At 41.7% G+C, this 108,846-nt stretch overlaps 1 protein-coding gene across 1 annotated transcript; it reads right to left on the minus strand.

The window, feature by feature from the left end:
- Positions 1–19,973: 19,973 nt before the first annotated feature.
- Ism1 (isthmin 1) lies at positions 19,974–104,960 on the minus strand. Its single transcript, XM_021156866.3, has 6 exons — positions 104,620–104,960; positions 46,635–46,865; positions 38,181–38,445; positions 32,313–32,456; positions 28,888–28,977; positions 19,974–21,540 (listed from the first exon to the last, which is right to left on the minus strand). Exons 1-6 carry the CDS (start codon positions 104,755–104,757, stop codon positions 21,023–21,025), a joined length of 1,386 nt encoding a protein of 461 aa, XP_021012525.1. The 5' UTR covers positions 104,758–104,960; the 3' UTR covers positions 19,974–21,022.
- Positions 104,961–108,846: the final 3,886 nt, after the last annotated feature.

Genomic DNA, 108,846 nt, shown 5'->3' on the forward strand with positions numbered 1-108,846 from the left:
TTTTCAGGCTGTAGGACAAATTGAATGGGGCTTAGGAGTCAATCTTAGTGCAGTTTGGTATGAACGTGCAAATGGAGTATCAGATGTGGTCCCAACTTAACAAAGGTGAAGTGAAGCTGCTTAGCCAAGAACACGCTGTTTTTAGTTAGAAGGTTCGCAGAAGTGTGGAGGAGGTACACAGGATTTGTTCTCAGGGAATGGGGCAGAGTGGATTCTCAGTGGGAAGAGTTTTGGGTTCCCTTTGGCAAAAAGGAGTGGTGATCAGGTGAGTGGGGGATGGGATCATCAGGTAGTGGGAGACCCGGTTCCTTTCTTGGAGAGGATTATAGAATTTTCCGCAAGAGTAAAATATGAAAGTAGTAAATGGCAGCAATGACATGACATAAAGGGTGAACACGTTTACATAAATGAAATGAAAAATAAAATGTTATAAAGGGGAGAGGAAAAAGTACAGATTAGAAAAAAAGAAGTAAACTGAAAACAACAAAGGCCCCAATAATAAGAAAGCTTAAAAATACAACTGAGAAATTATTAGCAGGATAACAAAAAATAAATTGCCAGAGATTTTTTTTCTAACTACAAAAGTAACATGAAACTACTAAAGCTATAGTAGAAAATAAAATAGAGGGAAAACACAGAGGATGAAAAGTTGGGTGGAAGAAAGTAGAAAAAAAGATGCCCAATGAAAGAAATGCACAAACAGTCTAGCAAAGGAAATGGAGGGATTGGAAAGAAAAAATGGCTGCCTGCTGCCACAGCTCGTGGCATGGATGAGTAGAAGACACCCAAGAGGCCAGCCCACCACCATTCAGCTGGGCTGGTAGAGGTCACCCAGAGGCCTATGAGCTCCGTGGAGACACTGTGATGTACATGCACGTGGTGGAGAGATTCGAGAGAAAGAGAAGTGGAACAGATTATTATTTGAAGAGAGGCGGGACAAGAGACGTGAGGGTTGGAGAGGAACAGCCAGATGTGAGTAGCCTTCCTACCATGTGGTGAAATGCCAGCCTATTCTGCCACCGAGGAACATGTCTGGGTCCATGGCCATGCAACAGCAGAGGTCTGTGTCAATGTCCATAGCACATATCTCGGCTAAAGACCATGCAGGTGTCTCTGATCTGGGCTGCCACTTGATGTCCAAGGGCTGTGCAGAGCTGGCTCCACCCCTCACCTACTGTAGTACTTAGGAGAACAGTCCTGCATCCCAATTGAACAGCACAGTAGAGCTGGCTCTGGCAGCTTGGGTGAGGGTAAGCTGGGACCCAAGGACATGAAAACAGGAGATCTGATGCTGCCCCTTGCCAGCTGCAGTATTGCGTGAGTTAGCCAGGGCTGTGCTGGAGAGCTTGCCCAGGTGGTGAGGGTGCAGGAAAGCTGTTGGTCTGACCAACTCAACTACAACCCAGGGCCAGATCCAGGACTTTGAGTTGGTCCATCCCCAAATCTACCTCATATATGAACTGCTAAAGAGTGTGAAAAGGCTGGTCCTTGCAGATACAAAGCTGCAGGATCGTTATGACACAGGGTAACCACAGGAAAAAGGACAGGAGGCCAGTAAGGATTGCTGGTGTAGCAGAAGCAAGAGCATGACATTCCCAAGCCTGTAGCATACCCTTTATCAGATGCTTTAGAATGCTCTTGGGCACTTGGTCTAGACTTAAAGGACTCCTCTCTTCCAAATCGCAAACTTCTGCGGTTTATAATTGGTTGGCAGTTACTTCATCCTCAATGAAATGAGAAAATCCGGCTATGCTAATAGCAGCTACAAATCAGACTATAGAAAGCTTAAAATTACTCGGGACACCTTTGCCTTAAAGGTAGAGCTTTTAGCTATAATTATGGAAAATGACAAAAGACTCTATATGTACAGACTCTTAATAACCCTTCCATATTCTCTATTCATATGCAGTAATTTGGAGAGGAGATACCTGACAACCAGAGGCTTAATCACTAAACATGCTTCTCTTATGCTACACCTTACAGAAACTCCCTAACTCCTGACCCAAGTTTTAGTCACCCACTGCACAGGCCATCAGAGGACTCAGAACTTAGAGGCACATAGAAATTAGAGTAGATAAAGAAACTGTAAAGGCTGCCTTCTTGGCCTTCTTAGACACTGAGGCGTCAACCATTCTCTTTCCCATAGGTATAGATAAGGGACACGAGAAGAGTGGATTAATAAAGGAGCATGTGAGCCTTGGTTTTCTGTACAAGGAAGGGTTGTCATTTTGGATAATCAGGGAAATGAGATCCATAGTAGATGTATAATTCCCTACACATAAGGTTGAGTTTAAGGATACAGGCTCCTTACTCTGCTTATCTCTAATACTAATATGGAAATTAATAAATGTGTTTTTTTTCTGGAATCTGAAAGATTTTGTAGAAAGATGAGGATTTCTTTGAGTGTTTGACATTCATCAGTGATCCCGTGTGAGACTCATGTGTTCTGCTCTGAATAGTTATTATTGTTTCATTTTTAGATAGAAACATGTTCAGCTCTATGTCCTCATTTTGAGCTGTGTCATATCTTTTCTAAAAATAACTCATCGGTTTCATCTATGTGGTAGTTTGAATAAGATGTCCTCCAAAAGTCTGGGGTATTTGAATATTTGATCCCTAGTTGGTGACTGTTTGGGGAAGATTAAGAGGTATGATCTTAGTGAAAGAAATATGTCATTGGGACCAGATTTGAGATTTCAAAACATGTGTGTCATTTCAAGTTATCTCTCCACTTCCTGTTTATGGATAGAGATGTGAACTCCCAGTTGCTTCTCCAGTGTCTTGCCTGCATTTTTGCTTTGATTCTCCCTGCCATGATGGTGGTTGACACTTCTCTATTTGGAACCATGAGCCTAAAATAAACACTTTCTTGCTTAAGTTGCTTTAGTTATGGTGTTTTATCTCAGTAATAGAAAAGTGACTGGCTTAGTGACCAAGACAACTTATAAAAGAAAGCACTGAATCGGGCTTATGGTTTTAAAGAGAAGTCTACAATGGTGGAGCAAAAGAATGGTGGCAAGACCAGCAGAGAGCTCACATCTGAAACCACAAGTAAGAGGCTGAGAGAGACACACTAGGAATGGTGCAGGTCCATCCCCAGTGACTCACCTCCAACAAGGCCTCACCTCCTAATCCTTCCCAAACAGTTCCACCAGTTGGAGATCAAATATTCAAAATATGAATCTATGGGGGTCATTCTCATTCAAACCACCACAGCCTGTGACCTCTTATCCTTACTCAGAATACAAGTGTCTTAGTCAGGGTTTCTATTCCTTCACAGACATCATGACCAAGAAGCAAGTTCAGAAGGAATGGGTTTGTTCAGCTTACACATCCATGTTGCCATTCATCACCAAAGGAAGTCAGGACTGGAACTCAAGCAAGTCAGGAAGCAGGAGCTGATGCAGAGGCCATGGAAGGTATTACTTACTGGCTTGCTTCCCTGGCTTGCTCAGCTTGCTCTCTTATAGAACCCAAGACTATAACCCAGGGATGGCACAACCCACAATGGGACCTCCCCCCTTGATCACTAATTGAGAAAATGCCTTACAGCTGGATCTCATGGCTGCATTTCCTCACCTGAAGCTCCTTTCTCTGTGATAACTCCAGCTGTGTCAAGTTGACAACACAAACCAGCTAATACAGGAAGTTTGTATTATAAAGGAGAACCCAAAGACAGACAGTAGAGTGCTTACAGTAGAACTATTTGAAAAGGCACTATGTTAATTTTCTCATCATTGTGACTAAATTCCTTATCAAATAAATATCTTCATGTTAACATGTAATACTACATGTTAATAGTACTGGAAAGTGCTATGCAGGTTGCTGTGGGATGGGGAGCTATCAGCACTCTAACCCATCTGTGAACCTATGAATATGGATAATGATCACTGGGAAAGATATGTTCATGGGTACCATAGTTGCAGGAATGTGATGGGGGTAACTAAACTAATTGCCTCCTGGTTAGATTTAAGGCCTTTTCCACAAAAGGGGAACACATACTTGGTACAATAAATCTTGCCAAAAAAGGGTTGGGGGACTCACAGGCCCCAAAGCCGAACCTTCTACTTTTATTCAGCAAACTGGGCATAATATCAAACTGCCCATAGATTACTGTAGTAGCTTTGAAACCTTATCAGACAGGATTCATTGTGCTATGGACAGTGATTAATGGAGAATAAATGCGGACAGTGTTCAGCCACAAAGGACACATTTATACCTAACTCATTCCCCAAAACTCAGGAACCATTGTGGAAGAAATGTATATGTGGGAACAGACTGTAAGATCCAGAAGTCATGGAGGACCAGAGAAAAGTGTCTCTTCAGATTATAGGACTGCTGCAGTCACAAATGCATAGCAGCTGTGGTTGCCTGTATGAAACCTGAACAAGATCAAACCATTCCATATTCTAGCATGGGAGAGAAAAGGGACTCACAAGCTCTGATGTCCAACTAAGGAGCTATGGACAACTGCTCTCCTCTGGTTGGAAGAAGTCAATTTTCTTTGAGAGTGTGCTCCAGTATGAGGACCCACATTGACTGGTCATAAAAAATTAAAAAAAAAAAAAAAAAGAGGACACAAAATTTGTGAGGGGTAGGGAGGTGGGGTAGGATCTTTGAGGAATGGAGGTTTAAAAATAATGAAGATAAATTGTATGAAGTTCTCCAAGAATTAATTAAAATGTTACAAATAGATTAAAAAAAGTTAAGGATTAAAAGAGAAATTTTAAAGTAAAACAAACCAACAAAAATCTTAAATACTGAAAAAGTGAGGTATAGGAGGCTCTAGAGGAGAAGAGGCCTGCACAGTATGAAGGTGCCTGTCTGACAGTATAAAAAACTGAATTGGTGCCTGCTAGGAACTGCTGATTCCCTCTTGCTAAGGAATGAAAGGCACACTTCATCTAGATGGTTCTCGTCCATGGCAAATAAACTCAGGATTTAGCCATGACCTTTGTGAAAAATAAACTCTCTGCATAGGAAAAAATGCCTTTAAAAAGTTAGGCTTGAAATTTTTATATCCTTTGAGTCATATTCTTGAAGCAATTGGCTGATTAATTCAAGAAATGTTACTTTCCCAATTCAAACATGACATTTTGAAAATCATCCATGAATTACATGCCTCAAGAATGAAAGGCTTTTCTGTGCCATTTAAAAGGTTTTTAAATTTTTTATTTTTGAGGGAAATCATGAATATCTATGAGGGTACATTTATTACTCCCAGAACAGATAGAAAATTAACAAAGTCATAAAATTCATACCCAGCTTTGCTATTGCAGCTGTGTCTCAACCCACTCTCTCATCAGTTCCCTGCCACTAAAATGGTTAAGGATGATGGTTTTTTTGCCATTACATGCAGGGGCATGGGTCTTTGTATTTTGGCTTTCCAGATTTCTACATGGAGATCTAACAAAATTATCTGTGTCTAAGTTTTGTTTTTTTTTTTTTTTCTGGTGGGGTTTAATAAAAGAGTTTCAAGTCCTATGAATTTGTTCCAGAAAAATCTGATCCCAGAAAATGTGCCTTCTCCCTTTTTCTAATCCAATACAGTAAACCAATTCGACATCTCAGAGAAGCATCTGACTTTCAACTTTCTGTCTCAATTTATACTACTGTATGCAAGGCCTGTACACATGGGTATATGTTTGTGTATATACCCACCCAATAATTACTGAGGCAGGCCTTTAATTTATCTGAAATTGTGCAGGCATCATGGTGACAACCCACACAGTTTTCCATTGGAAATTGTAAATGGCTGACAAAGAGGGAGTTCTACCCGACCCCTCCACAGCCTACTTCCTGAGAAGTTCTATAAGTCAGTACAGAATTGATGTTCTCTCTCTCTCTCTCTTTCTCTCTCTCTCTCTGCTCTGCCCATGTGTGGTCTTTGGGATTGTTCTAGTCTATTCCTAGTCAGTAAGCAAATTATTCTGGAGAGTAAGGGACAAGGTTTAAAGATCTGTAGAGGTATTTGGCAGAGTAATTTTCTAGCTGTTTAATAACAAACATTGCAGCGGGACAAGTTGAGATTGATTTGATTTTTTGGTAGATCTGTCACCAAAGGAAAAAAGTCTCATGTTTTGCAGTGCACTATGAAAATAATAATACATTTACATTAAGTAGCCTCAATAATGTTAAAGTATAAAAGGAGGACTTGGCTTAGGATCCCACAGAACTTTAATGAGGGAGGGATCTGAGAAAATAGCAACTTTGAGAGATTATCCAGCAAGTACCAGCAGGATAATGGGGAGGAGAAGTCCAACCTGCAAAAGGCCATACATATATTCTCTCTGCTTGTCAAGCTTGTGATGGTTAATGTTGTTGTCCTGACAGGATATAGAATTACCTGAGAGGCCGGGCGTGGTGGTGCATGCCTTTAATCCCAGCACTTGGGAGACAGAGGCAGGCAGATTTCTGAATTCGAGGCCAGCCTGGTCTACAAAGTGAGTTCCAGGACAGCCAGGGCTACACAGAGAAACCCTGACTTGAAAAAAAAAAATCACCTGGGAGATGGGCCTTTGGATATGCCTGTGGGGGGTTGTCTGGGGGATTGTTTTGATTGTTTTAGTAGAGGTGGCATCGCTCCCAGCGTGGGATCCAGAAGTGTCTAAGTAGAGAGGAGCATCTAAGCAAGTGTGTGCCTTCCTCCCTCTCAGCTCTGGGATTGCGAAAGGGATGTGACCAGTTGCTTCAATTACTGCTGCCATAGCTTCCCGCCATCATGGGCTGAACCCCCAGGCTGTGAGCCAAAACAAACCCTTCTTTATGTTGCTTCTGTCAGAGCACTTTATCACAGTAACAGGGACAGAAACTAAGACTGAATTGGTACTGAGAAATGGGGCCATTGCTGTTCTTATCCTGAGAGCGGGCTCTTGTCTTGAAATGTGGAGCTCTGCTGCTTAGCACGAGCAAAGGCTCAGCTTCAGAACTAGAAGACCTGTGGGTACTGAACATGAAACATGAATGAGACCAGTTCCTTGGGGGAACTACTTGAACAAAGGCACATTAAGACACAGGGAAGATTTTAGCAAGAGTTAGAGGTAGAGCAGGAAAGGAATAGTTGAAGAATATGGGCTCAGTGAATACAGAACTGCCTTTGCCTAACTGTTTTCCAAGCAGTGAGATCTTAGCACAGCTGCTAACCATATGGAACTTAGTTCCCTCTCTGAAAACTCCAGGTAATATTGCCCAAAAAGCTACTAGCAAATTGGTGTAGTCTCTAGTCTTTGATCACTGGTCAAAGACTGGGAACCCCCACCTTTTAGCTACAGAAATATAAAGCTAGAGACACTTTTGAGAATGTGATTGTGGTAGATGCTAGACCCTGGAGCAGAAGAGCAAGCAGCGAGCTGTACCTCACTGCACCTTTCCCAGATGCAGCCACAAGAAAGCACTGGGAATATCTGTATCTGCTGGCACCATCCATATGTGACCCTCAAGAGGCCTGGTGGATGGCCACAAAGAAGGCTCTTTCCACGGGGAAGCAGAAGAGCCAAGCATTCAGAGAGATGCTGCCCATGGGTGAAGTTTACAGATTGCAGATGAGGCCATGCCATCTTCTTCTGTTGCCCAGGAAAATAATTGCCTGTGGTTATACCTGGGCTGCCTAGGGCCTTGAGCTGAACTGTGTGAGGGTCATTGTGTCTGTCAAATGATCTGAGGGGTTTCTCATTGGTCTTCTACGTTTTGGGCACAAAGATTAGCTCAGTTTGACTGAACAACAGATTACTGTTTAATAGAGAGTTCATCAAATTTCCACAGGTGTGGGATAACCCCGGTGATATATTGAGGATAACAGTTTCAGTAGGCTGCGAGCCTACACAACCTCTCCTATCCATAATTCATGAGGTCAGTAAGATATTATATTAAAAGACAAATAGCTCATGGGAAAAAGTTGCTTCTCGGTTATTTTCATTGACCTGTGAAAGAATTCTCTTTTCAATTCCATGATAAATTCTTAACAAAACCACTTTGGCTATGACTCCAGAACACACCATCATCATCACCACCACCACCACCATCATCATCATCATCATCATCTCTCTCTCTCTCTCTCTCTCTCTCTCTCTCTCTCTCTCTCTCTGATCATTACATGCCTGGAATTTTAGAAAACACTAATTTCTTTCCCAGCTTATTTTCTTATTAAGAACACATCCCTTGTCCCTCCCCCAGTTTTTCTTTTGTTAATAAAAGTCACACTCCTTTACCTTCTTTTTCTTGCCTTATTCTTCCAGTTAGTGCTTCCAGTACAATATTAAAAGGGAGTGGGGTAGTGGGCAGCCTTGTCTTGTTCCTGACTTTAGTGGGATTGCTGCAAGTTTTTCTGTTGGCTATGGCTCATGTATAACTTTCTTTTATTGAGGTATGTTCCCTCAGCCCTACATTTTTTAGAACTTTTATCATGAAGGCGTGCTGGATTTTGTGAAAAGCTTTTGTTGTGTCTACTGAGATAATCATGTGATTTTTTGTCTTTAAATCCATTTATGTGTTTTATTACACTTATTGTTTTTTTTTTTTTTTTTTTTTATGCTCTACCTGCTGCTTTCCCTGGCCTCAGTTGGCTACCATTCTACTCTCAACTCCTACGACATCTGCCTTTTAATAGTCAGTGTATGATTGAGAATGCCTGCTTCTTTTTTATTTTTTTTTTCTGGTTAATTTTGATTTTTATTTTATTTTTTTTTAAAGTATATATATATATATTTTTTTTTATTACATATTTTCCTCAATTACATTTCCAATACTATCCCCAAAGTCCCCCATAGCGCCCCCCACTTCCCTACCCACCCATTCCCATTCTTTTGGCCCTGGCATTCCCCTATATTGGGGCATATAAAGTTTGCAAGTCCAATGGGCCTCTCTTTCCATTGATGGCTGACTAGGCCATCTTTCGATACATATGCAGCTAGAGACAAGAGCTCCGGGGTTCTAGTTTGTACATCATGTTGTTCCAACAATAGGGTTGCAGATCCCTTTAGCTCCTTGGGTACTTACTCTAGCTTCTCCATTGGGAGCCCTGTGATACATCCAATAGCTGACTGTGAACATCCACTCCTGTGTTTGCTAGGCCCCTGCATAGTCTCACAAGAGACAGCTATATTTGGGTCCTTTCAGCAAAATCTTGCTAGTGTATGCAATGGTGTCAGCGTTTAGAAGTTGATTATGGGATGGATCCCTGGATACGGCAGTCTCTAAATGGTCCATCCTTTCATCACCGCTACGAACTTTGTCTCTGTAACTCCTTCCGTGGGTGTTTTGTTCCCAATTCTGAGAAGGTGCACAGTGTCCACACTTTGGTCTTCATTCTTCTTGAGTTTCATGCGTTTAGCAAATTGTATCTTAAATCTTGGGTATCCTAAGTTTTGGGCTAATATCCACTTATCAGTGAATACATATTGTGTGAGTTCTTTTGTGATTGTGTTACTTCACTCAAGATGATGCCCTCCAGGTCCATCCATTTGGCTAGGAATTTCATAAATTCATTCTTTTTAATAGCTGAGTAGTACTCCATTGTGTAAATGTACCATAATTTCTGTATCCATTCCTCTGTTGAGGGACATCTGGGTTCTTTCCAGCTTCTGGCTATTATAAATAGGGCTGCTATGAACATAGTGGAGCATGTGTCCTTTTTACCGGTTGGGACATCTTCTGGATATATGCCCAGGAGAGGTATTGCTGGATCCTCCGGTAGTACTATGTCCAATTTTCTGAGGAACCGCCAGACTGATTTCCAGAGTGGTTGTACAAGCTTGCAATCCCACCAACAATGGAGGAGTGTTCCTCTTTCTCCACATCCTCGCCAGCATCTGCTGTCACCTGAATTTTTGATCTTAGCCATTCTGACTGGTGTGAGGTGGAATCTCAGGGTTGTTTTGATTTGCATTTCCCTGATGATTAAGGATGTTGAACATTTTTTCAGGTGTTTCTCTGCCATTCGGTATTCCTCAGGTGAGAATTCTTTGTTCAGTTCTGAGCCCCATTTTTTAATGGGGTTATTTGACTTTCTGGAGTCCACCTTCTTGAGTTCTTTATATATATTGGATATTAGTCCCTTATCTGATTTAGGATAGGTGAAGATCCTTTCCCAATCTGTTGGTGGTTTTTTTGTCTTATTGATGGTGTCTTTAGCCTTGCAGAAGCTTTGTAGTTTCATGAGGTCCCACTTGTCAATTCTCGATCTTACAGCACAAGCCATTACTGTTCTATTCAGGAATTTTTCCCCTGTGCCCATATCTTCAAGGCTTTTCCCCACTTTCTCCTCTATAAGTTTCAGTGTCTCTGGTTTTATGTGAAGTTCCTTGATCCACTTAGACTTGACCTTAGTACAAGGAGATAGGAATGGATCGATTCGCATTCTTCTACATGTTAACAACCAGTTGTGCCAGCACCATTTGTTGAAAATGCTGTCTTTCTTCCACTGGATGTTTTTAGCTCCCTTGTCGAAGATCAAGTGACCGTAGGTGTGTGGGTTCATTTCTGGGTCTTCAATTCTATTCCATTGGTCTATTTGTCTGTCACTATACCAGTACCATGCAGTTTTTATCACAATTGCTCTGTAGTAGAGCTTTAGGTCCGGCATGGTGATTCCACCAGAGGTTCTTTTATCCTTGAGAAGAGTTTTTGTTATCCTAGGTTTTTTGTTATTCCAGATGAATTTGCAGATTGCACTTTCTAATTCGTTGAAGAATTCATTTGGAATTTTGATGGGGATTGCATTGAATCTGTAGATTGCTTTTGGCAAGATAGCCATTTTTACAATGTTGATCCTGCCAATCCATGAGCATGGGAGATCTTTCCATCTTCTGAGATCTTCTATAATTTCTTTCTTCAGAGACTTGAAGTTTTTATTATACAGATCTTTCACTTCCTTAGTTAGAGTCACGCCAAGATATTTTATATTATTTGTGACTATTGGGAAGGGTGTTGATTCCCTAATTTCTTTCTCAGCCTGTTTATTCTTTGTGTAGAGAAAGGCCATTGATTTGTTTGAGTTAATTTTATATCCAGCTACTTCACCGAAGCTGTTTATCAGGCTTAGGAGTTCTCTGGTGGAATTTTTAGGGTCACTTATATATACTATCATATCATCTGCAAAAAGTGATATTTTGACTTCATCTTTTCCAATTTGTATCCCTTTGATCTCCTTTTGTTGTCGAATTGCTCTGGCTAGGACTTCAAGTACAATGTTGAATAGGTATGGAGAAAGTGGACAGCCTTGTCTAGTCCCTGATTTTAGAGGGATTGCTTCAAGCTTCTCACCATTTACTTTGATGTTGGCTACTGGTTTGCTGTAGATTGCTTTTATCATGTTTAGGTATGGGCCTTGAATTCCTGATCTTTCCAAGACTTTTATCATGAATGGGTGTTGGATCTTGTCAAATGCTTTTTCCGCATCTAACGAGATGACCATGTGGTTTTTGTCTTTGAGTTTGTTTATATACTGGATTACGTTGATGGATTTCCGTATATTGAACCATCCCTGCATCCCTGGGATGAAACCTACTTGGTCAGGATGGATGATTGTTTTGATGTGTTCTTGGATTCGGTTAGCAAGGATTTTATTGAGGATTTTTGCATCGATATTCATAAGGGATATTGGTCTGAAGTTTTCTATCTTTGTTGGGTCTTTTTGTGGTTTAGGTATCAGAGTAATTGTGGCTTCATAGAATGAGTTGGGTAGAGTACCTTCTGTTTCTATTTTGTGGAATAGTTTGTGAAGAACTGGGATTAGATCTTCTTTGAAGGTCTGATAGAACTCTGCACTAAACCCATCTGGTCCTGGGCTTTTTTTGGTTGGGAGACTATTAATGACTGCTTCTATTTCTTTGGGGGATATAGGGCTGTTTAGATCATTAACCTGATCTTGATTCAACTTTGGTACCTGGTATCTGTCTAGGAACTTCTCCATTTCATCCAGGGTCTCCAGTTTTGTTGAGTATAGCCTTTGGTAGAAGGATCTGATGGTGTTTTGGATGTCTTCAGGATCTGTTGTTATGTCTCCTTTTTCATTTCTGATTTTGTTAATTAGGATGCTTTCCCTGTGCCCTCTAGTGAGTCTGGCTAAGGGTTTATCTATCTTGTTGATTTTCTCAAAGAACCAGCTCCTTGATTGGTTGATTCTTTGAATAGTTTTTCTTGTTTCCACTTGGTTGATTTCACCCCTGAGTTTGATTATTTCCTGCCGTCTACTCCTCTTGGGTGAATTTGCTTCCTTTTGTTCTAGTGCTTTTAGGTGTGTTGTCAAGCTGCTAATGTGTGCTCTTTCTAGTTTCCTTTTGGAGGCACTCAGAGCTATGAGTTTTCCTCTTAGAAATGCTTTCATTGCGTCCCATAAGTTTGGGTATGTTGTGGCTTCATTTTCATTGAACTCTAAGAAGTCCTTAATTTCTTTCTTTATTCCTTCCTTGACCAAGGTATCATTGAGAAGAGTGTTGTTCAGTTTCCACGTGAAGGTTGGCTTTCTATTATTTATTTTGTTATTGAAGATCAGCCTTAGTCCATGGTGATCTGATAGGATGCATGGGACAATTTCAATGTTTTTGTATCTGTTGAGTCCTGTTTTGTGCCCAATTACGTGGTCAATTTTGGAGAAGGTACCATGAGGTGCTGAGAAGAAGGTGTATCCTTTTGTTTTAGGGTAAAATGTTCTGTAGATATCTGCCAGATCCATTTGATCCATAACTTCTGTTAGTTTCACTGTGTCCCTGTTTAGTTTCTGTTTCCATGATCTGTCCATTGGTGAAAGTGGTGTGTTGAAGTCTCCCACTATTATTGTATGAGGTGCAATGTGTGCTTTGAGATTTACTAAAGTTTCTTTAATGAATGAGGCTGCCTTTGTATTTGGAGCATAGATATTCAGGATTGATAGTTCCTCTTGGAGGATTTTACCTTTGATGAGTATGAAGTGCCCCTCCCTGTCTTTTTTGATGACTTTGGGTTGGAAGTCAATCTTATCTGATATTAGAATGGCTACTCCAGCTTGTTTCTTCAGACCATTTGCTTGGAAAATTGTTTTCCAGCCTTTCATTCTGAGGTAGTGTCTATCTTTTTCTCTGAGATGAGTTTCTTGTAAGCAGCAAAATGTTGGGTCTTGTTTGTATAGCCAGTTTGTTAGTCTATGTCTTTTTATCGGGGAGTTGAGTCCATTGATATTAAGAGATATTAAGGAAAAGTAATTGTTGTTTCCTGTTATTTTTGTTGTTAAAGTTGGCATTCTGTTCTTGTGGCTGTCTTCTTTTAGGTTTGTTGAGGGATTACCTTCTTGTTGTTTCTAGGGCGTGGTTCCTGTCCTTGTATTGGTTTTTTTCTGTTATTATCCTTTGAAGGGCTGGATTCGTGGAGAGATAATGTGTGAATTTGGCTTTGTCGTGGAATACTTTGGTTTCTCCGTCTATGTTAATTGAGAGTTTGGCTGGGTATAGTAGCTTGGGCTGGAATTTGTGTTCTTTTAGTGTCTGTATAACATCTGTCCAGGATCTTCTAGCTTTCATAGTCTCTGGTGAAAAATCTGGTGTAATTCTGATAGGCTTGCCTTTATATGTTACTTGGCCTTTTTCTCTTACTGCTTTTAGTATTCTATCTTTATTTAGTGCATTTGTTGTTCTGATTATTATGTGTCGGGAGGTATTTCTTTTCTGGTCCAGTCTATTTGGAGTTCTGAAGGCTTCTTGTATTTTCATGGGCATCTCTTTCTTTAGATTTGGGAAGTTTTCTTCTATAATTTTGTTGAAGATGTTTGCTGGTCCTTTGAGTTGAAAATCTTCATTCTCATCCACTCCTATTATCCGTAGGTTTGGTCTTCTCATTGTGTCCTGTATTTCCTGGATGTTTTGAGTTAGGATCTTTTTGCATTTTCCATTTTCCTTGATTGTTGTGCCCATGTTCTCTATGGAATCTTCTGCACCTGAGATTCTCTCTTCCATCTCTTGTATTCTGTTGCTGATGCTTGCATCTATGGTTCCAGATTTCTTTCCTAGGGTTTCTATCTCCAGTGTTGCCTCATTTTGGGTTTTCTTTATTGTGTCTACTTCCCTTTTTAGGTCTAGTATGGTTTTGTTCATTTCCATCATCTGATTGGATGTGTTTTCCTGTTTCTCTTTAAGGACTTCTACCAGTTTGGTTGTGTTTTCCTGTTTTTCTTTAAGGACTTGTAACTCTTTAGCCATGTTCTCCTGTAGTTCTTTAAAGTCCTTCTTGATGTCCTCTACCATCATCATGAGATATGCTTTTAAATCCAGGTCTAGTTTTTCAGGTGTGTTGGGGTGCCCTGGACTGGGCGAAGTGGGAGTGCTGGGTCCTGATGATGGTGAGTGGTCTTGGTTTCTGTTAGTAAGATTCTTACCTTTACCTCTCGCCATCTGGTAATCTCTGGAGTTGTTATAGTTGTCTCTGTTCAGAGGTTGTTCTTCTGGGGATTCTGAGTATCCTCTGTCAGCAGACCTGTACAGACTAAGTTCGGCGGAGTCCCGGAGCCAAGATGGCGCTCCCTGCAGGGCAGGTCACTGTTCTCCGGCTGGGAGGGTGTCGGATGTCTGTGGCCCCAAAAGGGTGCTGCCTCAGCGGTTCTGTGGCTCCCGCCTGTCCCAGAAGCTGTCTGCCTCTGTGGTCCTCACTCTAACCTGTAGACTAAGTTCTGCGGAGTCCCTGAGCCAAGATGGCGCTCTCTGCAGGGCAGGTCTCTGTCCTCCGGCTGGGAGGGTGCCGGAAGTCTGCGGCCCCAAAAGGGTGCTGCCTCAGCGGCTCTGTGGCTCCTGCCTGTCCCAGAAGCCGTCTGCCCCCGTGGTCCCCACTCTGACCTGTAGAGACTAAGCTCGGCGGAGTCCCGGAGCCAAGATGGCGCTCCCTGCAGGGCAGGTCACTGTCCTCCGACTGGGAGGGTGCCGGATGTCTGCGGCCCCAAAAGGGTGCTGCCTCAGCGGCTCTGTGGCTCCCGCCTGTCCCAGAAGCTGTCTGCCTCTGTGGTCCTCACTCTAACCTGTAGACTAAGTTCGGCGGAGTCCCGGAGCCAAGATGGCACTCTCTGCAGGGCAGGTCTCTGTCCTCCGGCTGGGAGGGTGCCGGAAGTCTGCGGCCCCAAAAGGGTGCTGCCTCAGCGGCTCTGTGGCTCCTGCCTGTCCCAGAAGCCGTCTGCCCCCGTGGTCCCCACTCTGACCTGTAGAGACTAAGCTCGGCGGAGTCCCGGAGCCAAGATGGCGCTCCCTGCAGGGCAGGTCACTGTCCTCCGACTGGGAGGGTGCCGGATGTCTGCGGCCCCAAAAGGGTGCTGCCTCAGCGGCTCTGTGGCTCCCGCCTGTCCCAGAAGCTGTCTGCCTCTGTGGTCCTCACTCTAACCTGTAGACTAAGTTCGGCGGAGTCCCTGAGCCAAGATGGCGCTCTCTGCAGGGCAGGTCTCTGTCCTCCGGCTGGGAGGGTGCCGGAAGTCTGCGGCCCCAAAAGGGTGCTGCCTCAGTGGCTCTGTGGCTCCTGCCTGTCCCAGAAGCCGTCTGCCCCCGTGGTCCCCACTCTGACCTGTAGAGACTAAGCTCGGTGGAGTCCCGGAGCCAAGATGGCGCTCCCTGCAGGGCAGGTCACTGTCCTCCGACTGGGAGGGTGCCGGATGTCTGTGGCCCCAAAAGGGTGCTGCCTCAGCGGCTCTGTGGCTCCCGCCTGTCCCAGAAGCTGTCTGCCTCTGTGGTCCTCACTCTAACCTGTAGACTAAGTTCGGCGGAGTCCCGGAGCCAAGATGGCGCTCCCTGCAGGGCAGGTCACTGTCCTCCGACTCACACTTATTGTTTTTTATATGTTGGACCATACCTGAATTTCAGGGATAAAGCCAACTTGGTTATGGTGGATAATCTTTGTAAAGTGTGTCTGAATTTTGTTTACAAGTATTTTATTAATCATGCTCAAATCAGTGTTCATCAATGATATTGCCCTATTGATTTCTTTTTTTTTTTTTGGTGTGTGTCTGTGTGTGTGTGTGTATGTATTTTTACCTGGCTTTGGTATTAGAATGATTGATATTGGCTTCATCGAAATAATGTGGGAGTCTTTTTTCTGTTTCTATTATTTTGAATAGTTAAAGAAAAATTGGCTGAAGATATTCTTTGAAAGTTAAGTAGAATTTTGATGAGACTCTATTTGGCCCTGGATATTTTTTAGTTGGAAAGGTTTTTATTACTGTTTCAATCTCGTTTGTTACAGGTCTGTTTGGTTTAATTTTGGTGGTTTGGCAGAATTTAGAAATTCATCCATTTCTTTTAGGTTTTCCAACCTAAAGAAGTACAGGTTTTAAAAATATTCCATTATAACATTTTAAATTCCTTTGTTGTGTGTTGTAATGTTTCCATGTTCATCTCTGATCCTGTTAAGTTGGGTTCTTTTTCCTCCTTTGGTTATTTGGGCCAAAGTTCTGTCAATTTTGTTTATTTTCTCAAAGAACCAGCTCTTACATTAGGTGATTATTTGTATTGTTTTATTTGTTTATATTCCATTGATTTCTGCTATAACTTTTATTTATTTATCTTTTTGCTGTGGACTGGACTTGGTTTATTCTTGTTTTTCCAAATTTTCAAGTTGCATCATTACGTCATTTGTCCTCCTTATGATTTTTAAAAGACAGGCAGTTAGAGGTATACACTTCCCTTATGGGGCAGCTCTAATTGTGTCTCGGAGGTTTTATTTTATTTTCATTTAGTTCCAGGAACATTTTTACTTCTTTCCTGATTCCATCTTTGACTTATTCACCATTCAGTAATAAGTCATTTATTCTCCAGGAGTTTCTGTATTTACTAGAGACTCAGTCATTTAATAGTTGACAAAGGTGCCAAAACCATACACTGGAGAAAAGAAAGCATCCTCAATAAAAAGTACTGGGAAAACTGGATGTCCACATGCCGAAAAACAAAATCAAACCCATACTTATCATGCACAAGAACTAGCTCGAAGTAAGCTAAAGGCCTAAATGTGAAACTTGAGACAGTTGGAAGGAAACCTAGTCAGGACCATATAGGATACATGCCCAGGAAAGGACTTTCCAAGTAGGACTCCATGACCCATTCAAAAAATGGTCCTGGGACTTGATCTGAGAGCTCTCCAAAGAAGAAAACCTTGTTTAAGAAATATCTCCAAAATATTCTTCATTCCTAGCAATTAAGAAAATTCAGTCTTATGAGGTCCCTTATCAATTGTTTATCTTAGAGCCTGAGCCATTGGAGTTCTGTTTGGGAACTTGTCTGCTGTATCAATGAGTTCAAGGGTATTTCCCACTTTCTCTTCTATGAGATTTAGTGTATCTGGTTTTATGTTGAGGTCCTTGATCCACTTGGACTTGAGTTTTGTGTAGCGTGATAAATATGGATCTATTTTCACTCTTCTACATATAGACACTGGTAAGTCCAGTAACATTTTTTGAAGATGATATCATTTTTACATTGTATGGTTTTGGCTTATTTATCAAAAATCAAGTGTCCATAGATGTGTGGATTTATTTCTGGGTTTTCCATTGATCAATGTGTCTGTTTCTGTACTAATACCATGAAGTTTTTATATTGCTCTGTAGTACAGCTTGAGGTCAGGGATGGTGATTTCTCCTGAAGTTCTTTTATTGTTCAGGATTGTTTTGGCTATCCTGGTTTGTTTGTTTGTTTGTTTGTTTGTTTTTCTATATGAAGTTGAGAATTTCTCAGGAAGACCAAAAGAATCAACTAACCCAGACCCTCAGGGCCCTCAGTGTCTGAACTATGAACCAAAGAACATATACAGGCTGTACCTAGGTTTCCCTGCTCATATGGAGCAGGTGTGCAGCTTGATTTTCATATGGGTCTTGACCAAGTGGAGCAGGGGCTATCTCAAAAGCTGTTGCCTGTACATGGATATGTTTTTCTAACTGGGCAGCCTTCTCTGGCCTCAGTGGGAGAGGAAGTGCCTGGCCTCGCAGAGATTTGAAGTGCCAGGGTGGGGGGATACCCAGGGTGGCCCCCACTCACTCAGAGAAGAAAGGGAGTGGGGATAGGGAAAAGATTGTGGGAGGGGTGACCAGGATGGGGGACAGTGAGCAGGATGTAAAATGAATAAGTAAAAATAACTTTAAAAAATTCAAATCAAAACATCTTTGAGAGTTTATCTTACCCCAGCCAAAATGGCAAGAATCAACAAAACAACCTAAAACAAATGCTGTAGTGTATGTGGGGCAAAGGGAGCCCTCATTTACTATTGGTGGGATATCAAACTGGTCCATCTACAAAACACTCCTGCGTCTTTGAGCATTGTGGAACAGGGAGAGGAAAGACTGTGAGAACCTGAAGATCAAGGATTTGTTATGAGACTGTGTCTCCTAACAATGCCAAGAGCTGTACCGATAAAGTCTCCCTAATATAACTGCCTAATCATGAGTTGAACAAGGACAACAACAGACACGCCAAAGTGGACAGGAAAAGCCCAAGAGGCCTTCACCTTACACAAAAGAACTACAGACAACTAAGGGATGATGAAAGTTGGAGAGATCATGTTTCCAGGGAAGACCACAGCAATTGCTTATACCAAATGGTCAGCCCTGAAAAGAGTGAGCAAGTTGTATGTATGCATTTAGGAACACACACACACACACACACACACACACACACACACACAAATCACATACACAGTCACACACACACTCACAGAACCAGTTAATAATCAGTGACCAAGAGAACAAAGAGGGATATGGAGGGAGTAAAGGGAAGGGCGAAATGATGGAATCAATCTCAACAAAATAAAGGTAACAATTTTAAAAATCAATTCAAATTACCCGAAAAAAAAAATCCCACTCCTCTACTGGAAACTTGAATGCATTCCTGGTCTCTTGAAAGATTTCCCTACAATTCTGAGCTTCCTCTAGCACACCCATCAGGTCTTGTTCTAGAACAGTCTAATCTTTCCTTGCTACTCAGCCGAACATCCCATGCACCTCATCTCCCTCTTCTTATGTGTGTATCCTCTCAAGAAACTGATCAGCTCAAAGACAATACATTCCATTTCCAGCCAATTCTCTTTCTGAAGAGTGTTTGTTACTAGTATTACAAACCAAACCCTCTCCTCTGATACATGGGTTATTTATTTTATCTACTGGTTCTTTTAGCATTTCTTCAATGTGAACAAGACCTTTAAAACAGTTATTTATTTTTATGTGTATTTGTATGTGTATGTATATGAGTGTCTTCATGGATGTATGTGTACCATGCATACCTGGTGTCCACAGAGGCCAAACAAGGTGCCTGATCCTCTGGAAATGTTACAAATAAGTATGAACCAACATGTGGGTGCTAGGAAATGAACCCAGGATTTTACAAGAGTGTTAAGTGCTCATAACCACTACTGGACCATCTCTCTAGCAGCAAACAAGACTTACTGTCTGGTCATTAGATGTAGAACCTGAATGCAAATAATTTCGTGGGTAAAATATCTCAGTAAACCTTTTTACAGTATAAAGGCCTGGCAAAAGCTTTTCTGTAAGAACACACGTTTTACCAGGAGAACTTGAGTGTATGGTCAAAAATATAAAAATCAACAGGGATACAAAGGCACCAAACCAGCATTTCACACATGGTTTATACTTTCTGACCTTTTGTTTCTCTCATCTGGAAAAATAATAACTTGCATTGTAATTAGTTCTACTTATTATTTGAATTCCTTTGTTTTGTCTGGAAGTAGTCTTGCCCATCTTAAGTCTTGGCTCTAGCTTGATTTTCTTAGTTCTGGGTAAGAAAAAAAAAAATCATGTGTGCCAATTAGCTGGAGCAAATTGGGGGCCAAAGAGATGGCCTTAATGCTAAAGATGCTATTACTTACCCATAAGTCAATTTGTGAGTCTTTTATTCCCACCTAAGTTGAAAGCTTCTCCTCATGGAAGCCTTGCTTCACTTGGAGTAGTTACAATATCTGGATTATAAATCAAGGATGCGGGCAACACATTTTATCATGATTTTATTGTATATCTCTTTCCCTGGAGTTTTGCAAGTAAAAGGTTGCATAAGAACCAACTCTTCATCTGTCCTCAAGTTCTACCCCACAGAAAGGATCATCTCATAACTGCACGATGCACAATAGCCAACGACTCAATAAATACTTTACAAAAATAATGCAGTTTTTTTCTTAAAACATAAAAAATAGTAGGATTTCCCAGGCTTCAGCTCCCATCATCCCCTTTTATATTTATTTACTGGGAATATATTGGTGGAGAAAAGTCACTCTATTAAGATAAAATAGACAAAATGGGGCCCCTATTATTTTTCAACTTGTGTTTTTTCTTTGGAAAGTGCCACTCCTGGCTTTACACCTGAACTTCATTCAGTCTTCTGAGCCTGTTAAGACAGAGCAGAGATGCTCCTGCTGGGCTCTTCAGTACAATTATGTTGGCCATTTACTTTAAAGCCATTGAAAACCATGTCTTAGATTGACTCTGCATATTCACTTACTACCCACCCCTTGCCTGATCTAAGACCAAGAAGTCTTGGAATCTGTGACGCTAGCAGCACTCCACGCCTGAAGAACACCTGGTGCAAGGTGGGTGTTTCATTGCTCTGGTGCATTTCCAATGCAAAATTCCTTTTCTCGAAACCCCCCTATGTCCTTTCCCTTTTTAACTCTCTCAGAAGCAATTAAATAATTTTTTTTATAAGGACAACTCCAGAGAAAAGGTTAAGCTTAAGTCACATTTGTATTAAATAAGTTATATATTTATATATATATATATATATATATAAACTGCTTATAATGTTTACAACCTCAGTCTCTGTGCTCCTGTGCACTGGATGGAGGTGGGAACAGAGTCATACTCACTATGGCTCCCAGGTGCCTCTTCCATCCCACACAGCCATTAGGAGAACTTCCAACATGGTTTGTCAGTACTGGACATAGCGGTCCTCCAGGCCTGGTGCATACCCCTATTATACTTACAAAAATATTCATGTGTAATATACAGATATACAAATATTGTGGATAAAAAGAACCAGGTGACAGTTGGCAGATCAGTGCAGTGCATTTGTGTCTCCAAACCAGTGGTGCGTTAGTACTCCCTTGCTTCTTGGAACTGTTTGATGTAGTCCTCATCAGAAGGGCTCTCGGTGCACTTCTGTCCGTTATTGGGAGGCCGGGCCTCATTATATCTGCTCCAGTCACCCTTGCAGATAATCCAGGGCAGAACATCCACTTTGTAGTGGAGTTCAGCAGAGAACTCCGTGCTGATGAGATTGGGAGTGCCTGCCCCTTTGCCCCTGGTGATGAGCTGCATGTTGTCACCATAGCAACAGTGCTGGGCAGCCAGTGTGGTACTCTCCAGGGACAGCATAGAGCGGATGCAGTACCGAGCAGTAGGCTTGTAGATCTCTAGTTTCTCTTTGGGCCCACTAGCATCCTTCCATCGGAAGTCCTTGCGCTTGATGCGGTCAAAGATGTCAGCTGTGCTGTAGGCCACCTCAGTAGGGTAGGAGCAGGGGCAGCTGGGCAGGTCATTGATCACCTTGTGCATGTATTTCTTTAAGAACTCACTTTTGCAGCTCATCCATCGCTCACAGCTGTCCATGTCTGAAAAAGATGGGGGGAAAACAAAAGACAAAACAAAACCTCTTAGCACATGCTAAACTTTCTGGAAGGATGGTGTGGACATCAACAGTGTCCTCCATTAGCATTAGTGACTCCACAGGTACCCATGACCGCCAGGCATGGTAGCTATTCTCATCTCCCCAGGACTTGGCAACATTGTTTATAATACATTTTCCTAACACTTCACTTCATAGTATGAGACATTTTCAAACACAGAACAGCAAAGAGAATTCAATCGAATGACTGCCAGCATTTCATCATCTATACTTGACTGTTGGTGGGTGTGATATACCTTTTAAAATTTTAATGTAGAAACATGTTATTATCTCTAAATTTAAAGCATCTTCAAAAAAATGTTCAAACTAAACCAGATCTCAACCCCCCCCACCATGTTAAAACCCTCAAGCATAAAACAAAACAAAAAAGAATATCATAACAGATAACCATAGCCTAATTATACATCCTAACAAAATCAGAGAGCTGTATTGAATTTCCCATCTAAGTGGTAATATGGTGGAAAGGCCTCAAAGGACCATTTGTAGGGTTGCATTTATTTTGTTTTTGCCACTCACTGAGTTGTTTAAAACCTAATACATTCCCAACTGCTGGACCTTAATTACTGCTCTATGCCAATTCATATGCCTCAAAGGGGCTAAGTGTGTGACTCGGAACCCAGAAGTGACATGTTTGGTTTTTAAAGCATTAAGAAAAACTTGATTAGTTGCAAACCTTTAAGAATTTATGGGTTTAAATTGTATGTTGGTCAAATACTCCTTTTATTTGGTTATAGCTTGGTGGTTTTTTTTTTCTCTTTGGGTGTGGTTTTAACTGGTTTCCATGGTTTTGTAGGCTTTGTTGTCGTACTGGGTTTTTGTTTTTTGAGATAGAACTTAAAGTTGGGTGGGTAGGAAAGTGGAGATGATCTGGAAGGCTCTTGAAGGAAGGGAAGAATGTGATCAAAATATATTTAAATTTAACATTTGTTTTAAAGAATAAAATAATTTATGGATTTTAATATATGTATGTATATATGTATGTATGTATGTATGTATGTATGTATTTTGAGGCAGGGTTTCTCTGTGTAGCCCTGTAACTTACTTCGTAAACCAGGCTATCCTTTAATTTAGAGATCTGCCTGCCTCTGCCTTCTGAGTGCTGGGATTAAAGGTGTGTGTCACAGCACCTCATTATGAACTTCAATTTGTGCCTTTCTTTAAGAAACTAAAATTTCAACACTGCCATTTTCACATTGCCCCTTACAAACAACTGGCCAGGGTGTAGGTAGACAGTGACACTCGACTTGGACAGGACAAGAGGTTCCCAAGTTAGCCTAGCCTTTGCCTCACCACTCATAGTCTTTCTCATGGTCCTTCAGTTGCTTGGGCCAAGTTGAATGAATGCTTTAGTTTGGTCTCTATCAGACACTGAGGATAATATGCTGGTAGAAATGAACACTGGGGAAATGATAGCCATATGGGAGGGAACTTGATACAAGGTAGGGATCAAGCAGATGTGAGGAACAAATAGAGGGTCTCATGGTAACCTAGGGACCCAGAAAAACTTTCTTATGATTTCCATTCAATGAGACCTTTATATTAAAATAAAAAGTAAAAGAGGGTGGAGCAATGCCTGAGCTTCAAAGAACTATGTCCTGGAAAACAGCAATGTTAAGAATGTTTGACCCCTTCCCATCTTTAACTTCCTGAAACCCCCGTTTTACATTGGATTCAGATGAGACTCATGGATGTTCTGCCTCCATTTAGGAATGTTAAGCTCAGACACAAACCTTCTTTGTTTTGCTCACGATCAGCTGAACTGCTTGCCCACACTGACTGACTGGAACAGAATACATGTTCACCAAGCTTTATTAAACTCCTCTCCTTTCTTCAAGCTCTGCCCTCCCCACTCCCCCTAGGGTTGGGTCTCACTCTGCTGAGTTAGCATACAGCTTTCTCTTTTCTTTTCCTTTCTTTTTCTTTTCTTTTCTTTTCTTTTCTACTTTTATTTATTTATTTATTTATTTATTTATTTATTTTTAGATATTTTCTTCATTTACATTTCAAATGCTATTCTGAAAGTCTCCTATACCCTCCCCCCCACCCCCCTGCTCCCCTACCCACCCATTCCTGCTTCCTGGCTCTGGCCTTCCCCTGTACTGGGGCATATAAAGTTTGCAATACCAAGGGGCCTCTCTTCCCAATGATGGCCGATTAGGCCATCTTCTGCTACATATGCAACTAGAGACACAAGCTCTGGGGGTACTGGTTAGTTCATATTGTTGTTCCTCCTATAGGGTTGCAGACCCCTTTAGCTCCTTGGGTACTTTCTCTAGCTCCTTCATTGGGGGCCCTGTGTTCCATCTTATAGATGACTGTGAGCATCCACTTCTGTATTTGCTAGGCACTGGCATAGCCTCATACGAGATAGCTATATCAAGGTCCTGTCAGTAAAGTCTTGCTGACACATGCAATAGTGTCCCGGTTTGGTGGTTGCTTATGGGATGGATCCCTGGGTGGGACAGTCTCATCAGGGTTCTTTCTGAAACTAGGTTGGCTGTCCAAAGGATAAAACACCTTTGCATCTGCTGTTCTACATTGCCACACGTCTGTCTCATTTGCCCTGTTATAGTTTGGATTTAAAATGCCCATTAATAGCCCATATATTGATGGCTTGGTCCCAGGCCTATGGTACTATTAGGAGGCAATGGAACTTATAGAAGATAACAGTGTGTGCAGCTGATAGGCATCCTATAGTTCTGTTCATTCTCTCTTTTCCTTCCTGGTTGCCACGAGGTGAACAACACCCTCATTACCTGCTCACTGTGATGCTGTGCTTTGCCGTGGGCCCAAAGGCAACAGGCCACATACCATGCTCTGAAGCTAGAGGCCAAAATAAATCTTTCTTTCTTTTAAGTTGTTTTCTCTTTCAAGTATTTTTTTTTTCCCCACAGTGACAGAAAACTGACCAATGCATGCACCACTGGGCTTTATTTACTGCTCCATAAAAGAAAACCCTGTTTGCCTAAACCTAGACATTCTTCTGTTGTTTTTGAGACAGTCTCACAGTGTGTCCCAGGCTAGGCTGGAAGTCACTTTGGCCTCTGAAAGCGAGGATTACAGGCATGGACCACATAATACTTGGCTCTCTTGTCTTAAAAGAAAAAAAAAATAAACAAAACAAACCGAAAACAAAACACTTCAAAACTGAAACAACATGTTATTTCTAGAAGGTAAGTTAAGAAGAGTTTTGGGTACAAGACACATCATGCTGGTCATGCGCCAGGGTAGGGTTGGTACTGGCCCAGTTTTGTCTATAGAGCTCCTGGAAGAGTCTCTCTGTGTACTTTGCTGACCACCTCCCATTATTTGGGTCAGACTTGCTCTGCAGGCCAATGAACAGGCATGGAGGACACACTGCTGTTTGGCTCTCCTGCTGGGTCCCCTCAGCTGAGCAGTCCCCGTTGGACAAGACTCAGAGTCGTTTGATTTTTTTTGTCCCTTCCAGTTCTCCTTTTCCCCTTCCTCAAGGTCACCTTGCATATCCATTCCAGTCTGGTGTGTGTAGAACCCAAACTGATACAAGCTTCAGTTACCAGTAGTGGGAGGATGCAGGGGAAGGCCTGCAGCTAAGCATTCTTTGTAAAAACCAAACTTGAGCAGTATCAAAAAAAAAAAAAAATCTGATGGGGCACTGAAGAGATAGCTTAGTGAACAAAGTGCTTGCTCCTAAGCATGGGTTCGGGTCTCCAGTACTGATGAAAAAGTTGGATGCAGTGAGCATATGTTTGTAACCCCAGCACTGCATGGGTAGTAGAGACATGGAGATCATGAGAGATCTCAAGCCTAATACACACACACACACACACACACACACACACACACACACACACACACAGAGAGAGAGAGAGAGAGAGAGAGAGAGAGAGAGAGAGAGAGAGAGAGAGAGACAGAATTCAAGAGTGAGGATGATTGGGCTGGGGCTGAGGATGCTTTCCTTTTCTCTGGAGTAGAACACACAAGAGAACAAGGTTGTTGGGTATCATGCAATGGAGATCTTGTTCAGTTTAGGCTTGTTCAGAGGTTCCTAGGGAGCCATGGTAGTCAGGGAAATATGTATCAATTGAGCTATGCAGCAAGAAAATTGATCCAGAGCTGAATTCAGTATAGTATATTAATGGTAAGAGCTCAGGAAAAAATATGCTTGGTAGTAACAGCCAAGTTGGATCAAAAGGAGTCAGAGCCATTAGATTCCAGTGGCTGTGAAGTCTGTGGATAATGAGAGTAAGGCAGGAGAAAGAACTCCCGTCATCTTTGGGCCAAATGCCTGAGAGGTTGGTATGGTTATATATGGGATCACATGGTCAGGACATAGGGTCAGCTGGGATGGGGCACATGTCCCATCAGTTAGATGGGGAAGTGGGACGAGATGGTACATTTCTCACGAGTCTACACAGAGCTCTGGTATGAGATTAAATTCTCACCTTAACCTGGCTGGGATAAAAGCCCAACTTCTTAGCAGCTTTATGACCAGGCATTTCAACTTGCTGAGCCTCTGCTGACCAAATGTAAAGTTGGCATGAAAGTAGGACTTCTCCAATGAACTTGGGATGGAGTGTGAGTGGCAGGGGATGTGCAGTGAACAGTACACTGTCCTGGGTAGGGCCCGTTGGCATGTGTACTGGCTCCTCTTTTTCTCTGAGTTTTTAGGATTTCTCAGCTGTCTCTTCTTGTCTGTCGCTCAGAGTCAGACAGTTCCTTTCTGGATAGTACGTGGGAAGTCACAGGCTCAATCTTGGAAGGTCAGGACCTTTAGAAACAAACTTTAGGAAACCTGGGGAAATGGCATTATATTTTCCAAGGTGGGAGACTACTGCAATTCATGTGCCTATAGAACACTTGTTGACCTATTTTCATTTAAAAAAAAAAAGTACTTATACAGGGTATTCAGTGTGACAGGTATGCTTGAATTTGGCAAATAATTAATTCACTGGATTCTGCAGTCATTCTGTAAGATGCACTCCTGCCTCATGCCATTTTACAGATGAGAAAACTCAAGGCAGTGCTAGCTTAAGTAATCTGACCATGCAGCAGTCTAATGTTTCCAGTCTGCTTTTCTCATTTTCTGTTTGCCCTTCTGTATCTTCATCCTATGATGACCTTGTCCTGATATAGTGTGGACTATATCAATAGGCTTTTTCCTCCTGCTTTCTGATTGAATTGTCTAATGGGAGGACCCATCACTAGAGCACACAGATAGAAGATGGAGAGGCTAGAATATTTCTCTGGTTTCTCACTCACTGGATCCTTTGGGGGAGCTGGGACTAGAGAGGTGGCTCTTGCTCTGAGCTGCGCTTGCTGCCCCTATCCAGGTACCATCAGATCAAGAATAGTAAGGCTTCTCCAGTGTTGCCAGTCCTGGGTCCCCCCCCCCCTTTTTTTTTTTTTTTGGTTTAAATCAACTGCTCATAGTTTTGGAAATGGTCCCTTACCAAATCATTGCCAATTGCCTATGTATTCAATTGATTTTTTTTTTTTTTTTTTTTTTGCCTGGACTCTGGTTGCAATAGGTCTACTCAGTTCTGGTATCCTTAGCTATGCTTTGAATGTGGTCTTATGCCTTGCCCTGTAGGAAAAAGTAAAAGATGCTTGCCTGTGAAATGTGATAGGAGGAGACAGGAGAAGTTCTCTATTCCCCAAAGAATACAGACCTTTAAAGTCAGCTTAAAAAAACGAATCCAGGGAACTGTGCTTGCAGAAGACCATTGCTAAATAAATGCAATTTTATTGTGTATGTGAGGTGAGGAGTGAGTGAAGGTCCTAATCACACAGAATTTCTAAACTGTCCTGAGTTTGGCTTACAGATATGTTTGAATAAATTTTGTTTTAAAAACAAATTATCAACAAGCATTGTAAAAATCAAAGCATATTCTAGTTAAACCAAGATCTGGGATCTATCTTGAAAAATCAGCCCAACTAGCTGGTGTTCACCTTAAGGTGGTTAAGATGTGGCTGCCCCCATCCTTCAGAAAAAAAAATGTTATTAGTTCTTTGAGGATTTTGTATGATATGTTTTGATCACATTCACCTCTCCATTCTTCCCAGAGCTACCCTCCTTCCTAACCATTCAACTTCCCCACTTCTCCCACCAAGACCAGTCTGTGTCACCCAAATGTTCTTGGCTATGTGGTCTTCAACTGGAGCATGCTCAACCCACCGGAGGTCACTCTTAGAAAAAATGATTGTCTTTTGTCCCAGCAGCTTTCCACTGTAAATACCCCCTCAGCTGGGGCTGGAGGGAGGAGGCAGGAGGACTGCCCCACCCACCACCATCTGCTGATGCTGATGCTGAGGCTGAGGCTGAGGCTGAGGCTGAGGCTGAGGCTGTTTACTGTTCCTTTTCATTGGAGTGCTGGTTCCATTTTTCCATTCTTTTTTTTTTCTAGACTATTCTACCTAGACCCTTGACTGACTCCTGAAGTTCTCTGAGAAAGAGAAGATTATATCTCAAAATAGTTGGGATAGGAAACTAAAAGAGACTTAGAACTGCTCCATTTTGTCTGAGGAGGCACGGCAGACATGAGATAACAAAAGAATTTTCAGGGATAAAAGAAGTGGGATGGAAGGAATCTTACTCTTTTACAACACAGCCTGGGATCCAGAAGTAATTGAGGCTGTGCTGACAAGCAAGCTTGCACCTGAGGGGATGCTTTCAGCTGTGTTCGTTCAGGTTGTTGCTTCTGAGCCAGCACTTTCTAGTAGAGAAATGAGAAACCACACACCACACACACACACATGCACACGCACACCATACCACACACATACACACCACACACACCCACACACCCCTACACTTGCGAGCGTACTGAATTTTTCTTTTAATGGAAAATTTTAATGGGAAATTCTTGCAAAGGAAGGAAGTATAAACTATCGAGAAAACTTCCTTCCCCCTTCGTTCCTCTGCCGGAGACTTCGTTTTACTGGATGCTCGGTGAGGACAGCTGAGTAGTGGGTTTGTTTTTTGCTATGGGGAGGGTGGGCTCTAGCTTGTCTTTCACTTTGGAGGCTCTGCAAATTTCCCACAGATGTGTCCTATGTCTCAGTCTAGTCTGGTGTTAGAGGAATGAGGCTGCTGTCTTGCTTGCTTGGAGTCTATTCAATGAGCAAGAAATATGCTGGGAGTAATGAACCTCAAAGGGAAGAATTAAACATTTTCTTGGGTCCAAGGATGGCACTGCAAAAGCAAAATGAATCTCCAAAGCACTAAACCAATATTTGGATTTAAAAAAGAAGAAGAAGAAGAAGAAGAAGAAGAAGAAGAAAAACCTCTTACCAACTTCAAACAACTTGGTGGCATTAAACTCCTCACTTCCCGCAAGCAGACTCACTTCAGTGGCCGCTGTCCTGAAAGTATCTTCAATTCCTAAACACAGAACAAGAGCTCATTTTCCCCTAGTTATATGAAAAAATTCACCACCACCCCTCAAATACAAAACAAAACACCTGAACAAAGCCTTCTTGTCTTCATTACTCCTCTCGGGTAGAAACTTGCCAACAGAGGAAACAGTAAAAAGCAGGTAGCGGTGCATAAAACGTATTAAAACCCCAGATACTATTCACAGCTCAAAATCAGATCCAAATGTGCCTGCATGAGTTCCATGGGCTCAGCCATTTGCCTTGGTGATGAGGGGTAAGGATTGGTGGGGCGCTTGTAGCTGTCTGGTGAGTGACAAACTAAGCCCGAGACAGCAGAATGCTCAATACCTTCTCGTAAATGGCCAGCTGCCTGGGTTTAAATTATGACTTGCTATGTGGACCTGGATAGGACATTTCATCTTTGTGTTACTCAGTATTCATTTTGCTAAGTTCAGATCTGACACCTCTCCTTCGCAGAGTCAATTGAGTTAAGTGCATGGAGTGTGGAGCAAGCATCTCTCAGAAGGAGAAGGAGAAGCTTGTGTTTCCTGCTTCATTCATTGTTTAGTTCTAATCCCACTGATGCTTCAGAAAGGATGCACACAGGACGCCCCCCACCCCCATGACTTACTCTCAGGAACTGAACCTAGTTTGCTGCAAACCTCTCAGATCCCTTAAACCTCCTGTTAGAATTACCACACCTAACTAATTTTCTTACAAACAGGAATTCCTGTGCCAGCTAAATCATGAGAGAAAGGCCAGAGCAGAGGCTGGTAGCACTGTTGCTTCACTGCTGAGCATGGCTGGATGTGTTTTAGGAAATCACTCTGATTTTACATGAGGTCCTCCTTAACTGACCTAGGGACATCGTTATAAGAAATATTGATTTTTATTTCTCTCTCTCTCTCTCTCTCTCTCTCTCTCTCTCTCTCTCTCTGTGTGTGTGTGTGTGTGTGTGTGTGTGTGTGTGCGTGCGCCCAGTGCATGAGAAGGGCAGAAGAGGGTGGGCATCAGATCCTCTGGAGCTGGAGTTTCAGGTGGTTGTGAATCTCTTGACATTGGTATTGGGTGCTTTTAGCCACCAAGCCATCTCTCCAGGGGACATAGTTTTACAGAAGATCATTACCAAGCCTACAGGAACTTGTCTATTCTGTAGTTACTTCCAGTAAATCAGAGATTCAACAAACCAAATAAGAAAGGAGACCCTGCTAAAAGTCATCATTCCTTCCCAAAGGATCGTTGAACCTGGCACCCCCTGAAGCAGAAAGGCTGAAAGACTGAAGTGGGCAAGGACAGAGGAGAAGAAATGCATGCATGAGGAATGATGTTGGCAGTACTGTTCTTAGTGGTCCTGGTACCCAAGAAGGAAACAAGCAAAATGGCAGCAGAGAAGAGCCTTTCCCTGACAAGAAATCCACATCTTGGCTCTGTATCCTAGCTCTGATCAAAATACAGGCACACCCCTATAACTCAAAGTAAAATTCTGCCTGTATGTGGCTAAGCTGGAGACCTTTCTTCATGGAGAAGGAGAGAGTGTACCCGTTAAGGACATGGAGTCTGGAATCAGGCATCATGGATTCAAACTACACAAATATCATTTGTTGCTGGTTTCAGGTCTTGATTTCCACAAATGCTAAACACATATACCAATAAATTTCTGTTGCATGGGGACAGTTTTGAGAATTAAATGAAATAACATACCCAAAATCCATGGAAGTTTGATTGGTACTTAATTACCCAGAGCACTCCTTTTCTTTCTTTATGACCATCTTTTTCCTGTTTTTCTTCAACTCCTTAATCTTTACCTTCCTCCCATCAGTCTCTTCTCTCTTTCCCTCCTCTCTTCTCCCCTCCCTTTCCTTCATCTCTCTCTTCTCATCTCTCTTCTTCTCATCTCTCCTCTTCTCCCTCCCCCCTTCCCATCCCTTCCCCTTCCTCTCTCCTATCCTTTTGCTTTCTTTTCTCTCCTCCTTCCTCTTCCTTTTTGCTTGGCACTAGCACTCTAATCTGGGGCCTCACACACAGGTAGACAGCACTTCACGCCTCACCCACATCCCTAGACAACCTTCTTTCTCTACATCTCAATATCCTTTTGATCCTTTCCTTCACATTATCTTTCTCTTCTTCCCATCCTTCCTGGTGTCTATTCCTCCTACCCATTATCATTTACAACTTCGTTCCTACTGAGCCAAGACCCACTTGTCAGATTTCTGCCTCAGTTCACTGCAATGAGCACAGGAAAAATGGGGAGAGGCAAGACTTCTGCAGCGCTGACATGGAGCCAGAGCTACCACTTCTTACGTTTCAACTCCATTTTCTTCGAATGCCCTCTGCCAGTACAGATCTTATTCCAGCCAACCCCCCTCCCCTCTTTAGAAATCCCTTTGTGCTTCCACTCTTGTTTTGGTCCAAATGTCTCTGGATTGAGAATAGAATGTCTGGGGTAGAAAAAGGAGGTCTGGTATATGAGGATCAGATTTTCTGTCTCTGAAATTTCTTTTAGATGAAGCCACTTGGAATGTGTGGTTTCTTGAAAGGGACCAAGGTATTATTGTAGGCTGGGGTTCTGCCTGGCAATTGAGAACACAGTAAAACTATAGGCCAGGGGAAGATAAGCTTTGTGTAAAGGATAGGGAGGCACATAGTTTCGGCTCTGTGGGCCACTCATGGTCCTGGTTGCCTCTTCTCCTCCTCTGCCTACTCCTATTTGATCTCTCTAACACTGGAGGCATCTAGGCCAATAGGCCATAAACTACATTTTGACAAAGCACTTTAACTTTGACAGCCACAGTCATAATTATTGTTTAGCCCCAACATGATTCCTCACCAAGTTATCAATTTACTTTAATTTTCAAGGCACTGATACTACAGTGTAAGGTCACAATTAAATGCTAAATTGCCCCAGTTTGTTCTCTTGGAAGCCTTGGGCAACTCTCAAGTCTTATTGACAGGGCTAACTTTATGGTTTCCCGAGAATGAGAATCCACTCATGCTGGCTTCCTTATCAGGCATAAGTATCTGTTTTCCAATGAGTTTTTCAAGTCATGACAATCCCACATCAAAGGTCCAAACTGACCAGAGTCCCTCCTTCAAGTTAAATGAGAACAAGATGGCATAGCATTAGTCACGGGCACTGCACTTATACTTAAGGCTCAGCGAATCCATCTCATCCACCAAGTCTATCAGCTATCTCTAGTCCCACTCCAGTCAAAAGATTTACGAGGAAATGGTTATCTTGTAAGCAATTTCTCCAAGTTTTAAAATATAAACGAAAAACAAAAACAAACAAACAAAAGAAAAAACCCCTTTCTTTTGAACTTGGAGCCACAGCCCCACAATTACCTGGGCAATTTGGACGGTCACAGGTCCTGGATTCTGTGGCAATGCATGCATAGCCACAAGAACGGGTCCGTTTCTGGTTGCCATTTCCACAGGTGACGCTGCAGACAGACCAGAGACTCCAATCACCCTCCCCGTCTGTGGAATCTGGAAGGGAGCCAGGGAGAAGGTCATCATCCCCGCCCAAAGAGTTCCCCTGTCTCCTGCCCCCTCTGCCTGCTGGCTGTGCCTTCTTCCACTTCCCGTGTTCTCGTGTTCTCGCTCTCGAGGGGACTGGGTACAGCCCGCGCTCAAAGGTTCACAGCTGCAGGATCACTTTAGAGCTCGGCTTTGGGAAGACCAAGAGGGTTGCAGCACTGTATGCGACTGGAACATAACCCTTGGGACATACCTTCTCTTCTTGTGGGGTGAAGGGGTAGGGGAGAGGGGAGAGGGGAGAGGGGAGAAGAGGAAGGAGGGGGAGAGGGAGAGAGGGAGAGAGGGAGAGAGGGAGAGAGGGAGAGGGAGAGAGGGAGAGAGGGAGAGAGGGAGAGAGGGAGAGAGAGAGAGAGAGAGAGAGAGAGAGAGAGAGAGAGAGAGAGAGAGAGAGAGAGAGAGAGAGGGAGGGAAAGGAAGAGGAATGGGGGAGGGAAGAGAAGGGGAGGAGAGAGGAGAGAGGAGGAAAAAGAGGAGAGGAGAAGAGGGGAAGGGAGGGGCGGAGAGGGGTGGAGAGGGGCAGAGGGTTCTAAACAATATGGTCTTACTTTGACCTTATAGTCCCCATTGGCTTACAGTCTAGTTTGATGGTTGGTAAATCCAACCATCATGAAAGGAGTTCAGGCTAAACACATTTAAGAATGATGAGATATTACCAAGAATGGAGCCACAAGAAGGACTACAAAGACATTTGACAGTGTAAGGGAGGTTTACAATCCTTTCCTATAGAGCCTGAATGTAACTGAAGCCATCCAGTGTCGAACTTCCCACTGGTCTATACTTTCTAGGCGACTAAATCATAAAAAATGACTGCTTTTTTTTTCAGATGCCAAGAATAGGATTTGTTACACAGCAGTAAATGACCAATATATTAACAGCAAATGTAGAAATAGCCTTTGAAGTCGTTATTCAACATATGGCCAGTGAATATTAGTTAAACTCTCACTATATGTCAAGTATAATTCTAGGTATGTGGGGTATATTTATTGTTAAGAATAGTTTTTACCATGGCAGAATGAACAATGAATATAAAATAGTAAATTATATAGTATAGTAGAAATTATGAATGACATGGGGAAAAGAAAGTAGACCACACTAGGGGGGTTGGGAGGTAGGCACATTGTCAAGATTGAACTTCTCTTATCAGAAGTAAATGTTAGCAAAAGCCCTAGAGTGTGGGGGCTTGCCCAGGGTGACTTGATAAGGTTAAGAGAAAGGGAAGCTTGGGCTATAGCATCATGGGCTTGCTCTCTAAAACACAACTCTTCCCCAGTAACACCACTCCATAATAATTTCTCCATAATAATTTATACACAGCTTCCAATAGCCTTAGGGCCTCTGTGAGTGCCAAGCATGGATCAACAGTCACGTACCTTGAAGGGATGGGATACCCTTCATTCATAATAGGTTGTGGTGGTTGCTATTACATAGACTCAGCAAGAATGTTCTCCACACGTTTCCACCTGAATCTTGGGTCCTGTGCCAGTTGCTAAGGCTGTTGACACAGTGCTCACTCTGAAGGCACCTTGGGCTATCACAGGGCTTTTGAGTCTTCTCTGCCTACTATTCAGAATTGTGTGTGTGTGTGTGTGTGTGTGTGTGTGTGTGTGTGTGTGTATGACATTGTGATGGCTTCTTCTCTAACTGAATGGAAAACTTTCTCAGGCCGTACTTGCCCTCAGAAGCATCGTCCATTTCTATCTCCTTCCATCACACTGATTTTTTTTTCCAAACTTTGATTTCTTCTAAGACACAGTTTTCCAACCACACAGCCAAACAGATGTCTGAAGCTTATGTTTTACATTAGGGATCTAGGCATCATTTTTCCAGTGTGAACCTCTCTATTGTCTCCTCCGAGGCATCTACCCAGCATGGCTGGATAGTCAAGTTGCATCCAGAGGGAGAAAAGTCTGAGATAGACAAGTCACTGCTCCCTTCTAGATCTTTTCAGAATGCTCAGAATGATTGCATGATTGCATGTTTGTCAGTGAGGCCATCTATGTATGTACACACACTTCATTTTATCCTGCACATAGAAACAGGGATAGATTTTGTTAAAGGGAGCAAGAAGAGGCATAAGTAAAGAGTCTCATATTTGGCCAACATAAAGAAAGAGAGGGTAAGCTTGAACAGCAAACATTAAGTCATACAAGTAGAAGCCATGTCACTTGTGGAGGGAATGGCAGAATAAGATAAAATCCAGTGAGTCCAAGCATTGCACTACTTGACTTTATAAGAGCAAAAAAGAATCTTTGCTATCCAGAAATCTCTTATAGCTTTTCATTTTCACTTCAGTAAGGGCAACAACTCATGTGAGGAAACATCACTCAACTTGAAATCTTAGCTCATTATGAGACCCATGTTTGTTCGTTCGCATAAGCTAGACTTCTTTTGGTTTTCTGGATCTACATGACTATATTGGTTTCATTTTATTACTCTGGTAAAACATTGACCAAAATCAACTTAAGAGAGAAAATGATTTATTTCATCTTATGACTCATAGAGGTTATAATCCATCACCAAGGGAAATTAGGACAGGAGCTCAAGGCAGGAACGTGGAGGCAGGAACTGAAGTCGAGAGCAGGAGGAACACTGCTTTCTACATGTCTCACTCAGCCTGCTTTCTTAATCAGCCCAGGACCACCTGTGCACAATCAACTCCCCTGCATAGATCATAAATCAGGAAATGCTCTTATACATATGCCCACAGAGCAGTCTGATGGAGGCGATTCCTCAGCTGAGGTTCTCCTTTTCCAAGTCAACTCTAGCTTGGCTCAATTTGGCAAAAACATACACTGTACAATGACTAAGGGCTAAGTCTGCATCAGAGTGTGTGAGAAACGATGCCCATAAATCCTTTCTCCATGTCCAGTTCCTTGGTTACACCTTTTAAATGTTGATTCTGGACCATGTGATTTTCTTCAATTGATGGGATGATGGCAAATAGGATCCAAGCAAAGGCCTGAAAAATGATTAAGCATGTAGACTTGTCTTTTTTATTCTGTTACCATGTAAAGAGCCGAAGAGAACTAAGGTCCAGGAAGAGAGAGGCTCTGGCAATCTCAGCACTCCTAATTGTCTAACTGAGCTCCATCATTGCTACTGAGGACACTGGAGACAGGTCAGCTCCAACCAAGTCATCCCATCTCAGTCCAGATGAAGATTTCAGTCAACCTGCATATTCCTGAGGGAGAATCCTTCTTCTGTTGTTTAAGCTGCTAAGTTGGGGTGGTAGTAGTTTCTTTGTTGTTTGTTTGTTTGTTTGTTGAGACATTAGCTAACTACATAGCCTATGCTGGCCTCAAACTCTTGATCCTCCTGCCTCAGCTTCCAGAATGTTAGGATTTCACAAAGTGCTTTCTTCTAAACTCTGTTAGAAATACATCAGAAAAATCTATCCTAAAATGCTATCTATAAGCAGCCATCAAGGGCTTCATCTATTCTACCAGTAGGTGGCTTCCTTTCACATCCTTAACGGCTCACATCTTAGCCACATGATAAATCATTTCTATCAGGGAGTAATCTCCTAGGAAAATCTTTATTGTCCTGAGCTTCTGTCACACACTGGTCCAGATCAGCATCCAGCAAAGACCATTCAGGGGATTCCTACTACATGAGGTCAAAGGGCAGAATAAGGATTTCTGGATGGAACACATTTTCTGGGGGAGAAAGCCTCTCTGTTTTAATGCCAGATGGAAGAAGTTGTAATATATGTAACAGAAGGTAAATCTATTTATGATGTTGGAAACACAAGTGAGGACACTGTAAGTCAGCGTGACTGGGAGAGAGCATGGTTCAGAGCAGAAAAATGAGCCTCAGCCACAGTGATTACAAAGACAACAAGAACAGACTGTCTCTGAGAATATTTCTGTGGCATTTTGACAGGCCCAGGGACATCAAAGAGCTCAAGAAAGGAAGACAATGCTCTGCATTGCAATGAGGTGAGAGCTGCTGCTGTTCAAAGATGCTATTTGGGATGGCAAAATCTTCCTTTTATAGTGTCAGGACAATAGAGTTTTTCGGACCAGTTCTAGTGTAGGAGGCACTGGATCGACTGGAACTTGTCTGGAACTGGTCACTGGGAAACAAGAACCACAAATCCTAGATGGTCATTTAGCTCCCAGGATAAGTCTATGGCAGGAAGAATTAAACTCCCTTTTTGGGTAAATAAACTGATGCTTATCCTCAAAGATACATTCACTCAGTTCAGACTCAGCACATCTGGGATTGTATCTGAAGTCTATCTACTCCCAGTATATCCTGTTAGCTGTTCTGTTATTCCAGCAACATTGTTTCTGGCCAAAATTAGCCTTACTTTTTAAAGGCGCAACTAATATAACATTACAGATAAAACTCCATGAAAAAAAAAACCCAAAATTAAAATTAGATCATTATAAGTTAGACAATTTAAAAGAATTGAAACCTAATGAAGGTACCAATAATCAGTAGCTATTCAACCTCACGGTGGTCAGTTTAGGGCATGAGAAAGTACTGTGGATAGAAAAAGTCCTTGCTTGGATCTCTGTTTGAAATGTTCTGCAGCATCCTTGTATCTGGACTCTTCTATTGCTGTGATAAGACACCATGACCCAGGCAACTTAAAGAAAGAAGTTATTTGGAGCTTACAGTCCCAGAAGTTTAGAGTCCATGTTGGAGAGTGGCAGGTGACAGATGACCAGAGCAGCAGCTGAGAGCTTACACACTGAAGCCTGAAAGAACACACTCGAGGATGGTGGCTCTAGTAACCGCAAGTCAATCCCCAGTGACATACCTCCTTCAACCTGGTCATACCTCCTAATTCTCTCCCAAACAGTTACCAACTAGGGACCAAGTTTTCAGGTACCTGAGACTTATAGGGGGGCTTCTCATCCAAGCCACTACACTCCTCATTATGTACTGCTGCTTCCTTGGTCTGCTGATAGGGAAGCCATAAGGACTTAACAACAGGGCATTTGTAACACATTAGACATTCATTTTGAAGTTAAGAAGGAGAGTGGACAGTTGTGGCAGCCAGTGGATCTGAGATCCGGTCACCTCAGCTCTCATCTCAACTACAGTAAGAAAAGAACTTTTATTATTTTAACTCATTGAATCGCACGTTTCCTGTTACCTTCTCTCTCTGTTGTTCCCCAAACGCAAACCTCATAGTCTCACCTTGGGGTTGTAACATTTACTGGAGAGAGGGAAGCTTTCTTTGGCAACCTGTGACTGGACTTGTACGTGAGGACTCTGAAGGGTCACTCTACTGCTAATATAAGACATGACATAGCTGCCTGGTCACGGGAACAAATGCACACAACCCTTTTATTAAATTGGTTTTCAGTGTAGATTTTCTTTTTATAGTTAAAAAAATACAGGGAAGGTGATTTAATAACTTATTCATCTTTAGAAATAAGATAAAATTTTGGAATAGACAAGACAGGAAAGAACCCCCAAAGACCCTAAAAATATCTCTTAAGTATAATTTAAAAATTATACTGTTTCCAAAAAAAAAAAAAATGTGTCTGCGGGCAGCTCCATGGGACTTCTGTGAAGACAGCCTTTATGAGGTACGCCTCAGAGAAGATTGAAAACCACATAATGTAAACTGAGTTTTGCTTGGCCTCATGTCTGTGAGGCCTTATCATCCCCATTTACTCTCCCCACCAATTTTATATTACTAGGTAGTAAACTCACCATACTCTGGCTGCTCTTTGGTTTCAAAAGTCCGGTGGCCTGGGGCTGGACGGTCCCATCCTCTAGGAACGCTGAGGAAGTTGCTGTCATCTGAGGTACTGTCATACTTGTCATCCTGGTCCCCACTATTTGTCCTGGCCAAGGACAAGGACCTCTGCCACCAGGCCCTCCAGTCTGGAGCTGGGAGCGACCAGCTGGGTTTATTCTCTGGATGCTGATCTTTTTCTGCTTCGGAGTCAGGGCCATCAACCACCTCTATGGTGACCTGAGAAATTCAGAACAGGACACATCAGTGAGGAATTGGCAGCCTCAAGCTAGGAAGAAGGTCTGAGAGAGATGAAGGCAAAGGTGACTGCATCCCCTGTGAAGGAAAGCTACAATTACATGGTGCTAGAGAACACAAGCCAGGAATGGCTCACATGAAGTCCATTCACTGCCCCTCCTCATTCATCCTCTGACTGCTCCACATCCCACACCTCCTCCCCACTCCACCCCATCTCCATATGGATGCCCCCACTCCTCAGCTCACCTGACCTCTAAACTCCCTGAGGCCTCTAGTCTCTTGAGGGTTAGGTGCTTCATCTCTGAATTGACCTGGAAGTCCTCTACTGTATGTGTGTTAGGGGCTTCATATCAGCTGGTGTATGCTGTCTGTTTGTTGGTCCAGTGTTTGAAAGATCTCAGAGGTCCAGATTAACTAAGACCGCTGGTCCTCCTACAGGATCACCCTTCTCCTCAGCTTCTTTCAGCTTTCTCCAACTCAACAACAGGGGCCAGCTGCTTCTGTCCATTGGTTGGGTGCGAATATCTGCATCTGACTCTTTCAGCTGCTTGTTGGGTCCCTTGAAGGGCAGGGTAGATGCTATAGGACTTACATAGATGTGAGTGCAAGGCCCTCAGGACAAGGCTTTTCCAGCTATGATATTTCACTCCTCCCATTGTTCAGCCCCAACAGCAGGGTCAAAGCACATAGTCCCTGGGCTATGGTTAGAACTTGTTCTTTGGATTAATGAAGCCTACTTTTGAAATCTGTCACAGGTCTGGATGAACATAGCTTTTTGGCTCTGAGAGACAATCAACTTAGAAAAACTTGTTTAAAAATTAATAAAAGACTCATTGGGTTCCTCTGGCCATCACATAGTTCTTGCAACACCTCCTGGAAGAGTTATGTGCACATGAATCAGAAACACGCACTCCAAGTAATCAGCGCAAGATGTACTGGGCAGATGCAATCCCAGTTTTGCCCTGACCCGACATCTGAGGAGTTGCTAAGATACTCTGCCAAATTGCACTGGGGTGTGCCCATCCTTTAGATAAACAGCTTGGGGATTGCTTGAATCGTATTCAGTCTGACACTTAAAGAAGCTGCCAAGTCAACAGTGGTCCTAGGCTTGAGATCTAGATATGGTCCAGAAGATGACTGTAGATCCCACAGGATATTGAGACTGTGTCAGGCCAAGTGCATCTCCTCTGTTGTGGGATGCACAGAAGGGCACCATGAAGTTTATTTAGCGCATGCTGCCACCATTGCCTTAATTTGTGAGCATCTCTTGCATTCTTATAATTATGAAGGTTTTATGTAATTCAGCTACAATTTTAAAATTAAGAGACAAAATACAACACACATGTTCTATCCTTGTTGTTTGGCAGAATGGATGGTTGCTAGGGAATAATGACAACAAGGACCCTCATGGAACCTTGGAAGGACAATCGAGTTAAGAGCACACTGCTGGGTGGCATATATAGTACTCCCATGGAGGGATGGTCAAGGCAGAGCCTTTGAATACATAGGCTTTCTCCTTTGAAGCCCATCCCCCTCTTCCTACAGATAGAACTACTGAGCTGCAACAATTGTCTGCAAGGATATTAAGGGTCTTGGAAGAGAAAAGCTTCCAAGAGCTAGGGGAGCCAGGCAAGCAGGCAATTATGGTAATGAAATCAGTCTTTGACTAGGAGATAAGGGAGGACATACCCAAGTGTTTGGTACTCCACTTGTATTCAGACTGGAGTCAAAGGGGTTGCTTAAACAAAATGTGCCCAGCAATTTCTCCAAGCTGGGAATAAAAACAATTTCATGTTTCAAGCTATTACCGTCAATACGATTTTTTTTCCTCCAAAATTGTTGCTCAGATCCAAACAAAATAGAGTCTTTGCCTGGCGAAGCAATGGGTAGCAAAATAGGAATTTACTCCAAAAGCTATATCAATGACTAAATCTCAACAGCTTCGAGGTTTCTTTCTTCTATTTAATTTCTAGCCACTGCCCCAAATGAATTACAAAGCAAAACAAAACACAAACAAATCTTAGGACCCACCCTTGCCCACAGTCAGCAAAGTGGAAACCTCACACTGATATCAAAACGGGAAATCTAATCTTGAACCTGAAATTTTATAGGCATCCAATTAAAAAGACGAAACAAGCATGGCAAATGCCTTCTCAAATGGCTGTTCCCTTATTCTATTTGGGTGTTTTAGAGTCAGGGAAACCTTTGCAAAGATCTCTTGAGCAATAAATGTGAATGTGCTGAAGGTACAAAGTGAGCACAGCTAACTCGAAGCTGATAAAGACACTCGATCTCTCCCTCCTTTCTTGCTCGATTATATGTCCTTGAAGTCTCTTAGAATACCTAGTGAAAGAAAGAGACCTCTTTCAGATGTTCCAGGCCAAATGTAAGACAGACTCTCTCCACTCCAAAGGCTATGCAAAAATAGGGTTTCAATTATGTCCAAACTTGGGAAATAAGCATAACCCTGGTCAGCTTTTTGGTTTTTTGTTTTGTTTTGGCTTTGGCTTTATTTTATTTTATTTTTGCTCAAAATAAAACTTATACTAGAACCAAACACATTACTCTTGTTTTGGGAAGCACTTTCTATAGCAAGACTAAGACAGTCCCCAGTGTACTTGTTAGTAAGCCATGGGCACCCTGAATACAGAAGCTGTGCTGCCTCAGTGAACAGACTGGGGCTTTCCCTCTTGCTGCTCCTTGAAGCTTTGTGAGCTGAATGGACTGAGTAGATGGATGTAGGTTTTAATTTTCCAGACAAAAAAAGGATTCTCTCAAGAGTACAGAACATCCAGAAATATGTCTACAGCAAAGGATTTTGCTGCCCTTCTTCTTTGACAACTTCAACAGAAAGAACACAAAATAGACCAGGAAGACATTCAATCCTCTTGTCTCAGACCTAATGATGCTCCAAAGAAGCTGTGGTATTCCCTACATAATTGAGGTTAGTGCACTGAGATTTGTAGCAGTGAGCTTGCCCAGACATTATTGTCTGTTCTACAAAATTTAGGCTCAATTTTCAGGCACAGACTTGGCTTAAGGAAATCATCTTCCCAAGGTAAATGGCAAAGAAGGCATAGAGACAGTTTTCAGATAAATCTTTTGCCATTCAGTTAATCTTTTAAGAAGTTATCTATCTATCTATTTATCTATCTATCATCTATCTATCTATCTATCTATCTATCTATCTATCTATCTATCTATCTATTTATTTTTGTGTGTGTGTATGTGTGTGTGTGTACAGTTGTTGGTTGTGGAGATCAGTGGGCAACTTTATTGAGTCCGTTTTCTCCTTCCATATTCATGTGGGTTTTGAGTATTGAACAAGTAGCCAGGTGTCTGCAGTAAGGGCCTTTGCTTGCTGAGCCATCTTGCTGACCAAATTATCCTCATAGATGCTTTTCTGTCATCCTCATCATCTTCGACAATCATATCTATCAGTTACAGGAAGCTTATCATACGCACAATCCTATGCTAAGCCCTTTTTATGGGTGATCTCAATCCCCAGAGATTAGATGACACAGGTGATTGTTGGTAGAATTACTCCACCAATTTTATAGATAAGAAAACTGAGGTACAGAGAGATTGGAAAACTGGTCAGGGGCTACAGAATCCAAGGAGACTGAGAGGCGGTGCTAGATTCCAAACTCAGCTCAGTTTGACTGCATAGTTCTTGATAATAGTAGAAGCCCATGAGAATCTCAGCTATCCAGGTTGGTTCCCATTGGTACATTGGTTCTTATCCTGGGCACAGGCATTTCTTGGCTCTAACCCAGCCAGACTGGCCATTTCAAAAGTATTATAGATACGGGAGGGAAAATCAGAGGTAGAAGCAAGCAAAACCTTGACCAGTCCCTCTGAGTATATTGTGTAACACGCAGGAGGCCTAGGGCATAGAAATAAATCTGTGTAGAGAAGAAATGTCTGTGGATCTCTGTGTTTAAGTCTCTCACAATGGAAGCAAAGAAAGAATTATATTGGTTGAAGTGGATACTGACCTCAGACTGGCTCAGAAAAGGGAAATATTTGGTTGTAAATAGCTACTGTGGCAATGAATTGATGCAGCAAGTCTGATAATGAGTTTATTTTGGAATTTTTGTCTTTATTATCTGAGCATCAACCAAAAACCAGAAACTCAGCCAAGGTAGTAAAGTTCAAGGCTAAATGGTCCCAGGGGATCCGCTTTCTTCCCTGAATGATTTTTTTTTTTTTTTTTTTAAGGAGAACCGAATTTCTTATGTTGTTTAACATCTAACATGGAGATGCAGCTTAGGAATCTGAGGCTATTTCTTTCTCTTTGATGTATTATATACAGATGCATATGCAGAGATAATACTATCCTCCCACCTCCTTCTCAACAGCCTGAATCCAGTGCTAACATGAACTCTAATTCACATGGAACAGAGGCTGCCTGACTTACGGCATGAAGATGCTCTGCAGAGGCAGATGTTAGGCTTTTATGAGGATTTTCCACCCTAAAAGTCAAAAGGTTCAAGGGACATGGCAGAAGCTCAGGAATGTCACTTTTCAGGGGTGCAAACACTTTCAAAGGAGGGACAGGATCCAGCCCTGGAGCTTTGGAGTTTCAGAGGGGACAGAGATAAGGTTATTGATTCCTGCTAGGCTCTTGGGTTCCAGCTGAGAATAACTAGATGGAAGCAAGGGGCAGGCTGCCTAGGACAAGAGCATATGGGAGGCCAGAGGATCTGGCATTAGAAGCCTACACACCAGACACACTTCTTCTCAGGCCAAAAGCCAGTAGAGAAATGATCAGGGAACCGTGGTAAGCAGCAGGGCTTTGTGAGTGCCTGGCTAGGCTGGTTTGAACCAATGGCTTTCAACAAAAGAATGCCCTGAGGTCCAGATGAGAGCTGCCAACAAAGAATTCCCTTTGGGAAGCACCTTGTTTTTCAAAGGACCACCAGGGAACTGGGTTTACTCAAGTGTAGTGGTGCATGGGACTGTCCAGGCTAATGCTGTGCATATGAGCATGTACAGTGTGCATGTGCACATGCATATGTGCTCGTGCGCGCGTGTGCACACACACACACACACACACACACACACACACACACAGACACACAGACACACAGAAAGGGGTTGGGGGAGACTCAGAGAGGCAGAGACAGAGACAGACAGACAGACAATGTTGGAGTACACAGAGGAAGTAGCAGCTTTTATTTGAATATCTTTCTGAGTGACTCACACTAACTTCTTATAGCTTTCTAGAAACAAGAGGCCAGATATAGTGCTCAGTTCTCTTTAGGGTAAAGAAGCCATCAAATCAATAAGACACTGGCTGTCCTATCCTCTGAACTGTCTGTGTGAAAGACCAACAGACTGGGGTTATCTAAAGCAGAATGGAATAACTGGACTGTGCAGTGGGCAGAGGGTGTCAGGCTTCCATATCTCTATGTTGGAAATGCATTGTCTCAAATCCATCTGTGAGTAACTCTGACATTTGAAGCCATAGACATATGTACCTGAACTCTTGGCACATGTTGTGGTCTCTGGTGTCTAAAAGGTGACAGTAGAAAAGCTCAAAGGTTTCCTAGAAATAGCTCTGTTCTCCCACCACATCCTCCAAAATTTCCCTTTCAGAAACATCACTTGGAGATGAACTTGCTCCAGGGCTGGGCCAGGAGAGTACCACCTGAAAAGAAGCGTTGACAGGGACGTTCACCTGGAGTGCACAGGTGCTGAGTCTCAGTGGCACAAAACAGATGATTCCATCCATAGCCACTCTTCTGTGTTGGCTGAAGGGGATTCTGCAAGGGACTGTCCCAGAGAGAACCCTGTGTTGGGAGGAGCCTTGGCTTGGTGGGCAGAGCCTTCCTTTACCTCAACCTCTGTCTAGATCTTCTTACACTGGTTAGCTTCTCTCCCAGGCTGAACTGTCTCAAGGGGTCCCTTACTTCCTATTCAGAAACATAGCACAGCTTATTAGGAGGAAAACTTAGTTTGTTTTTTTTGTTGTTGTTGTTGTTGTTGTTTGTTTGTTTGTTTTCGCTGAATGCCTGGACAGATCTGGCACGTGAGTGAGGGTGGGTTCAGTTTTCTCCAGGGTTAATCTGTGATCCTAGCAGCCTTTGTATCACTACTGTTCTCCCTTATCATTGGGACTTTCAAAGGTGTCAGCGGTGCCTGGATAGGGATAGGGCATTCCCTGACTGATGGAGAAAGAAACAGGACCCAAGAAGTTTGGCTCCACATGTAACTTATTACTGGGCATACAATGCTACCTAATAAAATTTCAGTAAAGGAACAGCTCAAAAACTTGCAGTGTTCCTTTCTCCTAAACCCAATGTTCTCTTGTAACTTTACATGAACAGTTCTTAAATCGATTTCTCCAATAGCTCAGGCTGAAGACCCTCCCCAATTTCTTGCTTCTGAGAAAAATGTTAGCCACGGGTGTCAATGTCCATGGTCTTAAGTCCTTGGAGGTGAGGGCAACTGAGCCCTGGAATCGTGACATCTGTAAACGATGAAAAGTTTTCATAGATGAAGTTGCAAGAGGGAACAGTGTGGGGGGTGGGGTGAGCGGTGGTACAGATCCACCTGTCCCTACTCTGCCAGGTTGTCTCCCAACCCCCATCCCGGGTAGATATGCTGCTCTTTCAGAGCTATGTGATCAGTTCCGAGGAGTAAAGGTCTTTTTCTCCAATAAATCATTATACTAAAGCACTTAGCTGAAATGTTACTTGGAACATGTAGTGGTATCTGAACATGCTCTGTCAACTAAGATCTCCAAAATCCTTTCCTCTAGAGCACTTGGCGAGCCCTGCCCTGCTGCTTTCTGACTTTGACTGGGGAACACACTCTGGTCTTTGTTCCTCTGCCTTCACGATCCATTTGGTGCTGTGGTATGCGGTATGCTGGGATACTCATGCCTGTGTCATCAACAGGAAGGACTGGAGGGATGTGACTTTATACTTCCTAAAGTCTCACAACCTAATGTAGTGCTGTACGCCGAGCAGCCCTTGCTTGATGCTCATTGATTATGATGTGTTATCAGTTCCTTGTTCAAATGCAAAAGAACTCTAATGGAGTGAAGCTGCTCTGAAATGATATGATTCAGATTGCCAGAGGAGAGGAAGGACACACACAGACACACACACACACACACACACACACATGCACACAAACACGCAGTCCCCTACACCATGCCACACCCACCACACACAAACACTGGGGTTTGGAGAGAACCACTTAATTAAAAATACTCTGAGTGAATCCCCAGTATCTTTCTGATGCTACATAAGCTAATGGGCATTTGATGTGATGTTAAAAAAAAAAAAAGCTGTCTTTACACAAATGAGAGAAATCAGAACAAAGCATAGACATTTTGGAAGCAGGCACATAAAGACAGGAGTGAGGTGAGGGTTAGGTGGCTCAGGGCCACTCTGAGCTTCCCGAACTAGCTTTCTGAAGAACGAGAACATACAAGCACCATCCGCAATCGGGAGTTTGGTGGGTGGGTATTCCTGGGAGCTGGAGATCCTGGAGCTGACAAGCATAGCTACCGTATACTAGTCACATGGCCTTGGTGAGCTACATAGTGAGCCCCTGAACAACTGCTGCAGGGAGAGTGGCATGGCTTCTCCTTCATGAGGATGTCTGGAGGGACAGACCAAAGCATCATTTCCCTTGAAATGTGAATGAATGCTGTTATTTTTTAATCTGATGACCGTTTTTGATGTTCCACTTCCCTGGCTTCATTAAAATCCCTTTTAATAAAATATAGTAGAACTCTCTTCTAGGAAGTTCCATTTTCACTTTCCGTCTTATTTAATATTTTGTTAGTCATGTATTCTTCAGGGAGTCGTCCCCTCCTGAAGGAGTTTCTGCTGTTGAAAGCACTGAGGGGAATCTTCCTTTGAAGATAAGATAACTGTGGGTTACCTGGTCTAGTCACAAACCACATAGTCTTTTTTAATAGTTGCCACATGGCTGCAATTTTAGGGTGCATTACTTTTGTTTTGTTTTTATATCTCAGTGTCTCAAAAATAATGGTGGGTATTGCAATACTGTTTTTTGTGATAATAATACAGCCCTCAGCAGGATCACAGTATGGTTGAGAAAGACACAGGAGGAATGCTGCCGGGCTTCTTAGAATCAGCATGGGAAACAATGAACTATTTTCCTTTTAGTTGCTAGCTGCTCAGAATTACCTGAATATTTGGATTCTGCCCATTGATATCAGCTTTGGAAAGATCTGGAAAGTTTGGTAGGTCAAGGAGAAAGGATCTGGGGCCGTCTCTCTGCAGTGAAGGATGTCCAGTCTCTGGAGGGAATCGCTGTCTGGGGAAGGGTTGGTGGACAACCTGGTGCTCCTCTGGTGCTTCTTTGGACAGAGGAAAGCTGGTTTCTGATGTGGAGTCACTCTCCAGGTTGAGGTTATTCTAAAACAGACAAGTAATGAACAAATACTTAGGTGGATAAAAGTGCCACTCTTAACAGTCCATTAAATTAATGGATAAGAACAATTCATTCCAGGGGCTAGAATTAAGCCAGGGTCCTGGTCACTGTTCTATTGGTGTGACACCATGACCAAAAACCTCTGAAAACAGAAGCATTTAATTGGGGACTTGCTTAAAATGCCCGAGTGTTAGTCCATGGTGGTCCAGAGGGTTATTATCATGGTGGGTAGCAGACAAACAAGCATGGTGCTGCAGCAGTAGCAGAGATTTTTACATCCTGATTACAGGCTCCAGGCAGAGAGAGACACTGGGCATAGCATAGGCTTTTAAAACCTCAAAGCCAAGTGACATATCTCCTCCAAGGCCACACCTACTACAACAAGACCACACCTCCTAATCTTCCCAAAAGGGTCTACCAGCTGATGACTAAGCTCTCAAATGTATAAGCCTATGGGGGCCATTCTTATTCAAACCACCACAGACAGCATAGTATACCCAGCTCATTTCACTAGCACATGGTCTAGTTTCTCCATCTTTAAAAGGCCAAGTCAGGAACTGTCTTCCAGTTTACTACTTAGGAATTTTCTTGGGAGTTATGAACTATTTATTAAGTACCAAAGCACATCAAAATAAGACAACTAGTTTAAAGGAAAAAATGGTGTTTATTTAAAGCTGAGACTAATAGTTTGTTTTTCACATCCTCAACTGGTTAACCACCACAGCTTTCATTATACTCTTAATATCCAGTTTAGTTTCTTTGGTGTGTGTCATGGAGGAAAAGATTTGATTAAATCAGATAAATGTTTATGTCAAGCTGTTGATTACATATTTTCATTCACCTACTGACTCTCCATTGGCTCATCTATTCATCTACCTGTTGAGGTTTGGTCTTTTGCTTTGTATTGTAATGCTAGACACTGGTCCCAAGGAAACAAGAGAATCTGCACATCGACCCAAGTGTTGCTATGTAACCTTTGCCCCTGAGTTATCCCTGAATGGTGAATAAAGGTGCCTACAGCCTATAGCTGGGTAGAAGATAGGTGGGGTTTTGGAGTTCCTGGGCTTGGGATTAAAGGTAGGGGACTATTAGGAGGAAGAAGGAGAAGAGGTGGAGAGAGAAGTTGCCATAGAGTAGGTGAGTTATGAAACCATGGTCATGAGGGCTGGCCAATTAGAGTTAAGAGCAGCCCATGTAGAACATATCAAGTTATAACTTGGGACTATTGATGGGGAAGTAAATTCCAGTAGCTTAGAGGGTAGAATATCTGCCTAGCTCTGGTGCTATAAAGGCTGGTTATAAAAAGTTGTATGTCTTTTATCTGGGAACAGAATGATAAGAAGTGGGGTAGAAACCCCTGATTTGAGATTAAACATCTACTCCAACATCTACCTATTCATTTCTGTCCATCCATTTATTCATGCTTATTCATCTACCCATTTATCCATTCCTATATCCATTTCATTTATACCTTTCTATCCATCTCTCTAATACATAAATTTCACCCACATGTTAGGCAAGAGATACATTAATAAATGAGATAGTCATGAGATATGCACTCTTTTGTAATGCACATCTATGTGTAACAAACAAAACTTACATAGATGAGCAAGACAAGAGAGCACTCATTGCTAAAAGAAAAGAACAAAGGAGACAAGATGATGGAGGGAAGGTTATCTAGGTAGACAGAGAAAATGTCTCTGAGGAAGCAACACCAGAGACAAGATCTGAGCAAGAAAATGAGAAGCCTTGAAGAGATCCAGAGGAATGGCAAAGAGCAAGTAAGACAGTCCTTACAGAGAGGGAACTAATGCCTACTTCAAGGGACATAAAGGCTGGCTGTAGAGAAGAATGACAAAAAGGGAACACTGAGATTTAATGCCCTTATTCTTAAAACTGCCAGTCAAAGGCTTCTCTTACCCAATAAAAACATCTCAATTAACTTGTCCTTGAGGAACTTTTCTCATGTCGCTGTCCCTGTTGCTTCGCTCTCTCTGGACCACTTAGTGAAGGCATCCTCTGTCTCTTCAGGGATAGTATTTTTATGTTTACTGGTGGAAGGAGCCATGGAGATAGAATTTCCCCCCAGACTTAGGGTCAGTGGTTAATGCTGTTGTTATTGTTGGGCATGTTTTGAGGTTTGGGAGTTATGTTCCAGCACATTGTCTCAACACACACTCCCTGCCCCCCACCACAGGGTTGTTGACCCAGCCAAACAATTCTGTCTACAATCAAAACACTCTGAGTACCCGAGGTCAAGAGCAGCCCGGGACTGAAATGCACACAGACCACCTTTGTCGATGTTTGAAGGCACAAAGATGAACTCAGGGAGTGTATCTCGAAGTGGGAAGTGAGAGGCTTCGTGTTTTCACTTGCCTTCTCTTTCGCTCAGGAGATGTGGCCGAGCCAGTGTCTTTGTTCACCTTTCCAGCTTCCTCTCTGCCATCATTTCTGTTTCCTGGCAGGACTGTAGAGGGAGTTAGCCTAGGGTTCTGAAGCATTGCTCAATGCGATGAATTCTAAATGTACTATTGTTTGATTGAGTTTGGGGCGGGGAAGGGCAAGAAAGAAAGAGAGAGAGGAGGGGGAGAGAAAGAGAGGAGAGGAGATAGGAAAGAGAGAAGTGATGAGAACAGATTTCTTCATCCTAAGAGCTGTTTCAACTGCCACCAAAGGTACTTGGATGTAGTTGTTTCTGTGCCTTTATCACTGGACACCTCACTCCTACACTTTCCCAATGGTGTTTCTGAGAACACAGTGGGATTTTCCCTATTAGCGTTAGAGAGCAGAGTTAGATTCTTCTGGAGAATTTCTTGTTGAGGATTCAGGCACATAAGTCATATCAGGGGCTTAGTATTTGCCTTCTAAATGCTTTAGAGATTTTTGTAATTCATGCCCCAGCTTTTATTGTATAAAGAGGCATGCTCTTAACTAGATCAAAAGGGAAGTTCTTTGTGCTGAAGATGTAGTTCAGTGGCAGAGCATTTTCCTAGCATGTTCAGGGCCCTAGGTTCAATTCCCAGTATTGCAATGTATGCATCCACATATAAGGAATGAAGCATTCTTTTTACTACTACATTTTGTGTTTTTGAAGGGGTTTGAAATGTACTTATGTGGCTAGTTAACATTTTTCTTAGATGTCTGAAAAGAAAAGGACTCCTCCTATGACCCTTGGATTCTTCTGATAGAAAATTCACTACCATAGAGTGACTCTTGGCTTAGCTTCAACTCAAACAAACTCCTTCAACTTTCTATGGCTCAATGCCCCTCTATTCAAAGCACGGCAGATAATCACAGTCCTATACTCTTCCAGCAGGATGGTCAAGAGTTGGACTGTAGCTACACAATAAAGAAGTGCAAAGTTAGGACCATTGGCTGAGCGACCCAGGCCACAAGCACTTCAGCTGGGAATAGTTTAATGACTGGGATCCAAGTATGTTTTGGATTAGGTCTTGCACAAAATTGTGGCATTGCTCCATCGTTCCTCAACCCACTCTGATCCCCAGACACTGGCTCAACATTTGTAAAGTATTTGTCAGATGAGAATTAATAACAAAATGCTATTCGAAATTTCTGGATATCTGAGTTATGTTTGCATCTCTTCCAAATGTAGTTACCTTGAGACCTTATTGTGCTGTGTTCACAGCTATTAAAAAACTGGAAACCCTTGGATAGGGGAAGGGTATTTAACAATGGTCACTCTAAAATGAAATGGAATTTTAGTCCATCAATAACAAATAAAGTGACATAAGGAGCTTGCTTGCTTGGTATGGGAACATGCTCTTTTCTCTATAGCCTGATTTTAATCTGTGACCCGCCATTAGCAATGGTATAGCACAGCTCCAGTGGCCATGTTTCCACAGTGGTTCTAATGGCAGAGCTGTTACTCCCACTGAAAATGAAAACTGAAAGTTGAAGAAGGTAATATTAGATAGGTCAAATTAGCTGGCTATGGCTTCATACACTCTACCTTTGTGCACAGGAATCCCTTTGTTACTCCACAAGCAGTCGGAGTTACCATAGGATGGCACTAAGAACATCATGCTGTTGTATGTTAATGTTTTGCTTCGGATAGCAATACTATAGTGGACATTGTGATCACTTCCCCAATGACCCTTCCTCTCTGTTTTTTATTTGGTGTTTGTTTCAGGTGAGAAGACAGTTCCTAAAACTGTATTTTCCAAACTCTGTTAGAGCTGAGGGGAGATTGCGTGACACAGGCTGCCCAGTTAGGGTTAAGGAGAGGTGAGGGCTTGAACTGCTAACAGGGAAGCAGATCCGGTATGCTCTTCACCCTTCTCTCTCCCACTTTCACCCATATTGAGAACTGAGAGCACCACCAGTCTCATCACATCAGTCCTTGATTATTGATTTCCTAAATGTTTTCCCATTATCATTATCATGGATAATTGTCCTAGTAGGGTTACTATTGCTGTGATGAAACACCATGACCAAAGCTGCGTGGGGAGGAAAGGATTTACTAGGCTTATACTTCCATATCAAAGTACATCAGCAAAGAACATCAGGACAGGAACTCAAGCAGGACAGGAATCCAGAAGCAGGAGCAGATGCAGAGGCCATGGAGAAGTGCTACTTACTGGCTTGATCATCATGGCTTGCTCAGCCTCCTTTTTTATAGATCCCAGGCCAGGGGTGATCTCAACCATTATGGATTGGCTGTTCACCCATGAATCAATTAATCCAATAATTAATAACTTATTAAATAGTGAAGAAACTATCCTAAAGCTGGATTTTATGAAGGCATTTTCTCAGTCAAGGCTCTCTTCTCTTTGATGGTGCTAGCATGTGTCAAGTTCACATAGGAACAATGCTACAAGAACAGTGTTCCATTCTGTAAATTCAATTGCATTTTTTAGAGCTGTGACTATTATTTAAAAGTTAAATGTTCTGCTTTTATGGTTTATGTGTCAGCTTTATTCCAGGACCTGCCATTTATAGAAATGTTGATAGAATGTGGAACTGTGTTAACTGAAATGAGCTAAGTAAAGAAAGACAAATACTGCCTGTTGTTGCTCATTGGTGGAAGTTAAAAACTCTTAATCTCAATGGAGTAGTGAATATACTGGTTGCCAGGAACTGGGAAAGTTAGGGAGTGAGTACAGGAGACGTTAGATAATGGGTACATAAGTACAGTTGACAGGATCAACTAGGTCTGTTGTTTTATAGCACAGGAGGGGAACAACAATTTATCATATGTTTCAAAATAACCAGAGAAGCTCAAACAGTCCTAAAACATAGATATGATATATAAGTAATAGGTATTTGAGGCTAATTATCATCACACACTGTATATTTATTTTGAATCATCATACTACACTCTTTAAGTATACACAAATGTTCTATATTAATAAAATAAGATTCTCAAATGGAGGAAGAAACCATGATCAGAATATGTTATTTGAAAAAATTATTTTCAATAAAAAAGTGAACACCTATTTTAGTTAATTAACTGCGTCGAGTTTCTGATCTTTGTGACTGAACTCAATCCTTAAATGACAGAATAATTGGCAGAGCATAAGATGACAGTGAACTCCATGCTAGCCAGTAAGATACTCTGCAACCTCTCACAGCATCCCATTCTAAACTTGCACTCCTCTATACATCTTTACTGAATCTTCATTGCTTCTGCATTTATGCGTTGCATTCCTCAAATCTTGCTGACTGCACTATGCAGTATTTCCTTTACATTGTACTGGAGTGCTCTCAATAATGTCTAGGGCTTTTCCTCTCTTATTCAAATGAACTGCTCCTTGGACAAATGGCTGAGCTGAGAGCTTGGGCATATATAAGAGCACATGAGTTCAGAATACTTTGCTGTGACAGAAGGCAAGGACATTTTCGGTGCCTAATGAGGTTATCTTGAAAAAACAGGAACTGACTTGAGGGGATCCCAGTGACATTATACAATTTGGACATTAAAAAGAAAAGCAAAACTACACGACAGACACACTAAATCTGAAAGTGCATGGGCATATAATGTATGTATAAGAAAATATCCCAGAAAATGTCCTCAGGGTCCCAGCTGGTCATTTGGTACAGGCAATGACTACAAGGGAGACAGAATAAGGTTCTTTGAAGTAGTTGTAACCTAACCCTGAGGGGGTACCTTGTGAGCTGAGATCCAAAGGAAGTAAAAGTCCAACAGGTGACAGCAACAAGAAGTGGGAAGGTGAGCAAGGAAGACTCAAGCCTCCTCCCTGCAGCCCTACTGTAGCACAGCTGACAGGTGTAAATACCAGCTTGTTCTGTGATTTTTCCACTAGGTACCGCTTCTCTGGTGGAATTCTGCAGGTCAGTTGGAGGCTTGTTGGATCACCTCAGCACTCTGATCTCTTCTATCTCCCTTCACTCTCAGAACCTGGTCTTGCATACCCCTGGGAGATCTATATGGGGATGAATGAGACTGTTTTCTGAGGTGGTTTTTATTGTGTCCCTTATGCTGGGTATATCTCTGGTTCCAGACCAAGGGTGTTCAGTCATGACATTCTCTGTGTGGCTCAAGCTGCTCACTGTGAGTCCCTTGTGGTCAAGGTGGATTTCCACAGCCACAGCAATGGCAATAAATACAAGGGAGAAAAAATAAAGTTCTTTGGTCAGCTAAACCTCAGGACAAATTGAGATGGTGATCATCCAGTAGGGAAGATGATCAGAGCAGGGAGGATGAGGGTGAGGAAATGGGCTGTAGATACAGTTCTAGGAAAAAATGACCTAAGCGCTGTTGTCCCTGTCTGTAAATAGCACCCGCTCTATTCTGCAAATATCAGCTAATAGCTGTTGTGTGAAAACCATGGCTGCTCTGGCCCCTCCCCCAGCCTCCAGGAGAGAATCACACTAGTAACAAACTGGTCAGCTAGAAAGGTTTTAGTGCTTTTTTTGTTTTTTTAAATTTTATTCTTAAGGCTGTGAATACTATTCCCAGATTAATACTTCTCAGGAGTCAGACTACATGGCAAATTTCTGGAGGCAAAAAAGGCTGTATTGACATTCTCTGAGTCCCAACCCCCAATTCCAACTGCTAAGGGGGCACCAAATAAGTACTAGCTAATGATAATGATTGCTATGTCTTGTTAGATTTTGTTTTAATTAGGCTCAGGCTCTAGGCCTCATTACTCCTAATGTGGCTTTAATGTGGGATTCTAAAGGGAAAAAGAAAGAATCTAAGAATCTTCTATTGAAGATATTAAAGAAGATATTATTAGCAATGCATTTGGTCTTATAGGCTTTGAACAACAAACAACAGAGATTATAATTAACGTCACTGTAGTCTCTCTCCTGAAAACACACTAACAATATAGCTAATTAGCAATATGTCCTCATTTGCAGCTGGACATCTGCATATTATTATCAACAATGCTTGTTTCCCTTTCCCAGATTAAAGGAAGCCATACTGCACCCAGACATATGGCTACACTTCTTCCATATTAAAACACTCTGTTCCTTGTACCCGGGATAATCATACTTTTTTTTTTTTTAATCTGTGCTGGGCATCGATTTTGTCTGGAAAACTTCCACAGATCTAAAAATAGATTCAAGAATGCCACTGGTGGGGTTTCAAAGGGAAGAGCCAAAGTTCTCCATTTGGGGAGAGATAAAAGGATAAAGGACACACTGATTATTTTCACACATGATTGAAGACCAAGTACTCCTGGGGAGAGAAAAGCTGGAGGATAAATAAAATAAGTTGCACATCTCAGCATCTCTTACTCCAGGGCCACACTTGTTCTTGATGCTCAGGAAGATAGAATGGAGAGAGGTACTCTAGGAGTGGTAGCAGTGGGTACTGAGAAGAGGCAATTAAGCCCCACTGGAGAGACACCATCCAATGTGGATGCGTGGGTCCTAAGGTTGACTTAGAACCTGTTCTTGTACCTGCATGTGACACAAGCAGCAGGAATAAAGTGAATAATTATTTTATTGATGCCTCTATTTTAAACCAAGTGGGAAAAAAGCAACTACTATTTAGGGACTGTCCTGGCAGAGAGGAGATGGCCAGACACATGCTTCAGTCTTTGTTAGGGGCTCCAGAAGACAACCCTGGGAGTTGGTGACACAGTCACATCGTGTTTCAAGAAGGCAGGAGTGTCACGGTCCTGGCTGGGAACCAGCAGAGCTCTCTGTTCAAAGTCTGACTAATAGCTGAGGAATCTCTGGTTGTGGTGGCAGAAACGTATCAGGAGGATGTTTACTTTAGGGCATGGGAGTGACCTCACTTATGATCTCAGGCGATGCTTTAGAAGAGAGGAAGGATAGTCAATTTTCTGCAACAGGGCAGGAGCTGGCTCCTGGGGGAGGGGCTGTCCATCTCTGTGCATCTTTCCTAATGCTTCGGGGCCAGCTGGTAGTCAGCATGTTGCTGATTTATCTCTAATACTTCTGTTTTGCTTTGATCTTAAAATTGTGTAGATTATTAGTGGCGTTTCAAGTTGTGTTTTTCCCACTGCTGGCACCGAAAACAGAGGGGTAATTTTTCCAGGACCCACTTCTTTTATGTTCTGTTAGTTAAAAAATGAACTGAAATCACCCTTTCAACTCTAAGATAACATATAGGACATAATGACAAGGCTGGAAAGCCAGTTTTTAACATAAAGAATCTTTACTCATGATATAAAACATCAATGAAAATATAAGGTAAAACATTTTGTATTTTCCAGAGTCCTCCTTAGGCTTATGTAGACAAACATAGAAAGGACAGATAATAAAGCTAGCTCTCATGAGGCTGGGTCCTTGGTTACTTAAATTTGAGGCCAGATCTCATTTGCCAAAGTGTATAATGGATAGGCCTGGGCTGGCCACCAGGGGGCGTCAGTCACTGTCCTTTGGTCACTCTGGAGTTCGGCATCTCCTGAAAGTTGCAATCTGAGTAAATGTTACAGAGTATGGATTATCGATGTTTCAAATGGTGCTTTCTCTATTGCTAGGAAAGAAGACAGAGTGACTTTGTGCATTTTGGCCATAACCACTTAAAGGGTAGAAAGATTTTAAGAGCCAGAGGACCAGAATGCTTGCTGCTAGATAGTGTCTGGATGTGACAGGGAATCTGCACTCATAACCTCTCAACAATATGGTTGCCCAAACAAGACATGCATCATGACACCACCACTTGGCATGCCCACACAGATAGGAGAAATCCCACAAGCTGCACCCCTAGGTAAGGAGCTATAGGCAATTGATGGCTGCTGAGAGAAGGAGAATCAGTCTTCTTCAGGGGTGAGCTTGCTGACCTGTTATCCAATTGTCAATCTCAAACACATATGCACATGAGTAGCATTAAATGGACTCAATAGGTTCTCTATCTCTCTCCCTCCCCCTCCTTTCCTCCTGCCCACCTTCCTTTCCTCCCTTCCCCTCTCTCTTTTCTCTCTCTCTCCTTCTCCCTCTCTCTCTGCATGCCAACAATGACAAAGAAGAAGAGATCATGAAATTGAGAGGACAGGACACTGTAGGAGTTTGGAGAGGAGAGGGACACATGGGAGTACAGTATTCATATATGAAATTCTCAAAAAATATTTAAAAAGAAAGAACGAAAACAGTGATAATCTATCTAGACCAGTGGTTCTCAAGCTTCCTAATGCTGTGATCATTTAATACAGTGTCTCATGTTGTGGTAACCATCAACCATAAAATATTTGTATTGCTACTGCATAACTGTAATTTTGCCACTGTTATGAATCATGAGGTAAATATCAGTATTTTTAAAAATGGGCTTAGTACACCCCAAAGGGGTCTTGACTCGCAGGTTCAGAACCACTGATCTAGACTTGTTTTCCAGGACCCAGCTCAAAGAGGCATTCATTAGTGTGCCATGTTCTCCATAGTGCTTGACACAAACCATAGTCACCTGGGAAGAAGAATCACAATTGAGAAATTGCCCCTAAGGTTGTCTTGTGGGAATCTCAGTGTAGGCACTTTTTGAGTGTTAATTTATGTAGAATGGTTAAACATATGGTACTATCCCTGGGCAGGTGGGTCTGGGATGTGTAAGAAAGGTACCTGGGCAAGCCATGGGAAGTAAGACATTAAGCAACACTTCTCCAAGGTCTTTAATTCCATTCCTGCCTCTTGACTCCCACACTGAATTCCTGTCCAGGCTTCCCAAAATGAGGGACTATGAAGTGTAAGATGTAAGAAACCCTTTCCTTACCACATTGCTTTTGGTCTCAGTGTTTATCACTGAAATAGTAAAGTAAACCAGGACAGCAGGTACCAACTATCTAAATCTTGCTTTGATCAGGAGAAGGGGTTCAGTAGATCAAGAAGGCTCAGGCAGTGAATCAGTATCTCCCATATAGAATGAAGGGTAGACAGACGTAGGCCAAAGCTGGGATTCTGCTTTTGGATGGGAAATCCCATAAGGTAAGTCCCATCACATAGAATGTTTGTTCAGAAGCTTAAGCTGGAGGCTGGGCTGGTCCTCTCCAATTACTGTACCAAGTAAAATGGTAGAGTCTTCTCAACATTTAAGGTCAATATTTTTACTTCTGGAAATCTCTCTATTCTAAGTTCTTATAAATGGTACTTAAGATGAATGGTACCCTAACCTTGGAATTTTAGCAAGGAGTTCATGGTATTGCAGATGTGCTGGATTCAGAGTGAGGCCTGTATCCCGGCCCGACCTTGCTTCACTGTAAGTTTGGGTAAACTATAGTGGTTGGCATCTATGGTAGAATGGTTTTAAAGATATCTATAAATTCTTCCTTTCTAAATAACCCTGCCTTGAGCAGGCACACTCTGTGTGTAACCTTTGAGCTTGACCACACTGCTGATTGTGGGCTTTGCCATGCTGCTTAGGCACAACAGGAAGCAGAGACCTCAAAGAACTTGTGCTTTATTATTGCCTGTTTTAGTTGTTCTTTGGAGTGTGCCAAGAAGCCAGAACTAAGCTGCTGAAACTGAAGACATGTAGGGAAAGGGCCATTATATTCCATGTTAATCAGTTTGCCAAATGGCAATACTCACCTGGGGATCCAGGTCCCCCCAAGGCGAGTTGAGACAGCCCAGTGGAGATTAAGAGAATCATGAAGAATATGCTGTTGTGCTTTTAAGTTACCAAATTCATAGTTGCTTGTTACACAACAAGAGCTAACTGATACAGTTTTGTTCTGTTTGTTTTGTAGGATGGTCTTGTGAAGTAGGATAAGAATTTTAGAAGAGATCCGGGCACCTTCCCTGCCAGAGGATAGGTGTCCGCCCGGCCAGGGAAGAAATTGCCAGAGCATCTGCAGGAGACATCTTGGTTCCCAGACTCCACCGAGATTAGTCAGCGCAGGTGAGAGTGTGGACTACAGAAGCTAACAGCTTCTGGGACAGGTCCTGTGTCAGGTCTTCATCTTCTGCCAGGAGGCAAGTCTAAACGACAGATATCTGTACACCTTCCCTGAAAGAGGAGAGCCTGCCTGCAGAGAGTGCTCTGACCACTGAAACTCAGGAGAGAGCTAGTCTTCCAGGTCTGCTGGTAGAAAATAACAGAATCACGAGAGGAACAAGCTCTAACCAGAGACAACTATAACAACTGACTCCAGAGTTTACCAGATGGTGAAAGGCAGACATAAGAATCTTAATAACAGAAACCAAGACCACTCACCATCATCAGAACTGAGCACTCCCACCTCAGTCAGTCCAGGGCACCCCAACACACCCGAAAACCTAGACCTGGATTTAAAGGCATATCTCATGATGATGGTAGAAAACATCAAGAATGACTTTAATAACTCACTTAAAGAAATACAGGAGAACACTGCTAAAGAGTTGCAAGTCCTTATAGAAAAACAGGAAAACGCATCCAAACAGATGATGGAAATGAACAAAACCATACTAGACCTAAAAAAGGGAAGTAGACACAATAAAGAAAACCCAAAGTCAGGCAACACTGGAAATAGAAACCCTAAGAAAGAAATCTGGAACCATAGATGCGAGCATCAGCAACACAATACAAGAGATGGAAAAGAGAATCTCAGGTGCAGAAGATTCCTTAGAGAACATCGGCACAACAATCAAAGAAAATACAAAATGCAAAAGGAGCCTAACTCAAAACATCCAGGAAGTCCAGGACACAATGAGAAGACCAAATCTATGGATAATAGGAGTTGATGAGAATGAAGATTTTCAACTTTTAGGGCCAGCAAATATCTTCAACAAAATTATAGAAGAAAACTTCCCAAATCTAAAGAAAGAGATGCCCATGAACATACAAGAAGCCTACAGAACTCCAAATAGACTAGACCAGAAAAGAAATTCCTCCTGACACATAATAATCAGAAAAATAAATGCACTAAATAAAGACAGAATATTAAAAGCAGTAAGGGAAAGAGGTCAAGTAACATATAAAGGCAAGCCTATCAGAATTACACCAGATTTTTCACCAGAGACTATGAAAGCCAGAAGATCCTGGACAGATGTTAAACAGACGCTAAGATAACACAAATGCCAGCCCAGGCTACTATAGCCAGCCAAACTTTCAATTACCATAGATGGAGAAACCAAAGTATTCCACAACAGAACCAAATTGACACATTATCTTTCCATGAATCCAGCCCTTCAAAGGATAATAACAGAAAAAAAAAAAAAACAATACAAGGATGGAAACCACGTGCTAGAAAAAGCAAGAAAGTAATCCTTCAACAAACCTAAAAGAAGACAGCCACAAGAACAGAATGCCAACTTTAACAACAAAAATAATAGGAAGCAACAATTACTTTTCCTTGATATTTCTTAGTATCAATGGACTCAATTCCCCAATAAAAAGACATAGACTAACAGACTGGCTACACAAACAGGACCCAACATTTTGCTGCTTACAGGAAACCCATCTCAGGGAAAAAGATAGACATTACCTCAGAATGAAAGGCTGGAAAACAATTTTCCAAGCAAGTGGTATGAAGAAAGAAGCTGGAGTAGCCATTCTAATATCGAATAAAATCGACTTCTAACCCAAAGTTATCAAAAAAGACAAGGAGGGGCACTTCATTCTCATCAAAGGTAAAATCTTCCAAGAGGAACTCTCAATTCTGAATATCTATGCTCCAAATACAAGGGCAGCCACATTCATTAAAGAAACTTTAGTAAAGCTCAAAGCACACATCACATCTCACACAATAATAGTGGGAGACTTCAACACAACACTTTCACCAATGGACAGATCATGGAAACAGAAACTAAGCAGGGACACAGTGAAACTAACAGAAGTTATGAAACAAATGGATCTAACAGATATCTACAGAACATTTTATCCGAAAAAACAAAAGGATATACCTTCTTCTCAGCACCTCATGGTACTTTCTCCAAAATTGACCATATAAGTGGTCACAAAACAAGCCTCAACAGATACAAAAATATTGAAATTGTCCCATGCATCCTATCAGATCACCATGGACTAAGGCTGATCTTCAATAACAAAATAAATAATAGAAAGCCAACATTCACGTGGAAACTGAACAACACTCTTCTCAATGATACCTTGGTCAAGAATGGAATAAAGAAAGAAATTAAAGACTTTTTACAGTTTAATGAAAATGAAGCCACAACATACCCAAACTTATGGGACACACTGAAAGCATTTCTAAGAGGAAAACTCATAGCTCTGAGTGCCTCCAAAAAGAAACTAGAGAGAGCACACACTACTAGCTTGACAACACACCTAAAAGCTCTAGAACAAAAGGAAGCAAATTCACCCAAGAGGAGTAGACTGCAGGAAATAATCAAACTCAGGGGCGAAATCAACCAAGTGGAAACAAGAAGAACTATTCAAAGAATCAACCAAACTAGGAGCTGGTTCTTTGAGAAAAATCAACAAAACAGATAAACCCTTAGCCAGACTCACTAGAGGGCATAGGGAAAGTACTCTAATTAACAAAATCAGAAATGAAAAAGGAGACATAACAACAGACCCTGAAGAAATCCAAAACACCATCAGATCCTTCTACAAAAGGCTATACCCAACAAAACTGGAGAACCTGGATGAAATGGACAAATTTCTAGACAGAAACCAGGTACCAAAGTTAAATCAAGATCAGGTTAATGATCTAAACAGTCCTATATCCCCTAAGGAAATAGAAACAGTCATTAATAGTCTCCCAACCAAAAAAAAAAAAAAAAAAGCCCAAGACCAGATGGATTTTGTGCAGAGTTCGATCAGACCTTCAAAGAAGATCTAATCCCAGTTCTTCACAAACTATTCCACCAAATAGAAGCATAAGGTATTCTACCCAACTGATTCTGTGAAGCCACAATTACTCTCATAACTAAACCACAAAGAGATCCAACAAAGTTAGAGAACTTCAGACCAATTTCCCTTATAAATATCGATGCAAAAATACTCAATAAAGGTCTTGCTAACCGAATCCAAGAACCCATCAAAACAATCATCCATCCTGACCAAGTAGGTTTCATCCAAGGGATGCAGGGATGGTTCAATATACGGAAATCCATCAATGTAATCCAGTATATAAACAAACTCAAAGACAAAACCATAGGATCATCTCATTAAATGCTGAGAGAGCCTTTGACAAAATCCAACAACCATTCATGATAAAAGTCTTGGGAAGGTCAGGAATTCAAGGCCCATACCTAAACATGATAAAAGCAATCTACAGCAAACCAGTAGCCAACATCAAAGTAAATGGTGAGAAGCTGGACGCAATCCCACTAAAATCAGGGACTAGATAAGGCTGCCCACTTTCTCCCTACCTATTCAACATTGTACTTGAAGTCCTAGCCAGAGCAATTCGACAACAAAAGGAGATCAAGGGGATACAAATGGAAAGGATGAAGTCAAAATATCACTTTTTGCAGATGATATGATAGTATATATAAGTGACCCTAAAAATTCCACCAATGAACTCCTAAACTTGATAAACAGCTTCAATGAAGTAGCTGAATAGAAAATTAACTCAAACAAGTCAATGGCCTTTCTGTACACAAAGGATAAACAGGCTGAGAAAGAAATTAGGGAAACAACACCCTTCTCAATAGTCACAAATAATATAAAATACCTTGGCATGACTCTAACTAAGGAAGTGAAAGATCTGTATGATAAGAACTTCAAGTCTCTGAAGAAAGAAATTAAAGAAGATCTCAGAAGATGGAAAGATCTCCCATGCTCATGCATTGGCAGGATCAATATAGTAAAAATGGCTATCTTGCCAAAAGCAATCTACAGATTCAATACAATCCCCATCAAAATTCCAACTCAATTCTTCAATGAATTAGAAAGTGCAATCTGCAAATTCATCTGGAATACCAAAAAACCTACGATAGCAAAAACTCTGCTCAAGGATAAAAAAAACCCCTGGTGGAATCACCATGCCTGACTTAAAGCTGTATTACAGAGCAATTGTGATAAAAACTCCACTGTACTGGTATAGCGACAGACAAGTAGACCAATGGAATAGAGTTGAAGACCCAGAAATGAACCCACACACCTATGCTCACTTGATCTTTGACAAGGGACCAAAAACCATCCAGTGGAAAAAAGAAAGCATTTTCAACAAATATTGATGGCACAACTGGTGGTTATCATGCAGAAGAATGCGAATTGATCCATTCCTATCTCCTTGTACTAAGGTCAAAATAAGTGGATTAAGAAATGCCACATAAAACCAGAGACACTGAAACTTATAGAGGAGAAAGTGGGGAAAAGCCTCGAAGATATGGGTACAGGGGAAAAATTCCTGAATAGAACAGCAATGACTTGTGCTTTAAGATCGAGAATGGATAAATGGGACCTCATAAAATTGCAAAGCTTCTGCAAGGCAAAAGACACCATCAATAAGACAAAAAAGACCACCAACAGATTGGGAAAGGATATTTACCTATCCTAAATCAGATAGGGGACTAATATCCAATATATATAAAGAACTCAAGAAGGTGGACTCCAGAAAATCAAATAACCCCATTAAAAATGGGGCTCAGAGCTAAACAAAGAATTCTCACCTGAGGAATAACGAATGGCTGAGAAGCACCTGAAAAAAAATGTTCAACATCCTTAATCATCAGGGAAATGCAAACCAAAACAACCCTGAGATTCCACCTCACACCAGTCAGAATGGCTAAGATCAAAAATTCAGGTGACAGCAGATACTGGCGAGGATGTGGAGAAAGAGGAACACTCCTCCATTGTTGGTGGGATTGCAAGCTTGTACAACCACTCTGGAAATCAGTCTGGCGGTTCCTTAGAAAATTGGACATAGAACTACCGGAGGATCCAGCAATACCTCTCCTGGGCATATATCCAGAAGATGTTCCAACCGGTAAGAAGGACACATGCTCCACTATGTTCATAGCAGCCTTATTTATAATAGCCAGAAGCTGGAAAGAACCCAGATGCCCTTCAACAGAGGAATGGATACAGAAAATGTGGTACATTTACACAATGGAGTACTACTCAGCTATTAAAAAGAATGAATTTATGAAATTCCTAGCCAAATGGATGGACCTGGAGGGCATCATCCTGAGTGAGGTAACACAATTACAATGGAACTCACACAATATGTACTCACTGATAAGTGGATATTAGCCCAAAACTTAGGATGCCCAAGATATATAATACAATCTACTAATCACATGAAACTCAAGAAGAATGAAGACCAAAGTGGGGTCACTGTACCCCTTCTTAGAATTGGGAACAAAACATCCATGGAAGGAGTTACAGAGACAAAGTTTGGAGCTGTGACGAAAGGATGGACCATCTAGAGACTGCCATACCCAGGGATCCATCCCATAATCAGCTTCCAAATGCTGACACCATTGCATACACTAGCAAGATTTTGCTGAAAGGACCCTGATATAGCTGTCTCTTGTGAGACTATGCCGGGGCCTAGCAAACACAGAAGTGGATGCTCACAGTCAGCTAGTGGATGGATCACAGGGCTCCCAATGGAGGAGCTGGAGAAAGTACCCAAGGAGCTAAAGGAACCTGCAACCCTATAGGTGGTACAACATTATGAACTAAGCAGTACCCCGGAGCTCTTGACTCTAGCTGCATATGTATCAAAAGATGGCCTAGTCGGCCATCACTGGAAAGAGAGGCCCATTGGACACACAAACTTTATATGCCCCAGTACAGGGGAACGCCAGGGCCAAAAAAAAAAAAAAAAAAAAAAATGGGAATGGGTGGGTAGGGAAATGGGGGAGAGGGGGGAGGGTATGGGGGACTTTTGGGAAAGCATTGGAAATGTAATTGAGGAAAATACGTAATAAAATATATTAAAAAATGAATTTATGAAATTCCTAGGCAAATGGATGGACCTGGAGGGCATCATCCTGAGTGAGGTAACACAATTACAAAGGAACTCACACAATATGTACTCACTGATAAGTGGATATTATCCCAGAAACTTAGGATACCCAAGATATAAGATACAATTTGCTAAACGCATGAAATTCAAGAAGAACAAAGACCAAAGTGTGGACACTTTGCCCCTTCTTAGAAATGGGAACAAAACACCCATGGAAGGAGTTACAGAGACAAAGTTTGGAGCTGTGACGAAAGGATGGACCATCTAGTGATTGCCATATGCAGGGATCCATCCCATAATCAGCTTCCAAACGCTGACACCATTGCATACACTAGCAAGATTTTGCTGAAAGGACCAAGATATAGCTGTCTCTTGTGAGACTATGCTGGGGCCTAGCAAACACAGAAGTGGATGATCACAGTCAGCTATTGGATGGATCACATGGCCCCCAATGGAGGAGCTAGAGAAATTACCCAAGGAGCTAAAGGGAACTGCAACCCTATAGGTGGAACAACAATATGAACTAACCAGTACCCCGGAGCTCTTGTCTCTAGCTGCATATGTATCAAAAGATGGCCTAGTCGGCCATCACTGCAAAGAGAGGCCCATTGGACTTGCAAACTTTATATGCCCCAGTACAGGGGAACCCCAGGGCCAAAAAGGGGGAGTGGGTGGGTAGGGGGTTGGGGGGGTGGGTATGGGAGACTTTTGGGATAGCATTGAAAATGTAAACAAGGAAAATACCTAATAAAAAATAAATTAAAAAAAGAAATATATACATTTTTCAAAGTGAATTTTATTCTTTAAAAGTTTCCCACAAAGAATATCTTGTTTTTTGGTTGCTTGAAGGAGAGTCTTGCTTTGTAGCCCTGTTTGGCTTGATAATTTTCTGTGTATCTCAGAGTAGTCTTGACCTCATAGCAACCTCCCTGCTAGGCTTCTCTATTACTGATATCACAGGTATGTATATATATATATATATATATATATATATATATATGTATATATATATATAAAAGAATTTCAGAAGAGCTCTCAGTCCATCAATTTTGATGTCCTTTGGTTGGAATTCTTATGACATAGTTGTCTGGAGAAATCATATCAGAGCAATGTGGTTTTAAACATTTAAAAATGTTTATTATTTTTAAATTATGTGTTTGTGAATGAGTGAGTTGAGGTGTGTGTGTGTGTGTGTGTGTGTGTGTGTGTGAATGTAGGTGTGAGTGCAGGTATGTATAGTGCACACAAGTACAGATGCCTGTGAATGCTACAGGCATTGGATCCTCCTGGGGATGGAGTTACAGGTGCTTATGGACCACTTGATATAGATGATGGGAATTCAACTCAGTTTCTTTACTACAGTAGTACATGCTCTTAACTGCTTCAATGTGTTTTATTTTATTTTTATTATTTATTTACACCCCAATTGTAGCTTCCCCTCCCTCTTCTCCTCCCAGTCCCTCCTACTCCCTTCAACCCACCTCTTCCCCCTTTCTTCCCTTCTCCTTAGAAGAGGGGAGGCCTCCAGTCGATATCAACCAGCCTTGGCATATCAAGTTGCAGTAGGATTAGGCACATATTCTATTGCCTAGACATGGCAGCCCAGTTAGGGAAAAGGGATCCAAAGGCAGGCAATGAAAGCAAAGACAGGGCCCGCTCTGGCTTCTGGATTCCTACATGAAGACCCAGCTGCACTACTGTTCATATGTGCAGAGGGCTTTACATTTACAAAATGGAGTATTATTCAACCATTAAAAACAATGACATTATGAGATTTTCAGGCAAATGAATGGAACTAGAAAAGATCATCCTGAGTGAGGGAACCCAGAACCCAAAAGAAAAACATGGTATATACTCACTTATAAGTGGATATTAGTCATAAAGTACAGAATAACCATGCTACAATCTATAGACTCAAAGAAACCAAATAATAAGGAGGGCCCAAGGGAGGATTCTTGAATCTCACTGAGAAGGGGAAATAGATTAGACATGGAGGGGGGTGGATAGAAGGAGGGGACTGAGATGGGGAGAGGTTGGGGGAGGGCAGAGGGAGAGTATTATGAGGGAAAACTGGGTGGGGCTCTGGAATGAGGTAGAAACCTAGGGCAATGTGTTTTATTTTTAAAGCCTATCAAAAATGCCCAAAGCATCAAATCGATGGGTAACATGATAAAATAAAAACCCAGTGGCTCTAAGTGCATCAAGTGCAGATGCTGCCTTCAGTGACTAGGACCCTCACTGTCTTCTTTCTTATATTAACTCAAGGTGGGTGAAAGCTATTGGAAGGTTCACCATCTACTTCACTCATATGCACTTCTTTGTTAACAGCTCCACAGCCAGCCTTTCAAAGAGTCAGAGCTGAGCCTCAACAGTTGTTCCTTGCACTTCGAGATGTACCCGTATGGCTGCCAGAAATGACTCAGGCTCATCTATTAGATAGCCATGCCAGGCCACATGAGCTAATTACAGAGATGTCATAGATCAAATGTGGTCTGAGGTGAGGAGAAAGCTGTAAGTCACCAGGACCTGCTCCCTATCCCACCTGCCTATCCAGACAGATCTGGCTAAGTTTTTGTTCTCTAGGGAAACACAGTCTGATCCTTGCAGGTGAAAAAGCTTAGGTAATCTAGGGTGTTTGTTAAATTCATGAATTCTCCCATCAAACACTTCTTCCATCTTCTATAATGTACAAGGCACTGTGCTGGACTGTGACAGTTCAGATCACACATGGACTGCTAAGGAAAGTTATCCAAACTTGGAAATGAAGCATAAGAGGAGAGCAAATTTATCAGTTTTTTCTTAGGCATAATATTAATTAATTAATTAATTAATTATCTGGGAGACTATATCTTTGAGGTGTTATTGAATACAGTGATAGGTTAAATGTTACATGCGTACTTAGAGATCCTCATCCTATAGAAATTTAAATGGTTTTGGTTTAAAAATACTCAAGGCTTATGACTTTATGGCTGTCTAGTGTATTAATCAGTTTTGTTCATATCTAAAAATGTACTTAATTATTTTCCCAACTTGTTTTATAATCTGTTCTTTAAATGCCATGAACTAACATTAATTTGAGATGTTTATTCTATATTAGTAGCAGAATCGTGTCTTTAATTATATGCAAATTTTCTATAGATAGATTTTTGTTTGTTTGTTTTAAGAAGTTCTGAAGGGGAAATTTAAAAATGTTTATTCACTAGAAAATGCAAGGTGGAAAGATGGAAATCCTAAAAGGTAGAATATTTTTAGTTTAAAGAAGGTAAATTATCAAGACTCAGACCCTTCACATCTTACCATATAGTGACTCTCTCTCTCTCTCTCTCTCTTTCTCTCTCTCTCTCTCTCTCTCTCTCTCTCTCTCTCTCTCTCTCTCTCTCTCTTTGAGACAGGGTTTAACTTTCACTATGTATCCTATTCCTGGCTGGCCTGAAACTTGCTGTGTAGAGGAGGTCAGCCTAGAACTCAAAGAGATCCAGCATGCTAGGATTAAAAGTGTACTGTGGGGAAACCCTGCTAATTAGGGTCACAGTCTACCATGTCTGGATAGCTCCTCTAATCTTGGTGGAAAAATGGAGGACTCCCTCTATCAGCAGGGCTTCCCCTTCTCTGACCTTGTCTGGGGAGCCTGACCTTCCAGGGGAAGGTCATAAAGCCCTTGGCAAACCTACAAGTTCAACTTCCTCTTTCCTGATAGGAAACTTTCCTGCAAATACCTGGGATTCTTAGAATGCCTCTCCATACAAAAGAGGCATTCCCAGTACTTTAAATTCTAGTCAATGAAACTTCACCTCATGAAGAACCCCTTCCCGTTCTCCAAAGTTCATGTGTGTGTGTGTGTATATATCTATATCTATATCTATATCTATATCTATATCTATATCTATATCTATATCTATATCTATATCTATATCTATATCTATATCTATATCTATATCTATAATATCCCTTGCTTACCTTCTGCATACAAGCCCACCCCAAATAAAGGTATTTGGGGCCTAAGATCTAAGACAAGCTAAGATTGTCTAATTGAGCTGTTTTACTAAAGTCCTCAGAGAAGACCCCACATATTCATCCTTCCATCCTGGTGTGAAGCAGCAGTTGGACACCCAGAGAGGGAGGAAATGGAGGACATGGAACCACACGAGGAACTATAGAACACATACCACAGTGTGTACTGTCATATCCACCTAATGACTCTCTCATAGTATTTACTATGTCCTTTAATCATATCCAATGTGTCTGAAACACATTGAACAAGCTGAAACAAGAATGGAGAACTATAGTTGTGAAAAAGACTTCCCTTGTCATGTCTTCTCAAAAGACAGTAGGCCTGCCACCAGGTGCAAAATTTACTTTCAACCTCTCTGTCACCATACATATTCCTGCTCCGATCTGGAGACACAAAGCATTTCTTGGGTTTAGTTTCACAAGAGAAATATCCCATCTGAAGTCCTGTTAGTTGAGGTTTAAGAAAGAGAACTGCATATCCTTTGCTGTCTGTGGAGAGTGGGATGCAGCAGGGAAGTTATATATCCACCTACTGCTCTTCCCAGTTGTATTTGTCACTTTGCTCATCACTGCCATCAAATAGTTAAGAGAATCTATGTAAGGAGCTTTTTTAAGGAGGTGTGGCCTTGTTGGAGTAGGTGTGGCCTTGTTAGAGTAGGTGTGTCACTATGAGGGGTGGGCTTTGAGACCCTTCTCCTAGCTGCTTAGAAGCCAGTTTCCTCCTCTTTGCCTTCGGAACAAGAAGTAGAATTCTCTGTTCCTTCTCCAGCCTCCACATTTCCAGCCTTGATGATAATGGACTGAACCTCTGAACCTGTAAGCCAGACCTAATTAAATGTTGTCCCTTATAAAAGTTGCTTTGGTCATGGTGTCTCTTCACATCAATAAAACCCTAACTAAGACACAAGGGATAGAAGCTTGATAGGTGTGGATATGGTTGACTCATCCTGTTATCTATGGAACAGAATTTGGTTCCCAAACTAGACTCCATCTCCTCCATTTCCGACCACTCAATACTGCTATCATACCATAAATCCTTCAAGGGATTAACTCACCTACTCATTAGGTCAGAGATCTCAGGGTCTAGCAGTCTCTGATTTTCACAGGAATACTTGGAGGTATGTATTTTTAATTTTTTTAAATCCAATCAAGCTAGAATTAAAGATTAACTATCACACAAGTATCAAGATTATCATATTAGAATACATCGGTCTGAGTATGAGCAGAACACTGGTGCTACTCTTAAGCTTGGGAACTGAAGAAAACTCAATAAAAGAACAGTCTATACATTTCTGGGCAAAGTGGCCAGAAACCACCAGTTATCTCTTGGTCAATGAAGATCTTATACCACTGCTTTGAAGCTTTAAAGAAAGGGAGAGGTCACTGTTGCTATAAGGAAAATAGAGCACTATGTGTGTGGGTGTGGGAGGGATATACAAGGTTTATCAAGTAGTCTCTCCTTATGCCTGCCATGTTTACCATTGACCAAAGCGAACCCGAAGCCAGAGCAAGAAGCTGCTGCAATGCTTAGTTGATTCAGTGTATACACAACATATGCCCAGGCATACATTTGAGCATTGAAAGCTACAAAGTGGATCTAGAGAGAAAAATGGGAGAATCTGGAGAATACTGGAGATTGGGTAGATAAAGCATTACTTAAATATCCTAGGTTTCATGCATTAACATAATCTTCCATTTGAGTTAAATGTGAGAACTCAAATTCTATAAATGAAGAGGCTGAGAAGTCCATTGCTAAAAAACAATCCCCAAAGCCTTCCTAATTTTTCCCCTGGAGGTGTTGTCTAGAATAAGAAAGTCTATAGCTATTCTGAATTCGCCATTCTCCCCTACCGAGAGTAACAGCACCAAGAAGACTATCCTAGTGTAGCACACTATACATTAAATCCTCAACTCGGTCCCCACATTTTGTTTGGTACTGGGAAAATCCTGGCCTCCCTTTTTAAAGAGAAATGCCAATATAGACCAATGTTGTCTGATTGGTGCAATCTGACAACTTCACAGGGAAAATTGGATTCAGTCAACAAAAGCAGAACATACAACGAAGAGGAAACAAAACAGATGGTGACCAACCCGCACACGAGAGGCAGAAGCAAAATGTTACATAGTACTTCACTCAAACATCAAGAGAGCTACTCCAGGGGCAAAGGAGACCATGGGTCCCAAATATGGATAGCTTTGGGTATTAACAGGTGGGGCTATCACATTTTTCTTAAGACCCACTAAACACATTGGCTGAATTGTAAAAATGTCACTGACCCATCACACACAAGTAGTTTAAGATACAATTAAAATGTATACCTAAAATATAGAATGAATAACTCTACAGCAATGAGAATGAACAAATTATAACCACATCTAATAACAGACAAATTTCACAAACCTCGTAGAGAACAAAGGAAGTCAAGTACAAAAGAACATATGACTTAAGATTCTATTTATATAAAGTTCAAAAGCAGGCAAAACTAACCAACAGTCTTAGAAGTCAGGATTGTGGCAGCCTGGGAGAGCGAGTGAAGAGAAGGACACCCTTGGGAGGGAGGCTCATGGAATACAGCTATGTTCTGCTACTTGATCTAGGACATAGATTCATGAATGTGTTCACTTTTTGAAAATTCACTGGGTGCCACACATGTGATTTGTGCTCTCTGTCTCTGTCTCTCTCTGTGTGTGTCTTTGTCTGTAAGTTAATTATGAACAGCATGTATTTAACTACAGAGATCACAGAAGAAGCAAGGAAAGGAATCAGAGAGAAATGGCACATGGCAAGGTCAAATATAATTCCTACACAAAAGCTCAGTTTCTATTCTTGTTCTTTGGTGTTTTGACCAAGAAAGAATGCAGGTAAATACAATATTTGAAAACAGAAGAGCAGCTGTTAGGGATGTTGCCACTGGAAACACTTGCCTAGCATGTGCAAGGCCCAAAGGGTTTGATCTTCAACACTGTAAAAATAATAAAGAAATAAGTGGCTTCACATCGGAGACATTATTTTCTTGGGGCTCACCCATAAAATGGGTATAAGTTTGAGAAGAAATAGATGTCTTTTCTTCCTCTAATTCCTCACTCTCACTTGTCTTCCTGGTGTTCTTCTTAAACTGGTTCTTCTTGACAGTGATTTTCTCCTAGGGGTCAGCTACCTTCTTTCTATTATCAACCAAACTTCTACCTTCTCCCTTAAAAAAAAAATCTAGACCATCTCTGTCCTAACACTTTTTATGCATTATTCTTTTTTTTTAATGCATTATTCTTAATCAACTGCCTCTCAAAGCTCCACACCAAATTGGCATGATTATCATCCCCTCCACTGCATGTATGAGAAGTTGAAGTTTAGCGTCCAATTAAATTTGTTCATTTTGTCAAGGGTCAAAAAGGTTTTCAATGTGTTAAGCCTGGCCAGCCATTTGTAGCCATTAACAGCAATCAGGCAACAACATGAGAAGGAAGCTGGTGTTGGTGAAGAACAAATACCCTTTCCAATGACCACAGTGTCAAAAGCTGTTAGAAAGAAGAAAAAGGGCTGAGTCAGAGGTTACTAGCCTTTGATGCAGAAGAGGGAGGTAGGTGAGTCAGAGCTCAGATGCAGAGTTTCAGGCATATACTCTTCTCCTGTCTCCTTTGCTGGCTCTTGGTCCTTCACAGTTTTCTGTGAGTAAATCACAATATAGCCTTTTTCCCCTTTATTATGCAATCTCACTAAAGCATCTGATTTATGAAGGGGTCAGTGGTTTTCTCATGGATCCATAAAACTATTCTATATAGGTTACTGCTATTGCTCTTGGTTACCCACCAGAACTTGATTATAAGACCCCATTGCTGAAGACACTTGATACTTTTGCCAAAGGATGTTGCAAAATTGAGCTTCCTCCCTGAGGGCTAGCTTTCATAGTTCTGGAAAGTTCTATGCAGACTGCTGAGGACCCTCTGTGAACCCTGAAAGCTACAATAGTGACCAGCCTGGAAAGATATAGCCATTGGTACAATAATGGCATGAATGGTATGGTCGCAACCAACTGCTTTTTGATGGGATTTAAGGTCTGCTCCATAGGACAAAGCTCATGCCTGGTACTATAAACCTGCCCAATAACATGCAGTTCAGAGGGTAATAGGCAGAGAACCTATTACTGTTATTTTGCTAGGTGGATATAGTATCAAACTGCCTTCTAAATGCTTCTCTTTATACCTACAGATCAGTGAAGTTCCCACCCCATCAGATGCTTGCTCCACCCCACTGCCCCACTGGACAGTGGTTAATACAAAGACTAAGGATTAGTCAAAGTGCAGAGAATAAGGGACTAGAGAATATTTGGTATTAGATGGCACATCTATATCATACTGCCTATCAGGACTCAGGGATATTACAGAAGTACGGCGGGAGGAGGGTGGTTCTAAGAGCTAGAAATTGGGGAGGATTGCTTTGAAATAGTTGTCTTTTGGACATAACATGGAGGGTAGGCTCGTGCATTCACTACAGCTATGGTCATCTGCACTAGCCCTGCCCAAGACTGGGTCCATCAACATGTCATCATGGGAAGAAAAAGGGGGAGTGTTTCTTTCTTCAGGGGTTTGTAATCACTAATAATTTGTACATGGTCCAGTAAATAACCTTCTGCTCAAACTTACTAGGAACAGAAACCCTGCTCAAATTCAGTGGGACACAAATACACACAGACACACAGACAAAGACACAGACACAAATACACAGTGTGAAAGTAGGATGGGAACTTGGAAGAAAAGGGGGTTGAGAAGGAGAAGGAGGAAGAATGAGACAGGGTAATAATAGGGTTCAAGATGGACTAAAATTCATTATACATAAGAACGAATCTGTCAGTGAATAAGAGTCATTAAAGTAGAAATTCTTTTAATAATTAGGTACTGTTACCTCTATTCCAAGAATTGATATCATTTCCATACTAAATGTAGCAATAATTTTTTATTAGATATTTTCTTTATATACATTTCAAATGCTATCCTGAAGGTTCCCTATACCCTCCCCCCACCCTGCTCCCCTACCCACCCACTCCCGCTTCTTGGCCCTGGCTTTCCCCTGTACTGGGGCATATAACTTTTGCAATACCAAGGGGCCTCTCTTCCCACTGATGGCCGACTAGGCCATCTTCTGTTACATATGCAGCTAGAGACACGAGCTCTAGGGGTCCTGGTTAGTTCATATAGTTGCTCCACCTATAGGGTTGCAGACCTCTTCAGCTCCTTGGGTGCTTTCTCTAGCTTCTCCATTGGGGGCCCTGTGTTCCATCTTATAGATGACTGTGAGCATCCACTTCTGTATTTGCCAGGCACTGGCATAGCCTCATATGAGACAGCTATACTAGGGTCCCTTCAGCAAAATCTTACTGGCATATGCAATAGTGTCTGGTTTGGTGGCTGATTATGGGATGGATTTCCAGGTGGGGTAGTCTCTGGATAGTCCATCCTTTCGTCTTAGCTCCGAACATTGTCTCTGTAACTCCTTTAGCAATAATTTCTTAATTCCTACTTTCACTGTATAGTGAGTAAACAGATGTCTAGCTGGTGGAATGAACTGGAAACGAAAGCTTGAGACGCAGAGTAGCGGTGACTCTCTGTGGTTTCATCAGGCTTCCGTTTATGTTGTATAAAGTGTACAAGGCAGGAGGGAGTCTGTTGAAGGAACACGTACGGGTTGAGATTCAGACTGCAGGAAGGGGCATTACAACACCGTTTTGTAACTCATACAGAGGCTTAGATGCTGGCAGATGCCTCCGTGCCACGCCTGTCTCTGCTCCTTTTGTCAGCCACAGAGAATTGCTCTGTGTTTTTGAACAGCCTTGCTTAGGTGCTTCCTTCTCTGAGAAACCTTCCTTGATTTGCTGCCAGATGAGTCCCTCTTCTGCATTACTGCTCTACCTTACACGTGGGCTCCTTTGTAGCATTTATTTACATTCTTAGAGCTTCTTTTCACTTGGTTATAATCTGTAGCCAAAACGACACAGTGATTGAAAGACAAAGTGAGCTGTACAAAGGGTGTGTTGTACTAGCCACAGTAATGTCTTCAAATCCATTCATATTTACTGACTGTGGATCCTTTTACACAACTCCTTTGTTGCCAGCTGGTCCAGACTACACTCCTCTCCTGTTTTTAAAATGTCACTTTAGGAGTGAACAGATTTCCCTGATCACCTGTCACCTGTTGTGAATTTCTATCCTCTGAGTCAAGCAATCTTGTGGAGTTCAGCTGTGCTCTCTTGTGAAAGGCTTAACCTAGTTACCGTCACTCAGACAGAGGGTCATGAGACCCTCACCTGGGTATCCAGCTGCTCCCTACCACCTGTTGTATATAGCTGCTTAAACTGCATGTGGCCCTGGGGAAGGGCTACAGTTTGTAGGTCAGCAGTAACTAGGAGAGGAGGAACTTAATTTATAAAGCAATGGAGAAGCTCTTATTTCAGTTGGGTGAAGGCTATCCAGGAACTGGCTGTTGGGGCTGGGAAGCCATACACATATAAGTAAATCCTTCACCTAAGCTCTGGACAGAAGCCCAATAAACTCATTGGTTTCCCTTAGTGAACTTTGGTTGAGTTCGCCCTTGATTTATCATTGGGATCTTAGCAGGAGAGGTAGACATTGCCTATTTCTTCCCAGTGGGAAGAAACTTTAGCAACATCACCTTTTATTATCAGTAACCGTTCCAATCCCTCAGTAATTTCCTCTATTCTTTCTGCTTCTTCACTTTGAAGATATTTTTACAATAAGCCAATATTTTAGGGGATGTGCTATTTGTGATACTCCTCTCAATCCAAATATCAGTTCTTTAAGGCAGATAATAGATTTCTTTTGCAACTTTGTATACTTGGCACTAGGCTAGGAGTCTGACACCTAATTGGGCCTCATTAAAAGCCCTCTGCATGAATAAATGGGTTATTGAATAGGCAGATATAGGTTAATGGGTTAATGATTGAAGGAAAGAATGAACAGACTAGATGTGGTGGTTTGAATATGCTTGGCCCAGCAAATGGCACTATTAGGAGGTGTGGCCTTGTTGGAGTAGGTGTGGCCTTGTTAGAGTAGGTGTGTCACTATGGGGGTGAGCTTTGAGACCCTTCTCCTAGCTGCTTAGAAGCCAGTTTCCTCCTCTTTGCCTTCAGAACAAGATGTAGAATTCTCTGCTCCTTCTCCAGCCTCCACGCTTCCAGCCTTGATGATAATGGACTGAACCTCTGAACCTGTAAGCCAGACCTAATTAAATGTTGTCCCTTATAAAAGTTACTTTGGTCATGGTGTTTCTTCACACCATAAAACCCTAACTAAGACACAAGGGATAGAAGCTTGATAGGTGTGGATATGGTTGACTCATCCTGTTATCTATGGAACAGAATTTGGTTCCCAAAATGTGGGAGGGTGAGGAACTCTTACAGATACGAGACAAAGTCTTTCTGGCCCTGTTCTTGGCTTGGCCCTGTCTTGTGTGATAACTTCAAGTCCAGGTACAACAGCATAGTCATTTGCCTTCAAGTGATGGCATGTCCACTTCTAGAGTGACAAGAAAAACACTATGGAAGGAACTAGTGGCTATTGCCTCTGTCTATGTCACATTCAGTGCTCAGCTAGTAGCTGGAAGAACAGTTCTAGTAGAACAGCAGGAGATGGCAGAGTTTTGGGATGTTGAAAGGGTATACATGTGTATTTTACCTATTTATAAATTTATATCTATTAGCACATACAAACATGTGATTGTATACAGACATATAAACTATGAATGGTAACATGCATTTATATATTTATATATGCAGATAGCAATATCTGTGCTTTACTAATTTTTATTTTAATATTTTATTTAAACTTAAGGTAACTGAAATAGCTTTCCCTGCTTGATATAGTGCTTTACTTTATAGTTCAGGGTCATCTTGAATTTATAACCCTCCTTCCTCAGCTTCTGGAATCATGGGATTACAATCGTACTCTACCATGTCCATGTCCAAGCCCACAGTTTTCTTAATCTCTCTGAAAAAACTGGTAACTTCAAGTTATCACCTTAACCCAGATGTTTTAAAAGCAGCATCAACATTACCTGGGAATGTTTAGAATGCTTACTCTCAGGCCCCTGTGAAGTTAGAGTCCCAGGGTAGGATTTACAGCTGGTGTCCCACAATATTACTGGCAAGCCTGCTTGCTTCAGGAGAAAGAGCAGGTGGCCAGGGACCAGTTAATTCTAGGGAGTGGTAGGCAAAGGGATGTGGCTGTTAGAAAATGAAGGGCTCTCGACTTGTTGAAATGCTTTATCTTGAGAAAGTATAATCAAACAATTGATGAATAAACACAAGCTATTAAGCCCAACCAGAGTGAGATTCTCCCGTCTCTCCTAATGCAATTTCCTCTCCTAAACCCAAGGTCTTGGAAAAGGATAGGCATGCCTTCACATGGCTACTGGAAAGCTATTCCCAGCTTAAAGGTCACACAAGACCTAAGAGGCTCCTGGGGCCTCAGACAGTCTAAGAAGGGATAACAATCCATTAGGACAGGACAAACGTGGAAACAAAGCTGGTGGAACACAGAAGAAAGACAAGAGATCCCATAGACAAGGGCAAATTCTGCCAAGAACCAACCCTAGACAAAGCTCTTGTCAAACTGATTGCAGAGACCCCAACTAGAACACTTGGGTATCAACTGTAGTCTCACTCTCCTTCAGCAGGTTTATAACTCATCCTGTGAAGATACCCTTTGCTGATCTCAGCTCAGACTCTTCATATACCCAAGTCTGCAGACACAAAGGCTAGCCTTTTAGATAGAGCCAGACCCATTAAAAAAAAAAAAAAAAACAAAGCAAAGCAAAGCAAAACAAAACAAAACAATGTCCTCAATGTCCTAAGGATTCAATTACTAAGAGCTGAACTCCCAGTTTCAAATGTTCACCCTCCCTAGTGGTCCACAGAAAAGTCCCATGGTAAACAAAATGGTCTGCAACACAGAATGTCACACACATGTATGAATGGCTTCTTTCAAACTCCCAACATTAGAAAGCAGGCTTCAGAAGTTCAGAAGATAGAGTTTGTTGCAAGTGAATTCATTTGCTCTCTGACCAAAAGAAATATATTTCTAGCTCTTTTTGGAAAAATTTTGTTTATTTTTAGGATTATCGTATGACTCTAACCCTTCACATCCCATGCTGGTTCCCTCTCTCCCTGCACCCCACTTTCTCTCACATCAGGCTTTGAGCTCAGCCCATAGAGGATCTTTTTCTTTGGAATTTGACCCCCCCCCCCCATACACACACAAGTGGAATTTCTCCTATTCCAGGTCTTGAACAAAGATTCCAAGACCCATGTTTGATCTCTTCACGCTCCATTTCCATCAGTCGTTCACACTCTCCATCACTTAGAAAAATACAAACAGCACGGTTCAGCTTTAAGGTTAAGAACTGACAGTCTCCATAAACATTTTCATAATAGAAGCTGACTTATCCACTGCCAGAATTTGGTGTCTGTGGAAAGGGGGTGAGATAGAATGAAGGCAGACACTGGGAAATGGAAGCCTTCAATGTCAGAACAAGGGGACAAGTGAGAGACGCTCCCAGGGTTTCACTGGTGAAGAACGACCGAGACCTCTGAATAACGAGTATTACTGGAAGGGATAAGGAAATCCCAGAAGGAGAGGAGCTCAGACATAAATTCCCCATTCATGGAAAATACAAAGTGATCAAAAGTCATAAGTTAAGAACTGCCAGGGCATGACTATAACGTATGGCCAGAAGAGATTATAAAACTCATTCTTGGGAAGTTTTAATTCAGGAGAAGCAAAGGGAAGACAGCAGTGGGACAAAGAAAACCCAAAACTTAAGCCACACTCTACATTCAACCACCCCAAATGGTTAAGAGCTGAAATCATCTAATTAGCTGGGATCTGTTTTGATGGTGTGTGGGCAGATGAGCTACAGGGCTCTTTTTCACTTATTCATTTAATTGCTCTTAGCTAATGACTCAAGAGCTGGGGATTCAATGGGAAGCAAGTCAAACATGGTCCTTTTCCTCATTGATATTACAGGCTGTGGAAGCCTAAACAATGGCGTTTTAGGTAAACCCAAAGCTGTTTAAATCACGGTGTCATGGTAAGGATGCAGACAGCAGGACATTCAAGACAAGTAGACTTTAAAAACAACGCTGCCTTTCTTAACTGCTGACCCATGAGCCAAAGCCTTGTCATGAATTCTTCCCACGACCAGATCCTGTCATGCTCTGCTTTCTACACCTCTCTACGCCCACAAAAACTCCATCTCAGTGTCTTCAGACTACTAGGAAGTTTCATGTAAGGTCAGTCAGTGATTAGGTTTATGAAAGACATTCCTAACCCAAACTATTTGGTCACATCCTTGAAAGGTGTTAGAGATCTTTTAATTTTTGTTTTTAATTCTATACTAGTCCAGTACATGATACTCACCATCTTATCCCATAGTAGTTTAAAACACATAAAGCCCAGACCATTTCAGAAGTCTGTAGACCCCTGGCCACTTCCTCTACACCATAGTTGCTCCATGGCATGGATCCTGGGAACAGATGCTCATCAGATTTCTCCAAATTTCTTTGTTAAGGGAAATAAGGAAGCACGTTTCCCAGCCTTGCCCCGAGTCTCAGGCAGCTTCAGTATCCCACTCTCCTGTGAACTATGGAAGAAATCCATTATAGACTTTCTTGGGTCTACTCCTAGATTTTCATTCATATAAAAAGGCCACTTTTTCCTCCCAGTCAGCCCCTGGAATTTTTGAAGAGGAGAAGAAAAGAAAAGAAAGAAAACAGGAACCAGTTTTGAAGTTTCAATGAATGTGCCAGAAAAAGATATCACCTCCCAAGCCAATGGGTCCTGAGAACAGTTTCAGGAGCAATAATCCCCTTTAATTCCCACTGTGTTTCTGCAGGGTGAAATGGTCCCTACTCCAACCACCGAACTTGCTACTTGGCCAACCCAATGGCATTCCACTGCAGAGATTAAAACCAACTTTATGATTGTGGTACAAATAATAAAGAACCCAGCAGGGTTTCTTTCCAGAATGAAAGCTCATTTATTTTCCGAGGTGTATAATTTGGTTGTAAATGTTTCCTTTGGGCCAAAACATCCCAAATTGGGTTTTTGCCTGGAACACATCACTACTTTGTGGGAAAAGAATGGACCCCATGTGGTCCCACTGTGTCTCTCTATTCAGGTCAAAGAGGGGATCTAGATGACCTTCGGTTTCTTCCTATCTGGCAGCAGTAGGCATTGGCTGGATCAGGAGGTGCTAGGCTTCATTGGCTACAACAGCCTCTGAACTCAGATTCCTCTGTGAACAAGGCAGGCTCATCACCAACCTTCATGGTCACCTGCTTTTGTATCTTTTTGATGAAGAGAGTGGGTCACCATGCTTTTTTTGTGACACTTGGCTTTCCTTCCAGGTTTTGTGTCCTTATTTTATCTTTTCAAAAATTATCTTTAAAGAAAATCCACCCAACAATGACTAATATTTGGATTAAAACAAAGCCAGATTCTTTTCAGGGCTCTTGGGCTGACCACATGTATTTAGAGCCAGAATTTAGCCCAAGTAGTTGGACCAATCTCATCCAAATAGAGATAGCCATTTCTCCTACAGATGCTTAAGAAACAGCCTTGCCTGCCATTTTCCTGTTGACCAACTACATCCTGTCATATATTTTTACATTGTTTTTCATTTGCCTCTTTAGGTTAATTCAAAGTCACTGCTAAGCTTTGCAGATACAATATTTTTATTTTGTTGTTTCCGTCTCTTCTAAGTAGCAGATCAGGCAAAGAATTGAGATCTAGGGTCATCAATAGATATTTGGATCAATAGGAAATGGGCCAAAAGTCATCTTTTTGATTAAGTGACTATATATGCATGAAACTGTCAGAATGAGACCCATTATCAGGCCTGATTAATATATATATATATATATATATATATATATATATATATATATATACATAAACACACATATGAGAGAAAGAGAGGAGGAGGAGAACAAGAGAGAGCACAGTTGATCATGTGTCACTCTTTCAGACTCTTTCAGATAGTTTCCCTTAGTACTGAAACTAGGGTGAAGAAGTGGGAAAGAGGCGGGAAAATAAAATCAGCACAAACAATAAAACCAGCAAGTACACACAAGAACACAGTAGAAATTGGTGTTATGGGGACTGGCTCAAGAGATGAAGATCATGATCTATCAACTTGTCAAAATTCTATCAAAATTTCCAGTTGATTGCATTCCCTTGGAAATGGTTCCCCCAGCAGTGCAGTCTCAGCTTAGTGTTTTGGAATAACCATTTATCACTGGATATCCCAGCTCATGCAGAAGTATCAAGATGTGCCATGAATGGAGAGGGGAGTAAAGAAATGCTAGGGAATGAAGGGTTTTGATAATTCATGTACAAAGAAATACACTAATGTGAAACAGGTTGCCCTAGTCTTAGACTCCAAGAAACTCGCTGGCTCAGGCTAATGCCTTCAGCACTTCTGGCTGCTGCCATGGCCCAGAGCCCACCTGGAACTTGGAAACTCAGCTTCCAAGAGCATTTGGAAACCACAATACTGACACACGATGAACAAGTCATAAAGGAAGTCTGACTTTCCTGTGTATGAGACTCACAAAAGCCAGGGATTCCAGCCACTCCTGTTGCATGAATGTCACGTTTGCACTGTGGTTAGGGGATTTGATTCAAGGACACACACATCATACTGAGATAAAAGAGAAACTAAGATCTGACTTTTCTTTGAAAACCATAATTTCCTACTTCACTACCTTGTGTCAATACATCTGAGCCTGCCAGCTGTAAGTCACTTCCTGTCCTGGTCAAGTTTCATCTTCTTTATGAAGCTTTCAATACTGCTCATAGTTCCCAGGTGCAAACAGGACTTGGCTGGAAGTCCTTTTGAATTTAGAATATTGCCTGTAGAGGTCTGGACAATGACTTTTGGGAAGTAATTATCCTTCATATGTCAGTTCTTTTTGTAACACACACACACACACACACACACACACACACACACACACACACACTCCACTTTGCTAGCAGATGTGTTCATAGTTCTAGCTACAGTATCCAGGCCACTAGAGTTCTCCTAAATGTGTTATACCACATGGTAACATCACGGCATGCCAAAGTGAGTCGAGGACAGCAGGACACACACTGACGTTTATCCACATGGAACTTCCTGACATTGGTGTGTTTGTTAACTTGAAAAAGTTAATTCACAGACAAGCAAGAAGTAGCAGACCTGGGCCTTCTTTCTGCCGAGGAAGCTCATTTTATTTTAAAAATCTTTTAGTCCCCCTTTTCATTAAGGATGCTTTTTTTTTTTTAAAAAAAATGACAATGTGAGAGTTGTTGAATGACTCTGAATTGTTTTATCAATCAATCAATCAATCAATCAATCAATCAATAAAAGAAAAGCTAGGGGCCCGGGAGAGATGGCTTAGTGGTTAAAAGCACTTGTTGCTTTTGTAGGGGCCCTGGGTTCTATTCCCAGCACCCACATGGTGCCTCATAACTGCCTATAATTCCAGTCCCAGGAGATCCAATGCCCTTCTCTGGCTTCCATGGCCATGTACAGAGGCAAGATACACAAGCATGTAGGCAAAGCATACATATGTAAAAAATAAAAATAAATGAATCTTAAAAAATGATCAAAGCCAGGCTTCCTGGTGCAGACGAGTGTTCTAAGCAGTCAGGAAGTCAAGGTAGAAATATTCATAATTTCAAGGACAACTTAGCAAGACTTTGTCTCAAAATTAGGATAAAATTAAGGCTGAGGTTGTAGCTTAGAGTTAGCATGCTTTTAGCATGTGTGAGGCTCCACGTTCAATCTCTGGTACTGCTAAGCAAATATATATCAGGTCAAGTCAGATGGTTTTACGTTTAAAAGAACAAAATAAACCAAATGAATGAGGACTCCCAAATCAGGGTTCATGGTTTGCTCTCACACGAGCAGGTAAACTGTTTTCATTACAGTTTTATCATTTATATAACAGGAAAATAACATGGAGTCAGTGTTCCTAACTGTGAGAATGGCATTTTGGAAAGCAGTCCTTGACCCTGTAGACTATCAATCCCTTGCTATATGCAAGAGAGCTATGGGAAGCTACACTGCCCTGTCCTCTAATTGGCATGCAGAGCAGGCAACAGGACTATTTATGTCCTTTATGATTATATGGGAATAAGAATATAGCAATTGTTTAATGGACATGGAATGAGAGAGAGAGAGAGAGCTCAGAAATGAGCCAATTGCCACCCCAGCATTGCAGAAAATTTTCCTGTGATACATTTAGGGCGTTCACATTTGGGACGGGGAACGAAATAAACTAAGGTAACAGCTGAGGGAAAGGACCATGCAGCCTCTGACCTGGCTGCATGCAGCCTGTTGAAATGCAGGGTAGGAAATAAGGTTAATCCCATATACAGACATTCTTAACACCTGTACTGGGCCAAGAAATAGGGAGCCATCAAATGTTCCTGTGCAAGGAAGAACAACTATTTAGAGCCAGAAACTGGAGGACTGTAGTTTGAAAGGAGGTGAGGTGACAGAAACCAGAAATAAAATCAAGAAATCTGGAGAAGTAAGCATACAGGTCACCACACCAGAGTGCAGGTGAACCGTCACTGTCTGTGGGGACAGGAATGAGCACACGTACAGGCACGTGGTGGTCAGGGAAATACTATAGCAACTTTTGAAATGTCCTTCAGTGTCCCCATCCTCAGGGTGCACAGTATGATACTTTCCTTTTGGATGCAGATGAAGCAAGAGGTTTGTTTTTAAGAAACAGAATGTGACAAAAGTAATAGGGGTGTCACTACGACAAGATTACAAACAAAACAACAAAAAAAGTTTTTTTTTTTTTTTTTTTTTGTCTCACTTTCTCCTTCTGGTTCTATTCACTTCCTTGTTCTGAAAACAAAACAAGGCAGCTCTGTTCTTGTGAATTGCACTGTACAGAGGCTACATGGTAAAGAAACCGAGGGTCCCCTCCAGTCAATAATACATGGGAAACTCAATTCTGCCAATGCCCCATGAAAAAGGTCTAAAGCTTGTCCAACATTGTAGTCCTGTCTGATACCTTAATTGTATCTTGTAAGGACTGACTTCCTGATGCACAGAAATGCTGAGATAATAAATGTGGACCCTCTTAATCTTCTAGATTCTAAGGCAATTTGTTACATAGCAGTAGGTGTCTGTAAGCTACTGTATAAGATATTTAATGTGGTAGATAAGGGAGAGAGTAGAGAACAAATTCTCTTTGAGATTCAAATCACAGGATTATGTCCCAAAGTTGCATACTCCCTTTCTTCTCAGGCAATGGTTCTCAACCTTCCTAATGTTGCAATCCTTTAATATCGTTCCTCACCTTGTAGTGACCTCCAACTATAAATTATTTTTGTTGCTACTCAATAACTGTAATTTTGCTGCAGTCATAAATTATAATGTAAATATACATAGAGGCCTTCCAAAGAGGTTACAGCCCACAGGTTAAGAACCATTGTTTTGAGCATTGTGGTTACTTTTCAAATGATGAGATCTCTCTGCCACTTCTTTATCTCATCATTTCCTGGAACTGATTAAAGAAATGTTTGATTATTTTTAATGGTTGACTTTTAATGGCTCAGGGAGACAGTCCAGTGGATAATGGCAGGAAAATTATCCCCATGTGTACAAGGCAAAGCAGAGAGTCCTGAATCAGACAAAGGAGAAACACACCTTACTTCCTTGGACACATCTTCCTCAAGTGTGATTTTTGTATCAATAACTCAAGTTTCTTCTGGACGGAGGAAGGAGAAATACCTTCTTTATAGAAAATAGGTCATACCACAAATGCATTAGCTTTACCAAAATGCATGAATGATGGCTAACAAAAAACCTAGATGAGAGATGTTGGGGAAAAAACAAAGCCACATTGACTCCTTCTTAATGTCTGAGTTATGGAATTGAGCAGCAAAGTGAATACTTTGTCTGTCAATTAAGTCCCCAATGCTAAATAGCTTTAACATGTTTCTATGTACAATGTGCTGCTTAAAATTAAGTTCTTTTCAATGCTTTTACTGTGAGACACAGAAACAAGCAAAACTGCATTGCCTTGCAACCTGTGGGACTTTGAGGCACACAATGTCAAGCAAGTAACCACCAGACATCTTCATAATGATGTCACACAGAACAGTCACACTGTAGCTAGACACCCATGGAGAACTGTGCTCACATATAGTGAGCCAAGATAGTGGCCAAGAATTCCTCTGGTTACAGCAAACCGGTGAGAAAAAAGCTGTTCTGAGTCAAGACTCCTGTTGTTGTAGACTCCCCTCAGAAGCAGTAAGTGTATTACCCAGTTGACACACATTTCTTTGTCTTCCTCTTTTGTTGTCATAGCAGCACTGGATAGGTTATGGTACTTTTCTCCTTAAGACATTCTCCTTTCCTGGTTCCTGTGATCACACAACTCTTTGAATCCACCCACCATTTTGGCCACAGCACTTCAGTCTCCATTCCTGTTCCTCTTGACCACCTCTCACTCATTATCTTTACTTAGAGTATAAGATGTCAGTGGAATGTCTAAGAGTTCAATATAAATCTATCCTCTGAGGTTCAGTCATCTGCATGCCCTTCTGCATCTGTCCTAGAACTGTGTCTTGTGTCGATCCACTGCTCCCCATGCTCATCTGTATCATATCATCTGTTGCTTGGGTTTACAAAACTTCTTACCATGTCTCTGCAGTTCCTTTCCATTCTCTGTTATAGCTAGAGCCATCATTCAAAATCTCTTCAGTGGCTTCCTCCTTCTCAATGTAAGAACAGCAAGGTTGTTTAACCAGGTCTACATAGCCCATGCCTTTTCCTATGTGTTCATTTGCTACATATTTTTCTTGACAACTTTTCTTCCGTCTCTTTTCCATGTCTTAGTCAAGCAAAAACCCTTTCCTCTCAAGGCTCTGCTGTTTCTGATTGTATCTGCCTGAACTACCTTTCTATTCTGGTTCTATGTGCAACTGGTCCTTTCTTACCCTTCAGCTCAGGATTCCACTGTCAACTTCCCAGCAAGCCACTCTTTTTTTTTTTTTTTTTTTTTAGGTATTTATTTCATTTACATTTCCAATGCTATCCCAAAAGTCCTCCACCCGCTCCCCCACCCACTCCCCCACCCTTCCATTCCCACTTCTTGGCCCTGGCGTTCCCCTGTATTGAGGCAGATAAAGTTCCAGCAAGCCACTCTTGGCTATTCTCTTTTAGTATTCCCTATATGTATTCCCTGTGACTGGCCTGCTGAGCACCTATCACAATCTATAATGATGACTCTTAATATGAATTTTTCTCAGTTTTCTCCTTCTAGAACATAAGTGTTTTCTCTCTTGAGTCTTTAGCATCTAGCATAATGCCTCTTCACAATGGCAGTTGGATATACCCAGTGATGAGCGAATTGACTCAGTTGTAAGATGGTTGGGCAATGTTTTATACTTAGCTACACATTCTTTTCTTTATCTGAGTGGTTACACTGAAATAAAAGAGACATGATTCTTGCTTAGTCCTTCCTTCTCACGTCCTGTAATGCCCTAACATTAAATGTAATGTCAACTGTAATAATACTATGCTGGCTGTATGTAAAATGATTGGTATAGTCTTGGCTACATTCTTTAATTTCTCCAGATTCTGAACTCTTCATCAAGTGTATTGGTTGTAGTTATTATTCACAGTGCTAGGATGCCTTAAGTGATCAAGGAAAAGGGAGGAAAGGTTTGCTTTGGTTGATGGTTCCTGACATGTTAGCCTTGTGGAAAGGGTGTGGTATGCAGAAAGGATGTGATACACATCATATTATAGTGGACACAGGCAGAAGAGTCTAGAGAAATAGGCCAAAGCAAGATAGCCCCAAGCCCACATTCCCTTTGACCTATTTCTTCCAGCCAGGCCCCACCTTCTCCCTTTCACTGTCTCTCAATAATTCAACATATTATAAATCCAATGATTAGATTAGAGCCCTCATGATCTCACTGTCTCTCACCCAGAGGTATTCTTTACAAACCACTTAGGCATTTCTTAATCCAATCAAGCTGTCAGTCAAGCTTGACCATTATAAGTGTTAAAATTTGGAAATGTATTGTTTTAGACTTTAGATTCTTCACTAATGAAAGGCAAACATGAGGCTTTCTTAGCAATGAAAACCATCTATAGATTAGGTGAGTATTTGCAAGTATCTATCTTCTAAACAGTGTGATTCATGAGTAGTAGTAGGTCAGATGAAGGTTTGATTCAACCCAGTAAGCAGAATGGTTAACACCTCTGCTGTAAGGGCATACAAGTACCTGCCATGTGCTCATATACCCTTAAAGGCATTTCATTTAGACAGTTGGGCCAGAACTCAGAACTTAGGCCACACCCATTGTAATTCTCCCACCAGCATCCACCTTATGATGAAATAACCAGGGAGAAGTTTGCTTTAGATCTCATGTGCAGTGGGCTGCAGATGGCTTCCTGATGTCCAGCCTGGATGCCTAGGGTTCTGTGAATATTGAGTTGTTCTTTTAAAGGAAGCCTCTGTAGCCACCAGACGCTCTTCCCATCTGGGCAGGCTCCACCATACTGGCAGGTTGCCATGGCATTTCTATTTACACCACATTCTAAGTGGCATGAAAAAGCCAACCCAAAGGAACAACAGACACACACAGGAGCCCTTAAAGTAAAGTAAATTAAGTTAATGGTTTGAGCAATCTGGGAGCAACCATTCAGAGGCCCGGAGAAAAGATACAGCCTCATAATTAGAGGGTAGCTCTTTCAAGCTGTGACCCTGTCCTCTTTGTTTATCCTCTGCTCACATAAGGAAGGTGGGAATCCTGTCCTTGGCTCCACATCACACAATCTCATCCTTATTGGGGGTTATGTCTTCTAAAATCAAATCAGCTAGCTTTGGTCCAACCATTTCTAATCTTTTCTTTCTGTCTCACTATTTATGAGCAAAATTAGAGCTGAAGAAATTGATATTCATTTTTGGATTATCTTAGATTCTAGAAGAGCTGTGGGTGAGTTTCAGGGCTGTGAGGTTGTGGGGAAGAGTCTAGAGCAGAAAAACCATTCTCTACTTGTATATTATGCAGAGCCTGCCTCCTTATTCCCACCCAATGTTTGGAGTATAAGAGTATCTTTTCTAGAGGTCCTACTGCTCAACAAAGATTGTGAAGGGTTTTTTTTTTTTAATGCTTTTATTTTATAGTTTTTTTTTTTTTTTTAAGTAGAGTTCTTTATCTCCATCAAAATTTCAACAGGGGACTCTCAATCACTTCAAGCAGCTTGTACATTTTCTTGAATGGACCAAAGAGGAGAGGAAAAAAAAAAAGGCAAGGATCCACTCAGCATCCTGTTTCCAAACAAATGAGCCAACTGTGGAGCACCAAACCTCTCCAGGAGTGATTGGTTCAGAATTGGATGATTCAAGTGGTACTTTATCTTTTCAGATACGGTCTCTTGTAGCCCAAGCTGTCTTTAGACTTATTCTGTAGCCCACAACTGTCCTTGAGCTACTGCTCCTCTTCCTCCATTTATCGTGTGTACCAACACACTCAAAGACTTGGTTATTGTACAGGTTGCTTTATGTGTCACGCACTGGAAACCTCTGCAGTATGTAAATATTTTGAAAGGATCATTCTGGTTTATTTAGTTTTGAGCAGGCTAGTGGTTCTGGTTATAGATTTCTCTTTTTTCACCACCTGGTTCATGCTTCATGTTAAGCCAACTACACCCTTCATAAGTAGTTTTTCTATTTCTCTCATAGATAATTAGTAACCATGTTTACTTTTTAGTAGGTATAGAATAGTCCATTCTATTCTAATCCTGTCCTAGTATCTGAAAATTCTAATAACTAACACCAAGAGTTTTTCACACCAGGGTTATGAGGAGTGATGTCTAGATGGCTATCAGGGGACATCATATAATAGACACAGGAGATTAGTTTGGTATCAACCCTTGATAAGTGTTTACTGAAGGGCAGCTCCTAATAAACTAGTAAGTGCAATAGGATAGAAAATTTCCATTTTGCCCAATTTCAGTGTGGTGGTCCTCAGCAGTAGATAAGCCTGGCTTATTCCCAAGGTCTTGCAGAGCTGAGGAAAAAAATTGGGGCATATAATATAATAAGTCAACCAGTCCAAAAGAACCCCATGTGTCAGATGGAAGGCCCTTGAGCCAATGGCCAAACATCAGGCAGTTTGGGAGTATGTAACCACAGTGATGTTTATTAAAGAGAATGTCCACCTCACCGCATTCTCAAAGGTATTTTTTTTTATTATCTGAAGTTATTGCTTCTCTTTATTGTACACGATGTCCTATAAAGAAGATATATGTCCACAATTGAACTTTCAAAGAGGACCACGGGGCCAGCTTCATTTAAAGGGAATGAAGTTAAGCAGTAAATTTGCTGGTCACTCTTTTCATAAGAACAGTATCTTAGTCAGCAGTTGGTCTTTGATGTCCTAACAATAGCACTGGGCTTAGAAGGCTGAGGAGCACCCTTATAGCACACAGACTAGTCTACGTTCATTAAAATGTGGATACCAAGCTTGCAGGGCAGCATACAACAGGGAGTTGTTCACCATGCTTGTTGGTTTTTTTGTTTGTTTGTTTTGTTTTTTGTTTTTTTCTGGCTATATTTTTAGCCGAGTATGATATTCACAAGATAACCGTACATACATAATTTCAGTAATGTTCAGTAAAATACATGAACAGAGACCACCTGTGTAACCAGCAGCACTCAGATCAACAGGGAGAATATAGTCAGCAGCCAGCCCTTCTAAGCACTTTCTTGAAGATGGTAACCATTGTCCTCTCTCCACCTGCATCCTCCCTTTCACCTTCCTACACTCGTTTGTCATGGATCTGATCTTGATATAGACAGGACTAATAGCTGATAGTGCTTTGTGGCTGGCTTCTCTCACACAATATTATTCCAATGAATGTACACCCTGGGTGTAGCTCTTACTTATTCATCCTAAGCATGTCCTTGATTGCCACCTTATCTATTCTATTATTCATGACATTTGGCTTGGCATGAGCTTGGGATGACTTTAGTAACATTATGACAATTGTTTTGTCAGTCTTTAAGTGTACCGGCTGTGGATACCACAGCAGAATGGGATTAATGGGACAGCAGTATGTGTAGATTTCATTTTCAGTTAAGTTACTTTGGAAGAACTATTTCCTACAATATTTATATCAGTCTACACTTGAACTAGACTACTGGGTTGCTCAATGTTTTATCAGCACTAGTACCTCCAAAGTTTTTTTTTTTTTCATTTTATCATTCCAGTTCGATAGTGTAGTTGTTTTATGTTTTCAGTAGTCATATATTCCTTTAGCAGTTTTTTCTCGGGGGTGGGGGAGTGGAGGGAATGCCATTCTATATGTCTTTCTATGGTAGTGTTTGCTAGTATGTGCATGGTCTTGGGCTTAACCTCCAGCAATGCAAAACAGATGTCATGGTTTCACTGTACTTTAGTCAGTGATCAGTTCTATGACAGCCACCAAATGAGTACATTGTGCTTGGAAACTTGAGCGAGACTGATTCCAAGTTCACAGTTGAGTCACATGAAGAAAGTTAATGTGTGATGGAATTCAAAAGGTTGCGCTCAATAAACGGGAGGACTCAGTCCATTGAGAAGGAAACAAAACAAAATAAAGATTAAAGTTCTTTGCGGGTACAGGGAAGTCAGAGACAGAGAGAACATAGCAGAAAATGATCAAAGTGGCCCACACGCTGATTAGAAATCATAGATAAAGCTGGAACTATAAAAGAGAATATGACACTGTTGAGTAGAGAAGTCATTTCTAACTTCTGATCACCTGCTTCTGAAAAGACCATGAGAAGATGAACTTGTAGCATACCAAGGAAAAGGGGGACCTGACTCATCACAAGAAGAAACCCTTCTGGACAGTAGCAGTAACTAAGAAGTAGAATGTAAACTCCCACAGTTTGGGGAACACCTGCTCCCTGGCATGTCCTGTTTCTCCTGTTATGTTGGGGATAGGAAGAGAACAAACAAAAGGGTACCTCTTCACCAGGGAAAGTGGTAGTGGTTTCAGGCTTAAATTGCTAAAGCCCAGTGAGTGAGTGAGTGATGAATAACATTATTTGTGGGAACAGTTTTATTGCTATCATGTGGTACATCACGCTTAAGCACAGAAAGGACAACTATTATGAAGGAGGATGGAAAGAGATGGATATGTATACCTTGACTCAGAAATGACACTTGCTGGGGTTGAATTCTCTACTGACAGAAAACCTGTGAGAGAAAACATCTATTCCAGCCCTGCTCCAGTCTATGCCATGTCTAACTTCTCAGGAAAAGGACTCCTTTGGGCCTTATGCTTTTCTTCGCTCACCCAAAGTCTACGCTGAGTAGCCTTATTTTACAGCCTTGGAAGGTGGCTGGAAACACTGGAAATTTTATTCCTTGTTTCCACGTGGCAGAAAAGGTAACTTCCTTGTTTTCTTCCTTTCTTATCCCACAGGAGACAACAGAAGCACCAGCATTGGCCTGAAGTTAATGATGAGCCTTCAGATAGCAGGCAGCTGCATGGACCAGCTTGAACCATAACACTTCTGCAAAGTGTTTTCCTCCACAGGAAGTGATCACAAGAACATACTGCTAAATCTTGAAGTTGTAACATGGCCTTTATCAAGATTTTCAACTGCAAAGTGGGGACAATTTTAATTGAGAAATTAAGGAACAGAGGAGTAAACACCCATCAAGTCCTCAAAGCAAGACTTGTCACAGTAAACGCTCAGTGTCAGCCTCTGGATCACCAGTATTGCCACCACTGGTTTTGAAAGTGAAATCTATGGATTAATAGAACTCCACCTCCCCACCAGAATGTCTGTTTCTAGATGAGAAAATGAAGTCCAGAGACATGATATGATTTGCCCAAGGTCACAGAATTCAGTACTAACAACACCTATATGCTAAAACTTTACTATGTGATGCGAAAGGCATTACATTATAACCTCCCAGAGATGTAGCTATTTTTGTTCCGTTTTACTGAATGGGATGCAGAGGCAAATGTTTCTGCTTAGGGCATACCCTTAAATAAGAACCAGAACAGGCATCAGCCACTCCTTGGCCACTCTGTGGGAGCCTGTGACTTGATTTAGTTGATGGAATATTAACAGGCATGTGTAACTCAAGCGAAACGCTAAACTGTGTAGCACACACATGCCTACTTTTTGGCTTTCTGTACATTTTTATCACTAGGCGATAAAGGTTTAGCAAGGAGCCTGAAGGCCTAGAGAAGTTGAAAAATGCTCATGGAGGCAAACCTAAGCCAGGACTTGTTGGGGCTCTTGCCAAAGTCTGAACTCTAGCTGACATACTGGTCCATAATGGTGCAGATGCAAGCTAATTGTTGTAGACTGCTGAGTTGAATGTGCAATTGGTCCCGTGACATTTTTAGGGGGTAGCTGAATAATATAGAACCCATGTAAGTGTTTTCAGGGTATTCAGAAGCACACCTCTGGACTACTGCTTCTTGAATTGTGATCTGCCTGTGATTAAGCTGGGGACCTTGTCAAAACGCAGGTTCTGATTCAGTGGTTCTGGGATGGACACAGGGAGGTGCTAGTGTTGCTGACCCACAGCAACTCTGGGTAAAGGGCTACAAAGTCATCCTGGGCTTCTCCTGTGGGCTTCTGGACCACAACCTGCTTTGTTGAACACTTAGGCACTAGATGGCTCACCATCTGTGTATAAGAGCAATCCAAGCCCTTGTTGAAAATCCTGTGTGAGTCTGATATACTCCACTTGCTCTAACATCCATCTTGACTAGGTAAGCCTGTGCTAATAGTGCCTCAGTCTGTCTTCTGGGATTATCTGTCCTTTAGTTGTTATACTTTCTGTTTCTTGGATTTTAATGTTTCATAGGACCCAATCTAGCTGGCCATTCATTCTCAGCTCACAACTCATACTGGACTTTAAGGTACAACTCAGTTGAGATAGAAAGGCTTCCCCTGGCTTTCTTAATTCTTTGTCAGACATGAAGTGGGGGGGGGATGATGAGGAGGGCACGTGGAGGAGGGCAGCAGCAGCACATTGGCCACATGCCTAACTTGTCTTCCGGTCCAGCACCCACCCGTTCATTCTGCCTCTTTACTCACTGTGACCACGACACCACGACACCACTGTCATTATGTCACACAGATAAGTGAGCCATATGGGATCTTGTACTTTGGTTGCCCTGAAAGGAAAGAAAAACTCTTTCCAAGGATTCAGGGTTTTTTTCCTCTCCTTCAGAATCTATCACATATCCACTGGAGAAACACCGATATTTTAACTGGGGAAAATGTCTATCTAAAATTCAACTTCCAAACTCTGTGAAGTTCTTCAAAGGTTCCACAGGGTTGCCGTGGATCCTAAGAACATTATGTAAGTGCATTAAAAATATTGCCATGATTTCTTAATAAGTTAAACATGCAACATCCATATGACCCAACCATTTTTCTCCTAAATATACACCCAACAGAAATGAAAGCATATGTTTACACAAATGTTCACTACATTTCCATTTTAATAGTTCCCAAATAGGAAACAACTTAAAGGCTTTTCAGTGAGCCAATGGATTAGCTTACTGTACACAGAGCCATACAATAGAATACTAATTGACAATAAAAGGAACAAATTTCTTATGAACAAAACAAGGATAATTGTCAAATTTATTCTGTGAGTAAAGAAGCCATATAATGTGTATGAATGCACTTACAAAAGACCCAGGAAATACCAGATGAATCTATGGTGACAGAAGGCAGTTCAGTGACTGCCTAGAGATTGCAGGAAATCACAAAGGGGCACAAAGAAACGTGTGGAAGTTTATCACCTTCATGATAGTGATGTCATCACAGGTGTCTATATTGTCAAAATAGTCATATTGAATATCTATCTATTCACACATATATTTCATCACTTTCCAAATGTGTCTAAAAATGCTGTATTTTAGAAAGTAATAAATGACTACTTCTTTTCACTATCATCTCCAAAACATAGCTTTGAGCTAAAGTGTGGAGTGTGTGTGTATGAATTATTCTCATTGATGTGAGTAAGTTGTTTGGATACTGTAGTTCATGCTTGGGGTAGATATGGCATTATTCTAGATTCCTACATTCTTCATGTAAATCTACCTTGATGTTTAAAAATAAATATGTAGTGTTCCACAGGAAACGACTGGCCTGCTGCCCTCTACGTTTATAGTCTCTTTTCCAGGTCACTGCTGTTGAATACCTGGAGACTGGATTGCTTCAGATTGTCAGATTGTAAGTTCAGCAGCTCAGGAACCCAAACACCAAGTCATGAGTCCAGTTTCATGGGTCCTGCTTCAGTGTGTCTTCCAGGAAGCCTAGCCAGGCTGCTCTCTCCCAGTGGGATGTTAGTCACAGACAACACTTAATGCAAGATGATTTGCTTTCCTAAGATGGACAAAGGTCAATGCCTACAGGAAGAAGGAGTTGTTAACCTACTGTTTTCCCTTCTGCTAAGTTTACAGAAATAACTTTCCAGTGACATCTGCTGGTCTATGCTTGGGGAGTGGATGCTGTTTATCAAGGTACCATGCCCTGCCTTCTCAGGCATTAGATGACAGCCACACAGAACTCTGGGGAGTGCTCACAGTCACCCATCCTCTCATTTAAAATAGTAAATGTCCACAAAGGTTAATTTCTCAAGGGAAAATGGGTCAGCCATATCTCTAAGCATCAGGAACTTGTAGTTTTTAATCTAATTCTGATCTTTGATATCCATAAATTTTCTTAGCTATTGGAAGGTATGAGATGTTGGATACTATTATTGCCTGTAAGACAGCCCTTTTGGAGGCTTAAAAACCCTATTTTTGTTACTGACAACAAACAGATGTCTCATGAAAGCGCTCCTCTATGTCTTTCCAGTGGTGGACTACTCTGATGCTATCTAGACAGGAAGTCACTCCAATGACTAATGTTTAGGTGTATAGTATGTTTGGTTCTTCCAAAAGCAAACCTGAGATACTCCCTAGACATGACTCCAGGAATTCCTAGAAGGGAAGAAGGCAGGAAGGGAAGGGAAGGGAAGGGAAGGGAAGGGAAGGGAAGGGAAGGGAAGGAAGGGAAGGGAAGGGAAGGGAAGGGAAGGGAAGGGAAGGGAAGGGAAGGGAAGGGAAGGGAAGGGAAGGGAAGGGAAGGGAAGGGAAGGGAAGGGAAGGGAAGGGAAGGGAAGGGAAGGGAAGGGAAGGAAGGGAAGGGAAGGGAAGGGAAGGGAAGGAAGGGAAGGGAAGGGAAGGGAAGGGAAGGGAAGGGAAGGGAAGGGAAGGGAAGGGAAGGGAAGGGAAGGGAAGGGAAGGGGCATACTATATTACTAGGGAAAGGAGCTAGCATGGACTGTAATGCTTAGCAGTAAGAAGAATGTTAGACATTACCATCTTGGCTTGATTTCCATAGTACTTGATCTTGCTTCTTGACTGATGTGCATAGAAAACAGTAAATTGTTTCTCTCTTTTTCTTTTATGTACCTGAATGTTTTGCTTGCATGTGTACCATGTGAGAAGTCTGGTGCCCATGGGGGCCAGAGAGTGTCAGATCTCTTGGAACTGGGGTTACAAATGTCTGTGAGCTGCCATGTGGGTGCTAGGAAACAAACCTTGGCCCTCTGCAAGAGCAGCAAGAGCTCTTAATTGAAGAGCCATGTTTCTATCCAAGAAGACAATTTTATATATTTCATGTTCACAGATTTGTTTGAACTTCATACATAAGGTTTTGAAAGATGCAAAATAAGACCCCTTTTCCCCAACAAAAAAGTCTTTGTCATTTCTTTGAACTTATGCATTTAAAACAAGATTAACCAGATGCTACTGTCTTAACTGCTAAAAAAAAAAAAATCTGTTTTAGGGGACAGGAGCAGGGGTAGTGTGGTGGTTATTCTGGGTTGTTAACTTAACTACATCTGGAATTAACTAAAACCCAAGCTGCTGAGTATACCTCTGAGGGAATTTTAGTTACTTGGATCATTTGAGGTAGAATTTATTTTATATATTTAATGCTTTAAAAATTATATATTATTATATTATGTATAAGTATATATAATTATACAATATATTTTATATCATATTACATATTATATACTACATAGTATATAATATAATAAATCCTGCCTCAAATGATATATAACAAGACTGATAGAATGAAATATATATTTCATTCCGGTCGAGAATCCTGACTCATACAGAGAGAAACATTTTTCATTGTCACTGAAGAAGGGCTTCCTCACCACCAGTCCAAGTTACAAAATGCTGAATCAAAGGTGGTTGAAAAGAATGCTCATAGGAGATGAGAGGAAAAATAGACACCCCCCCCCAACCACTAAACTATTGTAAAACAAACCCCCCAAAACAAGCTAAAGAAACAGATGATTGAAATTGGAATGTAGAGAGGCCAGTCTAGGAAAGAGAGCAGGTACCCGCCTATGAACACAGGGAGATTAAAAGTGAACACAGAATGAAGTCATAGCCCAAGATACCTACAGGCATATCAGAATAAGTGTGTTCTGAAAAAAAAAATGAGGATTGAAAATATCTGGATGTAATAAAGAAGATATTTTTGGGGTCACTTGGAAGTTTGATACCCCAGATATAATCTTCAGACAATTTTCAGGACATCCTTCAATCTCAGAGTTCAATATACCTGATAGAACATGGCTTTCAGGAAATGATTAAGAGCTTGCATAAATGGTAGAGCTTTTGGTTCTAAAGCCAAAAGATATAAAATTGTAGTGTTTTCATTAAATGTGTCCAAACAAGCATGTGTGTGATCTATAAATTATACTGAGATATCAGAAGAAATAGAAAGGTGACCTGGGAGTGGGCACAGGGGTTTGGTATAATACAATGACAACCAGTCAAAAGGGAGATATTTCGGGGATAAGGCCATAGTAGAATGGATTTTAGAAAACTTAAGACCCTGAGAAAAAGTCTTTAATAGTGTCAAGAACAGTTTACTTTTAGTTACTAGAAATCTGCTGACCATAAATAAGAACATTCTTCATAAAAGGACCTGAACAAATCTTACCTATGTTAGACAAAGATTTGGAAACTCTCCAAATCACATTCACTGGTGAGGCGTAAATAAATAAAATAAAATAATTGAGTGGAATTTCACTCAGTACTAAAGAAGGGAAATCTACCCATATACACATTTTTCCAAAGAATCTCAAAAATAGTGCGTTAAATAAAAGACAACAGACACACAGAAGAAATGTACAATTCTATGCATGTGAGCTCTGTGACAGGCAAAGCTGCAGTGGTGGGTATCAGAAGAAGGATGACTGCCTACAGTCATTTGAAAGCCTTCTAGGTTCACAGCGAATGCTCTATACCCTAACATTGATGGCAGCTATATGACCACACACAACTATCACACACTATCAATACTATCAACACATACATGCACAACTATCAAAAGTGCAAAAGAACTCTTGAATTTGTTCACTTTATTGCATGCAAGTCATATATTGTTTTAAATACTTTTTAAATTTAGAAAGGAAAGAGAAGAAACAAAGGAACAATTGGAAAAGGGAAAAAAGAGGAGAAGAGACAGGAAGTGGAGATAATGAAGCAAGATATAAGAGGGCTATGGAGTTTGGGGGCAGCCTGAGTGAAAGCATTGCCTTGTTCAGTCCTGGGGTTCAGGGTGTGTGGATGTGACACTTCACCTGCCATACACTATGGCAGCTTAAATAGGAGCGGCCGCTGGACAAATCACTGAAGAAGATGCAGATAGAATGTAAGGGATGTTTTCAAAACAGATGTAAGAGCATAGGAGGAAAAGGAGACACTGAAGACGGTCTTTGAAATCTCAATATTTAATACTTGGATAAGAGACCCAGAAGAACAGTTCATGGAAACTGGAAATAAAGAAATGACTAAAGAAATTCTCTGAAAACAGAATAAGCTTGGGACATCATATGGAAAGGGTGTATACACCATATGCTTAAAGCACTTAAAGCCGATCCCCAAATCTAAGCAAATCCACGTTCAAAGCCCGGGATCACTACGGTGGTAGAACTCTTGTCTACCATGTTTCAGAAGCCAAATGCTAAGAAGTTGTATTAAATTTTCCTGGGAGGCATGAAGTAGTGTAATAAAGTGACTATCTGCAAAATTCTGAGAGTAAACAATAGAACTCAGCCTGCTGCCAAATTGGCATTCCATGTAAGAACCAAATAAAGGTGTCTGAAAAATGTAAGTTCTTGGAGACTTTTGTAGTTGATGAGCTATTTTTAAAAAGTCTTTTTGTAGAATGTATTCAACAGCATATAAGATGAAAATGTGAGCTCTATGAAGAGAGCAGAGTTAAGAAGTTAAGACATCTCATAGTTCAAGCAAAGTAAGTCTTATGAGCATAACAAAACTGGCAACACCTGATCACCAGGTGCAAGAAAAAGGCAAAAGAAAACAAAAGAAAATCCCAACACTAAACATTTAGAAAATATAATTTTTTTTAAAAAAAATCTAGAGACAACCTACAGACAAGACAGAAAAAGAGTAAGTATCCTGTTTCCCAGGAGAACGTAGCCTACAGAGGCAGACTGATTTTCAGCATCGATAGAAGTGTGTGACGCAAAAATATGTTTGTAAGATTTTTTTAAAATAATAGAAATGGGACACATAGCTTCCAGACTTTGATGGAAAGCAAATAAAATAAATATATGTAAATATCAGGTTATGCTCACAATGACCTAATAGGAGGGATTAGCTTTTGCTGGAGTCATACAGCCAAGTTGATGGTGGGGGAGAAGAAACAATTGGAAATTTGTGAAGAATCAACACAATGAAAAACTTATCTTCAAAATTATCAGGAAGCAATGTAATTATAAGTGGTTAGTCCATTGATTTCACAGGTACAGAAAATTGAGGCATAGCTCACCAATATTAGAAATTTAAAAAAAAGGCAGAAAATGCTTGAAATAGAAGGTTGAAAATTATACCTCCCAAAAAGCCCACAACCCCCCAAATGGAGTCAGATCAACAACATTAAAGTCAAGACAGTTTTAATATACACACGATAAAAGAGAGTAATGAGAAATTTCATTTCAATAAAACTACAATACCCCAAAAACATTTATGTCCTAACACTATGAATTATAGACATATACATATAAAAATGAACAGAATTTCAGGTTACAAGAAGAGAAAGGGCACAATAGCAGGGTAAGACCATAGTGACTTTGCTTCTGGATTCATCAGATAAATCAAGATATGGAGGGCATATCTTTGAAATTAACAACCTTAGTCCTATAGGTCTTATTATGTAAGACATTTATATACTATATATATATATATATATATATATATATATATATATATATATACACTGCAAAACATGCAAAAGTTGCAAACACTTATGCATAAACCTTATACTATTAAAATTAAATTTCCTTTGAGAATGTATGATATTCTCAGAAACATAAATCACTACAACCAGCTAAGGAAATATTATATAACTTGAATAGGCCACTGACAGTGGACTAGCCAGAATATGAATCAGAGATTCCAAACAAGAAGATAGCAAAATAAAGAAGATTTTAGGGATATTCTAACATTATTTTAATTGACATTCAATTTTTATTTAAAGTGCTAATAAAAATATGAAGGAAAATTGACTCCTTGCCATGAGTGTGTGAAAGGATACTGTTACCAAAGTGTAAAGGCAAAGACTAAGATTCTGTTCTCTAAAGTATTCAAATCAAGAAAATAATCTATAAAGCAAAAAAATGTGAAAAAATTTTTCCCTGTTTGTTTTCAAAAAAGAGAGAGAAAGAAGTCATGGAGTTGGATGGGTGGGGAGGTGAGGAGGGTCTGGGAGGAGATGAGGGAAGGGAGACCGTGATCAGAATACGTTGTATGAAAAAAAAAATCACTTTTAACTTAAAAATCAAACTTGAAAAACAAACATAAAAGCTTTCTCAAGAAATGACTCCTCTACTTTTTGTCCTAGTTAGGAGAATGAAAATCATAAGACATTAAAATAAAATTCCAATTAACATTTTAGTAATTTAGAGCAAAACAGCTCTGAGGTTCACTGAAATATATATAGTGTAAAATTCCAAGGATTGTTTTAAACATCAATTAATTGATCAATTGTGTGTGTGTACATGTGTGCATGTGTGGGGGCAGTATAGTGTTTATGTGTGAATGTGTAATGTGTGTGTGTGTGTGTGTGTGTAGTGTCTGAATGTGTGTGAGTGTGTGTATACAGTGTGTGAATGTAGTGTTTATGTGTCCATGTGTAATGTGTGTGTGTGTTTGTAGTATGCATGTACTCCCATACCACAGTGTGTTTGAGGAGGTCAGAGGACATCTTATGAGGAGCTGGTTCTCTGCTTGCAAAGTGTGAATTCCTGAAATAAACTCATGTCCTCAGAGATGCTCAGGCTTGGAGGCAAGAGCCTTTACCTGGGGAGTTCTCTCTCTCTCTCTCTCTCTCTCTCTCTCTCTCTCTCTCTCTCACACACACACACACACACACACACACACTAAAACAGGATATTCACTCTATTAAAACACATTACATGACTATATTTCACAAAACATGGTATGATTTGTACATGAACAGATATGTGAAGAAGCAGACTTAGACATGTGAATTTTAGTACATGACAAAGTGGAACATTTAGCAGTTTTGACAAGACAGCTGGTTATTCCCTTTGGCAAAAATAAATAGTTATATATTTGAAACCCAGAAATAACCTCAAAGTAGATTGCTTTTCTAAAATAGTGTAACAACAAACCCATTTGAACAAAATGTAGTTTAAAGATTTTTATAATCTTTAACAAAAAGTCATTAAGGAAAAGTTTGGGAATTGAATAGATTCAAGAAAGCCATGGCCAAAAGTAGCATAAACAAAGCAAGTTGGCCAAGACACTCACAAAGCATATGAAATTAAAAAAAAATCAATCTTGTATTTTCCAAGAATTCCTGCAGATTCACACAGGCCTTAGGAACATAACTTGGTGACTCCTCCCCATTAGAACCAGAATCTGTTTCCTGTCCTTGAGACTCAAACCTGACCTCAAGACATGAACATTTGTGAAGGGGTTTTACACCTGCTTTCATTTGCTTGCTGCTCTGAGCCCGCCATGTGGGGATGAAGGTGAGAGGAGGGTATGGAGAGAGAACAGGTGGGCGACAACTTGTAACAACCAGACTTATGAATGAGGTCATTGCACTACCTCATCCACATTACACCAACAGAGGGATTAAATACATGAATAATTTAAGGAGAGGTGAACAGGAGAACCGCCCAGCTGGGCCCAGAGCTAGATGCTGCCCTACAAACTCATGAGCAAATAAAACTGGCTGCATTCAAGCCACTAAATTGTAGAGTGGCTTGTTATGCTCCAGTAGGGAAGTGGGACAATTATCCATCACTTACAAAGGCTTCCAGTGATAAGAGCAATTGCCTGACTGGAAAGTGGACGTGCAAGTTGGGAAACAAGAGACAGATGCCTATTAACTTGAATCAAAGCTGGAGGAATCATGTTGACATACGGGAACAGAAACTTGGATCCTATAGTCAGCCTGTCTGGGTCTAAATCCTGGACCTGACCTTCCCCTACCCCAGCTGTAACTTTAATCTCGTTAGTTCTCCATATCCTCATCTGTGGAATGGACACCAGGCCTTCCTCATCTCTGGTTTCACCTCTTTGGTTTTAGTTGGCAGCAATCAAACATTGTCTAAAACACTAAATGGAAAAATCTAAACGTTAGCTAATTTTAAAGCTTTAAATGGCATGCTATTCTAACTAAAGTGATGGAATATCTGGCAGCATACTGTTATAATGGTTCTATCTCATTGAAAGTTCTTGTTCTTTCTTTACCATAGGTGTGTAGGTAGAGGAGAAACTGTTTGCAGGGCTCGCTGCTACCTAGGGTTCTGAGCATTCACCAAGGTCTCAGATGGAATCCACCAAGGATAAGGAGATGACTGTCAGCCCTTTGGAGTCACTGTGAGAAGATCCACTTAAGCGTGGTTTTTCTTCTAGCACTATATGGCTCAGATAAAGTAGGGAGTACATGAAGCTACACTGTGTTAATGAAGGCAACAGGCGAATAAAGAGGAAGCACGCTTGCTTGTAAAGATGACGGATCGAGAACAGAATCTTTTCATTGAAGCTCAGAGTTCGGTTTCCTTTCATGCTATTGTAAAAATAACCAATTTGGTCTCTTATTAAACTTGCTTAAATCTCATTGCTTTCATCAGGTCAGGTTTTACCATTAAAAAAAAATCACAATTCCTAAGTTTGACTGAGATTTATTAGATGATGCATGAGAGTTCTGTTTAAAAAAAGAGATAGCGTTATTTCGATTATAATTGTTATTGGCTATGGAGCCTGTGTTTTTAACTGTTCTGTCTCTCAGGCTGCTTTCATATTTTATATAATTGTTTTCTCATTATCATTTAATTAAAGACATGTGAAAAGACTAACCAGAGTATTTCACAACACAAGATAAAGTTATGTCAGAAAAAAAAAGTCATTCACAAGTCAACAAACTTGACAGTTCTATGAATTTTTATACAGTGAGTGCTGACAATCAAAAATGTCTTACTGGATATTTTCTGACCCACAAACCAACAGAAAGATTATGTTCTCAAAACATTTATTGCTACCTCATAGTAGCATATCTGCAGCGACAGAAGTCACAAAGGAAAACACAACAAAAAACCAATTTCCTAGAACTCCCTGGCACTGCCAAAGAAATCTTGTTAAGGATTCTAAATATGTTTCTGTATAGATATAAGCACAGATGCTATATAAACATGTATGCATCGGTAGCTGGCACAGTAAAACTATACATGTGCGTCAGAAAATGCAACGTTTAAAAGTTGCCCCTCTTTTGTAGCCAGTATTATGGGGTTTACCAAGAACTTGGAGTATGGATATATCATTTGAAATACAATACACAAAGTATAAGGCATACATTTTTATACTATAAAATAAGAAATACAAATTAACCTCTTCAGCTATAGAGTGAGCTACCTGACTCAGTTTCCCCACTTAAAAGTGGGATGATGACAGTACCTAATTCCTGGGGTTCTTTTTTTTTTTTTTTTTTTTTTTAGCTTAGAGAAATTAGTATGTGTACAGTGGTAGGGCATTGCTTGTCATACAAAAGGCACTGAAATCTTTAGCTCTTGTTGTTGCTATTTTGAGTTCTTTTGTTGGATGTCCAATCTTAAATAAAGGTGTATCTCTTTTTAAATAATTCTAAATACTGTGTAGCTAAGGCAAACTCACCAGTGCCTGCTTTATAATGTAAGGAATCCTCTGAATTTCTGATATCTAAGAAGAATTTTGGTAGTATAGACATTACAGAATCAAACAATTTAGATGGGAATTTAAGCTTGGGCTCAAAGCGTCCAGAAAACAGAAAGAATTTTGACATCACAGTTTTGTCTTCAAGTACACCTGCTGCTAGCAAATGCATTCTTTCGTATCCGGTAGACAGCAGATAAATGTCTTTTGCAGGTTTAACTGGCTCTGTCCATTTGAATTATACTGCCTTGAGCCCAAGAAATAACTTTGGTCAGGAAGAATATAAAACTTTTATAAGAAGAAATTACAAAAAAAAAGAATAAAATTACAAGCTAAACTGTTAAAGTCATCAGTAGGCTTAGTTAAGTGAAGGCTTTGGATGCTCACCATAACTGAACACTGTAACAAGATAACTGGAAGCTACTGGATTAGCAGCTACTTAGGACTCCAGATATTCCTAGGAGCAGAACTGTTTCCAAATCCCCCACTTCTTTTGTTTTTTTTGGTGGTGGTGGTTGGGGGGGGGGGCTGTTCTTCAGCAAAAGCCCTCTGAGAATCCCATCCAGTTCTACCAGCTGCTTCTCTCATTAAAGTACTGTTGGGGTGGAAAAGGCCAACCGGAGATTATTCTAATGATAGCAAGCACCTCATAAAGAAATCTGCCAAATTGACTTTTCCATAGAACATCATTTTTTACAGGTTTTCATGAGTCCATGAGGAAAGAAAGCATCACATATAAAATACAATTTCCAGAAGCCTTGATGATATTGAGGATTATTTCTTCAGTGTTTGGCATGGAGGAAATATCTGTTGCTGCTCAGGGTTACCCGAAGGGTAATGCGAGAGGCTCCTCCAAAACCAGACTGGTTTTAGAAGGGTTTGGGAACTTTTAAGCTTCAGGTTTGCATTTTTGCAGGCCTGGTTTGCATTTGTAAGGGTCACCTTGCTTTAGTCTGGCAGACAGCAAGCTTGATATAATTAACCAGCAGGTGGGAATGTGTGAATTCTAACAAGTTCCTTACTCACTCTGTGCCTCAGTTTCGAAATCTGTAAGGCAGAGAGATTAACAATCTTGTAATGAGGGTTAGGATGAGATTAAAGGAGTTAGCCCCTGCAGCACTCTTAAAACAGTAGCATGGTAAACAGCTGATGTAGATGTGTTTAAATAAACGCTCTTTTCAGCAACAGGTTATTATTCTTTTAATGGCATAAAGATGTAAAAATCTCAACATTGCACAGTGACTAGTTTTAGTAGGGTCTGGCTTGGTTTCTTTAGAGAGCGAAGAGTCCTGGCTGTGCCCTGAAGAAAATCCCAGCTCACTTCTACTAGTTCTGGTTTAATGCATGCTCTACCTCTAAAACCATGAGGCAGGCTTTCCAAAGTCATAATAGAAAAGCCCATGTAGGCAACCTTTACTCAGCAATATTCATCTGGCATCTCAAGACCTAATATATGCCCCCTGGCCTCATCTCTCCCCCTGGAGCTGAAACAGAATCCAGTTACTAAAAGAGCCTTCAAAGCAGATGTTCACCGGGAAGAAGTTTAAAAGTCCCAAGTAACTCCAGACCAAATTCCTACAGGTGCCTTGACTATGGCCCTTTGCCTGGAACACAGGGGCATAAGAGGTGAAGGAATCACTCAGGCAAAGGTGGGGTGTCTGGCTAGTCTCCAGAAATAATGTCTTGACCTCTGACACTGCTTGCACACCCAACAGAATACTTTCTCCTAAATACAGCTTGGAGATTTATCTTATAAGGCCTCTTTGTGTCGCCTCACCTCAAGTCTCTCTTGCCTCAAGACAAACTTCTAAGTCTCTGGCAGCACCCAGAATCAAAAGCATCCTCCAGCCAGCTTGTGCCTCCCAAGCCTAAGACTTCTTCCTGGTGCCAAACCTGTGACAGATCTGAAGCTTTCTCTAGGTAAACTTTGAAGCAGGCCTGGCCTCTACACATAACCCTTCCACCCACCCACCTTCCGCCCCCATCGCCTAGTCCAAACTTTTCTGCTTAAGCCCGGTTGCCTAGGCAAAAGTGCTCCTTGGTGGAACGGAGGACCCGCCTTCTGCAATGTACCAGGCTTTTGCTTAGTACCTTGCGGGCCACCCAGCTTCGTTCAACCACGCACGCCCCCTCCGGCGGCGCACTCACCTGCAACTGGGATCCGCTGACGTTGCCGGCGGCCGCGTCCTGTCGGTCGGAGGCTCCGGAACCGCGCAGAACCGTGATGTGCAGCGTGAGCAGCAGTAGCCCCAGCAGCAGGAGCAGTTCCGCAGCCAGACGCACCATCCTTTTGAGTCGCGCGGCTTTAGGACCCCGCACGACGGGCGGCGGCGGCGGCGCCGCCGCCGGGGGAGGAGGAGTCGGAGCCCCCGAGCTCGACTGAGCGGCTCCCGCCTCGGCCCCCACCGGGGCCCCGCTCCCCGGGCCGGCAGGGCTGGCTCTGGGCTCGGCCGAGCGCACCGGGCCCGGGGAACAGGAGCAGCCGCCAACGCCGCCGCCACACCACAGCGGAGCCACCGCGGGGCCGGGGACGTCCAAGCCGGTGGCGGAGCAATCCCAGGAGCTGTCCGGCGGCGGCGATGGGGACCCGGGGCTGTCCGCGACCCAGGCCCGGCCAGGGTCCACCCTTCGGGCAGGGAACTGCGGGGGCGGCGGCGGGGCGGGCGCAGCCGAGCCCCCGAGCGCACATGGGCTCCCCAGATGTAGCCGCGGTGCCGCAGCTGGAGCGGGAGCGGCCGCCAGAGGAGCGCGGGGTTAGAGGCGGAGGAGGAGAAGGAGGAGGAGGGCTTCAGAGGCCGCCCGGAGTTACCTCCACTCTTGGCTCCCCCGCCCCCGCTGCCGGGAGCCACTCACCCTCGGGGCCACCACCTTCCTCACTCCAAGCTCCTTGGGACCTCTAGCCTCGTCGCCCCGCTCGCTCAGTCCCCGGATGGGCTGGCTCCGGGTCACCGAGGTTGTCACCGTTTGAGGATAACTGGGGGCGCCCCGCCGGCGCCTGCGTCCGCCTTCTCGGCTGTGCTAAGTGCTTGCTGCCGAGGTCGCTGTGGAGAAGGAACTAGCCCTCTGCTCACTCTAGTGCTTGGGGCTGCGGGCAAGTGGGGGTCGCCCAGGCCACCTGAGAAAAGTTTATGGGCAAAGTAGAGCTGGAGTTGTAGGAGTGGAGAACGGAGGGGCCAGACAAGCCAGGTGTCTGCGACCCCACCACGCACCCTGACCTTGAGCAGCGAGTTTGGGGGTGGGGATGGGGGTGACACGGTGTCTGTCGGTCCGGAAGGGTCTTGACACTAGCTGCAGGGCTCTGGGCTGGCTGATCACTGGGTGCAGCAGACCGTGCGCCTACAGCGCCCTGGAGTGTCGGAAAGGCGGGTGAGTTGGATTCAATCCGCGCGCGTCTACTTAAGTGCGCAGGTGTCGCGTGGGAGGCTGCGAGGGACACGGTGTGCGCTGCGAAGGAGCTCGGACGTCAGCGGGATGCTGGGTGACTCTCAGCTTGGTAGACTCGAGTCTGGGGGCTCATCCTGGGGGTGCTGCGCCTGGAGGGGACTTGGGGGCTGCCGAAACGCAGCCGCTGCTACAGCGCCACCGCCTCATGACCGCGCTGCAGCCTCGGGCTCCCGCGAGCGACTCATGCCTTGCAAGGGGTGCGGCTGGCGAGCAGAACGGCTGGGTGATATATCTGGAGAGCGCGGGATCCTTGCCAACGAGGCTAGAGTGAACTGGGTCCAGCGTGGCTCTGGCTCCTGCCTTCCCCAAGTGGCTCGAGTGACGGGCACTCTGTTAGGCTGGAGACTTTTATACTGTGTTCCCTCCGCCTCCTTCCTCCCCTGAGCCAGTCCAGCCCTTCCCTCCCGGTGAGCCCAGCCCTAGTCAAGCGTGAGCACACGTTCCCACAACCCTTGTCACACATTGCCATTTCTCATCCGCAACCCAGGACCGTTGCACAAATCCTTCAGATTCTCCTTAGGTGAATGAAATCAAACAAACAAATAAAACTTTCTTACCGGCTCGCCACTTTTCTCTCTTTTCCTACCTCTTTCTATGACCACTAGAAACGGACAGAAGATTCCTTATTAAATTGTCTTTAGAGTTAAAATCTTTCTTTGGAAACTCTAAGATGAATTTCTTCGCCACTCCAAACGTTCCTCGGGTCGCCTTAGCATTTTCCAGAATTTAACTAGTTGTGGTTCAGCATGCTGTTTGCATCTGTTTGTATCCAGTTAACTTATTGCCTCTTTGAAAATGCTGGAAAACATCTTTAAAATTCTAGCCAAACCCAGCAGCTCATTAATAAATTGGCAGCTATTTATAAAGTGCGGGACGGGCATCTTTTCCTTTTCGCTAAGGGTGGGTTTCCCCTCTCTGGCAGAGAGCTCTCTTTCAACTGTTAGGCTGCCTGGCTTCCCATTGCTATCTCCAGGCTCTAAAATACCAATAATTGTCAACTGGAGCGCTGAGGGGAGAAATTGAAACAATAAACCTTGGTGGTTCAGATGGGAGATCAAAGGGGATTCTAGCAGCTTTGGAATCCCAGAAGGATTCCCCTGCGTGTTTTCTAATTAGAATCACTTAAGAGCATCAGGCAGCCGAATCAGCACACAGGTGGAATAGATAAATTAAGACGGCAAACTAGAATCCTGTGGCCATAGATATGTGGACTTTCCAGGTGGTGATGTGGACACACAGCGACAAATGACTCCTGTTGCCAAAAGTAGGCTGTTCTAGATTAGAGCTGAGAGGATGCTGTATTTTGTCTTTTTTTTTCTCCCACTCAGTCTCCCCCTGTGAGCCTCAACTGCATTTCTCTCATCCAAAGGTTATAATTTTTTTCTCCTAAGGAAAAATGACTAAAGAAAAAATTGTGGAAAGAAACTCTTGCAAGGAATGTAAATTCTTATAAAATTATAGATGGAGATTTTCAGATCAAAGTCTTTGTAAAATGTTATAAAATTGTAAATTGAGTTTGGGGGTCAGATGTTTTTATTAAATGTTGAACAAATGTATGAATGAATGCTACTGAAGTCCCTTCAATCTGGGCAACCGAAATGCATTTATACTCTGGTAAGGACATACTGGTAGCATTCTCAAAGCAACGGATACCAGCAACATCCTGCATCTGAGGGCTTAGGGAACATTGGCTCACACATTATATGAAAGGGGAGCCATGTGTCTACTGCACCACCAACTACTGTTTAAAGCATATTTCTGAAATTGTCCCAGGAGCTGATGAAAGTTTGAAAACAATACTACATCCTTCAAAATTTCCCAAGGCACTATATTCATATCTTTATCACTGGCCTTACTATATTCCCATAGAAGGTGTCTGTTATTCTGTCTGTATTCCCAAAAGACCTGGATTGGGCCATCTCTGTGGTAGAGCATTTTAGAAGCCCACTCAACCCCAATATACTATTTCTTTCTACCTAAATTTATAGCTAGAAGACATTTTCCAGCCACATTTGGATCTAAGAAGGATAGTGGAGTCTTGGTAGTTTTAAGACTCCTGAGTGATTATCAAGACATACTCAGCCTTCCCTTGCAGTATGGCAAGCCTAGAGATATAAGGTGACCTTATTCAGATTGTTGTTCAGAAGGGAGCCGTTGAACTAGAAATATATGCACTTTGTTCAAGTGAAGAAAATACCCCTTTCTTATTCAAATACACATGATTTTCTGATATTTCCAACTATCATTACCTCCCAAGACAAGTTACAATCTCCACAGATCTAGATTTCTAGATTTGAGTACAGGACTTACACAAGGCAAGGGGCTTCATTAAGACACACGCATATGATGTACTTTAATCATATTCACACTTTGTAACCCTTTCCTATCCTTTGTCCTCCTCCCCACCTTTCCCCCTCCTCATAGTTAGATTTCTATTGCTATGATAAGCCCCAGGATTAATGAAACTTGGGGAAGAAAAGGTTTATTTCATCTTACAGCTCATAGTACATAATGAAGGGAAGGCAGGGCAGGAACTCAAGACAGGAAGGGAGGCAGAGGCCATGGAGGAGTGTTGCTTTCTGGCTTGCTTTCTTGCTCAGCCTGCTTTCCTGTATATCACAGGCTCTTCTGCCCAGGGATGGTACTGATCACAGTGAGCTGGCCTCTCCTTTATCAATTAGCAATTAAGAAAATTCCACAGAGAGATACCCACAGGCTAATCTGATGGAGACATTTCCTCAACTGAAATGAGACGATCCTCTTCTCAGATGATCTTGGCTTGTGTCAAGTTGACAAAAAAAGTTAAACAGTACATCTGAGTCTTTGTCAACCTGACACACAAATGCATCATTATTAAACAATGAGTTTTTTCTTTGTTAATCCACAAGATCTCATGTATTTAAAGATGTTAATTAGATAAACAAACTTGAG

This window comes from Mus caroli, unplaced genomic scaffold (genome assembly GCF_978045245.1).
Source record: "Mus caroli unplaced genomic scaffold, Mus_caroli_1 scaffold_2, whole genome shotgun sequence".
In the NCBI taxonomy this organism is placed as follows: domain Eukaryota; kingdom Metazoa; phylum Chordata; class Mammalia; order Rodentia; family Muridae; genus Mus; species Mus caroli.

Excerpts from the sequence above, each read along its gene's own strand:
- Ism1 (XM_021156866.3), bottom strand. The coding sequence starts at position 104,757 with ATGGTGCGTCTGGCTGCGGAACTGCTCCTGCTGCTGGGGCTACTGCTG. Across the intron at positions 46,866-104,619 it reads TCAGCGGATCCCAGTTGCAG|AATAACCTCAACCTGGAGAG; the intron begins GTGAGTGCGCCG and ends TGTCTGTTTTAG. Across the intron at positions 32,457-38,180 it reads CAAAGAGCAGCCAGAGTATG|ATTCCACAGACGGGGAGGGT; the intron begins GTGAGTTTACTA and ends GCTCCCTTCCAG.